General features: G+C 43.6%; 1 protein-coding gene across 1 annotated transcript; it reads right to left on the reverse strand.

Annotated features, from left to right (window-relative positions):
* Window positions 1-29140: 29140 nt before the first annotated feature.
* On the reverse strand, window positions 29141-94040 carry CACUL1 (CDK2 associated cullin domain 1). The gene is made up of 9 exons (XM_068961746.1): window positions 93683-94040; window positions 72265-72391; window positions 71058-71160; window positions 45732-45827; window positions 43702-43804; window positions 41177-41266; window positions 37495-37633; window positions 29611-29654; window positions 29141-29181 (listed from the first exon to the last, which is right to left on the reverse strand). The coding sequence occupies exons 1-9, from the start codon at window positions 94038-94040 to the stop codon at window positions 29141-29143; spliced, it is 1101 nt and encodes a 366-aa protein (XP_068817847.1).
* Between the last annotated feature and the right edge of the window lie 50139 nt (window positions 94041-144179).

Raw genomic sequence — 144179 nt, forward strand, 5'->3', positions numbered from 1 at the left:
CGCTTGAGATGACAAAGGGTGTGGAGGAGTGGAATGGGAGCGATGGCGACCCTGCAAGATAGCACCGTTGCTAACGCTTAGTATTTTTTATAAAAGCATGGACGAAAATAGATAAGATATTAAGAGCTATTCATTTAAGTGGTGACAAATCGGTCATTGGTATGTTCTTTCTGTACTTAATTTCCAGGGCAATTTAAAACTCAAAAAATAGATTTTGTATTTTTGTTTTTGTTTTCAAGAAAAGGAGGTGGGTGATTCTGAAATGGTTCTGTACATTTAACGCAACTCAATGAACATTTGTTTCTCACCAACACGTTCGGATCCAGTAGGGGCTGTTCAGAGGGGCCCAGCAAATCCTGCTTCTCCCGAGGTTTAGGAGAAATTGATAGGGCTTCAGGCAACTCATCTCTGCATACGAAGATGCAATTTAAAATCATCACAGCTTCTGCTCCTGTTGGCGCATCTCTCCCCACCTGGTGCAGGGGTGCGTGTTGCGGGGGAGGGCGGTCAGTAAGCAGGCTCAGAAGCCTAGGGGAAGGCGGGCAGGAACCCCAGCCCCTGGAGCTGCCCACCCCCTCCAAAGCCACAGGGAGGGACACCTCAGGATCTGTGGACCCTCCGCAACGTCTCCCTGAGCTAGCCCCTCATCCTGAGCAGTCCAAGGGAGTCAGAAAAGGATCCAAGGAGAACAGGGGCACCAAGGCAGCAGAACAGCCCTTGAAGCATACGGAGCCTCACTCTCTGGGGCTCTGCCCACCTGACGTCTCAGGCTGTCTGCTCCACTTCAAGAAACTCTGCTCTCCTGGGCAGAGACCGAGAGCATCCTGGCTGAGCACCCACCATTGCCAGGCTCAGAGACAAGCACTTAATTATGCAAAAGATCAGCTCTCTCATCTCCCAGCAAGCCTGAGGGTGACAAGAAAAATTAACCCTGAGGAGCGCAGCAAAAAGGCATCTAATGGAAGGAGATTGGTGAGCTCACTGAAGTGACAGGAAGGCTGGAAAAAAGGGATCAGAGGAGGACCTGGAAGCTGAGCAGATCCAGGGGTCTAGGAAGTAGCTCTTGTGGGATTCTTGTCAGGGCTCAGCTGCCAGGTAGTCCTGAGGGTGACTCCACCTAGAATCACTTTGGCTGGGTTTGGTCACATGATCACTCTCGCTAGGGAAGGGCAGGACACCTTGACATATCCATCTGAGATCGCACATGGTGGGGCGGTAATTCCCCAAAGGAAATCAAGGAACTGTTAGGAAAGGAGAGAAAATAATGTTGAGCAGCCAACAAACAGCTGATTTTTACTGTAAACACACCCATTTTACAGATGAGGAGACTGAGACCCAGAGGCGTTAAATCCTTTTCCCAGGGTCACACACTTAGTGCAGAACTAAGTTTCCTGGTCCATTCTTTGGGCTCCAAAGTCCATGGCTCCCCACACTGTTTCCATGATTCCAAAGACTACAGGGGCTTCGAAGCGAACAAGCATCGCCCCCAGAGTCAAGGCCATGCCTGAGTTTCACTGCCATACACCGGCCATCTGAAAGCTACAGCTTCTTAAAACGTCTGTGCATTCTCACCCCAGATGGGAATTAAGGCCGTGACCAAACTCAGGACTTATTACTGTAATGCAGGACGCTGCTGGAATAATTGTCTTATTATAGCAGGCCCAGAGACGCAATTTCTCAGACCATCTGGCTGGAGTACGTGACTGGGAGGGACAAATTAAGATGCCCTTGGAGAGGCTAATCAGATAATAAATAGCAGACACACTCTGAGAGCACAGGTTCATGGAGAAGTAGCCCTGGAAGCTGTTAGGGACTTGGGGCCCGAGACAGCTGAGCCAGCTGGCCTGTGCTCTGGCCCTTCGGCCTGCCTACCCCTCTCTCAATGAAGAGGTTCTGTGTACTGGTGGGGAGCACGGAGGGAGAAGGAAATTGGGTTTCAAATGCGGAGCTTTAGGCATAAATGAAATGAGCTAGCTTGTTCCTCACTTGAAGAGCCCAACTGATCATACCCAGCATAGAACATTTCGGATACAATCCTGTCAACATGATAATAACCAACATTTAGGTTGTGCTTTTCTCCCAGAGAAGCTGGTAACAAGCAGGGGTGGGCTACACACTTGCAGAAACATCTTCCATCGGAGAACTGCCTTCTAAACACAGAGCGGGCAGCTTGGCACTGACCTGAATGTTTTTCTGATGAAGAACTGCCATCAGCTGAGTGTTAAGAGACAGTCCACTATTGCCTGGCTCCCAGTTAAGAGTACGTTGTGTATGCGTGTGTTTTATAACATAGGACATCTTTGAACAAGAATCATCTGGCCCAATACACAACAAAAGTTCTCCACCTTGGCATTATGCCATTTGTGACTGGTTAATTATTTTCTTTTTAAAAAATATTTATTTATTTACTTATTTATTTGATAGCACTGGCACATAGGATCTTCCACCTTCATTTCAGCCCATGAACTCTTCAGGTGCAGCATGTGGGATCTAGCTCCCCAACCAGGGATTGAACCCAGGCCCCCTGATTGGGAGTGCAGAGTCTTAGCCACTGGACCAAGGGACTGGTTAATTCTTTGTTGCAGATGGTAGGGGACTGTCCTGTGCATTGGAGGATGTGCAGTCGCATCTCAGGTCTCCACCCACTAGATACCATTAGCTCCCCACCCCTGCCTCTCTCCAGCTCCTTTATCCTTCCCAAGCCTGGTCCTGCCAGCAACTGTTGTAACCTAGGTCAGAGACTGCTGAGTTGCGGGCCAAATAGGTTTGATTTTGTTTGGTTCGCTAGAGTTTAATGCTTCAATCTGCTACCTACTGGCAGAAGAAGTCAAATTTCTATCTCTTCCTGAGAATTCAAAAAGCGAAAGAAAACATCTGACCTTCCTGGCTTAGCAAGGTGGTAAGCGGGGGGTCGCGGGGGTGGAGGGCAGGCTTCAGGTGCCTGGTCACCATGGAAACCCTCCATCCTGCCCACACTCACTACCACTTCCCTGAGTGATGGGACCAGCCCCGTCTGCAAGCATTTGAGGATGTGTTCTGATTGATGCTGATGCTGTAGCTGATACCTGGAGCTCTGGGTTTCTTTGTAAAACACCCTGTCCCAACCCGAGGGGGTCCTGAGGGTTACAGGTTCCCTAACAACATTCCCAGCTCTCCTCACCTCTCATTCCAGGCCACCTCATCATTTCCAGCTCTCTCGGAGCCTTGGACCATCTCGCGGTCATCTTCATCTTTGTAACAGTCCCAGATAAGGAGAGAGACAGAGGTACAGTCTCCCTCAGAGTACAAGAGAGGAAACTGAGGCCCTCAAAGAAGTCACGTCACTACACCCAAGTGATCCCTACAGGCAAACAGGAGCTGGATGGAGCCCAGGATTTGCTCCTTGTTGTGAACCCAACGTCTGAGCCTCCTCCAACTTCATATGTTGCAACCTTAGGCCCCAGTGTCGCTGTATTTGAAGGTGGGGCCTCCAGAGAAATAATTAAGGTTGAATGACATCATGGGAGGGGGTCTGCTCTGATAGGACCAGTGTCCTAGGAAGAAACACCAGAGAGGACTGTCTGTCCCTCCCTTCTCCTCCCCACACCCCACAAGCATGACCATGTGAGGATCACATGACAAGACTGCCATCGGTAAGTCCAGGAAAAAAAGAGTCCTTAAGCCAGGAAAAGAGTCCTCAAAGCAACCAGGTTGGCCAGCTCCTTGATCGTGGACTTGCAGCCTCCAGAACTGAGAAAATGAACATCGGGTGTAGAGGCCACCCAGCCTGTGGTTCTGTTATGGCAGTATGAGCAGACTGAGTAATTACCGCACACAATTGTATAAACCGCTTTTTTCACTTAATGGTGCATCGTAGATATCTGGTGGGGTCATTCCTCCAAAGGGCTACCTCCTCATTTTTTTAACACCCACATGCAGCTTCTCCTAAACGTTTCTGAAATCCAGGCTGTTGACGTCTTGGGGCAGGGACTCACTGAGGGCAGGATCCCAAGCCTGGCTGAGGGGAGACCCAGGAAGGGCCAGGACCAGCCTTGGGCAGAAAAGTGATGGCGTCGGTCATGCGTCAGGACACGACCGCCATCCCGGCGCGGCCTCCTTCCGGCAGCCGGCGAGGGGCTTCCTGTCTGGTTGCTCTATGACCCCCATCCCCGCCTCCCTCAACAGACCCTCATAACTCTCAAGTTGCTGCCACAGGAACTCACCAGGCAGAGGCTGGTACGTTCCCAGCGCGATTAGGGATAATGGTGCTGAGTCACACGAGCCGTCTGACTGTTTTTCAGCTCAGTTTTTCAAATTGGGGCTGTGAGAGCACTCTCAACACCACCCAGGCTGCAGCGTGGAGTACCCACCCCTCCTCGCCTCCTCCCGCCAGTTAAACGGCATGAGCCGCCCAGCCTCGTCCACTAGTGCTGTCGACAACCATCTGCCGGATGCTGAGTTCCCAGGCCACCTGGTCGAAAAGCCCTGATGCCTACATGTGGCCCGGCTGGGAACAGGGACCCTGCAGCTTCCGGAGGGGGTGCCTGAGGCCAGGAGGTGGGGGCGGGGGGGTGGGGGGAAGAAGGGCAGGCCTGGAAAAATGGGATGCAGGGCCCCCTCTAGCTGAATCCCTCAGCCCTTGTGATGTGGCTGAGATGACAGCCCCCTCCACCCTGGGGCTGCCTCTAAGGTCACCCCTTCCTCCTCCTTCCCAGAAATGAAGACAAAGAACCACTCCCTGAACAGCTACTCTGCGCCAGGCATCCTCCTGAGCCTTTTACACAGATGGTCTCACTTAATGCCCTGTTTAGCTCATAGTGTGGCATATCCTGAGGCTCTCCTCCTCCACGGATGATGCAAAGGAGAGGCTGAGCGCCTCCAAGGGCCTTGATGGGGCCAAATTTAAGAAAAAGTCTTTGTTTCCCCTTTCTTGCCACTGCCACAGAGGGAGATGGAGCAAGGGAACCCTCAGAGTCAGTCAGCGCCACAAGGAGAGAGGGGTAAGTGAGGGTGATGTATCCAAACTCCTCCCAGCCCCCATCCTCTGTCTGGGCAGTCTCTATTTAGCCATGGATCAGGCTCTGCCCCTGAGTTGATAATATATGGCCTGCAGCCTCTCTCTGGTCTGATGGCCTTGGCTGTGCAACCTCAGGCAAAGTTGCCTAATTTCTCTGAGCCTCATACTTCTCAACTGTCAAATGCAGCTTTCAGATTAAAAAGATTTTGTTTCCAAAAACCTTCATCAGCAAAGCCCTCAAACATGTAAGAAGCAAAAGCAGAGCTTGATAAATTTGGGGGTTTTGGAACAATCAGGGAGCTCACTCCCAAGACCATATCTGTGTGGTTCCTCTCCCCAAAGCTGGCTGAGCGACTTCTCCACGGACATTAAAAGCACCCAATTCACCAAGAACCATTTTGCTAAATACCAGATCATCCAAAGAAAATATCTTACATGAAAAATTAGCATATGTCACCTTAAATATAGTCACAACCTAAAAGTGGAGAGTTGTGTTTTATTCTGCAGAAACTTTTAGGATTTTAAGCCCAGGAGACAGCATCTCAAGTAACCCTGAGAGAACTGTTCTGGGGGGTGGGGGTGGGTAGAAGTGCAGGGGAAGAGTCAGGTTATAGAGAAGTTTGCAACAAGGGGCAGGTAGTCTGAGCATTGAAAGATTATTATTAATTAAGGAAAAACATATCTCAGGTTGAAGAATTTAGCACTTTTCTATGTATGGGAAGATGGGAGAGTCTGGGTTCACTAAAACCATTCCTTTCGTAGGTATCTCAGCGATCTGGGGCAGCAGCTTATGTTTTTTGTCACATCTGCCTTCTCCAGCTCCTCAGAGCTCACCGTTGGGAAGGGCTGCAGTTAGGTTGTTGCCAGATAGCAGGTACTGGCCTCCTTCCTGGGCTCCCTCAGGGCTTAGAAACCCACATTTGGATCCTTGTCTGCTCTGTCGTTGTGTGTTATGTTGTTGTTATGTTGTGTGTTATGTTATGATATGTTGTATGTTATGTTGTTGTATTTACCTTGTATGCAGAGTACATCATGAGAAACGCTGGGCTGGAGGAAGTGCAAGCTGGAATCAAGATTGCCGGGAGAAATATCAATAACCTCAGATATGCAGATGATACCACCCTTATGGCAGAAAGTGAAGAAGAACTAAAGAGCCTCTTGATGAAAGTGAAAGAGGAGAGTGAAAAAAATTGGCTTAAAGCTCAACATTCAGAAAATGAAGATCATGGCATCTGGTCCCATCACTTCATGGGAAATAGATGGGGAAACAGTAGCTGACTTTATTTTTCTGGGCTCCAAAATCACTGCAGATGGTGACTGCAGCTATGAAATTAAAAGACGCTTACTCCTTGGAAGGAAAGTTATGACCGACCTAGACAGCATATTAAAAAGCAGAGACATTACTTTGTCAACAAAGGTCTGTCTAGTCAAGGCTATGGTTTTTCCAGTGGTCATATATGGACGTGAGAGTTGGACTGTGAAGAAAGCTGAGCACCGAAGAACTGATGCTTTTGAAGTGTAGTGTTGGAGAAGACTCTTGAGAGTCCCTTGGACTGCAAGGAGATCCAGTCCATCCTAAAGGAGATCAGTCCTGGATGCTCACTGGAGGGACTGATGTTGAAGCTGAAGCTCCAATACTTTGGCCACCTGATGCAAAGAACTGACTCATTTGAAAAGACCCTGATGCTGGGAAAGATTGAGGGCAGGAGGAGAAGGGGACAACAGAGGATGAGATGGTTGGATGGCATCACTGACTCAATGGACACGGGTTTGGATGAACTCCAGGAGTTGGTGATGGACACGGAGGCCTGGCGTGCTGGGATTCATAGGGTCGCAAAGAGTCGGACACGACTGAGCAACTGAACTGAACTGAACTGAACTGATGTTGTTGTATGATATGTATGTTGATAAGACATATCCTTGTCTGTTGATATGGCAGGAAATACTCCATTTCTTACATAAATGCTAAAATTTTCAAATGCAATGCTGGTAATAGTCTTTCTGTTGATGAAATATCTGTGTGTGTGTGTGTGTGTGTGTGTGTGTGTGTGTGTGTGTGTGTGTTAGTCACTTAGTCATGTCCATCTCTTTGTGATCCTATGGGCTATAGCCTGCCAGGCTCCTCTGTCCATGGCATTCTCCGGGCAAGAATACTGGAGTGGGTTGCCATTCCCTTCTCCAGGAGGATCTTCCTGACCCAAGGATCGAACCCCAGTCTCCTGCATTCCAGGTGGACTCTACCTTCTGAGCCACCAGAGAAGCCCGATAAAATATCTTAAGCAAAACGAAACTCTCCTTTCATAAGCTACTAAATATTGACTTTACCAAATCAAACAGCAACTCTGATGAAGTAGACAAACTGGTTATTTGGCAGATTGATTGGTGAGTTTTCCTAGAAGGCATATTCTTGGGCCTTGCTGCAGACTCTCTGATTCAGGGTCTGCATTTTAAACAAGGTCTCCAGATAGTTTGACTGCTTTTCAAGTTTGAGAAATGCTAATCTAGAGCAGTGATATTTCAGCCTTGGTTCCACATTAGAAACAGGAAATCACACTCTTGAAGAAAGAGCGGTATCCACATGTTCCCTGCAGTATTATTCACAATAGCCAAGACATGAAAACAACTTAGGTATCCATCATTGACAGGTGAACAGAGAAAATGTGAGATATATGTGTATTTCTATGTGACATGTGTAATATATTCTGCTATAAAAAGGCAGGAATTTCAACCATTTGTAACAACACTGTTGGGCATTTTGCTAAGTAAAATAAGTCAGATAAGCCAGCCAGAGAGTGACAAATACTGTATGACATTTATATGTGGGATCTTAAAAAGGTGAACTCTAGAAACTGAGAGTATATATTGGTAGATACCAAGGGTCAGGAGGTGGGGAAAAGATGTCCGATCAAAGACACAAACTTCGTTATAAGATGAATATGTTCTGGGGATCTAGGGTACAGAGGGTGGCTACAGTTGACAGTGCTGCAGTCAACCCTTGAGGTGCTAAGAGAGATCTCAAATGTTCTCACCACCACAACAAAAATAGCAAGTGTGTGATGAAGGACGTGTTAACTACCCTTATCGTGGTAAGCAATATATACCTGCTTCAAGCCATCACACTGTACACCTTAAACTTACTCAATGTCATATGTCAATCATGTCTAAATAAAGCTAAAGGGGGAAAAAACAATCATGTAAGGAGCTTTTCAAACATGTCAGTGCCCAGGTCCCAGACCCAGAGGGTCTGATTTCCCTGGCCGAGGGTGAGGTCTGGGCTCCCTGTTTTCAAGCTCCATAGCTGCCTGGTGCCTACTTTTCTCTATCTCCTCCCTCCCCTCTCATCCTCCTGGGGACCTGGGAGCTCCAAGCTGGTTCTGACGCTCTCAGCAGGGAACCTGATTTCTATCATCTGAAGCTGACAGTCAGCCACAACAAGCCATCAGCCAGGGAGACGCGTCCCCTGCAGAACAAGCCGTGAGCATCTTCCCCATCCACACCTTCCATGGGACTAATTACTGGCAGGATGACAGTGCAAGATGCAAGCCGTGCAGACTGCAGATCAATGAGACCCAACCAGGAGCAGGGCCAGCAGCAGTGGGGACAGAGGCAGGGTGCCAGCACTCACTGACCACTTACTTCCTGGCCTGCTCTCAAGCCCATGAGTAGGTTTGGAAAGGACATAGAGCAGGGAGCCACCAGGGCCAGAAGGAGACTGCTGGGCTGGGCGAGGGAGTGGTGTGGGGCCAGGGGAGGGAGCCAGAGCTGTGAGTTATGGTGGAGTTCAAAGCCAAGATGTTGAAGGCTCCTTGAGCTACTACCTTTTTCAAGCTCTACCACCCAGCTTCACCTGGAGGGCTGGCCTCACCCCCAGAGTCTCTGATTCTGTTGTTCTAGGGAAAGGCCAAGAGGTTGCATCTCAAACACATTCTGAGATGATGCTGATGCTGCTGGTCCAGGAACCACACTTTGAGAACCAAATGCCTTTGAGACTACACTTTGAAGCAACCCCTCGGTCACAGGATGCTCAGCATTATGGTTAGTGGAGCAGTCTCAGGGGGCAACCACACCTGAGTTGGAAGCCCAGCTCTGCCATTTTCCCGCTGTGTGACCTGGGGCAAGTTACTTAACCTCTCTGTGCCTAGTTTTCCCTTATGCCCATTTGCAAGAGGAGGCAAGGACAGTAACTATGCCTTAGGGCTGTGGGGATGAGTAAGAGAAGGAGTACCTGCGAGATGTCTGGAGTACTGGGTGTCCTCTTAGCACTCCTTACCTGAACTGTGGCCAAGATGTGTCTGGAGAAGTATGTGCATACCTCCTGTGGGCCAGGCTCCCTCCGGGGTTCCAGTGTACTTTAGCAAACTATCTCTTTCCATCTTCAAAACAACACTTGGTAACAGATGCTTGTAATACACTCCCTGACCCCTCAATTTACAGATGAGAAAAATTTGCTGAGCAAGTCCAAGTAATGAGTCCAAGTTTATACAGCTAAGAAGCAGTGGGGTCTGTATTTGAACCCTGGCTGCTGACTCCCTTACCCTCCTATCTTTTATTCAAAGGCACTGAACTGATGTGACTTCCGCCTGTGCAGCCATGCTGGGTACACACAACTTCTGTCCAACAGGGTGGTTCAGAATCTCCTGGAACACGGGACCCTCCAGTTATCCACAGTTTCTTTGCTTCTAGAGCTGTGCTGTACTACAATACAGTACCCACTAGCCACATTGGGCTACTGACATTTGATGTTAAATTCATTAAAATTAAATAAAATTTAAAACTTCAGTTCTTCATTTACGCTCACCGCATTTCAAAGGCTCAGTAGCCACCCATGATTAGTGGCTACTGTATTGGGCAGCATAGGTCTAGAACTTTCCCACCTTCACGTAAAGTCCTATTGACAATGTTTCTCTAGAACTTTGATATACTTATTCTCTGTACTTTCCTATATCGTTTTCAAGTAAAAAGAGGAAAAGAGGGAGGCAGGAAGGAAGAGAGGGATGGAAGGGGTAGGGAGGGAGGCACAGAGAAGGGGAGGGGCATGAATTAACTTAGGTAATCACTCTGGAGGTCACCTGTCTCCCCATGAAACCTGCAGATCAGGCCTTTCTGGGTCTCCTCTTGAGACAGGCAGGCAGGAGCCCGTTATGGGGAGGGTTAAATCAGAGTCAAAGACAATGAGAGTCTTAACAGCCCCACTAGCAAGAGTCCAAACACTGCCGGGGGAGACGGAATCTCCACCAGAACAGAGATCCACTGACCTCTGCAGGGGCTAGACCCCTCTCTGCTGGCTTTCCTCCTTATCTGGCGGCCTGGCTCAGAGGGCAGCTGGGGTTGGCAGTTAGCTCTTCCCCAGAAATTTCTCTATCTGAGCCTGACAGGAAGCCTTTGAAGACCATTCCTCAGCAGTGTTCCATAAACCACAGTGGGGTCATTTGCCTCTCTGTGCAGTGTGTGAGTGATGCAGGCCGAAGTCAGACACTGCTAACTTTTCCGGGGACTGGGGTGAGAGGGCGGGATGGGACTGATGCTGAGTCCCAGACACAGCTCAGAAGCTCTGGGACTCCCACAGGTTTCAAGGACAGCACCTGGCACAAAATGGACACTCACCAAAGAATTGCTACATGAGCAACTAAATTGATGGGTACAGGTTTCGGAGTTAGACCACCTGGGTTTGCACCAGGCTTGCTGGCTGTGCCACCTTGGACCAGTGCCCAACCTCTCTAAGCCTCATAGAGCTACTGGGAAGATAAGCTGAGATCACGTAGGCAGAGAGCTTGTGTAACAAGGTGCTCAAGAAATGTTGGCAGCTGCGATGAGAGTGAAAGTCCACTGGCCCCTGGAGACCAGTTTCCACCTGATGGGCCCTTGATTTCAGTCTGGTCTCCTCGTCCATGTTGGGTCAGCAGTGTGTCCGCAGACAGAATTCTAGCAGCTGGTCCTGTGGCTTGGTGCCTATCCAGGCTCCACTTGCCAGAGGTCCCCTTCCCAGTGCTCCTGGGGTCCTGCCTGGCTTGTCCTCAGATGCTGTCTCTACGTACCTCTAGAGGGCTTCACTACAGGGGGCACCAGGGGTGGAAGGCAGCAGGAGGAGGCTCTGTTCACTCCCTGTTCCAGGTGACCTCAAATCCTCTTGGCAGGATATGTTCTGGGTCATTGCTACAGGGTCAGTCCCCACATATCATCATATATCAGAACCACTGCTGCTGGCACTCAAGGCCTCTGGTGATGAGCCCACTAGACCAGAACTTGGAGGCCAGAGAGCCACACCAGACCTGCCTATTTCCCCCTCAGGGCCTGGCCTCAGCCCGAGAGGCCGATGGAGCCCCTTAAACAACCACCCTCCTCTCACCACCCCAGTATTTATTCACCAAGGCCATGTGGGTATCATCCGGGGATGAGAATTTAAACATCCCCTGGTTAATGGCTTTGGGTCTGCCACATCCAAGAGACACGTCCTTTGTCTCTGGCAGGGGGGGGAGCAGTCTCCTGGCTGTCTCGGGCATCGCAGAGAGAATACACTGTGTTTCTTGATCTTAACACGTTTAGTGGTTACATGATTCTGTATTACCTCATCTAGGCTGGTCTGAAGGCTCTGCCACCCCAAACTCATGGACGGCAAAGTCTGAGAGCAAGAACAGAGATCCTGCCAGGCCCTCTCTCCTGCCCCTGGATAATGAATGGAGCCAGGCCTGGTTGCCGGAGTAACCATTCAAAATCCATTTATTTAAGGAAATCAAGAATGCCCATTAATCAATGTTAATAAAACCTTTGACTGCAGAGGGCCCTGGAGGAGGGGTTCCAAACCAAAGCTTCCTCGCGCTCCCTCTCAATCCGCCCCAGCTGCTGGGGTAATCACGCCACCCTAACTGAGCCAGCGGACAATGGGCTCCCCGGGGCTGGGCTGCAGCAGAGCTCAGGGGGCTTGCTCGAGAGAGGGAAGCTTCAGCCAGGTCTCTCTCAGGATCCCCATCCGCGGAGGCTGAGAGTTTTGCTTGGGGAGAAAGCCTTCGTGAATTCCAGAAAATGTGCCCCACATGCTGGGCCCCCACTGAAGCGGTCGCTGGGCTCCCAGCTGCCACCAACGGCTCTGGGTATGAACCTCCAGCAGGAGGTGCCACATCGGCCCCAGGGCACGGTGACAGAACTGCATAAAAACATCCATCGAATTTGGGATTCTAATTTCAGCCCCAGATGAGAAAAAATGAAAGAAGATTTAAGAATTAGTCTTCAATTCAGACCCTCCATAGAAGGCTTCCCAGGTGGCGCTAGCGGTAAGACCCCGCCTGCCAATGCAGGAGACGTAAGAGACGTGGGTTCAATCCCCGAGGTCAGGAAGATTCCCTGGAGGAGGGCACGGCAACCCACTCCAGCATTCTTACCTGGAGAATCCCATGGACAGAAAAGCCTGGAGAGCTACAGTCCATAGGATCACAGAGTTGGACATGACTGAAGTGACTTAGCATGCACAGACTCCACAGATGTGAGAATCTTAGACCTGATCCAGCCTGTGTCCCCACTCGGGATGGGACCCAGGTGTATGTAAGTCACCTGGGACATGAGGCTGAAATGCAGGTTTCTGGACCCTGCTTGGGACCTACAGAATCAGAATCTCGGCAGGTGGGAGAGAGGTCATAGGTAACAATCCCCACTGGCTGTGCAGGCTGAAGTTCAGGAACCGCCCCCCTACTTTTCACCAGTGAGAAGGAAAGAGGCAGCCTGTTGGCCAGGAGCCCCCAGCAAGATAAGGTCAGAAGAGGCCTGGGAACAATTCACAGAAATGCCATCTTTGCTGACGTGGAGAGGGGTGGTAGCCAGGCCTCAACTGGTGGGGAGGCAGGTAGATGGAAGCTTCTGGACTTAAGGGGATTTGGGCTCTGGGGGCTATTTCAGCCTGGCAGGTGGAGTCTCAGCCCAGGGTGGGGTCTTCAGGAAGGAGCAAATCCACGGGGCCAGGGTCCACTCCTGTGCGGCAGCTACCAACCAGCAGTGTGGACAGTGCAGGGAATGGCTCGGGGGGCTCTGCTCTGCGTCTGACCACCTCAGCCCTGCCACCCAGTGGCAGTGTGACCCTGGGCACTTCTCTGGGTCTCAGCTCATCTGAAAATTGGGGCTAACCAGGGTCCCTGCTCCCTGGGTAAGTTGGGGTTGGGGGATGGGGTTGGGTGGTGAGACATGGCTCAGCTGTTTAGTCGCACTTGCCTCTCAGTTCTTGCTGCTTCCCCAGTGCCCACCCTCATCTCTCTGTGTTTCCGAGCAGAAGGAGGGGGTAATGCGGGAACCCCGACTCTGCTCCCTGCCTAAGCCTCCCAACTCTCCCTCCTAAGGGCAGAGCGTGGTTCACTTCCTCCCCTACTCCCGGCCGCACCAGACTCCTTGCTTGGAAAGAGGCTGCCTGCCCACCATACGGTTAACTCACCCCGTGTTATTCATCACATCTTTAACTGCCCATCAGGACCAGTTAGGCCAGAATGAGACTGCCAAGGTGGTCATGGAGAGTTAATAGCTTTCCAGCTGCCAAATAGCCCAACCTGAACAGCGTTTCAGAGGTAAATGATTGGTTTCTAGTGAGGGTCCTAAAATGCTGAGGTGGCTCAGAGCGTCATTCTAGATCTGGGGTCTACAGTGTGACCCAGAACTGAAATCACAGCCCTTGGGGACAGACGCAGATTGGACCACAGCTCTATCCCCTAGTAGCTGTTGTGCTTAGTCAGTTGTGCTTAGTCCCTCAGTCGTGTCCGACTCTTTGTGACCCCACGGTCTGTAGCCCGCCAGACTCCTCTGTCCATGGGGATTCTCCTGGCAAGAGTACTGGAGTGGGTTTCCATGCCCTCCTCCAGGGGATCTTCCCAACCCTGGGATCAAACCCTGGTCTCCTGCACTGTAGGTGGATTCTTTACTGTCTGGGCCACCAGGGAAGCCCTAGTAGCTGAGGAACTTTAAATAAGTTACTGATTATCTCTGAACACCACTTACCCCATCTGTAAAATGGGGCTGAAAATGCTCATAGCTCCCTCCTGAAGAGTCTCGGGGATTAAATGCCACAGTGTATATAACATGCTTCACCCACGGCCTGACAATGCTCAAGTTCAATAATTGAAAGCTACTGATTCTGCCCAAGGCCTTCCTTCCCTCACCCGCAGGCTTGGACGCTGAGGCACGAAGCTAATAAGATGGAGACGTCTCAGACTACCATGGAGATTGTCTAATCTAATCTGTAGAGGCTGCTCTGTGGCTGTTTATTGAGTTAAAAGAAAATAGGAATCTAATTTTAGCCCAAAGAAGAGAAAGCTATATGACAACTAGAGTAATGGGCCCTGGGCTAGACAGCTTGATAGTAACTGATGATGTTTCCAGCATTACTGCTTTCCCTTAAAGGAAAAAAGTCATTTAAATTGACTCCAATTGTAGCTGCTATTCGTTTTCCCACTTCTAATAAAAGCCCAGTGTACCTGTAGATGGGGAAATGACAGACAGTCACATCTCTAAGGGGCTGAGCTGAACTGTCTCTTCTCCCTGGAACCAGGCTCCTTCCTAACAAACACCCCGTTCTGAGCATCAGCAGGAAAACTCAGTGGCAGCTGACACAGCACCGGTTCTTGCAGCTCTGTGGAAAAAAGGGACAAATGATGTGGCCCCAAGCAGCCCTCCAACATCACCCGCCTCGGGAGTGGACGTCACAGTACTGCCATGCCAGGCGTCGGCTGTGCCCAGCTGCAGGGCTGTGCAGTGTCAGGAGGGGATGGCCCTGGGCTAAAGACGAGGGAACCCGGGTTTATCGCCAGCTGGTTCCCCTGGGCCTCTGCCTAACAGAAGCGGCTCTAGAGCCAGACAGCCCTGGTCCGGACGATGTCTGGGCCTCATGCAGATGGCAGGGGTACAGTAGCGGGGTGACGACACGTGACACAAAGTGTGCAAAGTGCCTGACACAGTGCTTGGCTCAAAGCAAGGCTCGCTGAGGGAGGCTTATTCTTAAATGGCCTCATTTCGAGAACAGACACTGAGGTCTTCAATTCAGCGTCCTGCTCAGGACACGGTGAGGCTGGGGGGCCTGTGGGGGGCGCCTCCAGATCCCGCCAGGCACAGAATGAGAGGGCGTTAGAGCCGCTGTGCGTGGGGACAATGGTGCCCGTCGCCTGCCCCCTCCCTCCCCCACCAACCTGGCTCCCACTGGCCCAGAACATCACCTGTCCTCTCCAGGCCCAGGTGCCACCCCAGCGCAGCATGTCAGGTTGTCCCTGGGAGCTCAGAAATGCTGTGATAGAAACACACCTACTGCTACCTGCAGATTGAAGATGTGTTTTTCACGCTGTCAGGCAGTAGGGCAAAAGCAATTTACAAATGGTCAGCCGCAGGAGAGCTGCGGCTGGCAGTGTTTGGCGGTTTATCAAACAGTGCTGACCAGGGCTACGAGACACGCAGTGCCCGGACAGGGCTGGCGTGAGCGTGCAGCTGGGTTTCTCTGCAGGGGGTGACCAAGGATGCGGGCTCTTAGGAACAGCGTGCCTGGTTACTCCATGCTGGGGACCTTGGCTTTGGGATCAACTGAGCGTCCCCCGTTTCTACCCAGAGAGAAGATGCAGAGGAGGAAGAAATCGTAGACTCCATCTTTTAAATGTATTTGGTACTGAAAATATGTGTGGGGTTTGGTGAGCGCAGCTCAAAAGCCAATAAACAGGCCAGGTTGGTGGAAAGGGAAGTTTGCTTTATTTTAGATGCCTGCAATGGAAGGCGTGGTGGTGGGATGGCGGACATCTGTTCAAAGGCCGACTCCCCCACCCCACTCCACCCCCAACCCCATTCCACCAACGCACTGGCGACCAGTAGGACAAGAGCTTTTATAGACAGAAGGGGCTACATCAATAAACAGTACAGTCTACTCTGACAGTCATCTTCAGATTGGTCATCAGTGGTCTGACCAGCACTATCCTGGTTGTTTTAGGTACAGTTAACCTTCAGTTCCAGCGTCCATTCATTCCCATTTCTTTGAGGCTTGTTCTTGGAATTGGGGGCTCAGACGGTAAAGCGTCTTGCTTACAATGCAGGAGACCTGGGTTCGATCCCTGGGTTGGGAAGATCCTCTGGAGAAGGAAATGGCAACCCACTCCAGTACTCTTGCCTGGAAAATCCCATGGACAGAGGAGCATGGACTGGGCTATAGTCCATAGGGTAGCAAAGAGTCAGACACGACTGAGTGACTTCACTTTCACAGGCCATGGGTACAGTCTGGTCACCGTGTAGTTAACTTCTCCCACCTGGGGTTTCAGTATCTATAAGACACCTCACAGGATATGGTTCAGAATATTATCTATAGTCCAGATCCAACCAGTCCCTCCTAAAGGAAATCAGTCCTGAATATTCATTGGAAGGACTGATGCTGAAGCTGAAATTCCAATACTTTGGCCACCTGATGCAAAGAATGACTGGTTGGAAAAGACCCTGATGCTGAGAAAGATGGAAGGAGGGAGGAGAAGGGGACAACAGGGGATGAGATGGTTGGATGGCATCACTGACTCGATGGACATTGAGTTTGAGTAAACTCCGGGAGTTGGTGATGGACAGGGAGGCCTGGCATGCTGCAGTCCACGGGGTTGCAGAGTCAGACACAACTGAGCGACTGAACTGACTTGAGAAGGAACTACAGGTCCTTGGCTGTGCTCAATGACTACATCCTTATTATTTGGCCTCCTCTGACTTTCCGTTTCTGCATTTCTCACTTCTCTGATTATTCTTTGACTAAAGTTTTCCACAAAAGGCAGACTGACAACATGGTAGGGGGCGGGACAAGGACCACAGGGTCCTGCTCCATTTCATATTAATTTATTTGTTCACCACTTTGTTTCAGAAAAGCTCGAAAGTGGGTAACAAGGACCCCGTTTATTGAAAAGGGATTGCACAGATCACCCAGGAGATCTGCTGGGGACCTGAGGACACTTGGGCTGCAAGAAGCGAACACTGACCTTCACCCCTTACAGTGAAGGAAGTGTGGTCACCAAGTGGACGGCAGAGCTAGCCTTTGTGGGAACAAGAGCCTGGTGGCGCCAGGATTTCAGCAGGCAGATCCCAGCCCAGTCCCTGGGGCCTCTTTCAGGCTTCAAACGGCTCTGCTCAAAACTCCATCTCCAGGGGAGAAAGCTGATTGGCTCAGGTAACACGCCCATCCAAACAAAAGCTGAGGAAGGCAGGACAGTTTCAACAGCCCTGTCCAAACTGTGTAGAATAGGGAAGAGCAAATTCTCTAGATTATGTGCAGAAGGAGATGGGTTTTATAGCAGAGCAAACCGAGGCTGAGAGACCTGAAGTGACCTGCATGGGGACACACGACACGTAGGACCAGGAGTTACCAAGCCTGGTAACTCCAAATGCATGACCCCGAATGCATCTGAGTGAAGAGCTTGTTATCTGCATGGCCCCTCTCAGAAGTCCTGGTCCACATCTGTACTTGCCCGCTAGCCTCTGGGTCTCCAGGTGCCCATGTCTCCTGCCTGTGAGGGCTCTCCCTGGGCCCTGGCCTGAGATGGGGGGATGAGACTGGCAAGTCTTGGCTCTTACAAATGCTTTTACATCAACCCACCCCCAAGCACTGCCTTGCACCTGAATTTTCCCACTTCTCCTCCCAAGACCCCCTTGCACCCCTGATAAGATGGCAACCCACAGTCAGAAAGCCCACACATGCCTGCTTCTTCTCTTTGACCTCCTTTCCTGTACTAGCAGATGGGTCTGGTACCTTTAATTTTCTTGCTCTCCTTGTAGCTCTGACACGGTTCCCCCCCGCCCCCTTCACACTGCCGCCTTGGAATAGCTTGATTTAGCATGACTTTCAGTAGACTGGAGAACTCCAGGTCTTTGGAACTTGGGAAGGTCTGACTAACCAGGTTATCCTTGGAAAGCCTGAGAGCAGAGTGTGCAGGAACCCAGAAGAGAGGGCTCCTTTAGTGCCCAGGGACAACTCCACTCGTTGACTGCACGCCAAGGATTTTAACTGCTCCTCCTTCAAAGCTTCCTCTGATGGGTTGCAATGACATGTTCTCCAGATGTCAATCCAATTCTCCAGCCCTGATTGGAAGCCAACATGTACAATCAACTACAGCAAGAGGAGCTATGAATGAAACATGTGATTCACGTGAGAGTGTTAAGCTCAGACCCTCCAATTTGAGGATGGACATTTTTATCCATCTCAAAACAGACTTTTGATAGTGTTAAGCTCAGACCCTCCAATTTGAGGATGGACATTTTTATCCATCTCAAAACAGACTTTTGATGAGCCAACAGCCCCAATAGCTATGTGTTCACTGGAATCACTGCGGTTCTCTACAGAGGAATCATATCCCCTTATAATTCTGAGAAACCCATGAGATTAATAAAAAAAGCTTTCTTGGGGAACAGTTTTAAATTTACATACCAGAAGTTGCAAAGACAGGACAGTGTTTCTATAAATCCTTCCCCCAGTTTCCCCTAGGGTTTAAACTTCAGGTAACCATGGCACGAGCTTCCCCAACGGCTCAGCAAGTAAAGCAACTGCCTGCAATGCAGGAAACATAGGAAACATGGGTTTGATCCCTGGAAGAGGAAATCGCAACCCATTCCAGGATTCTTGTCTGAAAATCCCAAGCAAAGAGGAGCCTGGTGGACTAGTCCACAGGGTCACAAAGGGCTGGACACAACTAAGCACACAATTTGTCTGACAACCGTGACATTTCTCGAAACGAAGAAGTCATCAGAGCAATGCTATGCCTCGGATTTTATCCAGATTTCTCCAGTTACTCCACTTATATCCTTTTTCAATCCCAGGATGCCAAATGGCATTTTGCCATATGACTCTGTACTTACCTTCACATGTCACAGGTTTTTGGTTTCCCCTGGTTTTTCATGACCTTTAAGAGGGGCAGTCAGGTGTTCTGCAGAAAGTCCCCCTCTTGTCTGACACCACAGAGGTGAAGTGTCCTCCTTGGGGGTAGGATACCACATGACTCATGGTTGGGATGTGAACCGTGACCACTTGGTTAAGGGGCTGCCCCAGGTTTCTCTGTGATGAAGCCTTTTCTATACTCGTAAGCCAGTCACTGAGTCCAGCCCATATCCAGGGGGGAATGTAATTCAGCTCCACTTCCTGAAGGCAGAAATATCAAAGAATTTCTAAACATATGTCAAACCACACTAATATTTGGAGAGTGAGACAACTTTTGAGTTTATGCAACTATCCTATTTCTCCTTCAATAACTTCCATATACTAATTTAGCATTCATCAGTAGATCTTGTCTACAGCAATTACTACTGTGGTTTTCTAACGGATTTTCTATTTCCCCATGCACGCGTGCATGCATGCTCGGCTCAGTAGTGTCCAACTCTTTGTAACTGTAGCCTGCCAGGCTCCTCTGTCCATGGAACTTTCCAGGCAAAAACATTGGAGTGGGCTGGCATTTCCTTCTCCAGGGGATCTTCCTGATCCAGGGATTGAATCTGCAAAGCCTACATTTCCTGCGTTGGCAGGTGAATTCTTAACCACTGCACCACCTGGGAGGACTCATTCCCCCAATACTGGTTAAAAAAGTGATGTCTTCTGAAAGGAGCAGTGGGATTCCACAATACTGTGACGACACCATTCTCTTCTTGAAAATTGTGGTCTGAGCACCCCCAAAAGGCAACTGGACTTAGACTTGATCTTACATGAGAGCATCTTTACAATATTTTATGTGTGTGTGTGCGCATGCATGCCCAGTTGTGTCTGACTCTTAGTTGTGTCAGACTCTTTGCGACCCCATGAACTGTATGTAGCCTACCAGGCTCCTCTGTCCATGGGATTATCGCTGTTGCAGCAAGAACACTGGAGTGGGTTGCATTTCCTCCTCCAGAGGACCTTCCGGACCCAGGAATCTAAGCCAAGTCTCCTGCGGCTCCTGCACTGGCAGGCTGATGCTTCACCACTGAGCCACCTGAGTAGCCCCATTTTCTGAGATGGAGAAATTTAAATCCCAGAAGAGGTTTGTTGGTTATCTCACAGTAACATTTGAAAAAGTACTGTCAGTATTAAATATGTTCTTTATTTTTTAGTGATAAAAACACGTTTGCAATTTGCCAACCTTTTTTGTGGTGACAAGTGCCTGTCAATAATGCAATCATGAAGGTACTTTAAAAACTAAAAAGACAGACTTTATCCAACCCTTCAAAGTAAAGATGCTATGCTAATAATGAGAAAGAAAGTTGCTACTTTTTCTGAAGAAATTCATGTTAAGAGGATCTCAAAAATGGCTAGACACGATTCCAGCTTTATGAAAATGTGTTGTCCACAATCGGTCACCTATAAAACCTCCTGTAAGAGCACACTCAAACTTGGGAACTAAAATTCAAAAGGCGGTTTCAGTAGGTCTTGAACCCACTTGTTAATAATAAAAATACCACACTCACAATTACTGAACAAGAACAAGTTAGGAACAGTGAGACAGATGGAAATTTATTACAAAGATTTCAACAAACACTTTAAGACTAGTAGATGGAACTGAAAACAGTACTGTTTCTCAGAAAGCCAAGTCATCTGGACCCACGTCTTAATGAAGTGGTTTGTTTTTTTCCAGCTACAATAGCCATAAGAACTTAGCATTAAAATAAACTTACCTTAGAATCACACACTGCTTTTATTGTGAGGTGTTAAAACTAGGAGTTCCAAAAATAATGAAGCATTTTTAATAATATGGCTCTTACTATACTTCTCAGAAAGAGTAAAGGGTTTTTTCTTTTTTAACCACAATACACACAAAAAGTATTTTAAAACATTTTCACCTCATTTTTTTTCTCATCTATTTTTTGTCTTACGTGTATTAGTATAGTACACAGACAATTTAAAAATATATATGTATGTACAAATGCTGGGTCAGTGCTCTACAGAGTGTAGTCGGGTGACTGATTTACACAGGGTTCTGTTTTCAGACCATTGCTTACATTCATAGAACAAACATCTCCCACCTCAAGAAAATATAAATGGTATTGTCTTCTAGTTTTTATAACTTTAACCTGTTCATTTTTAGTCCATCTGGAATTTCTTTTTGGTGAACTGTATGACTGAATTTTTGCCAGCTGTATCAGCACCTTCCACTGAATAATCCATCATGATCAGAACCATTTTAAATACCCACCTTTAACATGCTTTAAAGCATTTGAATCCATTTTAAACCATCTTCCATTAACTCGTCTTTTGACAACAGTGTAAACATTTAATTGCCATTGTAAAAAAAAGTGGTTTTTGGTACAGTAAGTTCCTCTTCTTTTCCCCCTTTCGATGAAGATTTTATTTTCATCTGTTCACAGTTTCACACAAATTTTTTACTTATACTTAAAATACTTTTTGGTGTTTAGATTGGCTTTGCACTGAATTTATATATTAATTCAAGAACTGACATGTTTACTAAGATCAAAATGTTCCTAATTCTCAACTGCTTATAAGCCAGTGTTCCTCTCTGTTCTCACTTCCCCTTTACCCTACCTTCAAGGAGACCATGGTCTTGAAAAGTGAGTCGTTCAGTTGTGTCCGATTCTTTGAGACCCCATGGACTATACAATCCATGGAATTCTCCAGGCTAGAATACTGGAGTGGGTAGCCTTTCCCTTCTCCAGGGGATCTTCCCAACCCAGGGATCAAACCCAGGTCTCCCACACTGCAGGCAGATTCTTTACCAACTGAGCCACAAGGGAAGCCCAAGAATACTGGAGTGGGTAGCCAATCCCTTCTCTAGCATTTCCCCAACCCAGGAATTGAACCAGGAGCTATCAGGGAAGCCCCATGGTCTTAAATGTTAATAAATCTCTTTACAGTTTTACTACTTATGAATCCCTATACAATATACTGTTTTTCCTGGTTTTGACTTTATATAAATGTAATCAGGCTGACTATACTTTCGATTTGCTTCTTTTTAACTCAATGTGGTTTCTGAGACTTACCCAGATTGATGCACAAAGCTGTGTGCTGCACTTAGGACTCGACACAGATCCCATGCACACACATACGTTTCATCTCTTCATTTCCCTGTAGATGGGTAGCTGGCTCTCTTTTCCTTTTTGGTTACTACAAACACTGCTGTTGTGACCACTCCTGTACATGGTTCCTGGGTATTCACATCTGACGTGATTTTCTCTAAAACTGGAAGACATACCTGATGTTCAACTTCACTAGCCAATACTATTTTCCAAAGTGGTAGTACTGACTTACACGCAGAGTAGCAGATGAAGTTCCTGTTCTCACAACCCCTGCAATTTTTGGTATTTTCTGACCCATCTCCCCCTTTTAAAATTGTAGTTGACTGACAATGTTGCATTAATTTCTGCTGTGCAGCAAAATGACTGTCACACATACATACATTGGTTTCCCCTATGGTTAACCCCAGGACACTGAATAAAGTTCCATGTGCTACACAGTTAGTGCCTTGCTGTTTATCTGTTTTATATATAGCAGTTTGCATTTGCTAATCCCAAGTTTCTAATTTATCCCTCCCCCGCTTCCTGACTTTTTAATTGTTGCCAATACGGGTATTGATGCTTCTGAACTGTGGTGCTGGAGAAGACTCTTGAGAGTCCCTTGGACTGCAAGGAGATCCAACCAGTCCATTCTAAAGGAGATTAGTCCTGGGTGTTCATTGGAAGGACTGATGCTAAAGCTGAAACTCCAGTACTTTGGCCACCTCACGCAGAGTTGACTCATTGGAAAAGACTTTGATGCTGGGAGGGATTGGGGACAGGAGGAGAAGGGGACGACAGAGGATGAGATGGCTGGATGGCATCTCGATGGACATGAGTTTGAGTGAACTCCGGGAGCTGGTGATGGAGAGGGAGGCCTGGTGTGCTGCGATTCATGGGGTCGCCAAGAGTCAGACACGACTGAGCGACTGAACTGAACTGAATATGGGGACTAGAAACTGCTATTTATGGTTTCAGTGTGTGTTTCCCGATTACTGATAAGGCTGGACATTTTTTCATGCTTACGGGCCATTTTTGTTTTTTCTGTGAAATGCCTACTTGTGCTTTTTGCCCAATTCCCTCCTGAGCTGTTGCTTTCTTACTGATATACATTCAGGTGCTTTTTAACAATTATGTATATATCATGATATCTGTATCTTGTTCCAGTTTGGCCTTACTTTTTCCTTCTGTGGCATGTTTGGTAAACAACTATTAGTGCAACCAAATTATTTCTCTCTTAACTGATGGTTTGCACCTTTTTCCCTTCCCCCTAAAGTCATAAAAAATATTCTTCTATATCATCTTCTAAGCTTTACAGTTTTAACTTTAATCCAGTAAATCTTTAATCCACTTGGGACTGATTTTTTGTCTGGTGCAAGGTTGAAGTCCAATTCACTTTTTTTCCTTTGTGAAAAATTACTGAAGCCCCATTTAAGAAATAATCTTTCCTCCTCCTCACTGATCTGCAATGACTACCTTTAACAAAATTTGGTTCTGGAACATGAGTGGGTCAGTTTCTGAGCTCTTTATTCCTGTCCATTCATCTACTTATCACCTCTGTGCCAGCTCCACAGTGTTTTAAGCACTCAGTGTATTTCACAGTAAGGGTCATACTCTGGTAATCCTAGCTCTCCTCACACTGCACCTTCTTTATGAGATCAGCTGGGATTTTCTTTTGTTGTAATTACTTTAATCTACTATCAGATTCAGAGAAAGAGCTGAGACTGAGATGATCTTACCAACCACTGTCTATTTATGTCAACAAAGGTGCTTTTTAAAAATTATCAATTTCTCATTAAAAGGCTTATGTATCTTTTATTACAATTTTTAGGTACTTTATGATTTTCCTGTTCCTAGTATAAATTCAATTTCTTAACAATATTTTAAAAATTTACAGACATTACTGCTTGTGGTTGCTGCATGAAAATGTAATCGACATTTGCATATGAATTGTGCTCTAGCAACCCTGATGAACTCACGAGGCTACTAATCTGCCTTGTAGATATTCTGGATTTTCAGACAATCACACGTTAATCTGTTGATAGATGGGTCAGTCACATTAATTGATTTCCTAATATTAACCAATTTGCATTCCTGAGATAACCCCAATTTGGTCATCACTGATCACCATCATCACATACACACACTCACTCTGGTGTAGAGGTCAGGATGGCCACTCATGCTGCAGGCTAATGAACGTGGTAGAATACGGAGTGTCATTATCATTTAGGAAGCATCATGAATGTACTATAAGCAAAACCATACATTCTGTATTAAAACAAAGTTCCAGTAAACCAGGTTTCAACATAACAAGGCCAAGGACATCTGTACAAAATTTATTTCATTAACCACAATGTTTTAGAGTGACGGTATACACCCTAATACAGAAGGAGTGATTCAAAATCCATCAAGAGTTAAAGGTCAGAGCCAAAGTCAGTGGCTCTGAATCCCCAGTCAATAAGAGTTTCATCCACCATTTTGTTCATCTTGGATTCATAAAGGAGCTGATGTACAGAACACCCTGTTCTAAGCTCCACCATGCTTTCTGACAAACAAGGACCACCAGGAACTAGACTTCATTGCTTCATCCTTGCTCTGGCTATGCTGGTGGGTGGCAGAAGCCTTTTGTCTGCATTTGGCCTCCCATTTACTCTCAAGCATTTCTGTCTCCAGTCATAGCTCCCCACAACATCACATCTGAACAACAACTCCTGAATTGCATGGCTGTAATATTGACAAACAGGGCCAATGAGAGCAATGAAATTGCCAACTGTTGAACAAGACATACCCTTTGAAGACAACAGCCACAGTCTTATTGCATTTAGTACATAGTCACAACATTGAAAGGACATTTGAGAACCAATAAAAAATATTTATTTTTTCAAACCACAGAATTCACCTCAGAGCCACACTATCAATTTCCCAGAATTATAAGCCAATAACACACTGCATTTCTAAACAATGCAATCCAACTAGAAATGAAGATAATTTCCAATCAGCAGGGGTACAATATACCCTACGGTCCTATAAGAATGTACCTACTTCTGATTAGCATTTTAATTCTCCCACAGCCACTCCACCAACATAAGCAGAAATAGTATAGGTATGTGTGCCACTTGGCTCTGGAAAGAGCTTTGAAATGAGGTCTTGGCCAGTGGACATGGGAAAGTGTCAATGACTTAGTTAATGAACAGTGGGAATAGAAGAGGAATCATTTCCCTTGAAAAGAACAAAGGTCCTTTCATAGATCCTGGTGGCCAGAAACTGGGGCAAATTTCAACTCGGTAAGGAAAATAACGGGAAAGCCATTTCTCCATGCATACCTATGACCTCTGTTTTAACTTCTGATAAACATAAAATTTCATCTTATGCAATCTTATTGAAAAGAGTAATCAGAACTAAAAAGGTCCTTATAAATCTCTTCTAGGTGTATGTCAAGGGATTCATATTCTGATCTTAAATTTTAAACTCCCATTAAGTGGTCTGAAGTGGATTAAAGTCAACGTAATACTCTGAAGCTCAATGAGATACCATTTAAAAAAAAAACAAAAAACCAAACATCCAAACAATGACTGGAAAACTAATGCAGGGCTTCTGTTTTGTTAGTGTATATTCATAGAACAACGTTATCTAATACTAGCTGCTTATTGGACAACTGAATTTTAGCTCAAGGGTAATGCCTCATGTAATAATCATGGAAATAATAAACTGCTATAAAAAAGAAAAAACACAGAGAAGAAAACAGAGCCAGTCTCAATGAGAAGATGAGATCGGAAGGGTGACCCTAGGAGAGTAAACAGCTTCTTTAAATACTACGACACAAGTGCTCCTGCTCACTTAGCTCCGGAAACCAATTGTGTTTGCGAGATCACCATTACCTTTGTTTGTACGTGTGCACAGACCATCACTCTGAAGTTCTCCTTTTGTGCTGAAAAACTTTCAAATCCCTTGTTTGGCCGGTACAGAATATTATAGGGATGTGACGCATGTGGAAACTCTTCCTGAGGAATTCTTTGTGTGTGCAAATTTGCAACCTGACAGAAAGCATGGCATGCAGCAAGAGGAGTGGCAGCGCCACGGGGCTGCGGCACCGGGGAGACACACGCGTGCAGCATTAGCACCACAGCCCACTCTTCTGCAAGCTCACCTACTCACACACTGACTTTCATCCCGCACCCCGAAGGAAGGGAGGGGAACCGCCTCCAACTCATAAAAGGGACAGGGAAAAAAGTCACTTTTCCACAAAATTTAATAATGCACAACTCATGCGCCCAGGTATTAGACTCTTTTCACTAACTCCTATCTAAGAACTAGCAGATGAAGAGTCACAAGACCAGGCTTTGCTCTCTGCCCCACAGAAAACACAGCGGTCAGGTTAGGGTGCAGCTGTGACTAGAGAAGGATATGAGACGACACATACTGAAGCTTAATGCCAACTTTAAAATAAGTACCCTCTCCAAACAACGATCATCTATTGATGTTAAGTGTCACCATTCCAAAGTGAGTGAAATGGCTTTCTCTGGAGGGTCCAGATTCAGGCTGCATGTATACACTAGTCCGTTTGGAAAATCAACTACATGTGTTGACTCATGAGACGATCAACCTGCTTTACAATTTTCTGCCTTTGATGATTTGGGCCCCATAAAAAGCCAGTGTTTAACTATGGTGTGTAAACTACATACTGTACTGGCAAAAATACAAGTGAACACGCGAAGGAAATACTTTCAGGCAGACAGTGTTAGTCAATACAAAATGGAGGCATTTCTTACTTCTTCGCCGCAGACTAAGAATTTTGTTAAGAATCCCAAATGAGCAAGGTCAATATTGAGTTAAAATAAATTCTTCATACTGCAGTATACCTCAAAAGGCTAAGATGAGTAAGAACCAGGTTGAATGCACTGGGAGAAGGCGTTCCTCCAGTGCCTTCCAATCATAGCTTTGCACCGCTAAGCCCTCACCCACAGCGAGCTGCAGCCACTGTGCAAAAATTTACAGAGACTAAATTCTGCAAACTTCACTCTGCCCACTTTGTTAACACACACACAATAATAAAAAGAAGACAATACAAAATATTCCCCCATGAACTAAACAATGCAAAAAGCATCCAAAGATTTTAATGCCAATTCACATCCTAATGTGATGTTTTTATAAGGAAGGTTCTGTTGTTGGCCGAAGAATACTTCCTTCCCAGAAAAAGCATTTGGGTACATTACTAGGATAATGAAGAATTCATCCACATTTAATGAAACATTCCAACTTCATTCCTTTTCAGAAATATTATTATTAAAACTACTTGAGAGGATTTGGTTGCAGGTGTTATAAGCCTGCAGCAAGCATTCCTCTGAGTAAAGTAAAATTTGAACTTCATGATAAAAGAGAATTCTTCCTTGACATTAGAATGTTATGATGTGGCAAATCAAACCGTACAGGGCACAATGAGAGCCTGTTAATAGTCTTAACAGTAATTCAGTGCTTATCAATACAATCCAAAATGCTCACAGCATTAAAGGAGCACATGCTAAAGTCCTCCTCAAAATCTACCAACTCTGGTTGATAAGTACTTAAAAAAATAAATCTGACAACCTTTAACTTTTGGTTCTCTGAATACTAATTTTACAAATAGAGGATTTCTATTCGATGACTTGACTTGCTCCTAACACTACACTTCGAACTCACCCCAAGCCTGCTCTCCGCAAAAGGACCAAGTGAACTGGCAGAGATAATTCTATGAACAACCTGCAAATCACAAGTGTGACAGTCAGTATCCCTGGTATGTCTTCTTTTTTTGCCTCTAGTCCTCTGAAGAGATAAATTGGTCTGACATAGCCAACAAAGCCAAAGAGAGTCAAGCATGTGCTCGATTTAGATTTTAGCAAAACTGATAAGAAAAACATTTTCCCCTTGTTGCATCTATTCTCCTTTGCCTTTCAAAATCAATAGAGTAAGCTTCAGAGTCTTTCATAAGGAACTAAATAGCACTGTGAGTGTATGGAAACAGAAAATCTAGCTTGGCCAGAGCCAGAAGGGAGCCTTAAAACAGCAGCGCTACTTCTTCTCTATGACCCTTGAATATAATCTTTTAAAAGATACAGACTGCAGACTTTTTAACGTACTTATCTCACCCATTTAAAATGAGACTGATCAGGAAAACCAAACTATAGATTATGTTTGGATTTAATAGCCGTATCTGCTTCCTAGAGCATCATAGGAACCAGCCTTGTCCACTGGGTAATTCTCAACAGTATTAAAAAGGGAGCTTTAGTGCTAAAGTACTGCCCAACCCTAAACTAGCATAATGCCAACACTACAGCAGCTGGGAGAGCCTGTTAAATGACAGAGGAATGGAAATGTTCTACAAGAGTTGGTCCCCAACATTTAACAAGAAAACACCACTGCGAGGCAGGGGGAAATCTGACCCGTGTGCAACATGTTTCTCTTTCCCCACTGATTTCAGCATCCTGCTATGAAGTCATACCCGACATCTTGGCGGGTCAGACTGTAATACCATCAGCTTTTTTGGGAAGTATTTGTGAGTTTGACAACATGGTCACAGAGCTTCAAAGTGCACAAAGCTCAAGGCACAGAGTAGAAAAGAGTTGTGAACTGATGGGGGTGGGGGGAGGGGAGGAGTTATATTGAAAGCAGAGTTAGCATTTTCCTGTAAGAAGACTTTCTAATGCTAAACAAAGACCAACTCTTTTTTTTTTTCAAGGGGGTCATTTTGGTTATGGGCGAAAAATACTGTATTTTGTAATGATCTGCTTGATTTTAAAGCAAAAGACATCTTGATGTGTGAAACCAATATGCCAAAGTGCTAAGTCCACAAATGAACAAAACAAGTGCTTTAAAAAAATTCTCCTGCTCTTGTATTTTTTGGAGGAAGCTGCTGATTTTGGCTGCCGGATCTCACTTAGCAATGGTCACTCTTCATGATGTGTGTTCCTCGCGGAATCTGTAGATAAACTCGTTAGAAGATTGTCCCATTTCAAAATCATCCCCAAGTCTAGCAGCAACTGTTTTGTTTTTGTTAGTTTTGTTTTGTTTTTTTTAAATTACAAACCAAAGTAAGAAGTCCAGCATCCTCTTCCAAGAACAGCTTGGTGACACGGCTCCTGAGTGTCTGCGGGACCCCCGCTGTGCTCTGAACACAGTCTCTGCAGCTCCAGTGTCCTCTTTTCAGGAAGTAAAGTACATTCAATACATTCACTATCTGTACCCTCTGGAACTTGCACAGGCTGATGAGCTGTCTGGGAAAAAAAAAAAAAAAAAACATTGGAAAAGGGAGAAGTATCAACAGCAGCCAGCATCTGATAATAGCAGAAATCTGCTTATGCAATACATACTTCTCACCCCTCTCCCAAAAGTAGATCAGGGAAAAAAAACCTCAAAACCATGTGGCTGTGAATGACGAGAAAGGGGACCATATCACCCAGAACTGAGTCTGGACACTTATCTCATTCTAGCGGAGACGAAAGAACTGGCAGCCTCTTGACAACTGCCTTAGAACTGCCACCAGCAACTGGGCTTCAGAGCTGCCACGGCTTATAGAACAGTCTGACCGTGACCATACCCAGTGCCCTTGGAGACCACCATCAAGAACTCTGTGGATATCACTATAGCCAGTGGCTACTTTATATCACAAAACCATCAAAGGTGTAAAGAGCATCATTACTTACTATAAGTCAACTCATCCCCAGCTCTCTTCCGGGACTGGTCACCTCTGGGGACAAGAAAAGAAGGAGTCAACAGAACTGACTGACATCTTCACACACCAAAGTAGAGGAGAAATGCATCAGCATCACTGATGATGGAAGTAGAGGTTTTTCAATGTTAACAACCTATTTTAAAATTGACATTAAACTTGTAAACAGCAGCTGAGTCACTTATAACCTGAATAGTCTTAGCTAAAAGAGACTACCTTTTAAATACAGGAAGCCATTAAATGAAGGAAGGATTATCTATAAAGAGGGGTCCTAGAAACTGGTTCAGACTAAACTGTTTGAAGAGAAATCTAGGCTCTATTAACAACATCCCTGGTGAATTGCATATAACAGGGCAAATTTCAACTATGAAATAGAACAAATCAAAATCTTCCCCTAAGAGCCCTATTATGGGATTGAAAACTGCTTAAAGCTTTTGAAAAAATCTCAGAAATCTTAATGAATACCCTTCTTGCAGACAGAACATGAACCTTTACATACAGTAACCAGTTCACCTTAAATACCTACAGTATTACCTAAATACCTATAGAAGTTCGAGGTCCACTTAAGAGATAGGAAAATAAGAGCTCTATGCTATTTGTAAATCCTCTGTTTGTCTCTGCGGTTTCTTAGACGACAGCCCAGACAAATGACTAAAATGCCTAAATAATGAGAAATAATAACCAGTCCACTAGCTTTTTCTTCCTCTGTCTCAGCAGCATTTACTCTGTTGACCCCCTCCCTCCTGAAACACTCCAAGTTCTGCCCAACGCTCTGTCCTTGGCCACTTTCTCTTCTCCTCCACGAATGTTCTCCTTAGTCTGGGAGAGTGGTCATACCAGTCCTGTGACTTGAAATATGATCCTTATGCCAATGGCTCCCAGATTTCTATCTCCAGCTCTGGTTCCCTCCTGACACTTCAGTCTCGTAAGGTCCAGATTTCTCATCGCCACTGTCACCTGGATGACTTCCACGTTCTGCAAATTTATCATGGCCAGAATGCATTCCACCCCCATGCCTTCCTCAGTAAATTGCACCACCATCCGCCCAACTACTCAGGCCCCAAACCCTAGCTCATCCTTGATTCCTCTCTTTGCCCCACTCTGGAGCATTCTGTCTCAAGACCTAACCCCAAATCAACCACTGCTCAACCCCACAGCTACACTGCCAATCCCAATCCACTATCACCTCTCCCCTATACCACTGCAAGATCTTAGAATTAGTCCAGGCAAGAGCCAGAGCTATCTTATGTTAAAAGCATGTTTAAGATGATTTCAAGTCTCTGAATAAAAGCCCTTCGGTGGCTTTCTATGACAGTTAAAAAAAAAAATCAACTCTAATTCAAATTTATTTTCCCAGCCCTGTGAGTTATGGCTCTTATCTACCTCTACCCATTTTCTCTCTCTGTTCACTATACATCAGCCACTCTGGCTTTCTTTCTGTCCCTTGGAAATGTTAGCACTTCTGTACTTTTTTCATACCTGCAACACTCTTCTCCCAAGTTAGCCACATGGCTATCTCCTTACTGTTTAGCTGGAATTCTCCTCAGGGGCATACATCACTAAGTGAGGGGAACAGCCCCTTGTGCATGCCCTAGTCAGGTACTCTCTATCCTATATTCCATCTCACTTTCTGTGTAGCACTCATTATTATTTGAAATAATTTGGTTACATGTTTGCTATTTATCTCCCAATAGCAGAGTATAAGCTCCATAAAAACAGAACTCTGCATGTCTTGTTCACCCAGTATCTAAGCGCAGAGTAGAAAACCAAAATATTTGCTGAATTAACAAAATAGTGCATAACTGATAAATAGCCTCCACAGATGGATTAAAATGCTAGCCCAAGTATTTATTTCATGCTTTTGTGTAATCTTCCAGATACCAAAGTCTCCCACTTTCTCTGGTTACGATCAAGACCAGGACAGAAACCTCTTGCTAAGCTGGATGAGGAGTCTTAAGGACCAAAAGAAAGAGAACACACCAAATGGTCTCTGAAGGACTTTTCTCTCACCAACTAGGTTTCGACAGCCTAACAAACTCTAAACAGATCCACCTAACGCTGCTTTTGAACACCTCTACTGTTAATGCACTGTTTGGCCAAAGCCGGCTGAGAGTCTTACAGTAGTATCATCACAGCTTTGTTGCTCTTCAGTCACTAAGTTGTGTCTGACTCTTTGACACCCAGCACAGCAGGACTGCAGTACAGCAGGCCTCCCTGTCCTTCAGTCTTTCCCAAAGTTTGTTCAAATTTATGTCCACTGAATTGGTGATGCTATATTACCATCTCATCCTCTGTTGCCCCCTTTCTCCTTTTCCCTTCAATCTTTCCCAGTATCAGGGTATTTTCCAAAGAGTCAGCTCTTTGCATCAGGTGGCCAAAGTACTGGAGTTTTAGCATCAGTCCTTCCAATGAATATTCAGGACTGATTTCCTTTAAGATGGACTGGTTGGGTCTCCTTGCTGTCCAAGGGACTCTCAAGAGTCTTCTCCAGCACCACAATTTCAAAAGCATCCATTATTTGGTGCTCAACCTTCTTTATGGTTCAACTCTCACATCCACATATGACTACTGCAAAAACCATAGGTTTAACTATACAGATCTTTGTTGGCAAAGTGATGTCTCTGCTTTTTATTATGCTGTTCAGGTTTGTCACAGCTTTCCTTCCAAGGAGTAAACATCTTTTAATTTCACGGCTGCAGTCAGCATGATTTAGGAGTCTAAGAAAATAAAATCTGTCACTGTTTTCACTTTTTCCCCTTCTATTTGCCATGAAGTGATAGGACTGTGTGCCATGATCTTAGTTTTTTGAAGGCTGAGTTTTAAGCCAGCTTTTTCACTCTCCCCTTTCACCTTCATCAAGAAATTTTTTAGTTCTTCTTCACTTTTGCCATTAGAGTGGTATCACTGGCATATTTGAGGTTATTGACATTTCTTCCAGCAATTGTGATTACAGCTTGTGATTCATCCAGCCTGGCATTTCACATGATGTACTCTGCAGAGTGATAATATATAACCTAGATGTACTCCTTTGCCAATTTTGAACCAGTCCGTTGTTCCATGTCTGGTTCTAACTGTTGCTTCTTGACCTGCATATAGGTTTCTCAGAAGACAAGTTAAGGTGGTCTGGTATTCCCATCTTTTTAAGAATTTTCCAGTTTGCTGTGATCCACACAATCAAAGGCTTTAATGTAATCAGTGAAGCAGAAGTAGATGTTTTCCTGGAATTCCCTTGCTTTTTCTGTTCTGTGCGTGGTCTCTCAGTCATGTCCGACTCTCAGGCTCCTCTGTCCATGGGGATTCTCCCGGCAATACTGGAGTGGGTCGCCATGCCCTCCTCCAGGGAATCTTCCCAACCCAGGGATCGGACCCAAGTCTCCTGCACTGCAGGTGGCTTCTTTACCAGCTGAGCTACAAGGCAAGCCCTTCCTTTCTCTATGATCAACACATGTTGGCAATTTGATCTCTGGTTCCTCTGCCTCTTCTAAACCCAGCTTGTACATCTGGAAGTTCTCAGTTCATGTATGGCTGAAGCCTAGCTTGAAGGATTTTGAGTGTTACTTTGGTAGCATGTGAAATGAACGCAATTGTACAGTAGTGTGAACATTCTTTGGCATTGCCCTTCTTTGGGACTGAAATGAAATCAGGTCATGAGTTCCTGATTACCAAATTCAGGCTTAAATTGAAGAAAATAGGGAAAATCACTACACCATTCAGGTATGACCTAAATCTAATCCCTTATGATAATACAGTGGAGGTGACAAAATAGATTCAAGGGATTAGAGCTGGTAGACAGAGTGCCTGAAGAACTATGAAGAGAGGTACATAACATCATCAAAGCAGCATTCACCAAATACTCTGAAACAAGTAAATTAATGCTGATCAAAAAGGAAGACACAGGATGGATCTTGAATTTGGAACTTACACTTCTATAAACAAACTTCATTCCCACCCTTCCAAAATTTTTTTAAAAAATGAAACACGTTAAAATAACAGGAGAAAAATACAGGTATGAAAACAACAGGAGGCACAAAGAATGTCAGTATGATGTACGTGAGGCTGTTAAACCACTATCTGATAACACTATTAAGTCAGCTGCCCTCAACCAGACCCAGGCTACTACTGAAAAAGCCCCGATCCTGGAGTGACCGTCTCAGCTAAATGAACAATACCCCTAACAAGGTTCTACTTTGTCCAAGAAATCCAGGTAATAATCACTCGGCAAGAATGGTTTACTTGCCTTTAAAAGCTATTTGGCGCATGCTTTAAAGAGGCCCATAGATGGGTTTGAATGAGGCTGCTCCATCTGAGGGCCTGCGTGTTAGAAGTTCCCTAGTGAGCTTCATCTTCCATAATGTAATCTTTGACAACAGCAGACAACAACCTGCCCTTCCCCCAATAAGCAATTCAACTATGCAGGTAACATGATTAAAAAAAATAAAAATACTGCTTTTAGCTGGTATGTTACTTCTAGCTTTGAAATAAGTCCATACTGTATTTCTATGCACCTAAAGATGCTTCACATAAACTCCGACTCAAGTAAGCATATGTCCATTAACTACAAAGACAATATATTTGACAATATTCACTATTTTAAAACATTTCAAAGACTGTGCCAACCACATTAAAGCAATGCACTGTCATACCCTACATCATGTCAATGGGATACAGCCTTATATGAAAAAATAGCTTGCAAAGCTGAACAGGAATCATGTGACTGGCTAGACACAAACCATAAAACAATTGCTCATATGAACGCTGCCAGTAACAGAATTTTTGTTAGACAGCTTATATGATATTTTTTGCATCAGTGGACACCATTTCTTCAAAACAATTCTAGCCAAATAATGATCAAAGGCAGCATCAAGTTTGGCAGGAGCAGAGTATGGAAGGTCCAGACACAAGTGCTGGAAGCACAGGTCACTGCCGTCAGCTGCTAAGTAGATGGTGTGTGCACACCCTTTCTGACTGGTCTGAGCCAGCCCAGCAGTTCAGAATGTCCGCTGAAGGCAGGTCCTACTCTGTGCAAATCACCCAACAGAGTAAGTCATGAGGCAGCCTTTAAGCTTCAGAATAAATGTAGAATAATATGTTAACAGAAATAGCTCAACTCAGTTTGTAAAATAAAACATTTTTATCATCTTTTGGAATACTATGTTTAAATTTTACATGAATGAAAGCACCTGACCATCCTGACCTTATTAGAACAGTGCCAGGCTAGTCCTTCATGTTCAAAGGCAATGTTACCTGAGATTATTTATCGAGTCAGTGCCTCAACTCATCCCAAGCAGATTTTACCTAAGAGCGAGGACACACCAAACGGTCCTGCACTACTACTGTTCTCCTACTCCAGCTCGAAAATTAGGACGAGGAAAACATCTCTGGATGTGTTCCACACTCTTCTGTAACGTGAATTCAGTGTTCAGAGAAATCTACAAGAGCTATCTTCCCACACTGCTTCACAGAAATAAAAGCCTTCAGAGAGCTGTTTGTTAAAAGCATCAACAAGCTCATCCCTAAAATTAAAAGCGAACATTCAAATATAACATGGGGAAAAAAAGCATAAAATAATTCAAAATTATGGTGAGCCTAGGAAAAAACGTAAGAGCTATACTGAGTTTATTCTGCATTAATTTTTAAAACATTTCAAGAAAAAACTTGTAGCTATAATTCAGAATGCATAAGCCATAAAGAAAAAACTTGATAAAGTTAGTTACATAAACTTCCACATGACTTCAAATAAAACAAACAAACAAACAAAAAACCCACCATAAGCAAAGTCAAAAGAAACTGAGAAAAAAACTGTCATTTTGGGCAAACAATCTCTTCACTATAGAAAGAGATCCTAGAAACCAAGAAAAAAAGACTAACAATCAAACAGAAAAATGAGCAAAAAAGCAGAAACCGTTTACAGGAAAGAAATACAAACACAGGACAATATGCTCAGCCTCATTCATAATAAGAGAAACACAAATGAAACTAACTCTGAGTAATTATTTTTCACCTTCCAGATTGGCAGTGTGAACAACATAATCCATAGGGAAGGACGTGAAGAACAGGCACTTCGCTTAGTGAATGCGCAAACTGGCTCAGTCCCCTATGGACTGCTGTATGCAATATTAATCAAAATTACCACTGCATTTACTCTTGACTCAGCAATCTAACTTAAGGGAATTTACTCTCCAAACATACTGACAACCAGTATGAAAATTATGCATGCAGCATTCTCTGTAACAGCAAAAAGACTGGAAATGATTCAATTTGCCATCTATAGGGGACTGGTTAAATAAGTTATACTACATCTACACAACAGAATGTGTAAGACAGGAATAAAACTAAGAATATTGTGCTTGCTTATATCTGTATATGATATAAACACTGGAGGGGCTCACACGAAACTAATAAAAAATGGTTACCTAATAGTAGAGAGCAGACAGGGAAACAGGCGGGAGTAAAACTTTTCAGTGTATGCTTTTTAATATCTTTATTTTTTAAAAAAAAACCTGTATCAGCTCTTCAAAACTGAGTAAGTAAAATTACTATAGCATTAAATGGCCTCATTCTGTGTATGAAAATAGTATCACGGTTAGGAATACTACAGTTGATGTCAGAAGACACCGGACCACTGGACATCAGGGAGAAAAGCCAGCTGTTGGCACGCAGACTCTCCCACAGCCTTTTGTTCCTCTCTCACTTGCCAGAGAAGGTGGGCTCGTGGGCCTGTCTACATAGCTTCCTTCTGACAGCTGACCGAGCCCTTCCAGTGTCAGCTGCCCACGAGGTGGATAATGATCGGTGGGTTACTCGGTAGCCCCTCTACCACGTGAATACAGATGCCATCAGGACACAAAGGGAATAAATGCCAACCCATGGGCCAACAAAGAACAAAGGATCTGCTTTCTTTTCTAACTGGTGCTGAAATAAGAAACTTAGAAACAGTGATCTTGATCAAGGCTGGTGTTCTGAGACTGAATGTGGCCTCAGAAACTGTGAAAGAGTGTGGCCATCCCCTGCCCAAGCCAGAGAAATGAGTCAATACCCAACCACTCTATGTGGTCACAACTACGCCTCAGGGAGGAACCCAGGTGTCTTTCTCTCCACAACTTTCTCCCTTTAATGTGAGGGATTCAAAGAAGAGAAGACATGCAACCGTGCTAAGGAGAGGGGAAGGATTATGAAAATTATGAAGTTCAATTATACCCTCCAATGATCTGATTACAGAACAGGGTGCTTTCCCATGAGGAATCACAAAATTTTTGCATAATTTTTGTTGAAAATACACACTTTGAAAGATTTTCTGGGATAAAGCCAGGATACTGAATTGCAACTTTCAGAAACATTTGCAAAGTGTTTATATCAAAATCAAGGGAGGTGAATTTTGTGGACACATAAAAGTGATACCCTACTTTTTAAGAAGAAACGACTAGAATTTAGTGGAAAATATGGAAATATGAAAAACACAATCTAAAGCCTCCCTATCAGTTTAGTCATAAAACTAATCCTTTGCTAGTTTAGTCATAAATGTACCTTATAACTGATCATAAAATTTGACAAGGTTTTTCCAAATATTCAAAATGAGTATAATAAGAGGATCAAAGTTGGAAGAGCTCTTCGGAGGCTGCCCAGACTAACTGCCCACCAGATGAGAAATTCCTTCTTCAAAATCTACTTAAGAGCAGCTCCCATAAAGTCAAAACCCAGCTTCAACACTTTCACAAACAAGAAGCTCACCACCTCAGCACTGGCCCTATCGGTGGGTAGATGTCTCCCATTCTAAGAACCTGGAGTCCCTCCCCACTACCAAGCCAAACTGGCCTAAGGAAATGGATACATTTTATCATGAAAGGAAATTAAAACTTGCCTCGTGAAACCATTCTGTATAAGTTCTCTTTGAAGCTTCTGATCTTGAGCAGCATATTCAGACAGTTCAGACTCCACCGCACGAGGGAGAATGTTTGGAATAAATTTAGAAAATAGAGTCGGAGCCATCTGAACCCACTCTGTGAGGGAAGAAAAAGATTCATTAAGGAAATCATATAATTTAAATAGAAAAGGAAAAGTTTTCTTCCCAAAGAACAAGATTATAAATTAAACCAAACTTAAAGTGGGGAAAAAATTAGTGCAACCCCTCTGATAAAGAGGTTAAGTTTCTTTTCTAAATGGAATCTACAGAAAGAGGATATTTTACATTTTACTGATTTAACCAAATTTAACAAAAAATCCCTAGAGAATTTTTGAATGAACCGTCTCAAAAATTCTAAATGTGGAAGAAAACACGAGGGAAATAAGCAAAGAATTCTGGGCAGGAGGGACTTCGAAAGAAAAGATTTGGTGGAAATACTTAGCCCTGTGGAACATTAATTAAAAAAATACACTGGCCTAAGAACAGAACAGTAAGTGAAGTAATAAGCAGACATATTTTTAAAGTACCATAAAAATGGGGAGGGAGGTAGGAGAGATGACAGGTAAGTACTTTTAAAATATAAACCAACTTTGACTCACATTAAATTATAGCAAATTAAACATATATAATGGTGAAAAAAAGAGAATTAACTGGTAATCAAACTATTAAGGAAAAGATAAAAGATCAAGAGAATAATCTATAGGAAAAAATTCATTCATCAAAATAAATAGACAAAAAGAACTCTAAGGAAAATGTCTGCATTAGACATGACAAAGATAAATTAAAATCTTTACTATAAAGCATTTCATCAAATCAGATACTCTACCCCTTACTCAGTGAACACTAAATATAAATACTGCCACTCTGTGTCCTCTTGGATTATTTTAATCTAGTCCTTTCAAATTTTCCCTTTTGGATATATACATACAGGCTTTCCCAGGTGGCACTAGTGGTCAAGAACCCAACTGCCAATGCAGGGGCTGAACCCAACACATGCCTAAGAGACATGTGTTCAATCCCTGGTTCAGGAAGATCCCCTGGAGGAGAGCATGGCAACCCACTCCAATATCTTTGCCTGGAGAATCCCATGGACAGAGGAGCCTGGTGAGCTACAGTTCATAGGGTTGCACAGAGTAGAACATGACTGAAAGGACTTAGCATGCATGTGCACGTGTGTGCATATGTGTGTGTGTGCTCGCTGTATATATCAAAACCCATAAAATTTGAATGCTGTATTTAATCCAGCATGCTCACTTTAAAAACTGTAATCTAAGTAAACAACTCTAAATCAGAAAAACAAAGCAAAACACATTTAATGCTATGCAATGTTGGATCACTGGCAAGTTAAAATAAAAAATGCCTAATAAGAGAAGGGCTAAACTAGAGATGGTGAAAAACAAACAACAAAAAAACCAAGCACCACAAACACTATCAAGGTGATCCAATCACCCTTTGTACAAATTCATGTCAAAATGTTCTCAACAGTGTCCCTTTTTCTAGCTCAGTTCAGATGGCTTTAAACCCTGGGGAACCACTAACCCATAAGCCAGAGAAGGCAAGAAGTCAAACCAGTCTTACATTTTACAGAACTCCAGGCAATCATTAAAATGAAGATAAAAAAACAATGAAAAGTGTTTGTATTAAATGAAGAAGAGCAAGATGGGATCATGGGAACTATTCCTAGTGAGCTTCTAAAGACTAGATGGAAACACATTTAAATAACAGATGTCATCAGAATCTCCAAGGACTAGGGCCCAGGAATCTACAGTTTAACAAACCTTTATGGGTGATTCAGATGCATCCATTATATAAAAATCAGCACTACTGTAATGAAAGGAACCTTTACATTTAAAATTCAACTTTTAAAATATTTTAACCTTAATCTGTCAGGTGAATAAAACTGCTTTAACAAACTAGGAAGACAATGGGTACTGGCAAGACGAATAAATGTCAAAATAAGTTTAAGAGTATCTCAGAAAATAGCTAGGACAGCAAAAGGTTCGTCTGTGATAAAATTCACCTTTTCAAAAGAACAATTCTCAAATACAGAATTCTCCTCACTAGTAGTACAAATCCTATTACAAGAGCTCAAATCTGGATAAAAATAGTATTTGGATAAACATGGATCTGCAAGTTTTTCTACCCTTAGTAACTAGTTTTATTCTGTAATTTTGTTACTAATGATAAAAGCCAGAGCTGATAAAGCTGCTTACTTTGGAGGCAGAATTTAGAAATCTGTCATGCTGTACTTGGATGTCTTTCAAAATAAAAGAAAAATGTCATTCATAATCTAGCACTAAAAGAAAAATTCATGAGTTACTTTCACCACACTTAGCAAAGTGAAATTTAAAATTCTAAGAAACTAGAAAAAGAAATTCATCAGTTTATTGGACACAGGCAATACTTTTAATTTTATATAAATAATTATTCTGTAGGAATAATATGTCTAAAAATTATGAAGATTAGAGCAAGAACTTACTCCAATTTAAGTAACATTACATTTGAATACTCTAGAAATCACTAATTGTTTAAAGTAGCCTGAGAAAGAAGGTACTTCTGGTAGATCACAGTCTATCCCTAATATAGTTTTTACTTGGTTTCCAATTTGGTAAGCTAAATTCTGCTATATCTTTTAAATTAAGTAAATTATTCAGATATAAGTCCATTAAAATAACCCCTGGACCCAAATGAAAAATAGTAACAGCAGTTAATAGTAGCATGCTTACAACATTATCAGGTACTATATTAAGTTTGTTAGATCCTGTTTTATTTCATTCAATCGTCAAGTGACAAGAATTTCACAAAAAGATAATTACTGTCAAAAAGGCATCCTTTAAGTTTCTAGATTGGCAAGTATTTTTCTTTTTTTTTTCTCTTTCTTTCTTTCTTAAGTAGCAAGAGTTTATTAAGCAGAGAGAAAGTACACTCCCAAGAAAGTATGAGAGAGACTCTGAAAACCATAAGCAGTCAGAAAACAATTTTCTACCCTGAACTTTGGCAATCTCTGTACTATGGACATTTTTTAACTGGCTAGACCACTGGGATAAATTTGAGGTGCTGGGTTATAAACAGAAATATATGTATAAAAGCATCTGGAGAATCCTTTAAATTCAGGGTTTTTACTATAAGACATATATATCAAGATAACTTACAAACCATGCCTTGAACACAGTGATCTTTGATTTTTGGTTCTGCTATTCTATCTCCCTCCTCAAAATATCCTTGAAATGACTATAATTTTATCAGAACTTCTAGATTCCGTGCAAGATATATAACAGGCCTTACAAGATGGAGCTGTGAATGCGTGTGCCTGGGCATATTTACAGTATGAGGCAGAAGCAAAGGAGAACCTAACAGAAAAAGAGATTCATGCCAGGCACAAGACTCAACTGCATCTAAAGTGTCTCCTACAAACTACTGCTGTATTCCCTTAACTATCTGCTTTTCACTAGTATACAAAGACTTCCAGGTGAGATTCTGAGTTTACATTTCACAGTAATGAGTATCGACTCAACTTTCTTCTGTAACAAACCCAAATACCATTAAGCCTCAGAAAACATAGAGAAACACTATCCTCTCACAAATCAGGCTGGAATTGCCGTAAACAAATCTAACCCCTAAACAAATGATGAATGTTTACCTGGTCTGAGAGTATACAGGCCTTTCACAATATTTGCCATAGTTGAAGGTGTGACCTGAAATGGTGTTGACTGGGCTTCTAAAAGTAAAGCTGAAATAAAGAGAAAACGGGTTATAAAAATGCTGCAACTCTTACTGATTGTCAAAGCTTCATTTTCTATCACCAATTCACCCAAAGACTGAAGGATAAACAAGGTTAAGAAAAGAACAGCTTAAGAGGGCAAACCAAGTATTTATACACTAAATTTCTTCTTTTAAAAAATTAATCCATCACAGTCGAGTTCCATCTACCAAGTAAATATCTGAATGTCTGTTGAAACACTGACAGAAATGATTCAATTGATGGAGGTTCTGAAAATAAGCAAAGCTTTATTAAGGCAACAGTACTGATGGTACTTAAGTGCTGCTGCTGCTGCTAAGTCGCTTCAGTCATGTCCAACTCTGTGCGACCCCACAGACGGCAGGCAAGGCTCCTCTGTCCCTGGGATTCTCCAGGCAAGAACATTGGAGTGGGTTGCCATTTCCTTCTCCAATGCATGAAAGTGAAAGGTGAAAGTGAAGTCGCTCAGTCATGCCTGCCTCTTAGCGACCCCATGGACTGCAGCCTACCAGGTTCCTCCGTCCATGGGCTTTTCCAGGTAAGGGTACTGGAGTGGGTTGCCATTACCTTCTCTGGGTACTTAAGTGAGTGAGCTATGAATACTTTGCATTAAGTTCATGATTTAAAACACTTACATTTGGGGAATGAAAGTTCTCTAACTCCCTCAATCATTTTCCTTTCCCCCAAATCACCATATATTAACTAACAAATACTCATGAAACTTGGTGTAATTTTAGTCTAAGCCAGGCTTGTCAAATTATTAAATTGTTTTTTCTATTCATACCTTTTTAAAAATGGAAATGCCATCTCACTTGTTCAACATTTCTGTAGTTTCAAACATGCAATGTGTGTTACATTTGAATTCATGTATTGAAGGCCACAGGGTCACTGGTTCTAGTTTTTCCTTCTGATTTTATCATCGGCAGATAGTTATAATTTTGAATGGCATAGATAAATTTAAAGGCTAACAAATGGTAGGCACTGCAGAAAAATCATGTCTTAAAAAAGAAATGTTTAAAAATTGAAATTCTAGATTTTAGTTTCTTGGACTCTCTTCTACTCTACTAATTTCAACATGACCCCAGACTCTGTCTCTGTTAATTCATCTTTCTACTTCTGGACCAATCATTTGGCTTTCAGTAAGTCTTGAAAGTGAAAGTCGCTTAGTCGTGTCCGACTCTGTGAGCCCATGGACTATACAGTCCATGGAATTCTCCAGGCCAGAACACTGGAGTAGGTAGCTTTTCCCCTCTCCAAGGGATCTTCCAATCCAGGGATCAAACCCAGGTCTCCTGCATCGCAGGCAGATTCTTTACCAGCTGAGTCACAAGGGAAGCCCAAGAACACTGGCGTGGGTAACCTAGCCTTTCTCCAAGGTATCTTCCTGACCCAGGAATTGAACCAGGGTCTCCTGCATTGTAGGCTGCAGTCCATGGGGTCGCAAAGAGTCGGACACGACTGAGCAACTTCACTTTCACCTTTCACTTTCATGCATTGGAGAAGGATATGGCAACCCACTCCAGTGTTCTTGCCTGGAGAATCCCAGGGATGGGGGAGCCTGGTAGGCTGCCTTCTATGGGGTCACAGAGTCAGACACGACTGAAATGACTTAGTAGCAGCAGCTCCTGCATTGCAGGTGCATTCTTTACCAACTGAGCTATCGTCTTATTCCCAACTAACTCTACAGGTTCAATCACATAGTCATTATGTCATCAAATACATACATTTGCAAAAAACCTCTACATAACTAAAACCACCTATATCAAACTTGATACCTATATAAGGAAATGATAAATTCACAGTTTAAACATAAAATGAATACAGATTTGGGATGAATTCATTGAAAATAATCACATGCAGTTACAAAAAGATATAACATTTCAATAAAATCCTCTCCACTTAAAATTGTTTATAGAAAGTCTTTAAAAAGTAAACTTTTCTAGTTGAACTCCCCTTTTAAGTAAAACAAAATGGGAATTTGAGGGAGTCATAGCTTGAGAGAAGGGACAAACATGTATTTAATTCTCATAAGCTTTAACTTTTTTAATAAAAATAAGGAAACTGAGAGGATACTGTGCTATTTCAAAATATTAACATTATCCTTCTAGAATTACCGGTAACAAAATTATGGGCAAATGAACTCCTTAATATTAGTAATATTTCCCCCAATGTCAGAGGAAAACAAAAGAGGCAGCAAGTATCACTCCCAGCTATGAAGGCACTGTTCAGAGCCTGGCTTCTCCCAGCTCACTGGGTGACCTTCAAGTCACATTTCAATTCCTCAGTGTCCCGCTATAGAATGAGGCTTTAACTTCTTGTGATATGATTCGCAAGATGTTAACACTGGGGTTCAGAAGCCAATGCTCTCTGACTCAAAAAGGAAAACTTGCTGGTGTCACGTCATCCCTCCAAGACGGAACACTTACGCATTAGGCTGTAAATGTGCTTTTCTGCAACATGTTCGGTAAACAGCTTTATAAGGTCATCTTTTAAGTCTCTGTTAAGCTTGGTTTCGATGTAAAACTTATTCTGAAATGGAAAACAAGTCATTTTTCAGGGCATCAATTAGAGGGAAATAATTAGTCTAATGAACTGAGGCACTAAAAAATAATTTTAGGAAACAATTCATAAAAGCATCAATTAAAACATAAAAGACCAACATCAGAAAAACAACAGCTCTGTCACTATTATAGTCTTCCTAACATGGGAGTTTAGAGCACATAGAGATAAAATGCTATAAATCATATAAAAGAACATGGGAAGATACTCAGCATTAACTAGACAGAGATGTAATGGACCATATCATATGACAAGCACTTAACATGCTCTTTTATATGACCACATCATCATGTAAAGGCAATACCAGGAAACACAAGTGATAGGTATGCTATTTAAAAATCCAGGCTTAAAGCAGGCAGTGGGCATGCACCGGTTGACTCCCCTACATTCCACTTCAATGACTAGTCCAGATCATTCAGTTTACAGCATTCCTTCCGGATGGGTAGTCTTTGGTTCAAAGGCAGACAAGTGACCCAAGGTAACCCAAGCAGACTAAGGGAAACTGAGGCTTGAGTGAAGAGTACCTTACAGTCATCTTACAACCATGTGGAAAACAAGATGAAACAGATACGTAAAGCAAAGAAACAAAAAACAAGCTAAGACTTTGACAACACTGCTGCAACTACAGATTTAACCAACCCTGGAAATGACTTTATTTCTAGAATTTTATAGCAAGAGATAATAGTTTTCTTTCTTTATCTAAATCACTTTGAATCAGGTTTTCTGTTTCTTACAGCCAAAAGCATCCTAATTAGAATGACTGGCAAGTCAAAAAGACTAAACTCATTCGTGTTTAAAAATACTAACTCCACGTACAGGAGTAGAAAATACAAAGAGGAATATTAACAAGTTGCTCACTGATTCTCTCAATTTTTAACATGTTTTTTCCCTCTCTGATATGTTTTATTTCCCCTAAAATAAAGAAGAAAACACTTGCTAATGAAGAAATACAACTCACACTGCTTTACATCTTGCTTTTTCACCTAATGTTTGTAGCTTGAAAAGATTTCTCTCAAAAATAACATACAGACATGTCATTACTTTTGACTGTATAGTTTTCAGTGTAAATATCCTTCATCCATTATTTAAACAGTAGTCTCCCACTGACAACACAGATTTCTCCCAATGACCTGGTTTTCTTTTTCCCCAGTTAAGCGTATCTTATGGACAACAAATCATTTTGAAGTTTGGTATTACACACATAGTGACCTCTAAGCAATGGAATGTAGGATCAATCTAAACAACTCAATCTAACAACAAGAAAGTGGGACAATGGTTTCTAAAGGCTCTTCCGTTCAGTACGAACACAAACATTACGATCCTATAACTTTTTATATTTAAAACAGGGTGGGGTGGGGTGGGAGTGGAGAACATGTCAGCAAAGTCAAGAGACTACAAATTATACCCATGGCATAATCCTCCAAATGAAAGCGATCATCAGAATGAAAGAAAATTTTATTGTTCTACTTTTTATGGAGTTACCTCCTTGGCATTTATTACACATCATGTTTTTAGATACACGTCTTAACTACTTTCTGAAGAAATCTTCGTATAGAGGAAAGACTTTATTTTCCTACCTTTATTTCTTTATCTTTATTTTCTAAGCACAGTATCTTTCATATGGTAGAAATAAAATAAATGCTAATTGGGTGACTGTGATTAAGTAATGCCTAACTGTCTATTTTAGCAATGGTATTTATGAAATTTTAAAATGGTATACACAAGGCTAAATAAGTTTTCTATGTCAACACTATCAAATATTGCTGAAAGAGATTAATTTCCATTTCTAACATAATACTTAGTAAAAGAAAAATAGACTATACTTAACTTTCTGCATCTGTTTGCACTTAGACCAATAAACCAAGGTATGTGGAGAGGGAAAATAGCTCTAACTTACCATATATATGAAAAGAGGCACAATGCTCTGCAATGCTCCCATATATTGTCCAAGAGCTATATTAAATCTTTCAATATAGAGGTCTGGAGGGCTGGCCTGTGAAAAACAACATACATGGGATCATTCTGGGAAACCAGGTATAAAGATCTTCCAGCACAATCTAAAATGCAAATAGAACTCAATCAAAATTCATATTGAAATTCACAATTAGGAAAAGAGGAGGCTTATATCCTGAAGTTTAGTTAAAACTTTTCTCTCTATTCCAGTATTTGTTATGTAAAACTAAGGTTTGATTTAGTTGTCTTTAAAATTTGTGTAACTGTACCATCTTATAAGGCTTGCTCTGTTAATAAGTAAACATGTTAATTCATAATTAAGATAAATGATACAATTTTTTAAATTACCACTAAACAATAGACATTTACTATGGGAACCAAACTATATCTGGGCTTGGAAAAGACGGGTTGGGGGCAGATTCAAGGAAATGGTATATGCTTAATATACTATAAGAAAGGCTGTTGGTATTTTGTAATTATCTTTGACACAGTAATATTCTGAGTTCTATACTAACTCGGTTGTAAGCCACTTGTGTAACTAACCAACTACAAACCTCATCAACTAGAAAGCAAGACTCAGAGGGTCCATACACATCTGCAGCTCTGGAGAGCAGTTAAAATAAATATAATATATGACTGGCACTTAACGTGCTGTCGAGTGTGCCTGCCTGCCTGCCTGCGAGCCACATGTGCCCCCACATGCAAGTCCTAGCCAGTGAAGCTGTATGCAAGAGCCCCGCTCCTAAAGAATTAGTGTCCTTGTAAGAAAAGGCACCAAGGGGTTCACTCTCTTACCTTCCTCTCCCTTCCCTCCCCCTAAGCATACTCAGAGGAAAGTCCACATGAGCACACTGCAAGAGGATGGCTGTCTACAAGCCAGGAAAAGAGCTCTCACCAGAAATCAAAGCAGCTGGCACCTTAACCTTGGACTTCTCAGTCTCCAAAACGGTGAGAAATAAATCTCCACTGCTTAAACCACTCAGTCTGCAGTATTTTGTTATGGCAGACCAAACAGGCTGTGTTTTACAAAAATGTACCCAGGTTCTATTTCACTTTGTTCTCCGAAGCAAAATTAATTAGGTACCATTTTAACATTGAAGAAACACACAAATGGGCAAGGATTTGCCAAAATTGAGTGTGTTAGGAGACGACAGATCCAGGTCTTCCAGTTCTGAATTGAGTCTTGGGCCAAGGAGCTGGGGTAACAGGCATGGCACACAACATCACACAAAGTTGATTCCACAGAAGGGCTAAAGCATAACAGTCTGATAAGCTGATAACCATACCATACACAGAAAGTCTGGCTTTCAAACAAGGCTACAAAGAAACATCACATTGAAAGACTCCTAAATATTAAATATTGAGATTATAAAACCATTTCAGCTAAGCTGCTTTAGAAAATGTCCAAATAGTCCAATAATATTTTAAAATAAAATTTAACTCTTTTTTTTCAGTTCTGCTTAGAAAGAAAGTGAAGTTGCTCAGTCATGTCCGACTCTGCAGCCCCATGGACTGTAGTCCACCAGGCTCCTCCATCCATGGAATTTTTCAGGCAAGAGTACTGGAGTGGGTTGCCATTTCTTTTTCCAGGGGATCTTCCTGACCCAGGGATCGAACCTGGGTCTCCCGCAATGCGAGCAGACACTTTACCATCTGAGCCATACTTCTAAGTCATCTCCCATTACTGAGTTGTTACATAGAGTTTGGTGCACACTATTTTAACATTTATTTTTCTTAGTCTACTGCAACACATCCAGCATTTTTCTATTTAACTTCTCAGGTAACTGAGGCTGAGAAACAATCACTTGACTGTAGTTCTATTGCTAATAAGCCCAAGAAATAAGACTCAAACACTGTTCAAACTCAGTCCTTGCATCTATTTTTTAGGTAGGTGCAAAAGTAACTGTGGTTTAGCATTGTTGAACTTTGCCATTTTATACTGGAATACATTCTTAAATAAATGTGGTTATGTTATACATCATTTTAATGTACATTTCTCGTGTTATATTTTTTTGGCTAATGACTTACTACTTGGTGTATATTTCATATTTATTTCAGATTAGGAAATGATGTTAGATGAAAAGCAAATTCGAGCGATTTTCTTATTCGAGTTCAAACTGGGTTGTAAAGCAGCAGAGACAACTCTTAACATCAACAACACATGCATTTGGTCTAGGAACTGCTAAAGAACGTACAGTGCAGTGGTGGTTCAAGACGTTTTGCAAAGGAGACAAGAGCCTTGAAGATGAAGTGTATAGTGGCCAGCCATGGGAAGTTGGCAATGACCAACTGAGAACATCATCAAAGCTGATCCTCTTACAACTACACAGGAAGTTGCCAAAGAACTCATCACTGACTGTTCTCCGGTCGTTCAGCATTTGAAGTAAATTGAAAAGGTGAAAAAGCTCAATAAGTGGGTGTCCCATAAGCTGACTGAAACCAAAAAAAATGTCATTTTGAAGTGTCGTCTTCTCTTGCTCTACACAACAACAAACCATTTCTCAGTCTGATTGTGATATGTGATGAAAAGTGGATTCTATACAACAGGCAACAACCAGCTCAGTGGCTGGACTGAAGAGAAGCTTCAAAGCACTTCTCAAAGCCAAACTTGCACCAAAAAAAAGGCCACAGTCACTGTTTGGTGCTCTGCTGTTGGTCTGATCCACTACAGCTTTCTGAATCCCAGCAAAACCATGAGAAGCATGCTCAGCAAATCGGTGAGATGCACTGAAAACTGCAACACCTATAGCCAGTACTAGTCAAAAGGACCCAACTCTTCACCACCACCACGCCCTTCTTACAATCCATGCTTTGGAAGTTGAACAAACTGGGCTAGGAAACTTTGTCTCATCCTCCATATTCACTTGACCTCTCATCAACCAACTACCACTCCCTCAAACATCTTGACAACTCTTGACAAACATCTTGACAACAGGGAAAATGCTTCCATAATCAGCAGGAGACAGAAATGCTTCTCCAGAGTTCACTGAATCCCAAGGCATGGGTTTTTATATTATAGGAATAAACAAATTTACTTCTCATTAGCAAAAGTGTGTTGATTGTAATGGTTCCTATTCTGATTAAGAAAGATGTCTGAGCCTAGCTGTATTTCTTGAGCTCCAAAATCACTGCAGATGGTGACTGCAGCCATGAAATTAAAAGACACTTGTTCCTTGCGAAAAAAGCTGTGACCAACCTAGGCACTATATTAAAAAGCAGAGACATGAATTTGTGACAGAGATCCATGTAGTCAAGGCTATAGTTATTTCAGTAGTCACGTATGGATGTGAGAGCTGGACTGTGAAGAAGGCTGAGCGCCGAAGAATTGATGCTTTTGAACTGTGGTGTTGGAGAAGACTCTTGAGAGTCCCTTGGACAGCAAGGAGATACAACCAGTCCATTCTAAAGGAAATCAACCTGAATATTCATTGGAAGGACTGATGCTGAAGCTGAAGTTCCAATACTCTGGCCATCTGATGCAAAGAGCTGGCTCACTGGAAAAGATCCTGATGATGCAAAAGATTGAAGGCAGGAGGAGAAGGGGACGACAGAGGGTCAGATGGTGGGATGGCATCACCAACTCGATGGACATGAGTTTGAGCAAGCTCCAAGAGTTCGTGGTGGGCAGGAAGCCTGATGAGCTGCAGTCCATAGGGTCGCAAAGACTGAGTGACTGAACTGAACTGACAGTGATTTAAGATTCACAGCCCAAAACTGCAATTACGCTTACACCAACCTAATAAAATCAATTTTTAGCGCTTCAAAACTCAGAGAAAAAAATTCAAAATTCAAATTTAAGGCACTATCTTACCTCTCTCCTTTCACATCCTCCCATGAAGCCTAGCACAGCCATCACATGGAGCTACTAACAGCTCCCAAACAACACCCATGTGCTGCTTAGGCCTAACTGCCTACACATTCTACCTCTTCTCACCACACCCTAACCAGACTCACCCTGGCTAACTTCTACTCATTCTTCAGGATCTGTGTCACTTCCTCAAAACTAACTGAGCACCACTACACTTACTTCCTTCTTTACTGGGTGGTCTCTGTCACTAAACTTTCAGCCCCTAGAGGGCAAGATCCGGAGAAGGCAATGGCACCCCACTCCAGTACTCTTGCCTGGAAAATCCCACGGATGGAGGAGCCTGGTAGGCTGCAGTCCATGGGGTCGTGAAGAGTCAGACATGACTGAGTGACTTCACTTTCACTTTTCACTTTCATGCATTGGAGAAGGAAATGGCAACCCACTCCCATGTTCTGGCCTGGAGAATCCCAGGGATGGGGGAGCCTGGTGGGCTGCCGTCTATGGGGTCGTACAGTCAGGCACGACTGAAGCGACTTAGCAGCAGCAGCAGAGGGCAAGATCTGTGTCTTGTCTTTATGTCTCCAGTTGCAGACCACAGAACCTGAACATCATAGGTACAGATAAACGTTTTTGGTGTGGTGGTGTGGGGTTTTTTACATCTAGAACAGGCTTGTTTATATCTAAACTTGTTTAAAAATAATCTGTGCTATGTGCTCACTTGGTCATGTTAGATTTTGTGACCCAACGGACTGTAGCCCACCAGGCTCCTCTGTCAATGGAATCTTCCAGGCAAGAATACAGGAGCAGGTTGCCTTTCTTCGCCTAGAAAAATCTAATCTAGCCTTGTTCAAATCTAAATTGCTATTTTATCATTTAACAAGGTTATATGATAATTTACTTTGATTTCCATACACACACACACACACAAAAGAAAATACTAACATGTCACTTCCAAGATGTGTTGAGAATCAAAGAAAATAATGTGTAAGTGCTCTGAAAAATCTCAATTATTACACATGTACATGCAAATAGTAAACTCCTTTCTGAATTAACTATCTGTCTAATACCTCAGAAAAACTTATTAACGTTATTAAAGGGATTCTTTGTTAACTAAAGAAACTGGGGAAAACAGTTCCACATTATGGGCAAACTTTTCACTATAACTAATGAACAGAATCACATGTAATATCTAATCACATGTAATATCCTCCAAACTGCATCAAAGAACTCTGGAAATACTTCAGCATTCAAAGAAATAAATTTTATAAGTATTATATGAAAAAAGAATATCTAAAGAGTTTTTGCATTAAAATAATTTTCTATTTTCATAAAAGGATATTTAATCTATCCAAAAGTTAAAAGTATGAACACTGATCAAAAGTCATGCTTAACGGCAGACAGAATAAATAAAACTGAATTCCTTAGCTATTCCTTTAGAGAATTCCCAAAGCCTCAAAGGTTATAAGCGTTAGAAAGTACTTTTTGTACTGAATCAAACATCAAAACAGTCACTTAGCTTTTAAACTTCCATATTTCATGTAGTATTTTTTCAAAACCTCTTAAATAAAGACTACAAATTGTTAACAGTCTTCTAAAATAAATCCAGTCTCTACAAGAAACCTAGAAAATACCTGCTAGTAAAAAAAACTGATCAGATTTTAGTCTCCTTAAAACTTAAGTTCAGTATACTTTGGGCCCCACTGGGGAAACTGCTACCTGTTTGATTTATATAATTTCACCATAAGTGTATTTGGATTGGACAGTATGTGAAATTTTTTACCTCTAAAATAAGCAAGCTTCATTTTCTTCACTAATAAATTACGAAAAAGCAAGTCGCCAGAAAAATCACCATTATTCCAAACTTGCTCCAACTATCATAACAGACTTATATATTCCCTGAAATTTGTAATATAGCTGGTAGGAATATTTTAATTTCTTCTTTTTTAAATGAGTAATGCATTCAACTGGTTTTAAACTCAAGGAAGTTCAAAAGGGTTTAAAGAATTCACCTTTCATTCCTTCCTTACTGAACAAACCAACACTTCATTCCTTTATAACCTTCCAAAGAATTTTACTTACATACAAGTAAATAACAGTCCTATTTATAGCCAGTGGGAACTTGGTGTGTAACACAGGGAGCTCAACCCAGCGCTCTGTGACAACCTAGAGGGGTGAGAAGGGGTGGGAGGGAAGCTCAAGAGGGAGGGGACACGTGTGTACCTATGACTGATTCATGCTAATGTAGGACAGAAACCAATACAACACTGCAAAGCAATTATCTTCCAATTAAAAATAAATTTTTAAAAATCCCACTTATATTCTTTTTCACATAAATGCTAACTTACTGGATCTGCACTCTTCTTAACAATATATCTTGGAGACTGTTTCCTTCTAGTGGTTCTCAAACATTTGGATGATGTCAGGAATCCTTTATACTCTTAAATTAAAAAGTAACTGAATATTCTAAAAGTGTTTATAATGTAGGTTACTCAGTTCAGTTCAGTCGCTCAGTCATGTCCGACTCTTTGCAACCCCATAATCGCAGCATGCCAGGCCTCCCTGTCCACCACCAACTCCCGGAGTTCACACAAACTCATGTCTATCAAGTGGGTGATGCCATCCAGTCATCTCATCCTCTGTCATCCCCTTCGCCTCCTGCCCCCAATCCCTCCCTCACGAGTCAACTCTTTGCATGAGGTGGCCAGAGTATTGGAGTTTCAGCTTTAGTATCAGTCCTTCCAATGAACACCCAGGACCGATCTCCTTCAGAATGGACTGGTTGGATCTCCTTGCAGTCCAAGGGACTCTCAAGAGTCTTCTCCAACACCACACTTCAAAAGCATCAATTCCTTGGTGCTCAGCTTTCTTCAAGTCCAACTTTCACATCCATACATGACCACTGGAAAAATCATAGCCTTGACTAGTCGGACCTTTGTTGCTAAAGTAATGTCTGTGCTTTTTAATATGCTATCTAGGTTGGTCACAACTTTCCTTCCAAAGAGGAGGCGTCTTTTAATTTCATGGCTGCAATCACCATCTGCAGTGATTTTGGAGCCCCTCAAAATAAAGTCTGACACTGTTTCCACTGTTTCCCCATCTATTTGCCATGAAGTGATGGGACCAGATGCCATGATCTTCGTTTTCTGAATGTTGAGCTTTAAGCCAACTTTTTCACTCTCCTCTTTCACTTTCAAAAGGCTATTTATAGCTATTAATAATTACCATGTTAGAAATTAAAGCTAGGTTTTAAAACTATGTATTAATATATTCTAAAATAACAATAATAAAAATTGCATTTAACAATTTTCATGTTAAAATACAGCTAAATACTCTATAAACAAAGTTAATATGTAAATAACTATATTTTCCCCAAAAAAATTAGTAAGAAGAGTGGTATCACTACCTAACATAAAATAAATTAATATCACCACCTATCTCTTCAGAAAAGTCTTTTTAAGGATTGGGATATTATCAAAGTCATCGTGACAAATACAGGTTTTCCAAAATTCTGATTTTCACTTCAACGCTCTAATTTTACCATTGGGAAATAAACAGCATCAGTTGTTTTTCTTTAAGTGACATATATCTTTCCTTTTTCAGAAAATGTCTATTAAACAGCAGTCTAAATAACCATGAGGCTTCCCTAGTGGCTCAGACAGTAAAGAATCTGCCTGCAAAGTGGGAGACCAGGGTTCAGTTCCTGGGGCAAGAAGATCCCTTGGAGAAGGGAATGGCTACCCACTGCCGTATTCTTGCCTGGAGAATTCCATGGACAGAGGAGCCTGGTGGGCTACAGTCCACAGGGTCACAAGAGTTGGACATGACTGAGGGTCAAACACTCTACTTCACTTTCACTAAATAACCATAGATTGTCATTCTTTCAAATACTGTTTTAAAGGGGAAAACACTACCTAAACAGCTGGTTTAGCCCAAAACTCATGTAAGTACCACAAGTGCTATTTCTCAAAACAATTACCGCTACTTTAGTATACACAGCTTCCCATTTCTTCACAAAGAACCTTATTTTAAGTATATTCAAAGTCACAGTTTAGTAAAATTAAGACTTTTCACTGTCTCATCTTGGACATTAAGTGAAATGCTTTTGTTTTCTGCTGGGTCAGGAAATGAGGATTCCAGCTAAGACACCAGCAGTTTCACTCACCATTGCTTCTCCACTACCAGACCAAATAACAGTGAAAAGGGAAAATTAGATCTTAGCATAATTAGAAAAACTGTTGATTTTACAGACCCCCTGAAAAGATTTCAGGGACCCTCAAAGGTCCTCAAACCACTTTTTAAAGAAATCTATTCTTGCAAATATGGTGTTTGAATGTATTATTCATTTAAACAGTCCCCACTGATAGCTTATTGTTTATCTTTTATTACCACACAATGTTGAAATGAATTACTTCATACAGATGCTATTCTGTAGTCTTAAGAAAAATTAAGTTTAAAAAAAAGGTAGAATTAGATAATCAAATATCATGATATAAAAACACAAAAATTTTGACACTTTGTTTTATAGAACAAAGTTGCTAAATATCAATATATATAAACATATATTTACTAAGTATATTCCTTCAGTTCAGTTCAGTCGCTCAGTCGTGTCCGACTCTTTGCGACCCCATAATCACAGCACGCCAGGCCTCCCTGTCCACCATCAACTCCCGGAGTTCATTCAAACTTACATCCATCTAGTCGGTGATGCCATCCAGCCATCTCATCCTCTGTCGTCCTCTTCTCCTGCCCCTAATCCCTCCCAGCATCAGGGTCTTTTCCAATGAGTCAAGTCTTCTCATGAGCTGACCAAAGTACTGGAGTTTCAGCTTTACCATCATTCCTTCCAAAGAACACCCAGGGCTGATCTCCTTTAGAAAAGACTGGTTGGATCTCCTTGCAGTCCAAAGGACTCTCACGAGTCTTCTCCAACACCACAGTTCAAAAGCATCAATTCTTCGACACTCAGCTTTCTTCACAGTCCAACTCTCACATCCATACACGACCACTGGAAAAACCATAGCCTTGACTAGACGGACCTTTGTTGGCAAAGTAATGTCTCTGCTTTTCAATATGCTATCTAGGTTGGTCATAACTTTCCTTCCAAGGAGTAAGCGTCTTTTAATTTCATGGCTACAGTCACCATCTGCAGTGATTTTGGAGCCCCCCAAAATAAACTCTGACACTGTTTCCACTGGTTCCCCATCTATTTCCCATGAAGTGATGGGACCAGATGCCATGATCTTCGTTTTCTGAATGTTGAGCTTTAAGCCAACTTTTCCACTCTCCTCTTTCACTTTCATCAAGAGGCGTTTTAGTTCCTCTTCACTTTCTGCCATAAGGGTGGTGTCATCTGCATATCTGAGGTTATTGATATTTCTCCTGGCAATCTTGATTCCAGCTTGTGCTTCTTCCAGCCCAGCATTCCTCATGATGTACTCTGCATAGAAGTTAAATAAGCAGGGTGACAGTGTACAGCCTTGACGTACTTCTTTTCCTGTTTGGAACCGGTCTGTTGTTCCATGTCCAGTTCTAACTGTTGCTTCCTGACCTGCATACAGGTTTCTCAAGAGGCAGGTCAGGTGGTCTGGTATTCTCATCTCTTTCAGAATTTTCCACAGTTTATTGTGATCCACACAGTCAAAGGCTTTGGCATAGTCAATAAAGCAGAAATAGATGTTTTTCTGAACTCTCTTGCTTTTTCCATGATCCAGCGGATGTTGGCAATTTGATCTCTGGTTCCTCTGCCTTTTCTAAAACCAGCTAGAACATCTGGAAGTTCACGGTTCACGTATTGCTGAAGCCTGGCTTGGAGAATTTTAAGCATCACTTTACTAGCATGTGAGATGAGTGAAATTGTGCAGTAGTTTGAGCATCTTTGGCATTGCCTTTCTTTGGGATTGGAATGAAAACTGACCTTTTCCAGTCCTGTGGCCACTGCTGAGTTTTCCAGATTTGCTGGCATTTTCAGTGCAGCACTTTCACAGCATCATCTTTCAGGATCTAAAATAGCTCAACTGGAATGCCATCACCTCCACTAGCTTTGTTCGTAGTGATGCTTTCTAAGGCCCACTTGACTTCACATTCCAGGATGCCTGGCCCTAGGTGAGTGATCACACCATCATGATTATCTTGGTGGCGCATATCTTTTTTGTACAGTTCTTCTGTGTATTCTTGCCACCTCTTCTTAATATCTTCTGCTTCTGTTAGGTCCATACCATTTCTGTCCTTTATCGAGCCCATCTTTGCATGAAATGTTCCCTTGGTATCTCTAATTTTCTTGAAGAGATCTCTAGTCTTTCCCATTTTGTTGTTTTCCTCTATTTCTTTGCATTGACAGCTGAGGAAGGGTTTCTTATCTCTTCTTGCTATGGAACTCTGCATTCAGATGCTTATATCATTCCTTTTCTCCTTTGCTTTTTGCTTCTTTTCTTTTCACAGCTATTTGTAAGGCCTCCCCAGACAGCCATTTTGCTTTTTTGCATTTCTTTTCCATGGGGATGGTATAAGTATATTCCTTAATTATCTTTAATTTTGAAAGCTAGATAGGAAAGTCTGGTCAGTTACTCTAATCAGATGTGTGTTAATTTTTAGAAGAGCATGAATTGTTCCAATAATTCCACTAGCCAACAGAGGGCTTCCCCTATGGCTCAACAGGTAAAGAGTCTGTCCTACAATGCAGGCGACCAGACTTGGGTTCAATCCCTGGGTCGGGAAGATACCATGGCAGAGAAAATGGCAATCCACTCCAGTGTGCCTGCCTGGAGAATGCCATGGACGGAGAAGCCTGGTAGACTTCAGTCCAAAGGGTCACAAAGAGTCGGGCACACTAGCACTAGACGCCAACAGACAAATACACTACAATCTAGGTCAGTATTGCCCAACAGAATTTCCTGTGATGACGGAAATGTCCCATACCGGTCATGTCCAATATGGCAGCCACTGGCCATGTGTGACTACTAAGCACTTGAAATGAAAGTAGTAAAACCAAGAAGCTGAGTTTTTACATCATTTTAGGTTACATGTGACTAGTGGCAACCAAACTGGATCCTGCAGATGTAAAACACAAGTTCCAGAACTTCATAATTATATCCCTCCTCTTCTATTCACGCCCTGTCCCCATCCCACCAAAATGACACACACACAATAAAATTTAAGAATATCTGCTTTTATGATCATAAACAACATAGTTGTCTTCAAATACAAAGCTTTCATATGTTATAATGAAATAGGGAGGTAGAAAGGAAGGAAAGGAACAATCTAATGAACCTAACAAGGCCACTAAACACATATGTTTGTTGGAACTAATACATATTTATTGAAATTTTTAAAAATCAAAAATGCAATTATAGAAAAATAACCACTACCAAGAATGGTAGATAACTACCATCAACGTTTTCTTCTGTTCTTCTGTGTGTGTCTTTTTATGGAATGATTCTGTAATCTAGTATTATCACTCAGCTATATATACTCATTAACACCTCCCAGATCAAATACATTTCTACAATGTAATTATAATGACTGTCTGGCCCCAGCAGTGTCTACTTCATTAGTCCCTCTTCACTAGAAACTTAAACCACACTCTGCTACTTGTATTATCCAGGTTATGCATGGTGCTCCTACTCCAGACTGGCACTGCAGTGATGCAAATGTGTTGTGTGTCTTCAGCAATAATACAATCTTACATTTAAACCAAAAGAGACACCACTCCTAGCTTGAGAGAGTCCAGGTTCGGGAATCATGACACATTTCCCAGGCCACCGCTCTCCTAAGCACCTGAAGGGTTTATTAATGATGCAGATTCCTTTGCCACACTCCAATCCAACGTCCAGACTCAGAAAGTCTCCAAAAGTGTGTATTTTTAATGAGAACTTCAGGGGATTCTTTAGACAGCTGGCCCAGCAGCTGCTAAGCACTTAGAAAACTCTACCTTCGACCACTTCAAAGGAAAGAGAGGTGCTCTACGGGAAGGAAGTCCAAAGGATCCAAGGGAGGGTGGAACAGTAATCACTCATTGACACAAGGCATTTACTGCATGACACAGGGACATAGTTTGCAGCTGCAAACTATACCGAAATCGTAAAAATACGGTACACTAACATTTTAACATTAGCGTTAAGACTATAGGTGAATTTTTTTTTTTATTTAACAGCTTCTTGAGTATTATCGAATTCAGTGATTATGAAGTTATTAAGGTCTAACAGTGAAGCTCTAACTCCACTTAGAATGCAAAAAGCCACCAGAGAACATCAGTCCTGCCCTGATGATAAGAAAAAGCTGGTCAACCTACAAAATCAAATTTCTGAGCTCATCAGAGACCTGACATCACCATATTTTACAACTGCAATGTCCAAACCCTCCTGATTCACACTAAGAACAGTCACAGTGCGCTGTTCGAGAGTCTGAGGCCTTTTCTACTGAAACAATAAAACTCAAATCCAACTCAACTACTAACATGCCTGACTCAACTCCTCATACTAAGAGCCCAACAGAACAGTGGCAGGCCCATTAGTAAGCATAAATATCATTTATGTCCGTCTCTATCGTTTCCATACACACTGTCCAGCATTCAATTAGAAACACCCAAAAAAAGCAAGAAAACACACCCATTGTCAAGAGTTAAACGGCCAACAGGCCCAGACACCGAAATGCACACAAGCTGAAACTATCTTACAGACTTTAAAATAACTATGATTAATATATGGAATGATCTAGCAGAAAAGGCTGGCAACATGCATAAAAAGATGGGGTTTTTAAAGCCAAACAAATGCTAAAAATTTTCAAACAGTTCCTTCATCATCTTTTAACATTTATTCCTTATATTACCAAGCAGGACTTCAGCATTTTGGATGCCATACGAATGGACTTGAATGCTGTCTTAATATTTTCTGAATCAAAAATTCATTTTTCTCTTTTAAATCTGCCTCTGTATGAATAACTTTAGCAAAAAAGAAGAGCGTATAATATACTTTGTCTAACTAGCTTAATCCATGACTTTCCAGAGCAGTTCCATGCTGCCAACAGCCAGATTTCTCAAGGCTCCAGAAGCAAGGCTACACCTGAGACTGACAGATGCTATATAAAAATGGAATTTCTTTCCAAATGGACCAAATACAGACATCTGCTATTATATTCTTATCCATTCCCATTTCCAATGTGCAGGTACTATTTCCATAGTAAAATATCCAAAAAATGAAAAGATATGTACAAGGTAAATGAGTCTCAGGAGCTATTAAGAATTATAATGTATATATTAGATGCTCCTAATATAAACTGTAAGGATGGTTTCCTAATTTAAAACAACAGTAAATAATTAAACTGAGTCTAACAGACAGGGGAAGACATTACTTGTTTAGGCCGCTTAACTTTCAAAGTCAACTGCTGCTATTACTACTGTTACCATTATATGGAAATTTTTTTCTCACTTATTTCTAAAAAAAAAAAAGACTGTCTTTATTTTTCAAATACTATTTGGATCTGAACACTAAACAGAATTAAAATCAGGCCTCTGTATTCCTGGATTCCTTTAGCTTACCCACACTACAGTGAGATAAACCTAGGTTCTAATCTCAGTTTTTTAACTGACTGGTAGTGGTCTAGTCAATAAGTCGTGTCTGACTCTTGAGACCCTGTGGACTGTAGCCCACCAGGCTACTCTGTCCATGGGATTTCTCAGGCCAGAATACTGCAGTGGGTTGCTCTTTCCTTCTCCAGGGGATCTTCCGAACCCAAGGAGCAAACCCCGGTCTCCTGTGTTGCAGCTGGATTCTTTACCAACTGAGCTACCAGAGAACAACAAAGAACAGTTACAAAAGGTTCAAGGATTACTTAATAGAGAAAATATCCAAAGAAGTCAGATGGACTCAGATGACTTCTCAATGTCCTATACCCCTCATCTCTTTGAACACTGAGCAAAAATAATCTGATCACTTTTCCATATTTGCTTATTTTTTGAAGGAAACTTTTTTCCTTATTTTTCCCAATTTAAGTACATAACTCTGTCTTAAAACAAAAAGTTTACTTTAAAAAGAGTACAGCTCATCAAGGTACTCTGTACACTTTAATAATAAACAACTGCAAATAATTATTATTTAAGTGATTTGACTCTCCTGCTCATCACAAATTCCATTTTCCAAGTTAACTCTTTTAACTGGAATAGATGGTTCTAGTAATTTCAGCTATAAGACAAACATTTTTTTCATCTTTATCAACTAGCAAGCGCTTTTACTGGATCTCTTTGGGGCCTGGTGGTTCTATTAGGACAAATGAAAAGAAAACACAGACTTGCCTTCAAAGGATGGTGGTAAACATATTAGAACTACAGTCTGAATGCAAGCCTATAGACTGAACAAGGGTTAAGGCGTCTCACTGGCACATTCCCTGAGATAAGAACAACTTTGGTATAACAACTACTTTAAGTTCTAATTTGTACTTAAAAATAGATCTCCAAATAACTTATTCGGAAAGACTTCCTGTGAAGAGTTACTTATCAGTTGGCAGTGACAGCTACCTTAGTTGAAATCAAAGCATCTGTCTGCAATGCAGAAGACCCAGGTTTGATCCCTGGGTTGGGAAGATCCCCTGGAGAAGGAAACAGCAGCCCACTCCAGTATTCTTGCCTGGAAAATTCCATGGACGGCAGAGCCTGGTAGGCTACTGTCCATGGGGTCGCAAAGAGTTGGACACGACTAAGTGACTTCACTTCACTTCATGCAGAAAGGGTAACAGACATTGTTCCTATTATCTAAAAATCTGTTAACCTTTCTACATAGTTGTGGAATATACGTATACACTTTGTAGTTCAACAGCTATAGAAATTACAGCCCCCAAAAAATATTCAAAATTTCATAGGATGACATTCACGACAACTAGTTGAATTATGCTGCCATCCACTGGACAAAACACAAATGGCAAAGCAATTCTTGGCTATGACTTTTAAACACAAAGCTAATCAGGTTCCATTTCTTAGCAGTTTTAAGAGTAAAGGATGTCAAAACCCATGCAGTTCAGTTATCCAAATGGTAGCAGGGCAAAACAGAATCTTCTAAATATTGTCAATTCAAGTGCTGATTTTCAGACAAACACAACTCCCCAAACCTCAGTAACTCAACAGAACAGAGCTTAGATAAACAAACTGTGGTATAACCATACAATGGAATGCTATCCAGCCAAAAAGAATGAAGCATCGTGCTATAATCATGAATAAACCTTGAAAACATGCTACATAGTTATTTAAGACAGATACGGAAGGCCACATATTGACTAATTCCATTTCTACAAAGAATGGGCAAATCAGAGAGACAGAAAGTAGATGAGTTTACTGCCAGTGGCTGAGAGGAGTGGAGATGACGGACTGGCTACTAATAAGTGCTGGCTTCTTTCTGGGGTGAATAAAATGTTTTGACATTAGTGGTGATGTTGCACAACTTTGCGTCCACACTAAAACCCACTGAGTTGTAAATTTCAAAAAGCTGAATGTCAGGGTATGTGAATTGTATCTCAATAAAAATATGATAGACTTTTTTATACTGTGTTTAAAAAAGGAAAAAAAAATACATATAGCACACTTTTCTTTCTCCCTTGTTTTGTGCCCATCTTGAGTACAGCTCCACACTATACTCACTTAGGGATCCAGGTTACAGGAGGCTTTACCATCCAGAGCACTGGGCAGAGAAAGGGAAACATGGAAAATCGCACTGCCGATCTTCAAGGCTTCAGATTTTTGGGGGGTGCACACCTCACTGAACACACTTTCTCTTACAATTCACAAGCCAATGCACTTGGCCAAGTCTAACTTCAACAGGATTGAGAAGTATACTCTCGATTGGGAACATCTGGTTAACAGCATCAAGACCAGCATATTTACCTAATGAATTATTGCTGCTGTTTAGTCAATAAGTTGTATCTGACTCTTGCGTGACCCCACGGACTGTAGCCCGCCAGGCTCTTCTATCCATGGAATTCTCCAGGCAAGAACAACTGGAGTGGGTTGCCATTTCCTTCTCCAGGGGATCTTCCAGACCAGGGACTGAACCCACATCTCCTGCACTGACAGGCAGATTCTTTACCACTGAGCCACCAAGAAAACCCTACCTAATGAGTACTTAGTTCAAGACCATAACAGGCCAAGGAAAGACAAAGTAAGTTAGGATCCTTGCCCTTAAGAAGCTCTCAGTATTGCAAAGGTGACTTCCTGCTGGTAACTAAATATATGCCAAGTGCTAAACTAAGGACTCTAGCAGCAACACAAAGTGCTAGGGCAGCAAACCCTAACAAGGGGACAAGTAGAATGACCCCTCTGCAGAAAAGGAAAGGAGGAAAGAAACAGTGGCAAAAGGAATTAAGAAAATACACAAAGATAAAAAGACCACCCCCCCCCCACCACCACCATTTGAATTTTAAAAGCAAAATACTCTTACACTATCTTGCTGAGTTCAGAGGTAAGGAGTCTTGAAATTCTTGTTAAGCAGAATGGTCTTTGTTCTTTGGGCAAATGAAGAAGCAAAAGGTTAAGAAAATGAATGACATGCTAAGTCTAAAAAATAAACAAAATGGATAGAGGGAGAGTGCAAAGTCAAGATATGAACCAGAAATCTTTTTCTATTGTTTCAGCAAGTATGAATGAGGACCTAAATAAACTAGGGACATGGCAGGGAATAAATCTGAGACATTTTACAAGGGAGGAAAATCAGCAAGATTTGTGACTCATTTCAAATCTCTTATCATGCTACTCATCACACTCCAGTATATTAAAATGACCATCACACTCTTTCCCTGAACAGTACAAAGAATAAACCCATCTTACTCATCACTGTATCCTTTGCATCCAGCACAATGCCTGGCATACGGACACTAAATGTTAGCTGAGCTAAATATTCAAAAACCACTCTCATCTTTCCTCCCACTCCCACTTCTAACAATTCCCCTGAAGCCAAAATGATCTTCAAATGCTCTCATCCTACGTCTCTTTCAACTTACTGTCGTATCTGTCCTGCCTCTTTCATCTGTGCAATGTGCCCCAGACATCTCTTTCTCCCTTTTGATTGACAACAGGTTCACAATTTTTCACCCAAGATTCCTGGGACTAGAAGTGTGCTACAATTCTGAGCTTTTCAGATTTAGAAGGTACTATGGTACATATACCATATACTCTGTAAAATATCCAGTAGAGAATGGGAATATCAACCCACTGATATTTCTGGGAGAAAACATATGTAGGTTCCCACTAAGTTCCTTCCTCACATGAGTTTTAACCAAGTTTTACTGCAAATGAGTTTTGGCACCAAACTTAGAGGGGGAAAAAAAATCAATTTTCAAAGCTTTTTGTCTTTTGGAATTACAGACAAGGGACTGTGGGCCCGTGCATATTCAGAGGTACGTAATTCATAGCTCTGTTTTCTTTCACTCCTACTGACTCTCCAAGTTTTCACCCAGGGACATTTTCCTTCTACCTGAAGAACACTACAGTACTTCCTCAAAAGGAGAAACTACTGGTGATGAATTCTCCCAATTTGTGTCTAAAAATGTATTTCATCACTTCTCTCCGTTTCATGATCACCTCATCTAATATAACCAGGTTATTTCTGACTGAACATCAGACACTGTTTATGAAAAATTATGCAAACAATCTGATGCCTCGGATAATGATCTTGCTCTCGCGAGAACTTACTTTTGCTTCTGGTAAGCCACTAGAGGAGCTAGCAAATCCAGAACATCTTCATTCCATCAGGAATCAAATGCCAGCTACCATGACAGCTCTACCTGACCATTCTTACCATACCTGGGATGTGATCCTTTAGGTTTGGTGAGACCTGAACCCCAATTTTTATCACCCTACCCTCATAAACCCATTTCTCAGCCTATGACACTACTCTTCCCAAATAAACAGACGCCTTTAGTAGAGAAATGGCTCAAATGCTAGTCTCCCCTCTCTAGATTTATTTCCTTCTTTTCCCAGATCTTGGTGCTATACTTCTTCACTTTTTAATTAGCTCCTTGGACTATTTTTTTTAAAAAACACTTTTGTTTTTTGGCCATGCCACAAAGCATGTGGGATCTTAGTTCCCTCACCAGGGATCAAACTCGTGCCCCTGCAGTGGAAGGGTGGAGTCATAACCACTGGACACCAGGGAAGTCCCCATCCCTGGTCCATTTTTAGAACTGCTCTCACCTATAAGGATGGTCTAAAATTACCCAGTCTTCTCAATCATGTGTCTATGGCTGCACCTACTAGAGTACCTTGCACACTTGCACAGGAAAGAGCAAGTTACAGTAGGCTCTCCACTAGGGATCCCTACAACCAACCAACCAGCTCAGTTACTTTATACTGGCTAAGAAATCAACAGTGATTAAGAAAAGCAAATGGGAGTCTTTGATGTTATTGAATAAGAAAGTATGCCCATCAAAAATAAGCATTTTTAGAAGATTCAGTTCAGTTCAGATGCTCAGTCATGTCCGACTCTTTGTGACCCCATGGACTGCAGCATGCCAGGCCTCCATGTCCATCACCAACTCCTGGAGTCTGCTCAAACTCATGTCCATCAAGTCAGTGATGCCATCCAACCATCTCATCCTCTGTTGTCCCCTTCTCCTCCTGCCTTCAATCTTTACCAGCATCGGGGTCTTTTCCAATAAGTCAGTTCTTTGCATCAGATGGCCAAAGTACTGGAGCTTCAGCTTCAGTATCAAGATTAGTCAGTCCAAAAAAAAAAAAAAAATAGACTGGACAAAGGAAGACCAGTTAGGAGAGTCCTGCACTACAGTAGGCAGTAGCCAGCAATGACAAGGAAAAAGATGACAGCAGTGGGAATAAAAGGGGACAGAGACAAATCAAATTACCGTATTCTATCAACCTTGACTATCACCTGGAAATAAGAGATAAGGGAGAAAAAAGGAGTCAAAGGTGAATATGAAATAACAAGCCTGAGAGTAAAACTGCTTTGAGAGAAGAGGAATTTCAATTTATACATGAATATCAAGTATCCAAAAGGAGAAATCCAAGTTGAAATGTCTAATAGGCATTTGGAAAAGCTGGTTTAAGCCCTTACCTAAAGTATAATGATTGCTACAAGTTTCAACAGAATTTTCTAAAATTAACCAGAATTAATATCATTTACTAAACTAATAAACCAATTTTGGTATATTAAAAAATCAGAACTGTAAATTCACATTTTGAGGCTTTGGAGACATGGGGAAAAAAATAGAATAGAGATGTTCATTACCATATTTAAAGAACAGAGAAGTGAAGCACAAGTCCAGGAGAACGACTTTAAAAAAAAAACATGCAAAATACGTCACAGTTCAAACAATCTAGTAGTTTAAGTAAAAAAAAATGTAGATACATACACAAGAAAAATACAATAGTAAGTAGAATACTAAGTCAGTTTAGCTATGAAAGTGATTTAATAAATTTAACAACAAAAAAGTTTTTAACTTACCAAAGTGGTCAAAAGTCATTGTTCAAAAATACATTTTTTCAAGAACAAGCAAGTTAGATTATGCTGTTATATTAAAACATTTAGGTTCAACAAAGTAAAAGAATCTTTTAAAATGTCTAAAACCAATATTCTCTAGTTTTTAAGTCAATAAACGGGGAACATGAAACATTATTTCATATACTCTTCAGTCTCTTCAATACAATATGGTTTTTGATAGAAATAAATAAATCATTCTGACTATACACACACCAGTAGTTATTTTAAGATGCTCTTGAAAGATAAGAGGTTGATGCCCTAAAGGTCCAACTCACTGATTATATTAATCCCAACACCAAATTTCTGATTATCTGCCAAATGCAACTCACCCTACACTCCTGTTTTAGCTCATAACAGTATTTCATTATTAAACTCAGAGCTGCAAACAAAACATTCCACCCAAATGAAACTCTTCTGGCTCAAGGGAGCTGAGCATACACTCGTCTTCTGTCCTGAATGAAAACTGTCCTTAAGGTCTCTGTAAAGTAGAGATTACATCACGATTGTGCCACACACCTGCAACACTGAATAAATTCATATACTGGATTAAGTGAAAAGTGAATAAATTAATAAAATGCCCACACAACTAGTTACGACTTCCCAGATGGCTCAGTAGTAAAGAATCCGCCTGCCAACACAGGAGACGTGGGTTTGATCTCTGGTCTGGGAAGATCCCCTGGAGAAGGGCAACCCACTCCAGTGTTCTTGCGTGGGAAAGCTCACAGACAGGAGAGCCTGGTAGGCTATAGTCCATGACGTCACAAAGAGTTGGACACGACTTAAGAGAATGGACAACTACAGGCATCCAGAGACACAGAGATCAGTGGTCACTAATTATGCTACTCTTCCCAATGATCAAATCTGATGCCGAACATTCACTTGACAAACATTCAGTGAGCTGTAACTGTGCCAGGCACTACGGATAAAAAGACAAACAAGACAGAGTCCCTGCCTTCTAAGGAGGAAGGAGCTGTCAGGGGTCCAGACGTGGACGCAGGAACAATGCAGAGTTGTTATTGCCAAGACGCTATGAGTACACAGAAGAAAAAGTTCCAATGGCGTTTTGTTTGTCTGAGGGAAATGTGAGGGTGCTAGGAAGACTTTACACAGGTGGACACTGAGTTTAAGCCTGAGAAAAGAATGAAGCAGCACTGGCCGAGAAGCAAAGAAAAAATACCTTAGACCTGAGAGTCAAGGAACCAGATATTTCGGTAAAGCCACTTCATTTTAAGAATGAGAAAATTTGCAAGATGATATCAGCATGCTTAATCAAGAGGCAAATAGCTGCTGAGGGGCAAGAGTTGAGACCAGAGCCCAGGTCCCCATACTTTTATCTGCTTCACCCTGCTATTTAATAATGGTTTTTCACAATTTTACAACAGAGATCATTTTGAAGTAAGATTTTTCATAGTCCCATGTTGCTGAACTCCAAAGTAGGGTATGTACTGATTCTAAAAATAAACCAAGTTCCCTGGTTTTACACAGTATATTATCTACATATTTATCAATATGGCTTTTAAAATATTAGCTATCACCTAATACTAGCTCACAAGAGCCATCACACCTGTCTACATTTTAATTTTTATAAGAATTACCCCTATATTAATATAAAGTAAAAATTCTTTAGTTACCTAACATGCCATATTAGTAATGGTAGAGAAAACAGGCATTCTGATACATACCGAACCAGTGGGAGCACATAACTCGGCACAACTTTTGTGAATCACAAAATATGCACAAAGTACATGAGATGGCAGGCAGACCTCAGAGATACTATGGGTTCAACTGCAGACCACCACAATAAAGCAGTTATCAATAAATCGAATCACACGTACTTTTAGTTTTCCAGTGTTATAGTCTATTAAGTGTATAACAGCATTATGTCTAAAAAAAAACAATGTACATACTTTAGTTTAAAAAAAAAAATTGCTAAAAAATTCTAAACATCATCTGAACCTCCAGCAACCTAAAGTAATAATATCACTGATCACAAATCACCATAGAAAATATAATAATGAGAAAGCTTGAAATACTGCAACAATTGCCAAAACGTGACAGAGACACTACGCAAACAGATGTCATTGGAAAAATGACCTCAATATACTTGCTCAGCACATGGTTGCCACATACCTTCAATTTGTAAAAAATGCAGCACCTGTTAACTGCAATAAATCAAAGCACAATAAAACTTACAAGAGTGATTATTCACTATAGCACTGTTCAGTTCAGTTCAGTTCAGTTCAGTCGCTCAGTCGTGTCCAACTCTTTGCAACCCCATGAACCGCAGCACGCCAGGCCTCCCTGTCCATCACCAGCTCCCGGAGTTCACTCAGACTCGCGTCCATTGAGTCAGTGATGCCATCCAGGAATCTCATCCTCTGTCATCCCCTTCTTCTCCTGCCCCCAATCCCTCCCAGCATCAAAGTCTTTTCCAATGAGTCAACTCTTCTCATGAGGTGGCCAAAGTACTGGAGTTTCAGCTTTAGCATCATTCCTTCCAAAGAAATCCCAGGGTTGATCTCCTTCAGAATGGACTGGCAGGATCTCCTTGTAGTCCAAGGGACTCTCAAGAGTCTTCTCCACCACACTTCAAAAGTATCAATTCTTCCACGCTCAGCCTTCTTCACAGTCCAACTCTCACATCCATACGTGACTACTGGAAAAACCATAGCCTTGACTAGACAGACCTTAGTTGGCAAAGTAATGTCTCTGCTTTTGAATATGCCATCTAGGTTGGTCGTAACTTTTCTTCCAAGCAGTAAGCGTCTTTTAATTTCATGGCTGCAATCACCATCTGCAGTGGTTAGTAATAGCCAAAGACTGAAAGCAACCTAAATATTCACTGGTTAAAAAGTGGTTAAATAAACTGAGGTACATCCATAAAGCAAGGAACAATGAACTACGGTGCATTCGTGATAAAGAATAAAGGAGCTCTACACACAGTCAGAGATCACTCTCCAAAACCGCAGAAACTCACACTCCAAACCTCAGTGACTCCCAGGTATTAGTTCCCTGTACACCGAAGAATTGATGCTTTTGAACTGTGGTGTTGGAGAAGACTCTTGAGAGTCCCTTGGACTGCAGGGAGATCCAACCAGTCCATTCTGAAGGAAATCAGCCCTGGGATTTCTTTGGAGGGAATGATGCTGAAGCTGAAACTCCAGTACTTTGGCCATCTCATGTGAAGAGCTGACTCACTGGAAACTCTGATGCTGGGAGGGATTGAGGGCAGGAGGAGAAGGGGACGACAGAGGATGAGATGGCTGGATGGCATCACTGACTCGATGGACTCTGAGTGAACTCCGGGAGTTGGTGATGGACAGGAAGGCCTGGTGTGCTGCGATTCATGGGGTCGCAAAGAGTCAGACACGACTGAGAGACTGAACTGAACTGAACTGAACAGTCCATCCTGGGCAAGTAACAGGTTACCTTTGGGATACCAATAACTGATCAAGCAAATTTACGCCAGAGACTGTAGCAAGTGGTCTTCCAAAACTACCAGTTAGATAGAGCTTGATAATACTACACTACAAGGCCCTCTACCTTTAAAAATATTCTACAGTAATATTCTAATTGTAAGAATGAAAAGTCTTACCGTGCTTACAAAATTAAGTACCAGAAAAATCTACTCAAGCACAAACTGCAATACGACAAATAGCTTTGGCAAATCAGAACTCTATCAGTCAAATTAATGACAGATGTGAAATCAAAGCATAAGCATAAAATGTATTATAAAATTTCCAATTCCCATCTCAAAGATGACTTTTATAAGTAAGACAAGTAATATATTTTATCCTTATAAGTTGAACTGAAAGGTTTGCTTTCTATTTAGAAGACTATTTAATATTATTTCAATAATAGCAAAAGAGTATTAATAAAATGATCTTTTGAGATGAGTTCTTTGCTGATCTAATGAAATCTCTCGTATATCCTACAACCAGAAGATCACCTAGATTTCAGGTTAAAAACAAGATCAAACTCAGATTTCTACTAGAAAAACTTTCATTACCCAAGAGATAATCAATATTCATAAACATTCATTCACTATACATTTTATTCAGTAAGTGATGCCTAGTGTGTATCAGACACTGGGCAAGGTACTAACGCACAAAAATGAAGAAGACAGACATGCACCTCTGCCCTCTCAGGACACGCTACTGGGGCAGGGGGCGTGCGGAGAAGGAACAGCTAAACCAGAAATTACAATACACAGTGAGCTAGCACGACATCCTCAGTGCTAGAGACGCACAGAGAAGGGGTTCCCAAACCCAGACTTGGGGAACAAGGTATCAGAGCATGTTTTCCAAATCAAACGATGTCCGAGCTGCAGCTTGAATGTTAAGTTCACAATGACTGAAAATATAAGAGGGAAGAGGAAAAGGAAGAATGTTTCAGGCAGTCAACTTAACATGACAAAAGCCAAGATGTGAGAGAGTACCTAAAGTGTTCAAGGAACTGAAATAAGTTTAGGAAGAGAAAAGCCACTATTGCTGTTCAGTCACTAAGTCATGTATGACTCTTTGTGACCCCGTGGACAGCAGCATCTCAGGCTTCCCTGTCCTTCACAATCTCCCGGAGTTTGCTCAAACTCATGTCCATTGAGTCAGTGATGCTATCCAACCAGCTCATCCTAAAAGCCATTAGGCTACAAAATAAGCAGGAGTCAAGACAATGCAAGGCTTTCTAAACCCATTAAGAAGCTTAGATGTTATTCTAACAGGAATATGATTATCAGAGCTGTATTTTAGAAACAGTCACTCTAAAATGCAAGATTCTAGTTAGAAGTGTTAAAAGTAGAGGCAAAGCACCAACTGGGATGAGCATTTTAGAACACACCTAAAAAGACGTAGCCTGGACTGGATGATGGAAAGTGGACAGGAGCCAAGACAAATGGGACTTGGCAATAAATTGGACGTGGGGATTCCGAGAGGGTAGAGTCCAGAATTATTAAGCAAACCATTCAAAGCTACAATGCACAGGTCTTAGGTTTTACCTGTAATTCGTACACAATGCCCAGTACTAAATATATTTGTTAAATGAATAAAGATTTTGTATTTACATGTGTATGTACAGCTGAGTCCCTTCGCTGTTCAACCAAAATTATCACAACACTGTTTGCTAATCACCTATACCTCAATACAAAATAAAAAGTTTAAAAAGACAAAAAAGACACATTTTGTATTTAATGGCAAAAAAGATGACAAAAACAATTTATACCAACAACAGGAAAAATATATATCTGGCTATGATAAATAGAACTCTGGCTATAATTTTTTTTTAAAAGCTACTTTTACTTAGTACAACAACTGTTTGGGGTAAACAAGAACTAAGGCACCTCAGACCACAAGGGAAACAAGGAACAGTATCCAAATAGTAACCCAGCACTTGCTGGAAACCGGCTTATTTCAGAGTTGCTGAAGCACGTCCTGACTGTTGGGGGGACCTCGGTGATCTACTGCTGAGTGACTCTTCTACACATCCTGCAATTCCTACACTGCAACTAAAGTGCGAGCTGGCCCTGGAATAAAGAAAGTACGTGACCTTCAAGCACTGGAAACTTTACTGAGGCAGGGAGGGCCAGCATGCCCTCAAGAAGCCAAGTGCTTCCTTAAACAAACTATTTCTGCAACTTGCCCCAGATTTTACAGCTGGGATGATGTTCATCTGTAGAGAGTTGACCAATAAAATGCTAACTTCAGTTGTTAATATTAGCAAATATTAGTAAATAACACTTCAAAGATAACAATAAAAAAAAGTTCAAAAAAAATTAAAATATACACACGTTCATAATACAAAAGTCACCAAAGACTGAGGTTAACAGAACAAATAAGGTTTTAAAGAAAAGAAATGCTGACATGGTTAATAAATGGAATTAAGGTCGGAAATACACATAATCTAAAAATGTCCACAGTTTGTGTTAAATTTTCAAATTAATCTATTCCCAAGATGAGACAATTTGAAGAAGCAAAAATCAATACCATCAGTTCTTTACCTGCAGCTCCTTTGAGACGCGTTCTAAGTGGTTAGTTATCTTTTTAATCAGATCACTGTACATCTGCTCCGAGTGCTGCTGGCACACACATTTATACACACAGCTGCGGGGAGGAGGGCAGACAGAAAAATCAATGATGACGCACTTAACTTAGCCCAAGGTAAAGGCATACCCTCAATATATAACCACTGGTGAATTAATTCGGGCCTAATAAGTGACCAATTGCAACTCTTAAACAAAAATGTCCCCTGCCCCAATCAGTGTTCAGACGGAAGAGCCAGCACTGCCAGCTACAAAGTACCTTTCTGAGGATCCTATAACTATTTTATCAGGACTAGATAACCTAATACTGGGTAATAATCTGAATTTGACTATGGTAACTACTTAAAAGTCAGCTTCTCTCTTTGACACTGAAAACTGAAAGTGAAGTCGCTCAGCCGTATCCGACTCTTTGTGACCCCGTGGACTGTACAAGGCTCCTTGGTCCACGGGATGTTCCAGGCGTGAATACTGGAGTGGGTTGCCATTTCCTTCTCCAGCGGATCTTCCTGACCCAGGGATCGAACCCAGGTCTCCCAAATTGTAGCCAGACACTTTACTGTCTGAGCTAACAGGGAAGCCCCATTAATGAACGTCAAATTAAGGAAGAGAGAGTGACGCACAGCTGAAGTTTCTAACTCACAGAAGTGTCTGCGATGTAATGTCTTTGTGATCCACTTGTGTAAACAGCACAGCTGTCACTTCCTCCTCTTGTGACTGGGCTGATCTGACATCCCGCCCCAGTCCTCACTAATGTGCTACTTTCACTTACCAGGAGCTCGGAAACAAAGTCACCAAAGATAGGTAAACTTGTGTATCATAAACATCAATAGAATCATAAACATCAACAGAACAAGCTAGCACCTCCCCATGAGACTAAAAGGACAATCTTTTCTTTTTTGCCTTTTTCACTGACCTCTATAATTTCTGCACTGCGTTTGGTGGGGGCGGCAGGCTGAGGTAGGGTTAACAATACCTTCATTTGAAAACCAATTCTGAAGCAAGAAGTACAAATAAAACCCCCAATCCACAAGTGTGTAACATATAAATAACTCATAGAGCCTCACTGTATGTATCATATGTTATATGCATACATACTGTCATAATTCAACTTGCTATGAACCTCAATATACCCTCTAAAATCCAAGCAAATAAAATCTTGACTTACCTGTATATCTGTTCATAGGATATAGGGATATAGTCACCAGGACTCTGAGTTAAAAGCTGATCTATGGCACCATCCAATTTTGGCCAGTATGTGCTCTTATAATCTTCAATAGTTATAACATTCATTACTAAAAGTAAAAAGTAAGACGAATATTACCATGTGCCACATATAAAATAAACACAAATCACAGCAGTTTTTCAAATTCCTCTCAATAACTTTACATTGACAATCTATCACCTAAATACAACTTAATTATTATTTCATTTCCAATTTCAAAAAGCCCAGTCTGATCAGAGAGTTTAAGCAGCCATTAGTTACGATTTTAAAAATTACTATACAAAAGAAAGAAAAACAAAAAATTACTATAAATCTACCTATCATTAAAAATAACAAAACAAGCAATTCTCTCTGGTTCCCTCTGCAGTTTTCTGTGATGACTGAAGCATTCCTAACATGCACTGACCTTCAAATACACATTGTCCATGATGCGACAAGATGGCCTATTCATGAACCACAATAAAGTTCTAGGAAACTTAACTTCTAATCAACCTTTACAGAAACCCCTGGGAAAATCCACCTAAGGAAATGACTGTGGAGATTAAATTCCAAATGCTAGAGTGCTAGAAACTTGCCAAGATTTTATGGCACCACCAGGAGCTCCTGGACAAGACAATGGCTGTGAGGCAGGCTCACGCAATCCCACCCGTCAGATAAGCCCAACAGAAAAATGTGGAGGAACTGCAGCCGTATATGAAGGCTTACCTCATTCCTGATGGCTGGCTCTCATTCCTCCAGGATGGGTTTAATAAAGCATTTATATAACAGCCTGTCCTAACTGTGAAATCCAGGGGTGATGGGTATGCGACAGCAATGAAATGCTAATGGTGAGAAGAGCTCCCCAAAGCACCTAAAATAACTTGCATCTTAGGAGTCTCAATAGGAGCTAACAACTACTAAATCAGCCATTTTACTATTGAGTTTATCAGAAACTTGGGAGCAGAAGGGTGATTTCCCCAAGAGGACACAGCTAATCACTGGCAGTGGTACCAGGAAAAGCAAAGTCTTGATCTGGCTTCTTTCTATCACATTAGCGTTAGTCGCTCAGTCACGTCGGACTCTGTGACCCCATGGACTGTAGCCCACCAGCATCCTCTGTCCATGGAATTCTCCAGGTAAGAATACTACTAGAGTGGGTTGCCATCCCTTCCTCCATGGGATCTTCCCAATCCAGGGGTCAAACCCAGGTCTCCTGCATTACAGGCGGATTCTTTATCACCTGAGCCACCAGTCTATTTCCCAATTTTAGGTTCACTAAGGTTCAAGATGTTTCTCATATCTCTGTGCCACATCTATTGTGTTTGTTCAATATTTTCTTTAAATCAATTCACTTTTTTTTTTTTTGGCTTTAATATACTTAAAGGACACTTGAGGCGTTAACTAGTGATTTACACAACATGGAATAATCTTAAATGTGTTCTGCTAAGTGAAAGAATCAGACCAAAAAGGCTATATATATATGGTGCTACTGCTACTGCTAAGTTGCTTCAGTCGTGTCCAACTCTGTGTGACCCCAGAGACGGCAGCCCACCAGGCTCCCCCGTCCCTGGGATTCTCCAGGCAAGAACACTGGAGTGGGTTGCCATTTCCTTCTCCAATGCATGAAAGTGAAAAGTGAAAGTGAAGTCACTCAGTCGTGTCCGACTCTTCGCGACCCCATGGACTGCAGCCCACCAGGCTCCTCCGTCCATGGGCTTTTCCAGGCAAGAGTACTGGAGTGGGGTGCCATTGCCTTCTCCGATATATATGCTAAGACTCTCTTATTTATAAAGGCAAAACTATAGGGAGGAAAACGGATCAGTAGCTGCCAGAGACTAGAAGGTTGAAAGAGGGACTGTCTACAAAGGGGAAGTAGGAGGAAACATTTAAGACAATGGACTCTTTTGTATGGATACATGGTAGTGGATACACCACTCCATGCATTTCTCAAAACCAAGAGAACTAATCACTATAAATAAAGTACATTCACTGTTCGGAAAAAAAAAAAAAATTCAACCAGGATGTAGTGGTAAAGATGGAATGTAAACTGTGACATATGTATCTAATTTACAAATGAAGCACATAGCTGCCACTAAAAAAAGGGCTGGGGTCGGGGGGGATGGAGACGAAAGTAATGTTCTGACTGTAGGCTAAAGACAAAAAGAAATGTACATGCGTGTGCACACACAGGCACACACACAAAAGGCAGAAGGTGGTCAGATCCTGGAGGGCCTTATGAGCGGTGGAAAGATTCTGCCTTTCACTCTGAGTTAAGAGGAGGAGGGTTTTGAGCAGCCAAGTTATGTAACCTTTGATTTTCTATGTATCATTCCAGCCGCCTTATGTAAGAAAGCTATGAGATGGTGGGGGGCCGGACCATGTGAGAGCAGTGAAGACAAGACGAAAGGTCAGATTCTGCACATATTTTAAGGGAAAGCCAACAGGATTTGCTGATGGTTTGGATGTGGGATGTGAGAGAAGGGTCAAGGATGACTCTAAAGGTTTTAGCCTGAGCATCAAAGGATGGGGGTGCCATTGACTAAGATGACGAGGACGCAGGAGAAGCCCAGCACGTCCCCGCCCACCTACTCTGCCCACAAGCCGTGGGCGACACCTACCAATGTTTGGCACAGTGCCCTCTCACTGCCACTGCTCTGCCTGAGGGAGGGGCAGGTTGGAAGCTCAAGAGAATTAACACCCCCGGAGCCACCATCAAGCAATGCCTAATGAGACCGCGGGCGCACATCCCCAGCATCCCCCTTTACTCTGGGTGAGTGCTGCGCCGACTCCCAAGTCCCCACCGGAACACACTGCAGTCGCCACCGTGCTGACCTCTTTCCTGGCTTCCTTACCATCCGTCTCTCATCTCCACACTCCAACAGGTGCTTCCTAGAATCACCTCCTTGGGCATAAAACTAGCCATTCTTCAAACAAAGCAAACAAAAAAAAACTCAGCAAAAACAGAAAAGTAGTGCCATTGGCAATATACCTACTGCCCTGAAAGACTGAGTGAAGCTCGCTTTCCCAGCGGTAAAAGGGGATCGGCAGATGTTGCGAAGGGTTACACGCTAGCTCCAAAATACCACCTCCCCGTATGCCAAGTCCCTTCTCTGTTTAACAACGCTGTTAATCGGCTATACCCCAATACAAAACAAAAAGTTTAAAGTTTGAAGAAAAAAAAAAACTGAAAATAACCAAAGAACTCACTCTGTGATTCTAGGTTACGGAACCTATCAGTGTGTGGGAGACTGCAGGACAGAGGAGCCTGGCATGCTGCAGTCCATGGGGTCACAAACAGTTGAACACAACTTGGCGACCGAACAACAATACCACCTCAGTGTTCATCATCTAAACCACACCATACACCTGCTCCAAGCCCAAAGCTGGGAACTGAAGAAGCTAACATGTTCAGATCAGAAAGAAAACTTCAAGTCCCAAAAGCCAAGAACGAATAGGCCAACCCATGGGCCCCTGGACAGCTCAATTCAATGAACTCCACCTGGCACTGTAGATGGGGAGCCGCCTGCTTTCCAAGCACAGGTCCCACAGTTCTACAAATCTCCAAGGCAAAGATCTGATGGAGGAAAAAGAACCTAAGATGTGAAGTCCCGCAGGTTAAGGACAGGATGAAGTCCCCGTACAGAAGCAAAGTTTTCTGATGCCTGTCAGATATCTTTCATGTGGCACTAAAAAAAAACAGAAAAGCTCTGCTTTTAAATATCTTTGAGAAGAGACTTTCAAACCAAAATGAAAAAGGCACAAGTCACAGCAGAAAATCTTAACTCCTATTTCCACATCTAAAAAAAAGTTGTATCTATTTCCACACATATTTTGCTTGGAAAAAACCAGAAAACCAATTCACTTACATGCTACCTATTATGGAATAAATGTTCACATCCCCTCAAGACTCATGTGTTGAAATCCTAACCCCCAGGGTGATGGTATTAGGAGGTGGAGCCTTTGGGAGGTTTCCAGATCATGGGGGTGGATCCTCATGAATGGACTGAGTGACTCTAGAGAGCCCCCTCACCCTCTCCATGATATGAGGACCCAGGGAGAAGGTGGCCTTCTATGAACCAGGAAGCAGGCTCCCTCACCAGACTCCCAATCTGCCAGGGCCTTGATCCTGGACTTCTCATCTCCAGAAATGGGAGTGATAAATAAGCCACCCTGTCTACAACAGTCTGACCCAGCAGCGTGAACTCTAGCTGGCATCTGGCTTCTCAGGAGCCACCCAATCTTCACCAGACTAGAAAGGAAGGCCGAGCACAGATCAGCATCTGCCAGAGCTACAGGGAGTTTGAAGAATGAGCACCGGCTGGTGTTCATACCTTTAGCCAAAGATCAAGGGTTTTCATATCACTCTGCAGTCAACACTTAAACTAACAATCCCGACAAGTTTTAAAATATTTAACTCCTTGCTAAGCTCAACCCAATCTCTGATTTAAAACAAAAAAAATTAGTCATTTGTCTGGTTTATCTAACACTTGATATACACAGCCTCAAACAGTGTGTGTGTACCCACACTGTGCCTTGAATTCTAAAAATAGATCCTCTTGTTAGAGAAACGTAAGCAATCCCTTTCAACTCTGCCCACAAAAAAAGTTCAGACTAATCAAAAGAAATATAAAATACGGAACCTAAACAGAACCTAACTGAATTTTATCTAGGTTAGATTTCCCAGCTTGAAAAAAAATGCACTATTTTTCAAAGTGCCTAAAGAAGATATTCTAAACTCAAATGCCTACAAGGCCCAGGCCAGTAACACAGATGAGTAAAACAGACCTGGCACAAGACTAAAAAAGAGCTGTGAGCATTTCAGTCAAGTGGAGAAAGTATATGCCCTCTAAGAGACATTCAGGTTCAAAAAACTTAAAAACCCTACAGCCTCAAAACATCACGCCACAAGGCTTAAACTTTGAACCTCGTAAGATAACAAGCTCACGTAGCCTACTGAGAAAGTACTACAACTGATCTTTACTAAAATAGTGAAATAAAATCTGAAACACATGGAACAGTTGGAATCTGAGGTTCAGAAAGTACTGTCAGCCAGGTGGCTAATAAACGAGAAACTACTGGGGATATGTAATTCATACCAGGCAAGAATAATTATGTTCAACTTTCATATCTGTTATCCAAGTAACTTATCAACACTTGACATATTATGTGTTAATTATCAATCTTCCTCAAATCCGACACAAGCCCTTTGGAGAAGGAATTCATTCAGTGCTAGATTCCTAACTCCAAACTAGCACACGATAGGTATTCAATAATGCATGTGAAGTAAATTAATTTAATGGAAGACAAAATAAATGTTTAATATAAAAACAGTTCAAGGCATACTACTTATTAGTAGCTTTGGAATTAAAGTGCATTTGGTTTCACAGACTAAAGCAAACACTACCAGATATTCCTTTGGAGTTGTTTTTTTTTTCTTGTTATTTGTTTATAAGGGGAGGCTGCTGCTGCTGCTGCTGCTGCTAAGTCGCTTCAGTCATGTCTGACTCTGTGCGACCCCATAGATGGCAGCCCACCAGGCTCCCCTGTCCGGGGATTCTCCAGGGAAGAACAATGGAGTGGGTTGCCATTTCCTTCTCCAATGCATGAAAGTGAAAAGTGAAAGTGAAGTTGCTCAGTCGTGTCCGACTCTTAGCGACCCCATGGACTGCAGCCCACCAGGCTCCTCCATCCATGGGATTCTCCAGGCAAGAGTACGGGAGTGGGGTGCCATTGCCCTCTCCGATAAGGGGAGGAGATATTCAGAAATTATAGCAGGCATTATTAATTCATTCTAGACCTACTGCAAAGACTGGTCACTCCCTTCGCTCAGTGGCTCCGAAAATGTGATACCAGGAGCAGCATCAGCACCACCTGGAAACTTGTTCATTTGATGTAAATACAAAACATGGCCAGGCCCCAACCCAGACCTGTGGGGTCAGAAAAGGACGGAAGGGTGTAATGCATGATGCAGAAATCCCTTTGAGCCCTTCCGGGGATTCTTCTGCCTGCTTCTTAGAGAAGCACTGCCCGATGCTCCTACTCTGCTCAGAACAGTCGAGGGTCACAGGCGCTCCTCTGTTCTTGACTTGCTAGCATGTGGTTGTTGGGTCTGAACTTCAATCGCAGGACAAACAAAGGTGCACGTGTAACAAAGAAAACAATTTAAAGGGCAGCTAATCAAAAAAGCCTTCAAGTTCTAGTCTTCCATTCCCTTCTTCCCACCAAAATAACCACCTCTTTAAGAATTGGCTCCTTAAGGAGAATATAGTATTGGCAATTATGAAATAAATGATTAAGTCAAATTAAACAGGCTAAATTATGTCTCAAACATAATGAATTTTTAGATTAATTACAACTAATTACAATGAGATAATCTGACACGTCAACTAGGAGAAAAAAGATCTGGCTAGGGTACATGATTTAAGAGAAAAATTATGATTTCTTGTGGCCACAGTGTGCCCATCTATCAGTAACAATCTTGTAAATCTGTGTGGTCTAAAACTTTACCCCCTGGCAGAATATTCTTCTCCCTCCAACATAAGGGGAAATCTGAAATCTTTCAAGCAATGGAGAGAGAGAACAAATCCTGTAGAATGGGGAGAAGCCTTTGGAAAAAAAAAAAAAAAGTGGAAGAGAATTAGAATCAGAATAAGGTTATGCAGTTTAGCAAATAAATGGAGTTTTCCTCTTTCTTTTAAAAAAAAAAAAACCCAGTTACTTATTTCTCTCAATAGGAAAATAATTTGATCCAAGCAAAGAAAACAGTAGTTTAGCTGTTCCCAAGAGAACTGCCCAATTGGGGGAAAAAACAGTAAAAGAAGTTACCAAGTCCTTTAAATATATTTTTCCATATTAGGAGGAAAAAACAACACCTGTACCAGCTACTCAGGTATATTTTGATTCACCATTAAAAGATGATAGCTAAATGTTAAATGCTAATAAAGGAATTGTTTCTAAAGTAAGCTAAAACTTTTTAAGAGCTACATGCTCTATGGGGAGTTTATAAGTTTTAAGTTCTAAGTTCCATGTGTCTGGGAAGTTTCTAAGTTTTAGGGTATATGGTTTATATAACTTAATTTAAACACTATGAACAATATAAAATATCTACCGTGATCATTAAGAAGTCATTCTTTGTAATGTTGTTATATCCATGTAAACACTGAGTTACATTCACGTAAACAAGTATTTAGATTAACATTTTGGCCCAGAAAAGAATTGTAAGATAAAGACACTGGAGCCTTGGAGAAAAGCTATGACAAACTTAAAAAGTATTAAAAGTATTAAAAAGTAGAGACTATGCATATTAAAAAGTAGAGCTATCACTTTGCCCACAAAGGTCCATCTAGCCAAAGCTATGGTTTTTCCAGTAGTCATGTATGGATGTAATAGTTGTACCATAAAGAAGGTTGAGCACCGAAAAACTGATGCTTTCAAACTGGTGCTGGAGAAGACTCTTCAGAGTCCTGTGGACAGCAAGGAAATCCAAGCAGTCCATCCTAAAGGAAATCAACCCTGAATATTCACTGAAGGACTGATGTTGAAGCAGAATACTCTTGTCACGTGATGAGAACAGCCAACTCTTTGGAAAAGACCCTGATGCTGGGAAGATTGAGGGCAGGAGAAAGCGATGACAGAGGATGACATGGTTTGGATGGCATTACCCACTCAAAGGACACAAGTCTGAGCAAACTCCTGGAGTTAGTGAAGCATAGGGAAGCCAGGTGGCCTCAGTCCATGGAGTCACAGAGAGTCAGACATGACTGAGTGAACAACAACTATATGAAACCATAGAACCTGCTTTGCCTTGCTTCAAATGACATGTTTCTTTTCCCAAACACCAAAAAACTTACACAGAAATACATTCCACTATTACTCAATTTGAAAAAATGTAATAGAAGGGTTGGGGCTTCCCTGGTAGCTCAGCTGGTAAAGAATCCGCCTCCTGTGCAAGAGACTCTGGTTCAATACCTGGGTCGTGAAGTTCCCCTGGAGAAGGGATAGGCTACCCACTCCAGTATTCTTGGGCTTCCTTGATGGCTCAGACAGTAAAGAATCTGCCTGCAATGGAGGAGACATGGTTTTGATTCCTAGGTTGGGAAGATCCCCTGGAGGAAGGGATGGCAACCCACTCCAGTATTCTTGCTTGGAGAATCCCATGGACAGAGGAACCTGGAAGGCTACAGTCCATGGGGTCGCAGAGAATCGGACACGACTGAACGACTAAGCACACAGCAAAACAGACCAGCAGAAAATTCCTTCATCATTACCATGTTACAAACAGAAAATAGCCGCTGTGGCCTACCAGCAAGGTTGAAATTGACATTACTTGAGAATAACTCCTGCACATTATTCCACAGTTATAATATCACACTTGAGCCTGTAACAGAGTTTCCACAATGAACATGTCATTTATGAAAGTACATATATGAAATCGGTCAAGTGCTATCAATATATCCTTTACGGCTCCAACTCCAACTAATCCCAAATCTCCCCTGTTCAAATAGAAAGCATCTGCTCAACTGAGATTCCACAGGTGTGAACCATGCTAACTTAACTGCAGGTCTGCCACAGTTTTAAAATTCCGTTACTTCTTGCAAGACTTAAAGTCAACTCTCCATGGCATTGACACCAGGAAAGTAACTGCAGTAAGAGCAGAAGGCAGGACGCGCGGAGGCAGAAACACCAACAGGTGAGCTAATCTTGCCCTGCAGAAGCCAGAGAAGTTCACAGGAGGACACTGGGCAAGGTTAGAGACAGAGAGTTGGTGGGTGGAGTGGGAAGGGTGAAGACTGGTCACAAATCTGTAGACTAAACAATGAGAAAGAGAAGGGTTATTCTGCACAGAAACTGAAAGATAAGAGCTTGGGACTCCAGGACAAGATACACGGTAGGTGGGTGCGTAGGTGGGAAGCTCAGGGCTGGTGGGTTGAACCGAAGTCAAAAGTCAAAATAAGAAATGCTCAAACATCCAACCCTGCCCCTTTTCTTTAATTCTAGAACGCCACTGGCAAGGAGTAATGTCTTTACTTCCTATTTGGCAGTTCACCCAAGAAAACAGCAGTTCTGCATCCAATTAGCCTACAGCGAAGCCCAACACTTACGAAGGCAAAGTCCCTTGCAAACAAAGAGCTACCAATTAGCCTTTTCACTTTTAAATATGAATAGCTGGAAAAGGATCACCAAAATTTGCAAGGTTTCAGACACAAGAGACCAAAACAAACAAAATTTGCAAAAACAAAAGCAAAGATAATCAAGAGAATAAAAGAAAACTTAAAAAAAAAAACTTTATAATTACTGTGCTCAGAGAAGACAAAAATTTTAAATGGTGATGAAAAAGAAGCAATCCAAACACTCTCAAGATTAAAAATACAGCCACTGTTAAAAATCCAACAGAAAACATCAAGAAATTCTCCCTGAGTTTAGAGAAATAGAGTAATATAGTTTAAGAGAAATAGAATATACTGAAAAATAGTTAACAGACTTAGAAGATCAAGGCAGGAAATTCAACATCTGACTACAAATAATTCCAGAGAACAGAAGAGAATGTAAAGGGAGAAAAACACTGACTCCCTAACCTAAAAAAGCATCCCAATAGCTTCCTCAGGGGAAAAAGCCACATGCAAAATAACAGGAATAAAAACTGTGCCTGAATTCGCCACTGCAACACTGCAAACTTAAAAGTAAAGGAAGCAACACTTTTAAAATTACTTACATAAGAATTCTTAACCCAAAGTGTCAATTGAGTATGAAGGAGCATTTATATATATTCAACACCTGAAACTATTATCCATACACATTTTTCTCACGAGTTTGCTAGAAAATATGCTTTACACACACACACACACACAGAGAGAGAAATATACTGGTAAAAAGGAGGACATGAAGTGAGGTGGCCAAGACGGCAGAGTAGAAAAATCCTGAATTCATCCCTTCTGCCATGGATACACCAAAATTACAGCTCCTTAGAGACGCTATCTAGGAGAACGGCCCAAAAACTAGCAGAAAAGCGACTCCACAACTACATACCTAAAGAAAGAATCACAACGACCCAAGTAAGAGGAGACGCAATACACTCAGGACTCACAATTCAAGGTCAGGGATTCACAAATGAGAGGAATATCACAATCACAAAGGATCTCTCCAAGGAGCGAGGCTCCTGAGCCCACCTCAGGCTCTCCCACCCAGGGCTCCTGCACCAGGAAGACAAGCCCCAGAACCTCTGTCTTTGAAAAGCAGCAGGGCATGTGTTCAGGAGAGCCCCATGGAGAGGCAGGAGGCAGGAGGCAAACCCAACTCCCCCTGGGGTGGAGATGCTGGCAGCAGCCATTTGGGGGCACCCCTTCTATCAAGGTAACACAGCCCTGGCAAGTGACTCTTCGGAATCCTCCCAAAGCTTATTAGTGGTCGAGGCTTACCCGCCCACCAGCAGGCATGCCCCAGGCCCAAGGCCAGGCAGATAGCAGTGGGAAGCCTACCTCACCCTCCAGCAGGCTTGCACCCACCACATGTGGCAGGCTTCACAGCCAGGCTGGGGGCCAGTGCCATCCACCAGCGCACCAACCACAGAAGCCCCACCGTAAGAGAAGGGCGCAGGCAACCCTACGGGGGCACCCCTAGAACATCTGACTCGGTGACCAGGAAGTGTGTGCCTCTGGGACGCACAGGTTGCCTCCCACATGGGGCCATCGCTCCAAGACAGGGAAATGCAACCAACCTACCAACACGGTGAACTGGGCAAATGAGCAGAGGAACATGCGCCAAAGAAACAAGAAAAACCTCAGAAAAAGAACCAGATGAAGTAGACACACACAAGCTACTCAACAGAGTTCAGGGTAATGATCATAAAGACGTGTCCTAACTCAGAAGAATAGATAAACATGGTAAGATTTTAAATTCCAAACTAGGAAAGGAGAATTTCAAGGCTGCATATTGTCACCCTGCTTATTTAACTTCTATGCAGGCAGAGTACATCATGAGAAACGCTGGGCTGGATGAAGCACAAGCTGGAATCAAGACTGCCGGGAAAGAAAGTGAAAGTGAAGTCGCTCAGTCGTGTCCGACTCTTTGCGACCACATGGACTCCTACCACGCTCCTCCGTCCATGGTATTCTCCAGGCAAGAGTACTGGAATGGATTGCCACTTCCTTCTCCAGAGGATCTTCCCAACTCAAGGATCGAACCTGGGTCTCCTGCATTGTAGGCAGACGCTTTCCCATCTGGGCCACCAGACTGCTGGGAGAAATATCAATAACCTCAGATATGCAGATGACACCACCCTTATGGCAGACAGCGAAGAGGAACTAAAGAGCCTCTTGATGAAAGTGAAAGAGGAGAGTAAAATAGTTGGCTTAAATAAAACTCAACGTTCAAAAAACGAAGATCATGGCATCTGGTCCCATCACTTCATGGCAAATAGATGGAGAAACAATGGAAACAGTGAGAGACTTTATTTTCTTAGGCTCCAAATTCACTGCAGACGGTGATTGTGCCAAGAATTTAAAAGACGCTTGCTCCTTGGAAGAAAAGCTATGACCACCTAGACAGCATTTTAAAAAGCAGAAACATTACTTTGCCAACAAAAGTCCATCTAGTCAAAGCTATGATTTTTCCAGTAGTCATATATGGATGTGAGAGTTGGACCATAAAGAAAGCTGAAGGCAAAAGAATTGTGGTGTTGGAGAAGACTCTTGAGAGTCCCTTGGACTACAAGGAGATCCAACCAGTCCATCCTAAAGGAAATCAGTCCTGAATATTCATTGGAAGGACTGATGCTGAACCTGAAGCTCCAATACTTGGGCCACCGGATGCAAAGAACTGACTCACTGGAAAAGACCCTGATGCTGGGAAAGATTGAAGGCAGGAGAAAAAGGGGATGACAGAGGATGAGATGGCTGGATGGCATCACCAACTCATGGACATGAGTTTGAGCAAGCTCCAGGAGTTGGTGATGGACAGGGAAGCCTGGCATGCTGCAGTCCATGGGGTCACAAAGAGTCAGACACAACTGAGCGACTGATCCGAAGGTTTTAAAATAGTTAGAAAATACTGAGAATCAAACAGACCCTAAGAATACAGTAACTGAAATTAAAAATGTACTAGAGGCAATCGACAGTAGATTAGGTAAAACAGAGTAACCAATTGGTGATCTGGGAAGATGACAGTAGAAATCACCCAAGCTGAACAGAAATTAAACTTCTGTTTCAGTACTTCCAATATTCTAAAGCACAAGAAATGAGAACGCTCAGCTAATCCACTGCCAATGGACCTCTCCACCCAAATGTCCCACAGATAACTTAAAATAGACACACACACACATACACCCCTACCTATACTCCTTCCATATCCATATCCCCCCTTCTTCACCCCCAAATTTTATAGACTATAGTCCCCAAATGCTTTCAAATTGTGGGGCTGGAGAAGACTCTTGAGAATCCCTTGGACGGCAAGGAGATCAAGCCAGTCCATCCTAAAGAAAATCAACCCTGAATATTCACTGAAAGGACCGTTGCTTTAGCTCCAATACTTTGGCCACCTGATGCGAAGAGCCAACTCATTAAAAAGACCCTGATGCTGGGGAAGATTGAAGGCAAAAGGAGAAGAGGATGACAGAGGATGAGATGGTTAGATAGCATCACTGACTCAATGGACATGAATTTGAGCAAACTCAGGGAGACAGTGAAGGACAGGGAAGCCTGGCGTGCTGTAGTTCATAGAGTCGCAAAGAGTCGGACACAACTTTTGAGACTGAACAAGTCCCTAGATATTTCCAAAATCTGAAACCGCCTCTGTTCCAATCCTTAATTTGCTCAGGCTGCCACATCTCTTGTCATTACAAGCCCCTAACAACGGCACCCCACTCCAGTCCTCTTGCCTGGAAAAGCCCATGGACGGAGGAGCCTGGGGGGCTGCAGTCCATGGGGTCGCGAAGAGTCGGACACAACTGAGCGACTTCACTTTGACTTTTCACTTTCATGCATTGGAGAAGGAAACGGCAACCCACTCCAGTGTTCTTGCCTGGAGAATCCCAGGGATGGGAGAGCCTGATGGGCTGCTGTCTATGGGGTCGCACAGAGTCAGACAGGACTGAAGCAACTTAGCAGCAGCAGCAACCAATCTTTATTTTTCTGTTTATTCTCCTTTCTAATCAAACATGCTAAGACAAATTTTACCAAGATGACTCCCTGTGGCTCCTGTTCCCACAGAAGAGAATTCCACCTCTAACCTGGCATGCCCTTTGCATCCAGACCTTTCTATCTACCTAGGTTTAACTTGTGCCACACCCTCCTCACACCCTGCTGCTGCTGCTAAGTCACTTCAGTCGTGTCCAACTCTGTGCGACCCCATAGACGGCAGCCCACCAGGCTCCCCCGTCCCTGGGATTCTCCAGGCAAGAACACTGGAATGGGTTGCCATTTCCTTCTCCAATGCATGAAAGTGAAAAGTGAAAGTGAAGTCACTCAATCATGTTTGACTCTTAGCAACCCCATGGACTGCAGCCCCCCAGGCTCCTCTGTCCATGGGATTTTCCAGGCAAGAGGACTGGAGTGGGGAGCCACTGCCTTCCTACAATAATTTCAACTGAGTCTTCACAGGCTTCTCTCCCTGCAAAGGAAGTCTCTTCAAGCCCAACCCTGCCACCTCAGTCCTCCCAACAAACTGTTGTTCATTTTCAAAGATTCTTTTTTCCCTCTGTGCTACCATGGACATACATAACTTTACTACAGAATTTAATTATAACGTATCATAATCATCTGTCCATAACACTCCATGCTAAATTCTGTCTCATTCATCACGAGAGGCTAAAATATTACCCTGGCATACAGAAGACAATAAACATCTGTTAGATAAAATGCCATCCTAGTCAGCACACCTGCAACTACAAATTCCTACTCCCCTATCTGTAGAGGTTAACAGCCAAATAACTACAAACGATGAGAGAAATATGAAAGGCCAGTTTGCTCTGCCAAGACGTATTACCAAAGAATACCCAAAATAACTTTTTATATAGCTTTTAACAGTTCACAATGTGATTACATCAATATATGGTCTGCTGCTTAAGAGTTAGTTTTTAAAGAGGAACTACACAGTAGAGCCCCAACTACACAGTGGGGCTGGGCTGTACATAAACATTACAATGGATTTCTCTTACAGTTTCATCAATGTCACCTGTACAACTTACATCAAAAAATAGCAAGACAAGGGGCTTCGCTGGTGGCCCTGTGGTTAAGAATCCATCTGCTAATGCAGGAGACATGGGTTCAATCCCTGGTACGGGAGGATCCCACATGCCCGGGAGAAACTAAGCCCATAGGCCAAAACTACTGAGCCCACAGGCCACAACTACTGAGCCCACGGGCCGCAACTACTGAAACTGTCATGCCTAAAGCCTGTGCTCCACAGCAAGAGAAGTCACCACAGTGAGAAACCCACACACTGCGATGAAGAGTAGCCCCAGGTCACCGCAACTAGAGAAAGCCCACACGCAGCAATTAGAACCCTACGCATCTGTAAATAAATAAATAGAGGCAAGACAAGATCCCCAATGAGATCCTGAAATTCGGACAATCCACTGATATCACAGTGATGTTTGCTGCTTCAGAGAAGGAAATGGCAACCCACTCCAGTATTCTTGCCTGCAGAATCCCATGGACAGAGGAGCCTGGTGAGCTATAGTCCATGGGGTCGCAAGAGTCAGACACAACTTCACAACTAAACCACCAACTCCACTACGATAGATGGTGAGAAGACACCAAATCACCACCACCAATGCCACAAACAGTGCATATTTTAGGGCCTGAATACATTAGCGGATCCACTTGGAAAAGAATCAATCAACCTGGAAACTGGTAGACAGGACTTGATCAGATAAAGAGCAACTTTATTCAGGATTTACTAAAATCAGTTAACACTTTCACTAAATTCAGAAGTCAATTTTAACAGACTTCTGAATCACTAATTTTAAAAAGTGATCTCATTAAGTTCAATTAAAAATACTGTGGGAACGCATGTACACCCGTGGTGGATTCATGTCAATGTATGGCAAAACCAATACAGTATTGTAAAGTAAAATAAAGTAAAAATAAAAATTAAAAAAATAAATAAAAATAAAATAAAAATAAAAATCATGTCAAAAAAAAAAAAATACTGTGAAGATTTCATCTATCTGGAGAAGCTTCTGGTGCACCGTGCTCATAGTTCTCCTGAGATCATGACACAAGATCATTAGTCAATGCAAAATCCCTCCCGGCCACCTCCTTCCATCTACCCCTTCACCGCCTTTTATCCTCACACAGTTCCACCCGCCCGCAGCCCCAACCCATTCAGACAGGGAACCATTCTAGCCTATTTAATACATTTGGAATATAAACAGATGTGACATATGCTACATCTGAGCAGAGGCTTTCAAAGCCATTGGGTACTGCCGTCCACTCTCTTCCCTTTGCCTTGGCCAAGAGTGACAAGACCCAGAAGAGAGGTGTGCCTCAGAATGAGACGACGTGTGAACAGTGACAGCCAACTGACAGCCAGGAACATATCAGGACCAAGAAATAAACCTTTATTGTTCCATAAGCTTCTGAAATTCGGGGGTTAGTGTTACAGAAAGCTGACTAACGTGCAATGAAAAACTGAAGTAAATAATTTCACTTCCCAAATTACATTCCATCAGTCAGACACATCTGAATGAGATCTGGAAGGGGAAAGTGAGACAAACGACAGATTACTGTGGCTGGTGGTTCTGGCAAGCAAGGTTAGAGACGTCAGAGTTCGTGGCAGCCAAACTCTGAGTTTCAGCGTCTGGTCACCAACTTCAAGGATGAGGGAGGCAACTGTGATGATTTGAGAACAGCGGTGGTAGCAGCAACAGCAGCCTGCCCTGGGGAGTGAGCCTCACTGAATGCATGCCGCCAATCTCCCTGACAATTTGCAAAGGACCTGGTGTTTGCTATTAAATCTCCTGTTGCTTTAGATACCTAGTGTTTTCTTGGACTGAACTGTGATTGATGAAGTATTTGGTACCAGAGTTGTTACAGGACACAGACTCAAGTTAGGAAGCTGGCTTTCGTTTGCCAATCTAACTGGATTTAAAGGCACTGATGGGCATTGCCACAATTAGATAACATAATGCTAACACTAGATGACATGGAGTGGCAAAGAAAAACCTATCACCTGTAGCTACCTGGGATAAAGGTCTTCTTGAAGAAAACACATAGCAGACTGCTGCGGCTGTTATGATGGAACAAGAAAGACGAGAACTGGAGTGGGCTGACTCTGATGACAGGTGAACGCTTTAAAAAAATATTCAGCTTAATAACCCGAGGGCCAAAGAACATCCATGGTTGCAAAAAAAAATGCCCTTTAATGCTTAAAGGCACAGGACTGATACAGCTAAAAATCGGAAACAGAATGATTCTGCATATTACAGAACTACCAAATAAAAATAATTCAAATTCTAGACAGATCTCTTAAGTAAAAGTTAGGGCAGTGATTGTGAAATGGTAGGACTCTGAGACCTGAAATGGGGTCAGTTTGGTGTTTTATCAACCTGAGAATCCTGACCTCAAAGCACTCACAGAGAGGAGGACCCCTTCTCCCCAATATGAGGCTGATCTTTGCTTGACAGAAGCCCCTTCCACAATACTACCTGGAAATAAACCTCCAACTAAATTAAATTTTCCCAGGGGAACAAGCACCAAATCTAAACAAACAGGAGCCAGCCTTCATTCCAAAAAACCCAGACGCATTGTAGTTAAAAAATAACTCGTCTTATTGTGCTTTGTTTTATTGCACTCTGCAGATACTGGGCTTCTTACAAGTGGAAGTTTTGTGGCAACTCTAAGCCAGCCAAGTCTATTGGTGCCGTTTTTCCAACAGTATTTGCTCACCTTGTGTCTCAGTCGCATTGTGGTAATTCTCAAAATACTGCCAACTCTCTACCAGCAAAAAGATTATGACCTGTTAAAGGCTCAGATGATATTTAACATTTTTTTAGCAATAAAGTATTTTTAATTGTTACGTTTGTTGTTTCTTAGACATAATGCTATTGCACACTTAACAGACTACACTATACTGTAAATATAACTTTTATAGGCACTGGGGAAACCAAAAAATTCATGTGGTTCACTTTATTGCAGTGGTTTGGTACATAACCCGTAATACCTCTACATAGGCCTATGTAGACTTTCGGAAGACTTTTTAAGAATTCTAAAGACCAAAATATAACTTTAGATGAGACTTCAGTTATCAAAAGGAATACACTAACTGAAGATTCATTGTAATATCTCAAGAAACTAGACATGATTATAACGATTTGCTCAGTTAACTGACTGAAACCTGGACCCAACGACAGCCTATGTTAAAAACAGCTGGAACTCCTGCTGATCAAGAACAGACGTGAACTAACAAATTAAACACCAAAAACAACACAGCGACAGAAACTATCTGAAGTGAAGCGCAAAGAGGGGTGAAAAAGCTGAAAAAGGTGATGAACAGAGCCTCAAGTGATTTATAGTGTACCTAACATGTGCAACTGAGGGGCACTGCGCAGTCATTCTGAGTGATAATGTTCCAAACTGGACAAATTCCAGAACCCTAAGCTCCAAGAACACTAACAAGAATAAACCTAAAGAAAACTCTATTACCCCCAAGGAATAACACAATCAAACTCAATTTTATATAGTGAAAGATACAATGAAAATCTTAAAAAGAGCCAGGAAAAAAAAAGACACATTACATAGAGGGGAAAGTAGAATATTTATTATGAGAAATAATGGAGGTTGAAAGACAAAGGAAAGACATATTTAAAGCACTGAAAGGAAAAACAGAGACAATACAAGATTGTCAATCTAGAATTGTATCTCCAGCGAAAATATCCTTAGAAAATGAAGGTAAAAAAATACTTCAGTGAACAAGCAAAAGTTGAATAAATTCCAAGCTAGATCCTTTGGCAATATTAAGCACTGCAAATATCTTCTCTTTCATCTGTCTGTCACTGAAAGAAAAATCTTTCATTTTTTTCTACAAAGTTATCATTTTTTCACCTCTGTTTAAGTCTTGTCAGCTTTAAGATGCCCTTCCCTGTCCCGAGGGAAAGAGTGTCTTCAATACTGTCTTCCATTAATTTTCTAACTTTTCCTTTCACACTTACATCTCTAATTATCTATAATTCATCCCATCTGTGGTATTACATTGTTTTTTTTCCATACGGTTAAGTCACTCTTCTGAGCAACATGACTTTCTCTGATGATTTATGATGACACCCTTAAGTTCCTAAACATTTATAGGTAACTTTCTGCTCTCTAATTTGTCCCCCTCAGTCTATTTCTATGTTCTCACATTCCTACTAGTTTTTATTACTATAGTTTTGAAACAGAATCTTAACTTCTGATAAGGCAAGCCCCCACCAAAGCAAATCTTTAAGACTGATTTAGCTATTCAGACTTTATCCCACCTGTCATATAAATTTTAGATCTAGGTTATGGAGTTTGTCAGACAAACCAACTGGAATTTTGATGGCAATTTAATCAAACTTACAGATTAAAATGGGAATCTGCCTGACAATGAAGGAGATGTAAGAGATGTGGATTTGATCCCTGAGTGGGGAATAATATCCCCTGGAGTAGGAAATGGCAACCCACTCCAGTATTCTTGCCTGGGAAATTCCATGGACAGAGGAGCCTAGCAGGCTACATTACAGTCCATGGGGTTGCAAATAGTCAGATTTGACTGTGCAACTGAGAACACATTTCTGGCTCCTTAGTCAAGTTCTCTCCTTGAAGATCTTATGTGTTCTTAGGTTCATACCTAGAGACTAGTTTGTTCCCATTATTGTATACAATATTTATCTTTGATTACCTTCAGTTCAGTTGCTCAGTCGTGTCCGACTCTTTGCGACACCATGAACTGCAGCATGCCAGGCCTCCTTGTCCATCACCAACTCCCAGAGTTCACTCAAACTCACGTCCATCAAGTCAGTGATGCCATCCAGCCTACTGATTGCTTATTGCTAGTGTACTAAATACTACTAATTTCTGTAGGTTGATTTTAAAAGCAGTAACCCTGCTAAACTCTTACTAGTTCCAACAGCTTCTCTCTTGATTCTAATGGTTATTCTACATAAGTAATATTTTCTGCAAATAACGAGTTTTCTTGCTTTCCTTCTTGTCCTTATACTTTTTATTTTTCCCTCTGTAGTGTCAGTCAGGACTTCCTTGTGTTAAATGCCAACAGTGATACAAGGGCATCCTTATCTTGCTACTGATCTTAAAGTAAGTGTATCTAAAATTTCTTTATTATTATTTGCTGCAGGTTTTTGGTAATGACCATTATCTAGTTATCTTGTGTTCAAAGCTTGTTAAGATTGTTTATCATATACTGGTGCTGGATCTTATCAAATGATTTTACGGTATAAAAATAATTGATGACTTTCCTCCTTCAGCCAGATGTTGAACCATATTTACATTCTTAAACTCTATGGATCAATATTCTTTCAACACATTGTTGGATTTGATGAGCCAGTATTCTATGTAGGATTTTCTTGTTTACACTAGATGTGTAACTTTCTCATACTGACCTCAACTAGTTTTGAAATCAAGACTTTACTAACTTTATAAAATGAGCTTGGCATCATTTTTTTTCCCTATTCTCAGAAAAACCTTTAAAAAGAAAATTTCATTTAAAAATTCATTGCAACTCAGTAAGATTATCTTCATACACGGTTTTTCTGAAAGGGGAGGTTTTGCCATTGTTTATTAAATATTCATTAGTCAGCTCAAGCTATCTATTTCTTCTGATACCAACCTTCATAGCTTGTAGTTTTCTAAGAATTTATACATTTCCTCCAGGCTTTCAAATTTATAAACCGATAGCAATTCATAAAATTATTTTTTAAACTCACGTTTGTAGCCGTTTCCGATTTATCACTTATTTTATCTGCATCTTTTAAAAATCAGAGGTCTGTTTAGCTTATTTACCTTCAAAACATCTTATTTCAGTTTGGCCAATCTTTCTTTTGCTCCTAATTTCACTGATTTCTGCTCTTAACTGTAGGCTGGTTTTTTGTTGTTTTTTTTTGAACTCTTGAAATTAACTTGGTAAAAGCACTAAGGCAAGCTTCCTTCAACATTTAGATAAGTCACCCTGCCACTATATCTCAGATCTGGTTTCACTACATAGACTTCCAACACAGAAACTATACAATATAAACATTATTCTCTCATATTCACAATACAAAAGAAACGACAAATCTTATCAACCGTAACTACATATGAATGTCTCCATGTTGAAGGCAAATAAATAAGGTAATGTGCTTGTTCCCCCAAAATAGGTAAGGCTACCACTATGTACCTGAACCAAGGCACTTTCTCTGCACAGCTACTTGGACAATTACTGGTACAGCTTGATAAAATTAGCAACTAGAAATGAAATCTCCAGTTGCTTTACCAGCTGCCATTCAAAACTTGTAGTTATTAATAGGAGGGAAAAAAATCGGGCTGTGGCGATCGATTTCCACCACCACCAGCCCCCCCAAAAAACTCGCTTAAAGCAGAAGCACTCTTTTTTTCCTCGCTGTGGAAGCATACATCCCTGGCTGGGGACAGTTTCAGTTACAGAAGAGATTTTGATCTTAAATCTTTCTGCCTGCAATTGAGCGTTAAAGAGGATCACTAACATAAAGTTCCACATTCAACACAACCTTGGACTTGGACACATACCGAATGGCTTATTCTTATGAGTGTAGGCTTTGAAAAATAATTTTATACAGTATTAGCTTCAAAACGAATGTCGTAGCTCTCACTGCACTCGTGTTAACTCAAGAAGCAACTCATACATTTTCCCTATGAGGATGCAGAAGGCGTGCACTGGAGACGGGAAAGAACGAAGCGCAGATACAGGTCAACTTTCTAATTCCTGACTTGCTTAACGCAGGCTGGCTAAAAGCACAGAAACACAGTGGCCAGATTTCTTTTTCCTCTGGCGGCAAAAAAAGAACAAAAAAGACTGAAGGCCTCTCCCTAACGAAACCCGGGCAGCCTTATACTTTTCCCTTCACGTTTGAGGGTGAAACTTAAAGGGGAACGGAGAAGAAAACAGCTTCCTAACGTTGAGAGCGAGCCAGTTGTGATATGGATCGCGTCTGCAGGAGAACTCGGGGCTGCGTGCGTTTAACCCACGCTGCTCTTTTATAGGCCAGGTAATACAAGAAGTCAGGGCCGCTCCGGCGCCGGCCCACCGACACCAAACCGGGGAGGGAGGGACGGAGGGACGCCGGGAAGAGGAGACCCGGGCCTGAAACAAAGGAAGAAGGGCTGGCCGAGAGGGACGGATTCGGCGTCCCCGTGGGGAGGAGGAAAAGCCAAGGCTGCTGGCGAAGGGCTGGACTCACAGAACTTGGAGGTGGAGGTGTTGATGTTGATGGTGGAGCCGGGGGTGGGGGCGGGGGCCGCCTTGGCCACGGAGGCCGCGTCGCCGCTCTTCAACATCATGATCACCCCATTGGCCTCCGGCGGCGGCGGCGGCGGCCCCATCGGAAGCCCCTCCTTGGGGCCTTTCCTGTCCACGGAGACCGCAGGCATCGCCAGCAGCTGACCCCCGGGAGTCTCTCGGGCAGGGGCTGGGATCGAAGGCGGGGGTGGCGGAGGCTGCCGGAAGCCCTCCACGGCGGCCTCCCAGTTGTTGTGGTTCTGGTCGTCCATCATCGCCTCGTAGCTGCCCCCCTCCTCCTCTTCCATGCTTTCCTCCATTCTGCAGGCCCCCAGCACCCGCCCGCCTTCACAGGCACCTGCTGCCCGTCTCAACCCCGGGCCGGGCCGGGCCGGGGTGGGGGGCGGGCACCGCAGCCTCCTCGAGCTCACATCGCCGAGGGCCGGAGCGGGCGCGGAGGGGAGGGGCAGCGGCGCGCCTCGGGTCTCTCAGTCTCCGCCGGGACGCCTCTTAGCAGACAGGGCTGACGGCGGGGAGCGCTCCCGGGTTCCAGTCTGGGGAGAGGCAGCCGTAAAGCGGGAGCGCCCCTCACGACATTTTACAGCAGCTTCCAACAGGCAGTTGGGGAAAGGGCGGGCAGCGGGGGAGGAGCGGCCAGCAGGGCACGTGGTGCGAGGAAACAAGCCTCCTGAAAGCCGAGCGAAAAGGGGCGGGAGCTGTGAGCCACCACCAGGCGGGAGAACAGAGGTTGGCCCCGCCTCGACTGGTCGCGCGCAGAGAGGCAGGCGCTGGGCGACCCAGTTCCTGGGTAGCCGGCTCCGGCCCCGCCCCGTGCCCTTACTCACGTGATAAGGGAGTGGAACTGCGCACGCGCTTTCGCAGGTTGGTTACCAGGACGACGGACAGCTGAGTTTGTGACTGAAGATGTGTCCAGACCCTGGCTTGGCGATCGATGTGACCCAGGCTTCCCCTTTCGGCCGTGTTTTTCTCCCGCGCCCCCGATTTACCGGGTCTTCGGACCACAGAGGGCCTTGAATTTCCGGCTTTTGCTTGATCACGTAACCTTGGTGGCCAGTAGAGGGTCCGGGTCGAACATTATAAACGGGTTGGGACCACCCAGGGCGGCCCTTGGCCGAATCGTTCATGGCCTTCAACAGACCCGTCCCAAACCCTCAACCTGGTGAATAACAGGCAAAGCAGCAAAGTGGCTAAAAATACTAATTGTGTTTGAGCTAATCAAGGATTTTTTAAAGTTCTTAGTTTCTCCATACACTGAGGCCAGAAACTTTAAACTTAAAAATACCACTCTTCGTATGCTGTTTCACAAATCTTACTACAAATTTGAGATTATGAGAGTTTTGAGGGACAAAGAAGAAACATTATGTAACTCTATTATAATTTCTTCGATTCCTCTGCATTCTCAGATTATAGTAATAGCAGTATGTTGTGTGAGAATGTGGTTACAGTTGTTTATTGTGGCGTTCATTCTCGCTGCTGTTGAAAAGTTGTCTAGAAAAACCCTTAATTATTTTAAGCTAGCAAATAATGAATCTTTATTTCCACAGATATGTAATTAGTTCGAAGTTACGTAAATCACTTCATCCACTGAGAAGTTGTCTGATATACTTCAGTGTCCACATTTATTTCAGTTTCTCTACACGTATTTTCCCAGAGTATTCTGCACTATACTTAAGCATTTTGACCACTTCTTGTTTTTTTTAGTCGTTAAGTCATGTCTGATCCTTTGGCAACCCCATGGACTGTAGCTGATCAGATTCCTCTGTCCATGGGATTTCCCAGGCAAGACTACTGAAATGGGTTGCCATTTCCTTCTCCATGGGATCTTCTTGACCCAAGGATTGAACTCATGTCTCCTGCACTGGCAAGCAGATTCTTTACCACTGTACCACCAGGGAGGCCCTGTAAGCACTTAGAATGGTTTAATTTCAGAAAATGCTGTCTCATATTCATTAAGGGCATATATTTTTTGAATCAGCACAATGTTTTGATTCTCTGGCCCTGGGACATTTGGGGAATATGAAAAAGAAAAAAAGACAATTTTCAGAGTGAAATGCTCAGCGGGGAAAAAATTGTAACCTTAGAATTATACACCCAGCAAGAAAAGAATGTAAGAGGAAAGAGAAATTATAGTTTTTTTCAGGCAACAAAGGATAGTTTGTCATTACTAGACTTTTGAGGTGGTGGGTGTGGCTAGATAAAAAAACGCTCAGTACACAAGATAAGAGAATCATAAATATGTGTCTAATAATATGGTCACAAAATACATAAAGCAAAAGTTGACAGAAGTAAAAGAAGGAAAAATCTACCATTGGAATAGGTGATTTGACAGTTTGCAATGGGTTGAATAGTAGCTCCCCCAAAAGATATCTCTATGTCTTAATGCCTAAAACCTGTAAATGTTACTTTATTTGGAAACAAGGTCTTTGCTTAAGTAATTAAAGATCTTGAGGTGAGGAGAGCTTCTTGGGTTATCCAGGAAGTGGGTTGCCATTCCTTTCTCCAGGGGATCTTCCCAACCCAGGGATTGAACCCAGATCTCCTGCATTGCAGGCAGATTCTCTACACTCTGAGCTACCAGGAAAGCCCAGGATTATCCAGGTGGAACCTAAAACCAGAGGCAAGTGTCATAGTTAGAGCCAGGAGAGAGATCTGAGACAGAAACAGATGAGGAGGAGACAGTGTGACCTCAGAGGCAGAGGCTGGAGTGATGCAGTCACACTCACACCAAATGCCAGCAGCCACCCAAAGCTGGAGGAGGCAAAGAATGAATTCTCCGCTAGAGTCTCCAGAGAGAAGACAGCCCTGCCAAAACCATGATTTCAGACTTCTAGCTTCCAGCACTGTGAAAGAATCTTTCTGTTGTTTAAAGTCCCCTATTTCTGCTAATTTGTTACAGCAGCCGCAAAAACTAACACATATATCAAATGGACCGAAACATCTTTAAGGGACTAGAGGATTTGAAGAACACAGTTACCAAGTTTTGGTTTAATGTATACACAGAGAACTCAACAACTGCAGAATATATACTCATTTTAAGAATATGTGAAACTTTACAAAAATTGAACATGCTGGGTCATAAAGCAAGTCTCTCTGCATGTCTCAGGATTGGTATCATAGCAGCCACATTCTCTGACCACTGTATACTTCAGTTAGAAATCAATTACCAACAGACAGCTAGTAAACCTTCATATTTCTAGTCTTCCAATCAACTTATGGGTCAGGAATTCATGATGAAAAGAAGACATTTAGAACTGAAGGGACTGGTAACTTTCATCTATTAATAGTAAGGCTTACTACAGGGAGGCTTACTGAGCATACATGTGAACACAGAACCCTTTACATGTATACTGCCATAATAATCAATATGAGACAGTCATCTTAGCTATAATTGGTTAAACATACCATTAGGGAAAAATCTTAACCATGATTGAACCAAAGCAGTTACTGACAGGGTGCAATTTGCCATAAATAAGAAGCATCACCCACTGAAGGGAAACAAATGAACATATTGATAACTGATTGATTTTATGGACATGAGACGTTGTTATATTACACTTGGGACTTCCCTGGTGGCTGAAACAACAAAGAATCTGCCTGCAATGCAAGAGACCCTGGATTCAATCCTTAGGTGGGAAGATCCACTGGAGAAGGGAATGGCTACCTGCTCCACTACTCTTGTCTGAAGAATTCCATGGACAGGGGAGACTTGTGGGCTACAGTCCATGGAGTGGCAAAGTATCGGACAGAACTTAGTGACTAACACTTTCACTAAAAGCTTAATATATTTTAATAAGTATTAACTTAAAATCTTTGGTGATTTGTTCTGGGATGTGGAGATGGAGAATAACATTACTAGCAACCATTGACCCAACATTGTACAGATAGAACACAGGTTAATTAATAATTACTACAAAATTCCATAGTCTCAGACATTAATCTATTTTCTGGGATTTTTTATTTGTCTTTTATTTTCTGGGGTAACAGGCAAATTTGGCCTTGGAATACGGAATGAAGCAGGGTAAAGGCTAATAGAGTTTTGCCAAGAAAATGCACTGGTCATAGCAAACACCCTCTTCCAACAACACAAGAGAAGACTCTACACATGGACATCACCAGATGGTCAACACCGAAATCAGATTGATTATATTCTTTGCAGGCAAAGATGGAGAAGCTCTATACAGTCAGCAAAAACAAGACCAGGAGTAGACTGTGGCTCAGATCATAAATTCCTTATTGCCAAATTCAGATTTAAATTGAAGAAAGTAGGGAAAACCACTCGACCATTCAGGTATGACCTAAATCAAATCCCTTATGATTATGCAGTGGAAGTGAGAAATAGATTTAAGGGCCTACATCTGATAGAATGCCTGATGAACTATGGAATGAGGTTCATGACATTGTACAGGAGACAGGGATCAAGACCATCCCCATGGAAAAGAAATGCAAAAAAGCAAAATGGCTGTCTGAGGAGGCCTTACAAATAGCTATGAAAAGAAGAGAAGCAAAAAGCAAAAGAGAAAAGGAAAGATATAAGCATCTGAATGCAGAGTTCCAAAGAATAGCAAGGAGAGATAAGAAACTCTTCCTCCGATCAATGCAAAGAAATAGAGGAAACAACAGAATGGGAATGACTAGAGATCTCTTCAAGAAAATTAGAGATACCAAGGGAACATTTCATGCAAAGATGGGCTCGATAAAGGACAGAAATGATATGGACCTAACAGAAGCAGAAGATATTAAGAAGAGGTGGCAAGAATACACAGAAGAACTATACAAAAAAGATCTTCACAACCAAGATAATCACGATGGTGTGATCACTCACCTAGAGCCAGACATCTTGGAATGTGAAGTCAAGTGGGCCTTAGAAAGCATTACTATGAACAAAGCTAGTGGAAGTGAGGGAATTCCAGTTGAGCTGTTTCAAATCCTGAAAGATGATGCTGTGAAAGTGCTGCACTCAATATGCCAGCAAATTTGGAAAATTCAGCAGTGGCCACAGGACTGGAAAAGGTCAGTTTTCATTCCAATTCCAAAGAAAGGCAATGCCAAAGAATGCTCAAACTACTGCACAATTGCATGCATCTCACACGCTAGTAAAATAATGCTCAAAATTCTCCAAGCCAGGCTTCAGCAATACATGAACCATGAACTTCTAGATATTCAAGCTGGTTTTAGGAAAGGCAGAGGAACCAGAGATCAAATTGCCAACACCCGCTGGATCATGGGAAAAGCAAGAGAGTTCCAGAAACACATCTATTTCTGCTTTATTGACTACGCCAAAGCCTTTGACTGTGTGGATCACAATAAACTATGGAAAATTATGAAAGAGGTGGAAATACCAGACCACCTGACCTGCCTCTTGAGGAACCTGTATGCAGGTGAGGAAGCAACAGTTAGAACTGGACATGGAACAACAGACTGGTTCCAAATAGGGAAAGGAGTACGTTAAGGCTGTATATTGTCACCCTGCTTATTTAACTTATATGCAGAATACATCATGAGAAACACTGGGCTGGAAGAAGCACAAGCTGGAATCAAGATTGCCGGGAGAAATATCAATAACCTCAGATATGCAGATGACACCACCCTTATGGCAGAAAGTGAAGAGGAGCTAAAAAGCCTCTTGATGAAAGTGAAAGAGGAGAGTGAAAAAGTTGGCTTAAAGCTCAACATTCAGAAAACGAAGATCATGGCATCTGGTCCCATCACTTCATGGGAAATAAATAGATGGGGAAACAGTAGAAACAGTGTCAGACTTTATTTTGGGGGTCTCCAAAATCACTGCAGGTGGTGATTGCAGCCATGAAATTAAAAAACGCTTACGAAGGAAAGTTATGACCAACCTAGATAGCATATTCAAAAGCAGAGACATTACTTTGCCAACTAAGGTCTGTCTAGTCAAGACTATGGTTTTTCCAGTGGTCATGTATGGATGTGAGAGTTGGACTGTGAAGAAATCTGAGTGCCGAAGAATTGATGCTTTTGAAGTGCGGTGTTGGAGAAGACTCTTGAGAGTCCCTTGGACTGCAAGGAGATCCAACCAGTCCATTCTAAAGGAGATCAGTCCTGAGTGTTCTTTGGAAGGACTGATGCTCAAGCTGAAACTCCAGTACTTTGGCCACCTCATGGGAAGAGTTGACTCATTGGAAAAGACCCTGATGCTGGGAGAGATAGGGGGCAGGAGGAAAAGGGGACAACAGAGGATAAGATGGCTGGATGGCATCACCAATTTGATGGTCATGAGTCTGAGTGAACTCCGGGAGTTGGTGATGGACAGGGAGGCCTGGTGTGCTGCGATTCATGGGGTCGCAAAGAGTCGGACATGACTAAGCGACTGAACTGAACTGAAGATATTAGTTCTACCAAAGTAGGAAATATGTATATGTAAGTTTATTTGTGTAAATAGAAGACTAATTCAAAACATTAATAGCAGTTACCTAGGGCTAATGGGATTACAAAGAGTCAGACACAACTGAGTAACTGAACTGAACTGAACTGATTGGGATTACAGATGGTTTTTATCTTCTTCTTTGTTATCTTCCAATCTTTCCTATATTCTCTACAGTGAGCACGCATCAACACTGTTTTTATAATCAGAAAAATATTCCTAACCTCAAAAGTTTAAAAAATAAAAACAACATTAAGAAAGTATAAGTTGGGATCCTGTATGTTAAAACATTTATTTTGGCTTCCAGAAACAGAAATCTCAAGTAAAAATTGCTTAAAAATCAAGGCTGTTCATTGACTAACATACTGAAAAAAGTCTAGGAGGGATAAAGGTGAGGTGTGTTTCAGTCAGGTCTCCAGCTCTATTAGAGTTTTGACCTGATTTTCTCGTTTGCAAACTTCATCCTTAGGCTGCCAACAAACTGGCTGCCACAGCCCTAGACCTCACATACTTTACCAACAATGTCCAGAAGAGGGTCTATGGCTCCTGGTAGGCATTGATTGTAAGTAAGCAGGGTCTTTCCCAGAAGCCCTAAGCATACTTCTTCTCCATGTCCCATTGGCTCATTCTTGAACCATTCTACAAAGCATTTAGACCAAAATCCCAGAGTCATTTACTGCAAAGGCATGGATTTATTCTTGGAAAATGAGGCCCATCCCTGGTACTCAGAGTGGGATACAAGAATAAAATCTGAGGTTAACTAGGGAAGTTTAAATGGATTCAATACCCATTACAGGCCCAGATATCTAATCCCCAGAACCTATCCACTACATAACTTCATCCTGACATCTCCACTCCATCCCCCTTGTAAACACATCCCTAAAAAATATATGTAGGCAAAATTGAGTGGGCTTCCCAGGTGGCGCTAATGGTAAAGAACCTGCCTGCTAATGCAGAAGACATGAGAGATGCAGATTTGATCCCCTGGGTTGGGAAGATCCCCTGGAGGAGGACATAGCAACCCACTCCAGTATTCTTGCCTGGAGAATCCCATGGACAGAGGAGCCTGGAGCTACAGTACACAGGGTCACAAAGAGTCAGACGTGACTGAAGTGACTTAGCATGCACACACATACATAATTGAGTATGTATTGATTAGAATCAAGACAGACAATTACAAAATAAATATATAGCTAATTATCTAAAATAGTTAAAATGTGGGGGTGCAGAGGTTTTGTCACTAAGAATTAGTCTTACATAGCTTTGAATACCATCATGTCACATCATACTTTCCTGCAGAGTATTTCATTACGATTGTTCAATATTTTTGAATGAATAAACACATCACTACATTAAATCTACTTGAAATCTTATTTTTAGATTGGTAGCCCTGTTTCCTTTTAATCAACTCTTAAAATACCATCCATATGATGAGATGCATTCTTCCCTAAGAGAAAACAAAGATTATTACCATCTTTTTATATCTTTTCATCTATTTAACCCTCCTAATTGTTGCATTGTTGGTGGTAGAGTGGTTAGTTGGTAAGTCATCTGACTTTTGCAACCCCATGGACTCCTCTGTTGATGGGATTTCCCAGGCAAGAATACTGGAGTGGATTGCCATCTCCAGGGAATCTTCCCCACCCAGAGATCAAACCTGAGTCTCCTGCACTGCAGGCAGATTCTTTACTGACTGAGCCATCAGGGAAGCCTCTTGCATTGTTAGAGAGGGATGAAATTGCTCAGAGGTGAGCAAGAAGAGAAAAGAAGAGATGAAAATTTATATGAAAAAACTCCCAAACTGTACATGCTTCTAAGTAGTCAAGTCAGAACCAACTGAATTAGGCAAGTTTGTGATAGATAACACATGGACCTATAGATGATTGTTTTTAATTTCTATTTCATTTTAAATTCACTATTAATTTCATGAAGGCATTCGCATGGAAAAATTGAAAACACAACTTTGATAAACTATATTAGGATAAAGAAGAATGAATACTTTTCTTGTAATCTCCCTAGGAGATTATAATGGTACCAATACAGTTTCACAAAGAAGTGACTTGTGAATGCATAATGCAATTGGAAGTCTAAAGGCAAAGCTATTGGAATGATCTTGATTAGAAGGTAAGAGGATTAAAGGCATGTAAATAACTCAAGCCTCAATAGCTGTGCAATGAGATTACTGCTTACAGTGGAAATGTGTAGCCACTCGGGGGAGTATTCTCTATTTGATATTTCTTTCCATGTTGGATTTTGTTCCTTCCTTTTACATCTTAACATCTGCATCCAGCCAGATTCCATCCTAGCAGGGAAACAAAAATAATGATGCAGATTCTTTCTGTAAACCTGATGAATTAAGGGGCTGAAGGAAAGGATTCCAGGCTGAAGGAGACTATAGGAAAAAAGCTTACCCTACCAGCTCCCTGTTGTCAGCCTATTTCTTTTACTCCAAAATTCACAAATATCTCTGTGCTCAGGCACTGTGCTGGGGCTACAGGAGTAAATGGACAAGAAGGGTTTCTCCCTCATGGAGTCTCCTCTGAAGTGTCAAGATTTAAACAATGAACCACAGGAACCAAAGCCTGACAAGCAGGATAAAGGAAAACACCAGGCACTGTAAGAAGGCATCACAGAGAAAGTTATTTTATTTGGGGTGACCAAAGAGACTCGACCTGAAAAAGAGTATTTCTGCCAAGACAAAAGGCTGGGTAGAAGTGAGCCAGTCAACAAGTTAAGGAGACAACTTTCCAGGCAGAAGGTGTTTGACATCAACTAGGAACTAAAAGAAACTGAGACTCTAGTGGAGGGAAGGGGAACGGAAGGGTTGTGACATATGAAGGAGAGGTAGAAAGGGCTTCCCTGGGCTCAGTGGTAAAGAGTCTGCCTGCCAAAGCCTGCCAGTGCAGGAGACACGAGCTCAATACCTGGGTCAGGAAGATTCCCTTAGAGCAGGAAATGGCAACCCATTTCCTTGAGTATTAGAAAAGGAATACCAATATTCCAGTATTAGTACATTGGTATTCCAATATACGAATTGGAATACCAATATTCTGTTGGTATATTTTCTTGCCTGGAAATTTCCAGGCAAGAGAATATGCCACTATTCTTGCCTGGAAAATCCCATGGACAAAGGAGCATGGCAGTCTACAGACCCTGGGGTCGCAAAAGTCAGATATGACTTAGCAACTAAACAGCAACAAAAGGAAATGGCCACATGTGTGCTCTATACCTCCTGTTGAAGACTCTGTATTTCTGTTTGAATGGAAAAGACATAAGGAAGTACTGTAAGATGTAATTTACATTGTATAGGGGCATCTCAGCACCTTGAGGGAAATGGCTTATAGGGAAGCAAAGAGTGGAAAAAAGAGACCAATTAGGGAGTTATGGCAATACTTCAGGCAAGAGAGGATGGTGGGGGACTTCCCTGGTGGTCCAGCAGTTAAGAATCCGCCTTGCAATCCAGGGAATATGGGTTTCATCCCTGATCTGGGAACTAAGATGCCACATGCCACAGAGAAACTAAGCCTTTGAGCTGCAAGTACTAAGCCCTCGCACTCCAGAGCCCAGAGCCCTTTGGGCCACAACTAGAGAGTCTGTAAGATCTCAAGTGCCAAAACTAAGACCCAATGCAGCCAAATAAATAAATATATTTTTTAAAGAGGTAACGATGACTTAGACTTTGGGGATGGTAATGGCTAAAGAAAAATGTAGTAGACTGCAGGAGTCTTTTGTCACTTGAATGGACAGGACTTGGGTTAAAGCTTGAAGGTGAGGGAAAGAAAGGTTTCAAGAATGATGCCGCTGATTGATGTAAATGATCATGTTCTTCTAAAGCCGGGGTTTTGTCAGATGCATGCAATGGAAGGAGAGTTGGATCAGTGATGAAAAAGATGAATCAGTCATAAACTTCAGGCTGCATAAGAAAATAAAGACGGATGGGGCAGGTAGCTAGAGAGCTTGGAGAGTTGTTTATGGAAGAGAGGTCTCCATGAGGTTGAAGAGCTGCTGCAAGGATGTCTGTCCTTAATCAGGAAACCTGCAGGATAGATGATAACCAAAAGGTAGAACGTTTGAATTAGCAGTTCAGTATTGCTTCTCACTGATTCAATGGACATCACCAATTCAATGGACATGAACTTGGGCAAACTCCAGGAGATGGTGAGAGACAAGGAACTGTGGCATCACGAAGAGTTGGACACAACTTGGTGATCTAACAACAACAATTGCTTCTCCAAACCCCACATCCTCAAAACAACAAGCAACATTCTGGATGCCATGAAGGTTTCTGTGTGTTGGTGGGGACACCGCCAGTAGTGGACAGTGACGTATCAGAGTGCAAGGAGGATCTGAGCAACAGCAGCACTTAACTGAAAGAGAAGACAAATTAACTTCTGAAATCCTTTCCACTTGGCATTAATGTGATAGATTCTTGCATAACAGTAACATTGCCCAGTTGTGCCAGGTGTCCATTTTCATGTTCTAATTCATAGGCTTGGAGCTACTTGCTGTGTTAAAGCAATTTGATTTAATTTAGACAAGATAGATGGTGTACACTTGAAAAGTTAAGTGAAACAATAGAAGTGAATTGTAGTCTTCAGTAGAAAATAAAGTTACTTTCTTTTTTGTATTTGTATTTGCACTGTCCGCACATACTTGGTGTGAACTGTTGCTTACGAAACAAAACCATACGCAGTTGTTTGTTTTTCACTCTTTAGAGCATTAATATTTTAATTTTTAAAGCAAATGTTAAAGGAAACAAAGTTTGCATGACTACAAAAAGCCTTGTACAAAATTACCCAAAAATAGTTTCTATGGAGATTTTTTTGTCCATTAGAGATCAAAATGGACTCTGAAGAAAGATTTTAACAAATGAAATAATATGCTGCGGTTGTCAGTCTTCTTATTCTATCTTAGCATTGAGGAATTTGAAAGGAAAATACTTTAAAATAATGTATAAATCTTGATCTTTCTTATAAGAGAGTGAAACATGATATTGGTAAAGGAAATTTTCATAATGAAATTAAAATGTTTTGTACTATTTTCTGTAACAGTAACTATATATAGCCTAACCCCATTAAAATATTACATATGAAACTCATATCATGATCATATGCACCTGATATGTTAGACTTATGATTCATTTCCAATCTAAGTATTATTTTAAGAATTTAATAGACAACTCCAGTTGCTGCAACCTCAACCGAACGTAGCTTCTTCATTTTGAAATGTCCCCAGAAGTTTATCTAATTCATCATTACTCTTGATAGAACACAAATTATGTGAAAGTCTTGATTATAACAACATAATTAGTAATTTACTTAAATGAGGCAAGAAAATTAACTTTTATGAAGTAAATATAATTTATGAATTTTTTATGAGTTCATTTTATTACTTATCCAAATAATAAGCTCATGGAAAGAACACCCAGCCAAAACCAAAAATAGTTATGAATAAATCCATCATCTTGAAATCTTACCACAACTTTACACACTTTGTAATGTTGCTGTCATATAAAGATATATTTTTCAAGAAAAGGGGATAGTATATGTGTTATTTAGCATTCTGTTAGCTGGGTGAATAACATGTCAATATTTGGACATAGAGACATATAGATGAGCCTCCGTTTGTATTCTTGCAGCAAATATTATAATTGGGCCTGGTGGGATTTCCCTGGAGGTCCAGTGGCTAAGACTCCACACTCCCAATGCAGGGCGGCTGGGTTTGATCCCTGGTCAGGAAACTAGATCCCAGATGCCACAACTAAAGATCCCGCATGCTGTAACAGAGATCTAAGACCCTGAGTGCTACAACTGAGACTCAACGTGACCAAATAAATATTTTTTTTAAAAAAAGAACTGGGCCTAATGAGGAGGCCAGCAACGGCTGAGGCTGGAGGGCTTGAAGGGCTCTCTACACAGATGCTGGTGTTTCCCATATGGGAGTGATGGCAGGGCTGACGTGGAGATAAGGGGAATCTGGAAAGGAAAGTGATGGGGCCGGTAATGTCTGGGAGGTGCTCAATATGAGGAGGGCGGGGAGGAAACTCCAATGATGTGAGCCTCAGTGGAGCTCACAAGGGGCAGGAGAAGGAATGGATGGGACAAGGAGGACACCAACACCATCTCCCCATCAAGGAACCCAAGTGACAGGAAATGTGTCCCTTTGGGAGGTCACAGGGAGACTGCTCTTAGAGGAGGGCTAAGTCTGGGTTAAAGCTGAGACATGGAGGGAATATTTGAAGAAAAAATGCATGAGAAAATCTGATCGTGGAGCAAACGTTCTAGAAGGCACAGTGAAAGGAATTATGAAGGAGGAAAAGGGTAAAAGATTGTGTCAGGGGAGAAGATTACAGAGAACTTTGGAGATGAGAATTAGAAGTTTATTAAACGTTATCGCCTACACTTACGAGGGGAAAATGGCATTGAAAGGTCTAGTGCATCCAATCCCAATGGAGTTCTTAGAGGAAGGGGACCCCTGGGTCCAACATCATTCAGCTGTGGCCTGGAAATAAGGGTCTTCCTGGGATTGAAATTCAGGACTCCCCCCACCCCTCTCTCCTCCCCCTCCTGCCACCATCAGCCAGCACTGGCAGGTGCCACAGGCATAAACGTGGTTGGCAGCAGTGAGCACAGAACACCTGGTTCTTCATGGCCAATCAATCCAAGCAATTGTTATCAGCATTCCAGGTGGCTGGCCCAAGATGCTTCACTATCTTGGGGCCAGCACTCTCAGCGGATTAGCATTGGGCAGGGGCTCAGAGCTCTTTATAGGCCACACTGATCATCTGGTAGCAGCTGACATCCATCTTGTCATGTTTAAGGAGGGACAGACATCCACAGGCCTCAGCTCCATCTGTTTTGCACACAATCGGCACTTTCATACATCATACCCCAAATTGCCTTTCATACTCTCAACCCAAACATTTCCAGCTTTGGCACAGTGGTCATCTCCTGTCAGCCAACTGATCAGTTTGGGCAGCTCCCTTTCATATCTGGTCAAGAGTATATGTTTATGAAAATTTCAGGGGTTTTGCCTTATTGTTTTATAAAAATGATTCGAAAATGGAATACTGGATGGATTGATATGTGTGTGCATGTGTGTGTGTGTGTGCATGCACGCGCTCAGTCGTGTGCAACTTTTTCGACCCTGTGATCTGTAGCCCTCCAGGCCCCTATGTCCATGGGATTTTTCAGGCAAGAATACTGGAGTGGATTGCCATGCCCACCTCCAGGGAATCTTCCCAACCCAGGGATGGAACCTGCATCTCTGGCATCTCCTGCATTAGCAGACGGATTCTTTACCACTGCCCCACCTGGGAAGTCAGATGGACTGATACCAGTGATTTTTACAAAGCTGTAAAGTTAACCCCATTTTAGACACAGATGGAAACCTTTAGGAGCACCACAGGAAGTCTAATCTCTACTGGCCAGTCACTGGACTTCAGCCAATGACTCACATGTCTAATTGCAAAATAAAAGAACAAAATGAAATTAAAAAGGCAACAAAACATCAGCAAGGGGGGTTTAAAAGGACAACTGTGATTGAGGATTTTACGTATTTTTCAGCTTTCTGAGGATAGAACAGCCATTTATTACCACATGGATCCATTGTTCAACTTCACGTATACAGTTGTCCCAACATCTTGAGGAATTTTTCTGTAGGGAAGCAGAGACTGCCTGTGCCATCAGCAAAGATTCATAATGGAAACCTCTCTCCGATCCTTAGGCATCACACAGGAGGCTTGACAGGAGAGACAGGCAGCCTGGTCCGACAGATAGGAGAGTTTGGGTCAGAGAGATAATCCCGCCTTGCTGCTGCTGCTGCTGCTGTGTTGCTTCAGTCATGTCCGACTCTGTGTGACCCCATGGACAGCAGCCCACCAGGTGCCTCTGTCCACAGAATTCTCTAGGCAAGAATACTGGAGTGGGTTGCCATTTCCTTCTCCCAATCCCGCCTTAGAGCGAGCATTTCCTGAGGTTCTGAGGACCAGTCCCATTCTCTCTGACACCCTCTTCCCAAGGCAGAGCTTTAATATTCGCCAGGAGCAACCGGGGCAGCTTGGCCCCGCTCATAGCCATATGCACCTCTCTCTCATCCTCCAGTCAGCTTGCCTCCTCCTCTAAACAGTCCTCTCTCTAACTGCTCTTTTCCATCCCTTTTCCCTGCCTCACTGCACCTTATCTTGCCAACCCCACCTACAAGCAAAGCTAAAGCTTAGTCCTCAGGAATGCAGAGATGGCAGACATCTAGTGGAAAGTCATGAAGCAATGATTTGCAGCTAGAGTCCTTTGATCATAGTTTTGCAGACCCGGGCTGGGCTCAGCCAAATCTGCCTAGAGTGTGGTCACGCTGGTTTCAGGCAAGGACAGTTGGTAGCCTAACCAACAGTCACTCCCTGTCCCCACAGGTCTACTAGGTAGCTGGCAGGCAATAGGTAACCCTGGGTACTACAGAATGAGTTTTGATTTGCTCAAGCCCGTTATAGTGGTTCCTTAGGAATAGTGGTTGACTTAGGAATGGCCCTGGGCTGCAATCCTGGCCAAGGAGTCATGGTAAATCTACTGGAGGCTTGAGATGCCAGGAAGCCCTGTCCTTTTCTAGGGACGTGGGAAAGCTTGGAGATACAGCACCATATACACAACTACAGGTCAGAGGTCAGAAGCCAAGACGCTGATTAGAAGAGCAGGAAGATGGAATGAGCTAAGTGTTCCGAAAGTAAATTAAGCCTGGAACTGCCTCACCTCCACAGTTTCTATCACAAGTGATTTTAAGTCTCTGAAATTCTAGCTGTTTTTTGGCTGGATCCACTATCACACGTGGGTGAAATCACCCTGATACAGCAGCCCATTAGCATCTGGTGGTCCTTGCCATTGAGGGGGTACTAGGTCCAAATCTGCGCCAAACTTGGGGTGCCCTGGGAACTTTAGTCCCATCACCAGCACCCCAGACCTGTGGGTAAAAACCCAAGTGAACAAGTGGGAAATTATATAATAAACTTTCCATAGGCCGGAAAAGTGTCAAAGCACTTTACAATCAAATCTAATTGAAAACAACAGCTCTTTAATCTAAATTTACAACATAATCAGCCTTCTGGTTACCTAATTATAATTAAATTAGATTGGCAGTGTATTTCATAGATGCTAATTAAAAGCACCAAAAGAAAACACTGCATTTTGAAACTGCTCTGTCTCTTCATTCCCTGTGAGAGCCAAGTGTGGAAAGAGAGCTCCCTGAACTGTAAATCTGGAGAGCTGGGTTCTAATCCTGCCTCTGCTCAAACTGGCTGTGTGACTTCAGGTCAGCCCCTGAGACCCTGTGAGTGTCCTTGCTTGTTGCATTCCTCCAATCAAACACAGAGCTGTCTTTGATTCATTTTGCCTGTTCTTGAACATGATATAACTGAAATCAGACGCCATGTAATTTTCTGTGTGTCTAGTAAGACACCTACAACAATTTTTAGGGTGTTTTATTGCCAAAGAAATGACAAGCCCCAACTAGCAAAGATTTTGACTGTTGAAGCACTGAGCCACCCTCTGGGCCCCAAGATTGCCCAGGCAGGAAGTTGTCTTATGCAAGCTGGACAGCCTCTAAGTAGAGCAAACTCCCCGACATTCACTTCAGATGTGGCCCAGGAGATAGTGATCAAGAAGAAATCTCCCAGGGGGTGGAGTCAGCCGTAGAGAACAATGGACCAGGGAGCTCCTCTCAGAAATCGGAATAGGCTGTAATGCAGGGGCTAGTCCATTCAAGAGCCCACCTCCTCAGTGTGTGCCTGGCGGAGCTCATCACTGCTGGAGGCCAGGGGCTGCCCTGTCTGCCAGCCTTCCGCTTCGTGAATACAGGCTGGTCCTGCGGTCGTGCTGTGTCTGCCTACTTCCATGTATAGAGTGTGAGCTGAGGGAACTGAGATAACTTGCCCTTATAGGGTACATGTCGTTAGTGCGAGAGAAGCCACATTCAAACTCAAGAGCGATCCGGTATGTTCTTAGGGAAGGAAGAAGAAAAGTGTGCACAGATGTTTAGCTGGTCACCAAGGCTATGTGACCTCCTTCTGGACTGGGGAGTTGTCACTGGGGAGCAGCAGCTGCCCTGCCAGGAATATGTTTGCCAGCCCCTTGCATGCATTTTTTTTCAATTGGGGTGAAATAGCATGCAATTAACTGTTTTAAAATGGACCATTCAACAGGAGCTAGTCCATTCACAATGGTGTGCAGCCAACCCCTATATCAAGTTCCAAAACATTTTCATCACCTCAAAAGGAGCAATTACACCCTATTCCTCCCTTTTTCTGGCTCCTGGCAGCCACCACTCTGCTTTCTGTCTCTATGTGCATGCGGGCTAAGTTGCTTCTGTTAGCCTCGACTCTTTAAGATCTCATGGACTGTAGCCTGCCAGGCTCCTCTGTCCATGAGATTCTCCAGGCAAGAATACTGGAGTGGGTTGCCTTGCCCTCCTCCAGGGGATCTTCCCAGCCCAGGGGTCGAACTCACTGCTTCTGTGGCCCCCGGACTGCAGGTAGATTCTTTACTGCTGAGCCCTCAGGGAAGCCCTTCTGTCTCTACAAATTCGCCCATTCGGGATATTTCTTATAAGAGGAAACATTCAGTGTGTGGCCTTTTGTGCTTCACTCTGCATGATGTTTTCCAGGCTCAGCCACGTTGTAGCCTATGTCAGTGCTTCATTCCTGTTTGTGACTGAATAATATTTTATTGTATGGATTTACCACAAGTTGGGTTATTCATTTGTTTGTTTTAGTTGTTTTTTTTTTTAATTTTTATGGCAGTATAGTCAATTTACAATGTGTGTTCATTTCAGGTATACATCAAAGTGAATCAGTTATACGTACGCATATATCCACTCTTTTTCTTTAGATTCTTTTCCCATATAGGCCAAAACAGAGTACTGAGTGGAGTTCACCATGCTATATACAGCAGGTTCTTATTAGTTAGGTATTATATATATTTTTAAAATATATATATGGTAGTGTGTACATGTCAGTCCCGATCTCCCAATTTATCCCTCCCTGCACTTATCCCCTGGTAACCATAAGTTTGTTTTCTATATCCGTGCCTATTTCTAATACAGATTGCTTATCCATGCATCTGTTGATGGGCATTCCTGGAGAAGGAAATGGCAGCCCGCTCTAGTACTCTTTCCACGGACAGAGGAGCTGGCAGGCCCCAGTCCACAGGGTCACATCAGTCAGACACGACTGTGTGACTAACGTGTTGTCATCATCGTTGATGGGCATCTGAGCCGTTTCCACCTTTCAGCTATTGTGGATCACGTGACAAATTCTCTACAATGACAAGTGGATGGAAGGGACCTTCATCACATCTGGGCAAGAGTACCTCCCCTCTGTCTCAGCCCCCTCAGTGGACTTCCAAGTTGTACGGGAGGAAGGAACCACAGGATGGAGGAACGAACCACAGGATGGAGGAACCACAGTCCTTGATGAAGGCTGCCTGACCAGGAACACATGCACACCATGCTTTAAACAAGAAATAAACATCTATTGTTTTAAACCACTAAGATTTGGGGGTTTGGGTGTCCCAGCAGCTGGCATTAACTTATACCTCACTCAAGCTCCATCTCTTAATTTCCAGCTTCCTAGTAGAGTCCAACCTGTATAATCCACCCTCAAATCTCAACTGGCCTGTATCAAAAACCAGATTCATCATATCTTCTCTAGGCAGGGATATGTCAATTACAGGGATCAGAACCCCCTTAAACCAGGAAAAGCAAACTAAGAGTTTACTATAAGGCTACTGAGATGTCAGGGACTTTGGAGACAGGGGAAAAACAAAAAAGTACACCCAAATCTCGTGCAAGCAATCAGAAGCACAGCAAGCAAAGAGGCCTAAAGGAAAATGGGCCCTTGAGTTCCAGTCACAGGGTTGTCACAAAAATGTAGGTAGAGAACGTTTGCAGTTTCAGTTTTGCACTGAGATGAGTTGAGTCACCAAATTGTGTCTGACTTTTGCAATCGCATGGATTGCAGTAGGGGACCAGACTTCCTTGTCCCTCACCATCTCCTGGAGTTTGCCCAGCTTCATGTCCATTGAATTGGTGATGCCATCCACCTATCTTACCCTCGACTGCCCTCATTTCCTTCTGCCTTCAATCTTTTCCAGTGTCAGGGTCTTTTCCACTGAGTTACTGTTTTTAAGTATGCTGACCATGAAACCTCTAGTCCTGCTGAGTATTTGATACTCATTTCCAGGCAAACCCTAGCCCCCAGGCTCCACTGATCTTGCTCTGTGCTAGGATGAGGGTCCAGATGGCCATTAGGAGCCGAGGCAAGTACCACTGCAACTTCCCCACCCAGGGCCCAGGTCGTCTCTGGCCCCTGCTTCCCTCTGGGCAACTGTGCCCGGCTCTGCTTCACAGACGGCAGGCTCCTGCTTGCTGCTTCTCTCCCAGGCAGGCCTGACTTCCCACTGGAGGCAGTCCAGCCCTTTATCCTGAATATCCAAACCTCACTGGTTTCATTTTTGCCTCTGAAATCTTAAGTGGCCCAGGGCCCACTCCCATCTGTCACTTAGAATTACTGCCTTGTGTGGCTGGTTCTTCTCTAGTGATTGTTTATCTCATCTCTGCAGAGAGAATAGGGTGCCAGAGTTTCATGCCTGGGCCAGAACCTGGCCCCCACACATTATTTTATGATTGCAGGCAAAGGACTGAATATCTCAGAGCCTTAATTTTTCATCTGTAAAATGGGTAGAATAATACAACCCACCTTAGAGTTCTTGCAAATATTGTGTATATATGTATATATATATAAGGTAATGCAAGCAAAATGCTTAGTAGGGTTCCTTAGTAGGTTTCCTGATACATAGTGACTGCTCTCAATTTTTACAGTTCCATCTCCCTCCCCAGTCTTGCAGGTACTTGGGGAGCAACAGATGTGATCATCGATCTGTCTGGTCCTCAGACCTTCAGATGAGCAGAATCAGATAGGGAGCTTTGGGAAAGGCTCTTTTCCCCTCCCTCACGCAACTGAATCAGAATCCCAGGGTTGGGCTTAGGAATCTGAGATTCTAATAATCAGCCAGGTTCAGTACCCTAGGGAGACTCCATCAGGCTGGAAAGGCCACTTTTGGTAGGAAATAGGGAGAAAATGCCAATCATGGCCTAAAGCAGTCATCTCCCTGAAGTCACTAGAGTTCTTCCCTCCCTCATTCAGACTCTGGTCAAAATCCCCTCCTCAGAGGGGTGACTGTCTCCCTCCATCTCTTTCCTCATCCTTCCTAGCATTATTCACTACCCAATCTGGAGTGTGTGTTTATTGTTCATCATCCGTCTCTCCCACCCTTGAGGCCTGTGGCAGTGCCTAGCACATACTGTGAAGAAGGAGAATGAACCAGCCTCTACTGAATCTCCCTTTCCCATCAGTTAGCAAGATGTGGGGCAGATTTCAAAGTTTTCAGGTCCCCTTCCTTATTAAAACTCAGCCCAGTTTGGTTTAGAACTCTAATCTCTTATCTGATTCCAGGGTCACCCCTTCCCCATCCTGAGTGGATTTGGGGCTCTGGGGACTTGGAAGGGGACAGACAGTCTGCTTTCCACCTCTTCCCCTCACCTCCCTCCACCCACCACTGGGACTGAAGGAAGCTTGGTGTGACTTTGAGATAACCCTCTCTTCCCTCAGGTTGTCAGAGGTTGGGGGCTGGGAGTCAGCAACTTGTGGAAAGGAACGGGGAGTCTCCCGATGTAGCCAGTATTTTGCAATCCTCTCCAGGTTAGCAGAGCCGCTGGCCTGCCTGACTCTTCCTGGGGGAGCTTCTCAACGCTAGTGCCTTGTAGGGTGCAGGGGTTCCTCCGGATGTTCTCTGAGTGAGTGATCCTGTTCCACTCCACCACACACCTAAGCTGCCTAAACTGGCAGTTACACCCACAGCCTCTTGCTGCTGGGGTCCTTTTGCCTGGAGGCAACCACCTCCCACTGTGTCCCCTGGACGCCTGAGAAACTCACATACATGGGTGTTCAGGGCACACATGGTTAGACAGGCTCCAGCCCTACCCTGCGGCTTCTCTTCAGGCCTGTTCTCCCCTGCATGGTGAGGCTCATCTGGAGAACAGCATGTTCAGGGCTAAGCACTATCTGATTGGGATGGAGGGGCCCCCAGGGCCCACAAGGGATACTTTGCAACCCTTAGTTACACAATGAGGGTAAAAACACAAAGAAGCAGCTCCCCGCCTCCATGCACACCTTGGGGAGGAAAGGAAACTGCTCCAGGTGAACCCCCCCTCACACAGCCCAATCAGGTGACTCCTTGTCCTCATCAGTCTTGGGCCAAGAGCCACTGGACAAGTCCCAGCTCACAGCCTGTCCAACAGTCAAGCACTTCTTGATCTTCTGATCAAAGCTTCCAGATTTGGAGGCTGTGCCAAGTGCAATGAATTCATGAAACTTGTAAAAGTCAGGATCCTAACAGAGCCATAGGAATACAAACTTTGCTTCCTCCCTCCCCTCCTTCCTTCTTCAATTCTCCAGTGGCTGAAGGAATATAAACTGACTTCTAGAAAGTGGCTCTTAAAGGAAAGGGCAGGATCTTTCCCTATTTCCTGATGGCTAGAAGGTGGACCTGATGGACATGATGGCTGGAGCTACAGCAACTATCATGGGCTATAAAGGAGACACTACGTGATAAAGGTGCCAGAGCAGCAGAGTAGAAGGAGTCTGGGTACCCCACGATTGTGGAACTGCCTTTCCATCCCTAGGCTATTTGGGTCTATGTACAGGAGAGAGAAGCATATCTTACTATGTTCAACCAATCTTTTTCAAACTTCCTCTTACAGCCAAAACTCATGCTAATAGTCTGGCTCTAAGCCTGAGGCCTCACTTTATTGGAAAAATCATTTGCTTGCAGGATTGCAAGACAAATGGAAAGGAAATCTGCCTCATGACTTGATATTCTTTAAACATATTTGTGTGCTACTTTAGTTGTCTCTCCTGCCGCAGGTGGTGGTGCCTGCCTCATGCTTTAGGAAAATCTCACAGGTTACAAAGTCAGTAAAACCCAAGTTAGAATTTGGTTTCTATGATTTCTTCAGCTGTGTACTAACCCTGAGCCATTTACCCAACATTTCTGAGTTTTAGTTTCCTATTTTATTAGAGGGTTTTTTGAAAAATATATTTTACTTACTTATTTTTGGCTGCATTGGGTCTTAGTTGCAACACACAGGAGCTTTCATTGCAGGGTGTGGGCTCTCCATTTGTGGCAAGTTCCCTGATCAGGAATCGAACTGGAGTCCCCCGTGTTGGAAGGCAGTACTTGACCACTGGACCACCACCAGGGAAATCCCTTCTGTTTTATTAACTAAGAATAATAAAGTCTGTCTTGAAGAGTTCATCTGACAAATTTTTATTGAACGTCCACTATCTGCATGACATTAAACTGGAGATACCATAGACAATAAACAAGGAGAGAAATAAACAAGGGGCTCGAAGTCCAGTGAGGGAGAGTTGATAAAGAAAGCAAATAAACAAGCAAACAAAGTAATCACAATAAACAGTTTACTGGAACAGAATAGCAGAGTGTAGGAGCCCTCGGAGCTAGGAAATCCTCCCTGATGAGGGCTAAAAGACACACTTCATGTGAAGCGTGGAAGACATGCACTGGCTACTATTCTAGTCCTAGCCTAGACCTTTCAGTCTCCTCACACGGGGCATGAACAAAGCCCAAGGACAGTCCCCCATCCCGTGCAGCTTGTGCACAGCTCGATCAGGGTAATCTGATCTGTGCTTTTTCTGTCCATCCAAGGAGAGAAGAGGGAGGCTGGACAGACAGAGGGCCTCTCACAGACTGCCAGCAGGGAAAGCTGTTGGCTGTAGGCCCTGCCTGGCACAGACCCACCAATGAACTGGCTTTGTCCCCATGCCTAATGGGCACCACCTGGGTCCCAGGGACGGCAACTGGCATCAATTAGTTCTCATCAAGCCCAAGCTGGAGCGGCACCCTGGCTCCCCTCCCAGGTAGCGGCGTCAGAAACCGCCAGCTCCCAAGCTGCGTGTCATTTACTGCTAACGGCCTCTGTTGGTGACCTCTGTTCCATTACTCGGGACCCCACCAGGCCCGTGGCTGTCATCATCATGGGAAACCTGGTTCTCTGGAGGGGCCAGATGTGTGCAGTGAGGACACAGAAGCAACAGAAGAATTCTGAAAATTCCCTTTCTGGCTTTCGAATTTCATGCAATACAGAAAGATAGGCAGTCCAAAACTGGAGGGATTGCATGGAACCTAAGCAGGTACTATGAAGGCAGACCTCACGGAGAGATCAAGTCCTCCTCAGCTGTTTCCAGGTGTCTGATCTTGGGCAAGGTGCTTAACCTCCCTGCACCTTGTTGCTGCATCTTAAAATGGGCATGGTAATCCCTGGAGGGGGAGGAGTAACTAAAACAATCCATGTAAACACTTTTAGGAAATCTTCCACATGTGTTTGTTTTGACCCATCTTCCTTATTCCACAAACGTTTCCAAGCATCTAAGATGCGTGAGGCTCTGTTCTAGGCTCAGGAAATGCGAAGACGAATAACAAAGCTGGAAGGACAGTTGAAAGGCATCTCATCTGGGACCATCCATTTTTAGACTGCAGAGCGCCTAGACTGAGTAAAAGGCCCCACTCTATCATTTAACTTCTGCCAGGTAACAAACTGCTCCAAAACTCAGTGACTTCCAGCAATAAGTGTTTCTACTTTCTCGTGACTCTGTGGATTCTCTGGGCAGTTCTTCTGGTCTGGGCCAGCCTGGTCAGACCTGGGTGGGCAGGGTCGGCCCCACGCACAGGTCCCAAGCCTCAGCTGGGAGGTCGTCAGCTACATTTCTCTTGGTCTCGGAACCTCCAGGAGGCTGCTAGTGGGCTAGTTCACTAGCTGCCAGAGGGCCCCATGGTAAGAGAGGAGGCAAGCTCCAACTCACCAGCACTTTCTCAGCCTCTGCCTGTGACACATTAGCTTCGCTCCCTTGGCCAAAGCAAGTCACACGGTCAGAGCCAGAATCTGTGGGGGAGGGGACCACCCAAAGGCGTGGAATGAGGGAAGTGGGAACAAATGGGGCTGTCACTGCTATAGTCAAACACAATAAGCCATTTCCACCTTCCAGAGGAGAAAGAACCTGATGATAGGAATCAGAGAAGAAATGTAAGGAAACCATACACTACGTACTTCAGTGATTCACAAATGTTTTTGATCACACATCTCTGTATTTGATCACATATCCCTGTATTTTGATCACATATCCCTCAGGGGCTGCCATAACAGAAAACCACAGACTGGGCTGCTTAAAGGACGGAAATGTACTGCTCACCCTTCTGGAGGCTGGAAGTCTGAGATCAGGGTACCATCACAATGGTTTCTGCTGAGAACTCCTGTCCTGGCTTGCCGATGACCACCTTCTGGATGTGGGCTCATGTGGCCTTTCCTCCAAGTGTGTGTATGGAAAGAAATAGATTGCTCTCCTCCTGCCATTAGAAGGTCACCAATCCTATTCGTTTAGGACTCCCTCCTCATGGCCTCATTTAACTTTGTGTGCTCAGTTGCTCAGTCGTGTTTGACGCTTTGCAACCCCATGGACTGTGGTCCACCAGGCTCCTCTGCCCATGGAATTTTCCAGGCAAGAATACTGGAGTGGGTTGCCATTCCCTTCTCCAGGGGATCTTCCGGATCCAGGGATTGAACTTGCATCTCCTGGATCTCTTGTATTGACAGGCAGATTCTTTACCACTGAGCCACCTTGGAAGCCCCATTTAACCTTTGATCACCTTCTTAAAGGCCTAATTTCAAATTCAGTCAACAAGGGGTTAGGGCGTCAACATATGATTTGGGGGCACCATTCAGTCCATAGTGATACCTAATTTTTTTAATTTCACATCTCCAATATACGCATGCTTATGTACACATTGTATACACATTCTATTGAATAGAAAATTTAGGCAGATAAGTTAAAGATGAAAAGCAAAATTTGAAGTGTTAACTTTGATGACTCTATACCATTAATAACGAATATTCCAAGGCACAATATACACTAAGGGTGAATTTCATCATCAACAACAGTGGGTGTAAATCCAACTTTCAAGTAATCCCCTTCATAATTTTTAATTTGGGGGGGCAAGGGGAATGACTTCCTGTCTGATCTTGTTTTCATCTTGCCGTGTGCCAATACAGAGCTCATACATACAATACACAGCTCATAGCAGCCACATCAGCTAATGTTTTTGTTCTTTACTATTTTTTGTACTATTTTATTAGTATTGTCTTTAATTCTCAGTCTTTCCACAATAATCCATTCAAATCATTTCTCCATTTTGTAGGGATTAGTTTAGCTAAAACTAGATTGTGTAATTTGTAAATCACTTACCCAAGCACATGTCAACCTTAATATCCCAAATCCTCCTGGGAAGTAATGCATAGGTGAGGTTACCCCCATCACCCCCTCACTGTGGATCTCTTGAAGGGCCTAACTATGTTATGGGTGACATCAGACGCCCTGACATATCCACTGAAGGAAGCTACTAGTGCTGATCTGAACCTCAAAAGATTAGGAAAGTATAACTATGGGGCTTTGGGGGGACGCCAAAGTTTTACTTTTTCCCCACAACCCACTTGTGTTAGTACCCCACTTGGAGACCACTGATTTGCTTTATAAAGACAAATTTGAAGTTGTACACACGATGCTAAGATTTGAAACAATGCCTTATACCCAAACCTAGGGGGCTTAAAGCAAGAGAAACGTATTCTCTCATAATTCGGGAGGCTTGGAATCTGAACCCAGGGTGTGGGCGGGGCCCTGACCCCTCTGGAGGCTCCGGGAGAATCCTTCCTTGACTCTCCAGGTTCTAGGGTTGTCAGCATTCCTCGGCTTGCATCACTCTGCAGTGTCTTCAAATGACCATTTCCTTCGTGTGTTTATCTTCCCTGGTACATGTCCTTTTACAGTGACAAATGACATTTGGCATTGGATGTAGGGCCTACCCGGACCTTCCCAGGTGGCTGAGTTCAGTCAGTTCAGTCGCTCAGTCGTGTCCGACTCTTTGCGACCCCATGAATCGCAGCATGCCAGGCCACCCTGTCCATCACCAACTCCCGGAGTTCACTCAGACTCACGTCCATCGAGTCAGTGATGCCATCCAGCCATCTCATCCTCTGTCGTCCCCTTCTCCTCCTGCCCCCAATCCCTCCCAACATCAGAGTCTTTACCAATGAGTCAACTCTTCGCATGAGGTGGACAAAGTACTGGAGTTTCAGCTTTACCATCATCCCTTCCAAAGAAATCCCAGGGTTGATCTCCTTCAGAATGGACTGGTTGGATCTCCTTGCAGTCCAAGGGACTCTCAAGAGTCTTCTCCAACACCACAGTTCAAAAGCATCAATTCTTCGGCGCTCAGCCTTCTTCACAGTCCAACTCTCACATCCATACATGACCACAGGAAAAACCATAGCCTTGACTAGACGGACCTTAGTCGGCAAAGTAATGTCTCTGCTTTTGAATATACTATCTAGGTTGGTCATAACTTTTCTTCCAAGGAGTAAGCGTCTTTTAATTTCATGGCTGCAGTCACCATCTGCAGTGACTTTGGAGCCCCCCAAAATAAAGTCTGACACTGTTTCCACTGTTTCCCCATCTATTTCCCATGAAATGATGGGACTAGATGCCACGATCTTCGTTTTCTGAATGTTGAGCTTTAAGCCAACTTTTTCGCTCTCCTCTTTCACTTTCATCAAGAGGCTTTTTAGCTCCTCTTCACTTTCTGCCATAAGGGTGGTGTCATCTGCATATCTGAGGTTATTGATATTTCTCCCAGCAATCTCGATTCCAGCTTGTGTTTCTTCCAGTCCAGCGTTTCTCATGATGTACTCTGCATATAAGTTACATAAGCAGGGTGACAATATACAGCCTTGACGTACTCCTTTTCCTATTTGGAACCAGTCTGTTGTTCCATGTCCAGTTCTAACTGTTGCTTCCTCACCTGCATACAGATTTCTCAAGAGGCAGGTCAGGTGGTCTGGTATTCCCATCTCTTTCAGAATTTTCCACAGTTTATTGTGATCCACACAGTCAAAGGCCTTGGCATAGTCAATAAAGCAGAAATCGATGTGTTTCTGGAACTCTCTTGCTTTTCCATGATCCAGCGAATGTTGGCAATTTGATCTCTGGTTCCTCTGCCTTTCCTAAAACCAGCTTGAACATCAGGGAGTTCACAGTTCACGTATTGCTGAAGCCTGGCTTGGAGAATTTTGAGCATTACTTTACTAGCATGTGAGATGAGTGCAATTGTGCAGTAATTTGAGCATTCTTTGGCATTGCCTTTCTTTGGAATTGGAATGAAAACTGACCTTTTCCAGTCCTGTGGCCACTGCTGAATTTTCCAAATTTGCTGGCATATTGAGTGCAGCACTTTCACAGCATCATCTTTCAGGATTTGAAACAGCTCAACTAGATTCCATCACCTCCACTAGCTTTGTTCGTAGTGATGCTTTCTAAGGCCCACTTGACTTCACATTCCAAGATGTCTGGCTCTAGATGAGTGATCACATCATCATGATTATCTGGGTCATGAAGATCTTTTTTGTACAGTTCTTCTGTGTATTCTTGCCACCTCTTCTTAATATCTTCTGCTTCTGTTAGGTCCATATCATTTCTGTCCTTTATCGAGCCCATCTTTGAATGAAGTGTTCCCTTGGTATCTCTAATTTTCTTGAAGAAGTCTCTAGTCATTCCCGTTCTGTTGTTTTCCTCTATTTCTTTGCATTGATCACTGAAGAAGGCTTTCTTATCTCTTCTTGCTATTCTTTGGAACTCTGCATTCAGATGCTTGTATCTTTCCATTTCTCCTTGGCTTTTCGCCTCTCTTCTTTTCACAGCTATTTGTAAGGCCTCCTCAGACAGCCATTTTGCTTTTTTTGCATTTCTTTTCCATGGGGATGGTCTTGATCCCTGTCTCCTGTACAATGTCACGAACCTCATTCCATAGTTCATCAGGCACTCTATCTATCAGATGTAGACCCTTAAATCTTTTTCTCACTTCCACTGTATAGTCATAAGGGATTTGATTTAAGTCATACCTGAATGGTCTTGCGGTTTTCCATACTTTCTTCAATTTGAGTCTGAATCAAACAAGAGATGGCAAGGGTGAATGTCGACATTCTAGGAATCAGCGAACTAAAATGGACTGGAATGGGTGAATTTAACTCAGATGACCATTATATCTACTACTGTGAGCAGGAATCCCTCAGAAGAAATGGAGTAGCCATCATGGTCAACAAGAGAGTCTGAAATGCAGTACTTGGTTGCAATCTCAAAAATGACAGAATGATCTCTATTCGTCTCCAGGGCAAACCATTCAATATCACAGTTATCCAAGTCTATGCCCCAACCAGTAACGCTGAAGAAATTGAAGTTGAAAGGTTTTATGAAGACCTACAAGACCTTTTAGAACTAACACCCAAAAAAGATCTCCTTTTCATTATAGGGGACTGGAATGTAAAAGTAGGAAGTCAAGAAACACCTGGAGTAACAGGCAAATTTGGCTTTGGAATGCGGAAGGAAGCAGGGCAAAGACTAATAGAGTTTTGCCAAGAAAATGCACTGGTCATAGCAAACACCCTCTTCCAACAACACCTGAGAAGACTCTACACATGGACATCACCAGATGGTCAACACCGAAATCAAATTGATTATATTCTTTGCAGCCAAAGATGGAGAAGCTCTATACAGTCAACAAAAACAAGACCAGGAGCTGACTGTGGCTCAGATCATGAACTCCTTACCAGATTCAGACTCAAACTGAAGACAATAGGGAAAACCGCTAGACCATTCACGTATGACTTAAATCAAATCCCTTATGATTATACAGTGGAAGTGAGAAATAGATTTAAGGGTCTACATCTGATAGATAGAGTGCCTGATGAACTATGGAATGAGGTTCGTGACATTGTACAGGAGACAAGGATCAAGACCATCCCCATGGAAAAGAAATGCAAAAAAGCAAAATGGCTATCTGAGGAGGCCTTACAAATAGCTGTGAAAAGAAGAGAGGCGAAAAGCAAAGGAGAAATGGAAAGATACAAGCATCTGAATGCAGAGTTCCAAAGAATAGCAAGAAGAGATAAGAAAGCCTTCTTCAGTGATCAATGCAAAGAAATAGAGGAAAACAACAGAACGGGAATGACTAGAGACTTCTTCAAGAAAATTAGAGATACCAAGGGAACACTTCATTCAAAGATGGGCTCGATAAAGGACAGAAATGATATGGACCTAACAGAAGCAGAAGATATTAAGAAGAGGTGGCAAGAATACACAGAAGAACTGTACAAAAAAGATCTTCATGACCCAGATAATCATGATGATGTGATCACTCATCTAGAGCCAGACATCTTGGAATGTGAAGTCAAGTGGGCCTTAGAAAGCATCACTACGAACAAAGCTAGTGGAGGTGATGGAATCTAGTTGAGCTGTTTCAAATCCTGAAAGATGATGCTGTGAAAGTGCTGCACTCAATATGCCAGCAAATTTGGAAAATTCAGCAGTGGCCACAGGACTGGAAAAGGTCAGTTTTCATTCCAATTCCAAAGAAAGGCAATGCCAAAGAATGCTCAAACTACTGCACAATTGCACTCATCTCACATGCTAGTAAAGTAATGCTCAAAATTCTCCAAGCCAGGCTTCAGCAATACGTGAACTGTGAACTCCCTGATGTTCAAGCTGGTTTTAGGAAAGGCAGAGGAACCAGAGATCAAATTGCCAACATTCGCTGGATCATGGAAAAGCAAGAGAGTTCCAGAAACACATCGATTTCTGCTTTATTGACTATGCCAAGGCCTTTGACTGTGTGGATCACAATAAACTGTGGAAAATTCTGAAAGAGATGGGAATACCAGACCACCTGACCTGCCTCTTGAGAAATCTGTATGCAGGCGAGGAAGCAACAGTTAGAACTGGACATGGAACAACAGACTGGTTCCAAATAGGAAAAGGAGTACTTCAAGGCTGTATATTGTCACCCTGCTTATGTAACTTATATGCAGAGTACATCATGAGAAACGCTGGACTGGAAGAAACACAAGCTGGAATCGAGATTGCTGGGAGAAATATCAATAACCTCAGATATGCAGATGACACCACCCTTATGGCAGAAAGTAAAGAGGAGCTAAAAAGCCTCTTGATGAAAGTGAAAGAGGAGAGCGAAAAAGTTGGCTTAAAGCTCAACATTCAGAAAACGAAGATCATGGCATCTGGTCCCATCATTTCATGGGAAATAGATGGGGAAACAGTGGAAACAGTGTCAGACTTTATTTTGGGGGGCTCCAAAGTCACTGCAGATGGTGACTGCAGCCATGAAATTAAAAGACGCTTACTCCTTGGAAGAAAAGTTATGACCAACCTAGATAGTATATTCAAAAGCAGAGACATTACTTTGCCGACTAAGGTCCGTCTAGTCAAGGCTATGGTTTTTCCTGTGGTCGTGTATGGACGTGAGAGTTGGACTGTGAAGAAGGCTGAGCGCCGAAGAATTGATGCTTTTGAACTGTGGTGTTGGAGAAGACCCTTGAGAGTCCCTTGGGCTGCAAGGAGATCCAACCAGTCCATTCTGAAGGAGATCAGCCCTGGGATTTCTTTGGAAGGGATGATGGTAAAGCTGAAACTCCAGTACTTTGTCCACCTCATGCGAAGAGTTGACTCATTGGTAAAGACTCTGATGTTGGGAGGGATTGGGGGCAGGAGGAGAAGGGGACGACAGAGGATGAGATGGCTGGATGGCATCACTGACTCGATGGACGTGAGTCTGAGTGAACTCCGGGAGTTGGTGATGGACAGGGTGGCCTGGCGTGCTGCGATTCATGGGGTCGCAAAGAGTCGGACACGACTGAGCAACTGAACTGAACTGAATTTGCCTTGATTCATGGACCTGACATTCCACGTTCCTCAGTGGTAAAGAAAGAATCTGCCTGCTGCAGTAGATGTGAATTTGATCCCTGGGTTAGGAAGGTCCCCTAAAGGAGGAAATGGCAACCCACTCCAGTTTTTTGCTGAGAAAGAGTCCCATGGACAGAGGTGTCTGGAGCACTACAGCCCATGGGGTGGAAAGAGTTGGACATGCCTGAGCAACTGAGCAAACATGCACGTGGGGCCTACCCAGATAGATGGTTCAGAGTGATCTCCTCTCAAAGCCCTTAATCACATCTGCAAAGACCTCATTTCCAAATAAGATCACATTTGCAGGTTCTGAGGGTCACCATTCAACCTGACGCACGCATCCCTCCCACCATTGTAATGGATGCAATGGAAACTAGAGAGGAGGTGGGGCACAGTGTGGACCGGCTTCTGTCTGTCCCTCCTCTGTCTCTCCCCGCAGAGCTTCTCTGAAGACAAGGTTTCTCTCCAGAAAACTTCCCGCAGCAAAGAACTCCTTCCTCACTGTGGTTCATGATTAACTCATGTCTTCTGATGTGAAGGAAATGCCTGAGACTTAGAAAAGCAATTTCTTGTCCTTTAAGAACCATTAAGACTCCTTCCTCCCGTCTTTCCACTACCATCTCCATGCATCTCTTCTCCTCTAGGACTCCTCCAAGCATTCTCTCAGAAACTACCAGCCTGGTTTCTGATAGGAGGAGCCAGCCACTGAGGCTTTACAGTGGACACAATAGCGCCAAAGCTTGGCCAGCCCCAAGGCAGAGCTCTAGCCAACCAGGAAAGGAAGAGTGAACTGGAGACAATGCCTCTTAGCCTCAGATTCTAACCACTTTCAACTTTTACTAGGAGTTTGCCCTATGATCAGGGTTGCTGTATTTAGCAAATAAAAATGCAAGGTGCCCAGCTGAATTTCTATTTTGGATGGACAATGAGCAGTTTTGTTTTCTTTTTTGTTTTTAGTATTTTAGTATGTGTATTTCTCATGCATAATTTAAAAATCTACTGAAGATGAAATATTTGGAAACAAAAATTGAGTATCCTGCATTTTATCTGTCAACCCTACCTATGACCTTCCCTCTCTCTTCTTCCTTCCTCTCTTCCAAAAAACCTAATCTCTGCAAAACCCCATAGTAGGCATGCTGCTGCTGCTGCTGCTGCTAAGTCGCTTCAGTCGTGTCCGACTCTGTGCAACCCCACAGACGGCAGCCCATCAGGCTCCCCAGTCCCTGGGATTCTCCAGCCAAGAACACTGGAGTGGGTTGCCATTTCTTTCTCCAATGCATGAAAGTGAAAAGTGGAAGTAAAGTCGCTCAGTCATGTCCAACTCTTAGCGACCCCATGGACTGCAGCCTACCAGGCTCCTCTGTCCATGGGATTTTCCAGGCAAGAGTACTGGAGTGGGTTGCCATTGCCTTCTCCCATAGTAGGCATAAATAAAGCCTAATGCTTTCCTTGGGGCTTCTCAGGTGGGGCAATGGTAAAGAATCTGCCTGCCAATGCAAGAGATGCAAGGGACTCGGGTTTAATCCCTGGGTCGGGAAGATCTCCTGGAGTAGGAAATGGCAACCTCTTCCAGTATACTTGCCTGGAAAATTCCATGGACAGAGGAGCCTGGTAGGCTGCAGTCCATGGGGCCGCTAAGAGTCGGACATGACTGAGCAACTTCACTTTCACTTTTCACTTTCATGCATTGGAGAAGGAAATGGCAACCCACTCCAGTGTTCTTGCCTGGAGAATCCCAGGGACTGGGGAGCCTGATGGGCTGCTGTCTATGGGGTTGCACAGAGTCGGACACGACTGAAGCGACTTAGCCGAAGCAGCAGCAGCAACAGCAGCAGATGGGTCCTAAGAGACCAAGCCTACAAATGGGTAAAGTTCAGATCATAAGTGACCGTAGAGCTGTGACACAATCCCTGCAACAACCTGCCCAGAAATCCAAATCACAGCCTCAGTCCATACCTCCCAGCTTCCCACCTTTTTGTCCCTGGTTCCAACTCAGGACCAATCACACAAAATGCCCTGTTTCCAGTTACCAGCCTCCACCATCCTCAGGCGACAAGCTCCAGTCAGGGCACACCTGAAGTCTCTGAAAAGTGTTCCTGCCCCCTACTTGGCTTTGAGTTTCTGCTCTAAGTAAATTGCTTGTTTATTTCTCATTTAAGTTACATCTTCATTTATTTCCACAGTAGAGACCACAGGTATTGCTTTGTAGAGAGGGGCAATGGAAACAGATCTCATACCCTGATATGTGGTGTTAATACAACCACAGAGAGTGGTGTTATTCAGAGCTAGAAAAATGTGCTTTTTAAGACCCTTTGCAATCTATACACACACACAAATTCTTAATGTTTATGTTCACCTGAACACCCCCAAATTCTTTTACATTCTAAAGAAAGGCTTTGTATCTTTAAACGCAGTTTAAAAACAAGTGTCAGCGCTGCCCTTCATTTTCTTTCTGACATTTTTATTTCTCCTTGTGGGAGATTGCATCAATTTGTTCCTCTTCCCTAGATCAGGCCCCTGAGCCATTTTACTCTACAGCCTCCTCTCACCACCACCACCTTCCCCCACCACTCCCCAACTAAATGGGTGGAGCCCTGTGATGTTGAATTTGGTCGTGTGCCCTGCTTTGGCCAATGATATGTTAGCAGATATGATGCAAGCAAAGGCTTGAATCAGGCTTGGCCTCTGAGCCTGGGGCTCTTATACCTCTGCCACCTTCATAAGAAGGACCCCGCTTCTTATGCAGAGTGAGAAGAGGATGAGTGTCAGGTGGAGCTAAACCACTCCAGCCAGAGTTTAGATTAGACAACCGCCAGCTGACCAATGAGTTAAATAGTTATTTTTCAGTTCCTTTAAAATTTTGTGATTGTTACTCAACAGTTTCATACCAATAGTTGACTTTCCACCCCTTGATTTCAGAATTTCAAGAGATTTTTCATTACCATGAATATATGATTGTTAATAGCAAATTCTTATGGTTGTCTACCCAAATTCACGTCCCCTGCCATTCTTTCCGTTAGAGCCTTAATTTTATTTTCAGGTCACCCTATGGCCAGACAAGGGCCCAGAGAAGTTGTCCTGTTCAACCTCAAGGAGCAAATGTCCATTCATCCAAGTCAATTGTCGTTTGCTGGGGACTGCAAATCTATACCAGCTATGGCCAGTGAAGTGTGAGAAGGCTGCTAGGGGCTTTCTGAAATGGCTTCTCTCCTCTTTATAAGGAATTCATGAGATGATGCTTCCTTTTTTAACTGCTGCAGCCATCTTGGGACCATGAGAGGAGCTGACAACAGGACAAACCAACATTTTGAAGAGAACAGGCTGCGTCCCAGACTCATCGAGTAGCCGTCCCATAGCGAGCCTTTGGCACTGCCCTAACTCAGGGCTATTTGTTATGAGCCCTTGCTATTTAGGCCCTGATTTCTTACAGTTTCTATTCCTTACCACTCAGCCCTTCCTGATTCAGATGTTTCCTCAGAAAAGGAAAATCCCATTTAAAGAAGGGGATGTGTTGGTTTTCTTTTCTTTCTTATGTTTTCATCAAGTGAGAATCACTTGAAAAAAGTGGGGCAAGGCCTCTCAAAATCTTTAAAGATGGGCTTAACATGTTTGCTCCAATTTGTTGTTGTTGAGTCATTCAGCTGTGTCCAACTCTTTGCCACTCTATGGACTGCAGCACACCAAGCTTCCGTGTCCTTCACTGTCTCCCTGAGTTTGCTCAAACTCATGTCCAATGAGTCATTGATGCCATCCAATCATCTCATCCTCTGTTATCCCCTTCTCCTCTTGCCCTCAATCTTTCCCAGCATCACGATCTTTTCCAATGAGTCATTTCTTCACATCAGGTGGCCAAAGTATTGGAGCTTCATTCCTGTGAATATTCAGGGTTGATTTCCTTTAGGAAAGACTGGTTTGATTTCCTTACAGTCCAAGGGACTCTCAAGAGTCTTCTCCAAGACCACAATTCAGAAACATCAATTCTTGGGTGCTCAGCCTTCATTATGGTACAACTCTAACATTTGTACATGACTACTGGAAAAACCATAGCTTTGACTATTCAGAACTTGGTCGTATAGATGTCATTTGCTTCAGTTGATGCCTCCAAAATTTGACTCTAAGTGGTGTCACCATGACTACAATATGCTATGAAAGGACTTCTGACCTCGCTACAGGAATCTGTGCTGCTTTGGACTGACAGGTAAGTGCAGGAAGAATTTCAACAAGCACATGGTTCCTTAATGAGGTCCCTCCTTCCACAGAAAGACTCCCAGGGCCTATTACCCTTCCTTAACCAGGGTGAAGTTGACCTCTTTAGGTAGTAGCAGATACATTATAACAAGCAGATTCAGTCCACAAGAATGTTCTTGCTCCAGCACAATAAGCACGTGATACATCTGCTCACTATGATACATCCCATTGCAGTAGATGACACTTTTTGAAAACATATTAAAATCTCATTAGATTTTATCTAAACTTGCTGCTAATTTGGGTAACTTGACTATCATTCCCTCTTCCCATGCTGTGCTCAGCAGAAACCAGCTCATGCCAAATTATCATTCATTTTGTTAAAACACTTCAGGCCACTCTCTGGACTTGCAAACTTTCTTCTGCCCTGGGGCCACTCACTGCCCACGGTCTTTTCGTTCCTGGGAACATCTCTCTCCCACTCACTGCCTGGTAAACTCTTGGCATCTGGCAATGCGAAATTCAAACATCAATTCCTCTCTGAAGGTTCGCCTGGATCCTTGAGACAATGCTGCACAAGGGGTGAAGTCAGACTACATGATTTTGGATTCACTTCTGCACCCAGTTGGGGCTCAGGTGGTAAAGAATCCATCTCTGATGCAAGAGACTCGGATTTGATCCCTCAGTTGGGAACATCCCCTGAAGAAGGAAATGGCGACCCACCCCAGGATTCTTGCCTGGAGAATCCCATGGACCAAGGAGCCTGGTGGGTTACAGCCCATGGGGTCACAAAAGAGTCAGACACAACTTAGCAAACAACACTTTCTCTTCACTGTCCCCAGTTAGCCAGGACACCTCAGTAGAGGAGCCCAGCTTTTCTGAACCATGTCTCAGCTTCCTCTCCTGTAAAATACGAATGCTGTTTGCCCCTGCCTCCAGCCGGTGCCAGGAAAGAGCCGAGCTCATGGGAGAGGGCTGGCACAGAGTAAAGGCTCAGTATGTTTTGGCTGTTGTTACTGGATACCTTTCTACAGAATCATAAAGCTTTATGGCTAAAAGGGGCTTCTGAGAGTTCTTCTCAACATTCAATGTGCAGCGAATCACTTGGGGATCCTGTCAAAACCCGGACTCTGACGCAGCAGCTCTGGGGCAGTGCCTGCTATCTCTGTGTATTTCTCACAAGTGTTGCAGATACTGCTGGTCCCAGAACCACACTTGACTAGCCCAGCTGTATAGGACGCTGAGTTCCTGCTTGTTTTAGAAAAGAGGAAGATGAGGCCTGAGAGGGGATGTTCCTGGCCCAGTGAGATCTAGAAGGCTGCTGAGAAAGGCAATACGGAACACAATCCTCCTGGTGGAGTTTAATGAGAGATTCACTTTTCAAAGCAATCCTCGTCTGAAAACCATGTGAAATTGATCTGTGCATCGTGAATTCCTTTCCTCACCCCAAGAGCCAGTGCTCCATTTCCTGAAGAATTATCCTTTTCTCCTGACTTTCAGATGGGAGGAAGGGGGGATGAGATGGACAATGTCTAAAGCAAAGGCATTAAGCCAAAATGAGCGGTGTTCTATTGCAGGGGAAGAGGAAACACATGACTTCAGGGCCTGTGGTATAAAACATCGCTTAGAAGGAGCCGCCTTGGGTTTTTTCTCATCCCAGAATGTCCTAAAAACAATCAAAGTTTTCAGGAAATTGGAGAGTGTGCAGGGACAGTCATTGCTTTTCCAGCAAAAGGCAATTACCAGGTTTCCAACATTAGGGAAATACTCAGCTCTCTTGTCTGTGGGCAGGCATCTGGGCTGATGAGGCTTGCTTGTGTGGCACACTGAGCCGGGTCTCACAGCTTTCCTAAGTAGATCCCAAAATTATTCCTTAATTAAGAAGACGTGCCCATCACATCCCACTGTTTGTGCCGACACCTGGATGCCTGTCACACTGACTACCACAGTGGATTCTATTTCTTTTCCCCACACCTGACCTTTTCTCTCATTTGGTTCAAACCAAAGCTTAACCCCGGCTTCCAGCACAGCTGAGCAGGAACCTACGAAAGAGAACACACAGAGACCCCATCAGAGAAACTGCTGGAATCTACCAGCTCCTGAATGCAATCCTTTAGAGAAGGCATGACTCAATCCTAAGTGAGATCTGATATTTAACAATCTTCCGCCATCCACAAGCCCGGTTGGTGTCAGCAAAGTTTTTCCCATCAGCTGCAGGATGGAAGAAAAAATGGAAGCAAATTGTTCTGTGAAGGGTTGCTCATACCCAAGAGGCTACAAGAGTTCAGAGATGCAAGTCCCTAAAGAAAATGGATCAAGTCTTTTGCATGGTATCAGTAATGATTCAAGCAACTCTGTTCATTTTCTATCAAAAGACGACCAGTACTCCCTCAGGTCTCTCTGCTGTTTGCAAATGGCCCTTGTCTTCAGAGAGTTGACAGTCTAGTAGAAGGAAGAAGAAATAACTAGGAAACAAGATGGAGAGTGGTCCCTGCGCTAAAGGAGCAGGAGAATTGCTGGAGGAAGGGAACATGAACCCTGATCTTAGAAGCAGAGCACCACCCTTCAGGCAATTTTCAGAGTCTCACGGCCCAGCTTTCTCAACTTCCCTAAGGATATCTAGAATATGAGACTTGTCTAACTGAAAGAGTAAATGAATGGGAAATAGTGTATATAGTCTTCTGCTTTTATAAATATAGAAATACGTATGAACATAATTCTGGAGAAGAGGAGCAAAGGACTTACACATTTTAAGTAGTTGTTTCATCCCAAATGGCACTGTAAGGTTGGGCATGTTGTGCACTGTACAAGGCCACCTGACTAAGGGGGTAAACAAGGACTAAAATCCAGCGATGTGCCTTACTTAGTGCAAGGTTCCATCTATCCAGGAAAAAAAAAGGGTGTCCCTTTTTCTGATTCGCACAGGGCACCACATTGGCTAGTAGTTGCCCTGATTCTGAGAAGTTAATAATATCTTTAAATTCCTGTTAAATATTTATAGCATTTTCTTTTGAGACTTAGCAACTGAACAACAACAACACTGCTATATATAAAAAAAAAAAAACTAGTTTCTACTGTTCAGCACAGGAAATTATATTCAATATCTTGCAATAAACTATAATGGAAAAGAATCTGAAAAAGAAAGGATTATATATGTGTATATATATTTAAAAAAACTCAATCTGCTGTAAATCTGCAACTAATACAATGTTGTACATCAATTATATTTCAGTTGAAAACAATTTAAGATTCACGTTGATAACTGCCTGGTTTGTAAGAGTCAGAGTCACCTCCCAGAAACATCAGGGTGCCTGTGGAGCGGGCGCTGGTATGAAGTGCAGGCAGGAGCTTGCTGAGCAAGGCCCTCCAGGCTGGTTTTGCAGAGGATGCAGTGGACCAGCAGGATGGGGCTCTGGGGGACGTCGTCGGCTGGGGTCTTTGTCTCCCTGCTCGCCCGGAGCTGAGATGAGGATTTCTGACTCACTGACTTTGGACCTCTGCCATTGCCGCTCTAGAAGTATTCGGCTCAGCCGCCCACCCCAGCATCAGCTCTCCTGGTCATCCAGTAACAGGTGATACGGAACAGGCAGTCCAAGGTTTAGGCAGAGAGATTACCAGGCACACAAATAAACTTCAACATCCCTCACTTGAAAAAAAAAAAGAAAAGAAAAAAAGCAGATTTCCTGTTCACTGCTCTAAAGAGGAAGCTTTCTGTAACCTCAGAAATTTCAGGCCCCGATGCCTGCTCTTCTCTCCTTTAGGAACCTGCAGCTTCAGCCCTGGCTGAACACAACTGGCATCAACCACATTCAGCTTTTTAATAGCTGATTCCAGCCAACCTTCTCCTTTCCCCATCTCCAACCCCGAGAGTATTGCAGAGATTAATTAGAGAGAAGCTGTCTGTAAGAAGGCAGCCATATTATGAGTCTCTGGAGAGCAGGGCCCCTGTCTAACTCAGCCACTTGTCCCATAAATACTTATTGAATGTACCAGGCATTCTTCCAGATAATAGAGCAGAGCGGTTCTGGGCACACTCTCTGAGCAACGCCGCATGGTTCCTGTCTCAGCTCTACTACTACCTACAAGCGGTGTGATCTTGGGCAAGTTAACTGACTTCTCTGAGCCTTAGGATGATAATGTTACTTACCTCACAGGGTTTTAAGGTTTAAATGACATATGTATATATTTCTGAGGACAAATAATGAGAACATGGATCCACACGGATGTTGTACACAGATGTTTGTAACAGCCCCAAAGCAGAAGCAACCTAAATGTCCATCTGATGAATGGATAAATAAGAGGTGGCACATTCATACCGTAGATGATTATCCAGCGGTAAAAAGAAATGAAGTACAGACAAGCATAATAAGGATGAGCCTTGAGAACATTATGCTAAGTGAGAGAAGCCAGTCACAGAGGGCCACATACCGTATGATTCCATTTTCATGACATGTCCAGAGCAGGGAAACCTAAAGAGGCAGAAAGTAGATTAGTAGCCACCTGGGCAAGGGGAAAGGAGAATGATGGGCGGGTACAGGGTTTCCTTTTAGGGTAACGAAATGTTCTAAAGTTGATGGTGGTAATGGTTGCACAGCTCTGTGAATACACTAAAAGCCATTGGACTGTATACTTGAAATTGGTGAATTGTATGGTATGTGAAATATAATTTTCACTAAAGCTTTTTTTTTTTTTACTTTATTTTGCTTTACAATACTGTATTGGTTTGGCAATGTATGGCAAAACCAATAAAGCCATGTTTTAAAATGTCAGAACAATGCCTAGCGCAAATTAAGCACTAAATAAGGGTTAGTTAATTTTTGTTTGGTGCTCGGAAAATTAGGAATGTGAAAGACGAGCAGTCTCTGCTTCGTGAAGCTTGCATCCATGGAATTCATTCTGCATCCCACGCACTGCCAGGCACGGGGTCTGGCGCACAGCCAACATCCTCCATCGTCTGTTGGACCGTGTGCCTTCACAAGTCTCGTCAAGTGAAGAGGTGACTTGTGACGGCTGGTCAGGGCTGTCTGCCTGCCTATTCTTGTCCCACTCTCTCGTGGTCCACACAGCTCAGCGGTCTTCCTTCTGGATCATCTCAATTCCTGGCTTGGCTTTGTCTCATGCTCTTAAAAGTCCTGGATCTCTTCACTTCCTACCCTATCCTTTGGATTTTTTTTTTTTTTAATGTGGACCAGTTTTAAAGTCTTTATTGAATCTGTTACAATATTGCTTCAGTTTTAGGTTTTGATTTTTTGGCCACGAGGCACGTGGGGTCTTAGCTCCCTGACCAGGGATCGAACCGGCACCCCCTGCATAGGAAGGTGAAGTCCCAACCACTGGACTGCTAGGGAGGGCCCCCCACTCTTGGACTTGACAATGACCCTTGGACTTGACAGTGCCTCTGCTTCTCTGGTTTGGACCTTCAGCTCTCAGGGACAGGCTCTGGGCCCCCATCCACGGGGTGGGGTGGTGCCAGTGACGTGGGACCATCGCATCCTCAGGGCATTGCCGAGGTTTCCAAGCACACCAGTTCTTGGAACATTCACCAGAGGGACTCCAACTACAGAGGCAAATGAAGACCTGCCTCATCCCCAAGGAGCCACACCTGGGTTCACACAGCCAGATGGCCGTGTTCCTATGGAGTCTCAGGGGGTGCAGAGGAGGCAGCCTCTGTTCTTCCAGGACAGCAAAGCACTGCCTCCAGCCCCATCCAGTCCCAGCTTTCCATGTTGGGTGACCAACTCAACCCAGCTTGCCAGGGACTTTCTCAGTTAAAAAGCTCAAAGGCTCTGCTCTCAGGAATCGCCTTGCCCCAGGCTAGTTGGAGTGGAGGGTCACTCTAGTTCCACGGCTCAGTGGGAGGGAATGTCCCCCAGGAGTCAATGACCCCACCTCTTCCTTCCCCTCCTCCTCTTCCTCCCCTGGCAACAACCAGGGTAGAAATCGTCATGATGGCATCAGGCCAAAGACAGATGACAGAGCCAGCACACAGGCCATCAGAGACTGGGGAGCCTCCCCTCACACCCATGGGGGGCAAAGAGTGGAGGAGCAGGGGAGCTGCAGGACAGCCCACCAGCCTGGGGGTCCCCAGGGGAGAGGCTGCTAGACACAAGGTGAAGAGGAAAAGACAAGGAGGCAACTGCATTCCACCAGAGGGCTGGGCGGGCCTGGGGCATCCATCCTCCCTAGAGCACCATACCAGCCCCAGCCCATCTGCATCGGCCCCCTTTGCCCTTGTCACCCCCAGTCTGCGCCTCTACATTGCACACCAGCCTGGATGACAGCAGCCATCCATCTTCCTGTGCAGGCGGCAGCCGTTATCAGGAGGAATGAAGCTGGTGGAGTGGAGATAGGTGTTCACAGCTGCGGGCAGAGGCCAGCGTGGCTGACCCCCAGTGCCGTGGGTTTAAGGATAATGAATATCACCCATGGGAGCCAGACAGCAAAGAGCCCTGAGGCGGGGCCTCCCTCGTCTCTTCCCGAGCCATTGTCCTGCAGCCAGCCTCAATCTGGGAGGGACACGTAACAGTGTATGAATTCACCGCAGGCCAAAACTAGGAGACAAGCGCCCCCAAGAAGGGATCAGAGTGTGTACAGCAACCCCCAGCTTAGTCAACACCACCCCCACCACACACATCACACCAAGGAGGGCATCTCTGAGGTTCTTAGTTAGTTAGTTAGTTCAGTCACTCAGTTGTGTCCAACTCTTTGCAACCCCATGAATCGCAGCACGCCAGGGCTCCCTGTCCATCACCAACTCCCGGAGTTCACTCAAACTCATGTCCATCAAGTTGGTGATGCCATCCACCCATCTCATCCTCTGTCGTCCCCTTCTCCTCCTGCCCTCAATCCCTCCCAGCATCAGAGTCTTTTCCAATGAGTCAACTCTTCAAATGAGGTGGCCAAAGTACTGGAGTTGACCCTTTAAAAACAAAAAGCAAGTCATCACTGACATTTTGAAGTCCTGGAATCAAGTTATCAGGTTCTTCCCTCCAAAGCCCTAGGTGATACCATCCCTAAATGTCCTTGAATAGCAGGTTTTGGGGGTCTGGAGGCTCTGGATGGGGGTTGGGGAGGGGCAGCTCTGTGCAGCCAGGGTCCTGTGATGGGAGAGAAGGTTGCTGAGAGGTGCCATCTTCATCTCTTCCCACCCAGTTTTTCCTCCCTGCTGTCCAAAAAGACACATCTGCAGACTCAGCACTACCCAGGTCTGAGACCGTCCTGACGGGCAGCAAATGTCTTGGCAGTAATGTCAGCCCCCGGGGCTGGGGGAAAGTTCTATTGCCCATGGGTCTAAGGCTTGTATAGCCAGGTTACCCTGGGAATCAGAAGCCTGAATGGGGCCCCATGAGTTGACCCAGCATGGAGGACAAGATTCCTGATTCAGTTTCCCTACCCAGCACTCTGTTGCCCTATAGACCACGTGTCCTGCTCTCACTTCCCTTAATCTTCTGAGTTGGGGACTTAACACTCTGCTTGAGTTGTTCCAGCCATTCCTCAGAGGCTGTAGCTTGATTCCCAGAGCTTGCTTTTGGACCCTGGACAGCTGGCCTTGCCAGGACCACACCCACCCCATCCTCTCTGGTCCTGGGGCTTTCTCTCTTCCCCTGAGCCTGTCAGCCCCATGGCTGTGGCCCCAGTGGGTCTCACACTTGAGTTTGTCTCCTTTCTTTCCCTTCTCTCTCCATATTCATTGAGTGGACTGGAAGGTGTGGTCCAGTGGCTGAACAAGTGACCATTGCCTTACTGAGGGCAGAGAGGAGCTGAAAGAGAGCAGAGGCAAGAAGCGACCTGGATCCTCAGAAAAGCAGGCACTGCTGCTCAGAGGAACCAGGAAGAGGGGTGTGAAGGGCAACTGGGAAGAGGCCCAAAGCAAATACAAACACAAATAGGACACCAAAAAAGTATTGCCTGTGGGTTAAATGCCCACGCTCTGGAATAAGACTTCTCAGGTTCAAATAACCTGTGTGATCTTGAGTAAGCACTTAATTTCTGAGTCTCATCTGAATTTCCTCATCTAAAAAATAGAGATAATAAAACCTTAAAGGGTTGCAATAAGAACCAAGTGAGAAGCACATAGCCTGTGCATGGCATACAGTAGATACTCTAGAAATAGGGGCCATCATTTTATTGGAAAATACATACAATTTGCTTTGGTTATAGGAACACCACCTCCAGGAAGCCCTCTAGGATCTCTTTCAAGTTTCTGGAGTGCTTTTGGGGGAAAGAGCAGAAGAGAGAGTAGGGGATGGTAGGGGGGGTGGGTTGCTGGGAAGGGAATAAAGATAATAAATGGGACAAGAGTGCATTTTGCCCCTCCCTGGGGTGGGGCCCTGTGCTAAACCCTTGACATATCAAACCTCATACTATCCACCCAGGAAGGGCTTCCCTGGTGGCTCAGTGGTAAAGAATCCACCTCCAATGCAGGAGACACAGGAGACACTGCTTCAATCCCTAGGTCCAGAAGATCCCTGGAGGGCAAGGCAACCCACTCCAGTATTCTTGCCTGGAGAGTCCCATGGACAGAGGAGCCTGGCAGGCTACGGTCCAAAGGGTCACAAAGAGTTGGACACACTTGAAGCAACTGAGCACTCAAGCACAGTCACCCAGGAGCCCCAAAGAGGGAGACATTCTGGTTGGCCCAACAAAACAATAACCGGCCTTAGTGAACAGTAAGTTGCTCCTGAGTGATGAGGGGACATGCGAGGCCCAAAAGGAAAACTAGCTCAGGACTGGCCTGCAGTGACAGCTCAAATTCCCGGCTTCAGGCTCATCAGCATAGAGTAAGGCTCTTTCCTAAGGCCGAGGGGCTGTGAGCATCTGAACATCACACTACCATCCCCCAGGACAGCAGGTGAAAAGAAAACTTTTTCCAGGTACAAAGCAGGAGCAAGGGGAGGCCACACACCGAGCGCAGACCTGGGTTAGAGATGTGGCATCTTCAAAGCATAGCCTATTTACTGTGCTGGGTCACTGGGTAACCAATGGGGCAGGGGTTCTGGAATGATCTGCTTGTCTGTAAATGGCCCTTTGCCATGGCAACAGGCACTGTGGAGACTCCGAGCCTGCTCAGATGGGAATCTGCTCTCCAGGGATGAGTCAGACCTCTCTCTCCTCATTGTGCAGGGCAGGCTACTCACAAAGTGAATCTGGGGACTGAAAGAAGCGCAGAGATTCCCATCTCCCCTTCCCAGGGCCAGCCCATGTCTCCCTGTTTTCTCTCTGGGAGATGTGGATCAAGGGATAATAGAGTGAAGAGGGGAAAAAAGGCAGCACAAAATCCGGTCAGATCAGCCTCTCTGAGAAAACCTGTTCCGCAGCCCACTCCCACCAGAAGTCAGGAAGCCCAGAACATGCTATCGCCTCATCCCCACCTGAGCAAAGCATCACTTCTACCAGGGACTTTCCAGAAGGCCTTCATCTGTGCACCCATTCCATGAGCAGTTATTACAAAGATAAACATAGACACGGTCCCACCTTCCAGGAGTTTCCAGAGCCCCAGGGAGGTTTCCAGAGCATCTGCTGCAGGAGATTGGCTGAGTATAGCCCCAAAGAGTACCCACAGGGAGGGATGGAGTCCTGGGAAGGCAAGGGGCCCCACCTCAAACTCCCTTCTCTGTGGTTCCCCACATCTCGTAATGGCCAAGTCCAGTATTCCAGTGAGTCAGGCCAAATCTTGTTTCCAGTTCTCTCTCACACCTCACGTCCAGCCCATCCTACGCTCCCTACTGCAGCCATGCCTCTTGGCTGGTGTCCCTGTTTGCCCCTCTCTCATTGCCTCTTCTCCAAGAACCAGCAAGGGCCAGCCCTCCATCTGAAGTCAAGTTGTGTCCTCTTCTGCTCAAACTCACCAAGGGCTTCCCCTCTCACTGGGAGGGAAAAACCACACCTTTGGCTTCAAGGCCCTGTGTGACCTGCTTGCTGCTACCATTTAAACTCCTGCCAGGGCCAGCCCCTCTCCCAGTCTGCTCCAGTACTGCTGCCCTTTCTATCATCTCTCCTCAAATAGCACCTTCCCCAACCTCTGTGAGGAGGCTGTGATGCTTCTGCTTTTCTGTTGCAAGAATTTAACAAGTTCTTGCTATGAACTATCTGGCAAGATGGTGCTTAATAGATGATAACAACCTCCTCCTACCCCTGTATCAGTCAGTTATGGCTGCATAATAAACATCCCCAAATTTCATGGCTTAATACAGCAGCATATTGCTTTTGCATCTGAAGCTATAAGATTCTTTGGGTTTTTAATTCCTGCCATTCAATCCCCATCCACTGAGATAAAATAAGCAGAATAAAAGAAACATTCAAATGTCCCAGCTTCCCCCTCATGCCCAGAAAAGATGGCTGGTGCCCATTCACAGTGCTGCTTTACCAGGCAGAGACCTGGGCTGCAGATTAAAAGCCGGGGCTGTGCTGACAGTGGGCTTGGCTGGAAACCAACCAGGAAAACAGGCCAGCGTCCAGCAGAGCTAATCTGTTGTCCACCCACTGTGGGCTCAAGGGGCTTAAGTCACTTTTCTAGAGTGGATACAACCCAGGTGTCACCTGGCTCTCTCTACCCCTTAAAACCCGGACAACTGTCCTTCCCACGGTGGTCCAGTGGTTACTACTCTGCGCTCCCAGTGCACAAGGCACAGGTTCAATCCCTGGTCGGGAAACTAAGATTCTACGTGCCCTACTGTGTGGTGCCACCAAAGAGGGGGAAAAAATCCAGACAACGTTGCCTCAAACCCCCTCCCCCATCCCAGCCCTGGTTCCCCCCAAAGTGTTACATCCTCACAGTCACCCTGGCTCTAATCCTTGCCTTCCCTCAGTTCCTGTTTTCTGCTCCACAATCTGCAGCTGGTCTTTTGTGCCCACGTGGCCACCCAGCCGTAGGATCCAGACCCACCCCAGCCTTGAGAGGGCAGCAGTTCACGCTGGTGATTTGGAAACATGAAGGCAGATGGATCCACAAAACAAGTTTAAAATTAAACCTCGGACATGCTTGCTCTCAAATAGAACCTCAGCTATTTCACACCCGCCCCTCACCCCGGGTGCCAGCACCTTCCAGGCTGCTCAGGTTTCCTTGTGGCTGGCTCCCCTGCAACTGCAAACATCACCCCCGTCCATTTTATTGCACAGAGGAGCCCAGCTTTCTCCAGCTCCAAATAGCTCAGAACCCCTCTGCCTGTCCACCAGAGCACATCCTCAGAACAGCACACGGCCCAGGTGATACCCTGTCCCACGTGATTTTAGGATATGAACATCCACTCCCTCAAGCAAAAGGCAAGGACGTCCCTCACTCCCCTCAGGAAGACAGGAATCCTAGCGTTGGCTTGGACTTTTTTATGATGATACTTTTTCTTTCTTGTGGGCTGGATCTGCCCTCATCCAGCCCTGTTCTTTCATCTGGCTTTACCTACCTGTGGATTTTGAGTGAGAGGACACTGATCCAGGGGGCAGTGGGCATGTTTGTGAACTGGGTTCTATAGCACGATGCTTGAAGCCACCAGAGGATGAGATGAATGTCCATCACAGCTCTGATGGTTTAGGTCAAGCTGTTTTCCTTGAACAGCCCAGCCTGTGACTCAGGGGTGCAGAATGAGCTGCAGAGTTCCCGGATGTGTGACACCCCACTCCTTCACTCCAGGTAAAAGGAAGGCTGGGCTGCTAAGATATCTGCAGGTAAGAGACCACGGAGAAATTCCCTCCCGGAAATCCTGGCCTGGGCCTGTTGACCACACATGTCTATCCACACCTTGCCTTGCTTGTCCTTTTGCAAGGAATAAATGCCCAACTGGTAGGTCCCTGGGTCCAGTGACAAGGAGAGGAGAGAAAAGATGACTGGCAAGGGTTGGGAATGAAGGCAGGTTGCTCCAAGCCAAGGCAGGCCACACCTGGAGCCCTCCCCAAGGCCATGGTCAGGGTGCCTTTGACTGGCCTCCCCCCGCCACTGCTCTGTGCCCAGATCTTCCCAGGAGCTTTTCACCCTCCGTTAGCCACCATCTGGTGGTGGTGTTGAGAGCCTGGAGGGTGGCCAGGAGCTGGCACGAGCTAAGCACAGAGATTTGCTGGCCTGTGTGCTGAGCCTGGCCCCAGGGACTTGGGCTCTCTCCTGATTCCATGATGGGGGAGGGGGTTTCAGCTGTACTAAGCGTGGCCTCCAGGGTTGGCAGATGGGCAACCCCGGGAGGAAGCCACATGGCAGGGCTGTGTTGTTGTTAAATGCAGCTCATTAGGTTTTACCAGCAAGATGCTGCTCCATTGGCAGGAACATACCTGCCCCCAGCAAGAGAGGCTGCCAGAAGCATCAATGGCCCTGGGAAGACTCTGGTGGGAAGGCTGGAGCCATAGGCTTGCTGGAGCCAAGTCTTGGAACTTGATACCCTCTCCCAGACCTACCCCCTCCCAGACCTACCCACCCCTTTGGGTGGGGGGTTTTGTTCTCAGTCATGACTCACCTGCTGACTGTGGTCAGGTCACCTCCCACCCCTCCTTCTTCCCGACACCCAAGCCCTCCCCATCACTTTGTGCCAGGCACCAGCAGGCACAGCTCTGAGAAACGAAGTGGGGTTGTTATCTCAGCCTTGCCCGTGTTCCCTCCTCATCGGCTTCAGACCAGCTGCACTCTGCCTTCCCATGGCTGTTTCTCCACCAGCATGTCCACAGCTCATCCTATTTCTGAACCTCAATTTTCTGTGCAGATCTGGGAAGCAGCTATTGAAGACCACACATATTCCAGGTCACAGATGCCCTGTGCTGGACCCTTCCATGTACCAGGTCTGATTTATGGGCACTTGAGCTGGGCACTCCAAAATCCCTGCAGGTGGTGACTGCAGCCATGAAATTAAAAGATGCTTGCTCCTTGGAAGAAAAGCTATGGCCAACCTAGACAGTATATTAAAAAGCAGAGACATTACTTTGCTGACAAAGGTCCCTCTAGTCAAGGCTATGGTTTTTCCAGTAGTCATGTATGGATGTGAAAGTTGGGCCATAACGAAAGCTGAGCGCCAAAGAATTGATGCTTTTGAACTGTGGTGTTGGAGAAGAATCGAGAGTCCATTGGACTGCAAGGTGATCCAACCAGTCCATCCTAAAGGAGATCAACTCTGAATATTCACTGGAAGGACTGATGCTGAAGCTGAAACTCCAATTCTTCGGCCACCTGATGCAAAGAACTGTCTGATTTGAAAAAACCCTGATGCTGGGAAAGAGAGGAGGAGGGGACAACAGAGGATGAGATAGTTGGATGGCATCACCAACTCAATGGACATGAGTTTGAGCAAGCAAGAGTTGGTGATGGACAGGGAAGCCCGGCGTGCTGCAGTCCATGAGGTTGCAGAGAGTCGGACACATCTGAGCAACTGAACTGAACTGAGCTGGGTGCGGTGATCTCTGCTTTTTTTACAGATGGAAAGGTGTTGCTGAGTGAGTTGAATGGCTGGCTTCCAGGTCCTGTGGCCAGGTGTCTGATTCAAGCTTCTTTCTGCTAGTTTTTCCCTGTAAGATGGAGTGGGATTCACAGTATGATCTAGAAAACCAGCGTCCCATCACAAGGCTAAGCAGATTCAGAGGTGACTTAGGCTAGGCCTGGCATGCTGCAGTCCATGGGGTCACAAAGAGTCAGACATGACTGAGCTACTGAACTGAACTGAACTGAGGTTTGGGCACTGAGGCCACAAGAAATGTGTTTGTCTGATGAACTAAGGAATCTGCTGGGAGAGAAGTCACCTGAGGAAGATGGACTCCGGCAGATGAACTCAGCCTTGCACTGAGCATGATACGGGGAGGGGGTCATTGGGACCACAGCGGGCCTGGGCACAGCCAGGGGCCTCAGCAGTGCCTGAGCCAAAGCAAGAGGACCTGAGGTGAGGACCAGGAGATGTCGGGATGGCCACGCAGCAGCTCAGGGGCCCGAGGGACCAAGAGTGGGGAGAGAGACCTCCTCATGCCACAGGCAGCAGGCCAGGGCTTGGGACACTCACACGCTCTGTCCCCAGCTAAGGTGGCTGTGCACAGGGGCTGTGGGGGCTCGGCTGGCCCCAGACCTCCATGGCCCAGCCTTGGAGGAAAGCTGAGGGTGGCCTCTCCTGCAGGATTCCTTGCCCAGGAAACTGTAGAACAGGGGCTGGCAAGTCTGGCCCTCTGCCTGGTTTTGTACAGCTTGCGAACCAAGAATCGCTTTTACATTTTTAAGCAGTTACCCAGTGTCTTCCCAGCCACCTCTATCCCTGAGTGCAAACAGATGCTTTCCCTCACCTGCACCTGGCCACGGGGGTCACCACCAACCCAGCTTCAGGTGGGATGGCTTTGGCTGCACCCAAGTCAACCAGGCTTAAACAATATGGAATGAGAAGCCTGGAGGTCGGAGGTTCCCGGGTACGTTTTCAGCTCTGGGACATCTCCAGGTCGCATCCTCTGAGAGTCTATGCTGTTGGCCTTGCCCGCCTGGCTGCAAGACAGATGTTGCAGGCACCACCTCCCCAGACAACTGCATCCCAAGACCCGAAGTTGTGGGGAATAGGGCTTTTCATTCCAACCAAGTCCTTAGCAGACTTCTGTCATGTCCCATTGGCCAGGACTGGGTCACACTTCCAGCCCGAAAGCCATCATTGGCAAAGGGGAGAGAGCCGGGCTCCAGGCTGACCCCCACAGTGTACACAGCACCCATCCTGAGCACAGCTTGGATTCTGTTGGAAGGAAGATGGTGGGAGTGGACATTCAACTGGAAACCAACCCAGCTGCCAGGCCTTGTTGGGATTTTTGTTTTTTTAGCTTCTGCGTTATTTTTAACTAGAGATATTATACTGTCAAAACAAGTGAGTCACCATGCCCTTCTGACTGAAGCCTGGTGGCTTATTAATACTTCCATCCAAATTCCCAGGGAGACACAGATGCCTGGATGGGACGAAGCAAGGAAATGTTCGGCTGCCCTTGGAAGGGTTTGATGTCATCACACCAGGAGCTGGGATGCTGGATTGATGGAGAGGGGCTGGGCTGAGGACCCATGTGTAGGGATTTGGCAAGCAATGGCTTTTATTCATTCACTGTGTGACAGGCACTTCATTAAGACATAAGAGAAAGAGTCCATAAAATATTAAGGGGCTAAAACTAATTGAATGGTCCAAATGATCCACGGGTGGCCCCAGCAGGGAGGGGAGCCTGCTTCTGGCCCCTCCTTGTTGCGGAAATGATTCAAGATCATCAGGCCAGGGGACAGGTGGCCAGCATTCTGATTCTAGATGAGCCACTAGCCCATCCTCAGTCTTCTCATTTGTAAAATCAGCATTTGGTGTCAAAGGTCAAGGTTCTTGCTGCTCTGGTCCTCACTGACTGCAACCTTGAAGAACAAATGACAAGCAGGACCCAGAGGTCTGAAACCAGCAGATCTCTAGATTGATGGAGACGATGCAATGCTGATGGGGATGATGAAGGGGTTAGAGATGATGGTATTCAGGAGGATGAGCCCTTGCTGTATGCCATCATTACCCTCATGTAGCACCTCACTGAATTCCCTCAAAAAACTCTACGGAATAGTTACTTTTATTAACCTGATGTAACAGATGGGGAAACTGAGGCTTGGCAAGGTACATGCCTATATTCACCTATGGAGTTGTATCTCTCCAAAATTCATATGTTGGGGCCCCACCCCTGTTATGACTGAATTTGGAGATTGGGCCTTTATAGGGGTAAACGAGGTCATCTAGGTAGAGCCTTAGTCCAGTAGGACTGGTGTCCTTACAAGAAGAGAGACAGGAGAGACTCACACAGAGAAAAGACCACATGGGGACATGGAGAAGACGACCACAGGCAAGCCAAGGAGAAGGGCCTCGGAAGGAGTCACTCCTGCTGACACTTGAGCGTGGACATCTGGCTTCCAGAATTGTAAGAGAATAAACTTTTCTTGTTTAAGTCACTCCAACGGTGGTATTTTGTAATGGCAGCCCCAGCTGACACATCACCCAGTGGCAGAGC

The sequence above is a fragment of the Capricornis sumatraensis genome, chromosome 23 (genome assembly GCF_032405125.1).
Source record: "Capricornis sumatraensis isolate serow.1 chromosome 23, serow.2, whole genome shotgun sequence".
In the NCBI taxonomy this organism is placed as follows: Eukaryota; Metazoa; Chordata; class Mammalia; order Artiodactyla; family Bovidae; genus Capricornis; species Capricornis sumatraensis.

Coding starts and splice junctions, on each gene's coding strand:
- CACUL1 (XM_068961746.1), bottom strand. CDS start 94,040: ATGGAGGAAAGCATGGAAGAGGAGGAGGGGGGCAGCTACGAGGCGATG. Junction 71,161..72,264: donor TCCTATGAACAGATATACAG/GTAAGTCAAGAT, acceptor TCCTCCCCGCAG/CTGTGTGTATAAATGTGTGT. Junction 29,655..37,494: donor ATACAGAATGGTTTCACGAG/GCAAGTTTTAAT, acceptor TCTTGTCCCCAG/AGGTGACCAGTCCCGGAAGA.